This window comes from Peromyscus californicus, unplaced genomic scaffold (assembly GCF_007827085.1).
Source record: "Peromyscus californicus insignis strain IS unplaced genomic scaffold, ASM782708v3 Scaffold_6__1_contigs__length_162567912, whole genome shotgun sequence".
NCBI classification, from domain to species: Eukaryota; Metazoa; Chordata; class Mammalia; order Rodentia; family Cricetidae; genus Peromyscus; species Peromyscus californicus.
The window spans coordinates 19628135-19772313 of record NW_026294584.1 but is presented as its reverse complement, the minus strand read 5'-3'; the positions used below and the strand labels follow the sequence as shown (position 1 = coordinate 19772313).

General features: G+C 39.8%; 1 protein-coding gene across 6 annotated transcripts; it reads left to right on the top strand.

Annotated features, from left to right (window-relative positions):
* The first annotated feature begins 66544 nt into the window (after positions 1–66544).
* Sgce (sarcoglycan epsilon) lies at positions 66545–137813 on the top strand. 6 transcript variants are annotated; one of them, XM_052719199.1, is made up of 13 exons: positions 66545–66700; positions 83153–83260; positions 92182–92304; positions 93594–93751; positions 99129–99201; positions 104189–104387; positions 118408–118570; positions 121135–121346; positions 122279–122305; positions 122984–123172; positions 134468–134511; positions 135379–135413; positions 137528–137813. In XM_052719199.1, exons 1-13 carry the CDS (start codon positions 66592–66594, stop codon positions 137576–137578), a joined length of 1491 nt encoding a protein of 496 aa, XP_052575159.1. In that variant the 5' UTR covers positions 66545–66591; the 3' UTR covers positions 137579–137813. The 6 variants fall into 6 exon arrangements, with proteins under 6 accessions (XP_052575159.1, XP_052575162.1, XP_052575160.1 ...); XM_052719202.1 differs by lacking the exon at positions 135379–135413; XM_052719200.1 differs by lacking the exon at positions 122279–122305 and having other exon boundaries at positions 66547–66700.
* The last annotated feature ends 6366 nt before the right edge of the window (positions 137814–144179 follow it).

The following is a 144179-nucleotide window of genomic DNA, read 5'->3' as shown; positions in this document are numbered from 1 at the left end:
ACAATTTTTTAAATTACACGAAAAAGAAAAATGAGAAGTACATAATAAAATATGTTAAAGAATAAATTGAAAATAAGTTGGATGAAACATAAACAAAAATGACTAATGTTTTTGGTTTAATTTTTCTGTGAAAAGATAGGATCCTGTTCTGAAGAAATAAAATCAACCCTAATACTGACTTGAAGAATCAAAGGGAGAAAGTAAGATGGGGGAAGATGTAATAGTGAGGTCCCAACGGAAGGCAGAAGATCACATCATCAATGAAGGGGTAGAAGCCGGAAGCACTGCATGAAAAGGAAGCTTTGAAGTGACGAAAATTAGGTCCGAGTTAACTAACAACAACTACTATTTATTTATCAAATAACTAAGAACAAGGATTTTGGTGGAATAATTATCAGTGTACCTACACATATGTATAGTTCGCATCTATCAGCTCAAACCTTTCTAATTTTCTCCCACTCATAGACCAATTACAAACGTTGATCTGAAGCAGGAGTGTGAAATCAGAAAACCTTACGGTTAATGTAGCATGTTCCTCGACAGGAAAGTGGAAAATCTACAGTTAATAACAAAGAAAAGAGTGCAAACTTGCTTTTGACACACTCTTCAATGTGACCTCCAAGAGGAAAAGGATTTCTTAATGAAAGTAAAGCACCAATATGTCAGATTTAAAAAAAAATACAAAAAAACCACAAAAACCTTGCAAGAGTGTAGCTAAACTCCTATGGAACAAAGAGCTTCGTGTAGGCCTTGATACTTTGACAATGAAACACTGAGCTGAATGAAATCAACTGGTAAACCAGGGACAAGACAAGTTGATAAACCAGGAACAGGACAACAAAGTAACAAACTAAAATATCAAAGAAGAAAATTCGGGTAGATAAAATTTGATATTAATTAAGGGTCACAACAGCTTTTCTCTCTTGCTTTTTTTTTAATTCTCCAAACTTTAAAAATAATCATTTTACTTATTTGTTGCCTATAATGCAATGGTCATACTTTTGAATCCTTTGTTGTAAAATGGTTTTTATTTTTTTATATTTAAAATAGAAGTTGATTTTTAAATTTTATTTTTATTTTTTGAGAATTTCATACATGCATACTATATTCATATTATTTTCACTCTCTGTTCACCTTCCTCTATTCCCCTCCTCAAATCCATGGTGTCATCTTTAATTACTATTGTACACACACACACACACACACACACACACACACACACACAAACACCCTGATGAGTCTATTTAACATGGCTTGTATACACGTGCATTTAAGGCTGACCATTTGGGACTGGATAATCTATCTGGGAGGCTGTTTCTGGAGAAGACTCATTTTCCCTGTGGTAGCAGGAAGGGTTGTTCCAGCCAATGCTGCCAGATCAGGCTTGCTGCCCTCAGACGAGTTCTTTTGGAGCACAGCGGTACCATCTGCTTACATTTGCTTATGTCTGTAGTGGCTGACCTGAGTGGTTGTGACTCCATATGGACCACAAAGCACACGCATGCTCTATGTGGTTTTTCCTGGAAAACGTTTGCTGGCCCTGAAGTAGACCATGGAGAAATACCAAGATGTAGTTTTTCAAAACTCATGTGGAGAAGACACTCAAATTGAGCTGAACAACACCTGGAAGTGTCGTCTTCAGAGACATCGGTCAGGGGAAGCTTGGCTGAGGAGAAACAGAGATGTGTCTGACACGTTAAGAATGAGGATGAGAAAGTGTCTGGAACACTTACGACAGCGACAACCAAGGTCTGTGGAAAGCAGATGGCAGACTGCTGTCGTGAAATAGTAGTAAACAAGGGAGAAGATTGTCAGATCCTGCCTGCCTGCGGGGAGAAGTCTAGACTTTATCCCAAGGTGCTGAGACTTCCTCCAGAAAGGCAGTCATGGTGAGGTGTTGTAGTGACATACAACTTCAAAAACCATTGTAGGTCTGACAGGATATCTGGGTTACACTGTTGGCACTGAGTTCATACACACAATGACTTGTATGTTTTGGGGGTTTTTTTTGGTTTTTCTAAACAGGGTTTCTCTGTGTAGCTTTGCGCCTTCCCTGGATCTCGCTCTGTAGACCAGGCTGGCCTCGAACTCACAGAGATCTGCCTGCCTCTGCCTCCCGAGTGCTGGGATTAAAGGCGTGCGCCACCACCGCCCGGCAATTTTTATTTTTTACTGGGAGAGTGGCCGTGTCCCATGACCTGTACACTTGAGATAAGTTTTCATCTAGCTCACACTGGCCTTCAACTCAGACTCACTATACAGCAGAGGAGAGCCTTGAACCCCTGATTCTCCTGCCTTCGCCTCCCAAGTGCTGGGATTTCAGAAGAGTATCACCATGCCAGGCCAGATTTTTTGCTTGTTTGTTTATTTGGGTATATTGTTGTTGTTTGTTTGTTTGTGCTGAGACAGGGTCTCACTATGTAGCTCTGAGTGGCCTGGAACTCACTATGTAGACCAGGGTGATTTCAAACTTACAGAAACCATCTGCCTGTTCTTGCTGAGTGCTGGGATTAAAAACATGTACCACATGTCTGTGAGGCCAGATCTTTGATACAAACACTTAAATTACAGACTAGAGTTCTCCCTTTGCTTTGGGTTTCAAGGGATTCAGGGGCAGACTTTGAGAATAAAGGTATGTATCATAGGCTCCACTTAACTTCATTGATTCTGCCCATCCTTCTTTCTAATGTCAGTGGAATATTTAGCCCACAAGGTGCCAAATACAGTGTGACAATCCTTATATCAGATAGATCTGAAAAACAGTGAAGAAGGCAAAGCTTTGTCTAGCATAGAAATGCCTTGACTGTGACTAAGGAATCGTCTAGAATCTCAAGAAAGAATCTTCCTACTGTGCAATTCCTATTGTGTTCTTATTGCTAAGTCTTCTTCTTTTCAACTAGCAGGGGTGTTATCAGCGCAAAAGACATGTTCTTCAGTCAAGTGCCCCGAATATATAGTGACAGGATGAGAGGTAGAAAAAAAATCAGAGTATGTGAGTTGTCTGTAACGTGTATGGGACATTGCCACGAGGAAGAGTTTGGACAAAGGTGACGTCTTGATGGAGGAAGAGTAGCAGTCATTCTGCAAGAACTGATGAGACCAAGCATCATGCCTGCCATTCGTCGTGCTGAGTGTTCAAGGGCAAGGGAGGGTGGTGGGGGCTTTAAACTTCCTTGGGTCTCTGCCATGGATCTGAATGATGGGCGTTGTCTTCATCCTGACTTTTATCTTGGAAGACAAATCCCCTTTGTCCATAGGGGTTGATTGGCATGGTCTGTGTTAGTTGTGTGACCTGTAGTGCCACACATTTAATTTTGGTTGCATTTTGTTTTGTTCTAAAACCTTTCAGATTCTTCTGTTAGGTGGTGTGGTTTAAAGCAGGGGCTCTGCCATACTCTCATGTCTGCTTTGGAATTAAATGTCCAAGTTCAGGCGTAGCTGTTTCACGGGCTGACAGGAAAGGCCGCTTTTACAGGGGCCCATCCTTGGCTTTCAAATACTACCCAAGGTGTTTTCTACTCTGTCCTGGTTTCCTGCATTCCCACTATTTTTCTCGTTGCCTAAATCAACTACAGTTCTGTCAGTTTTACTGGAGATATTTTAGATAGGGCTACAAGGAGACTTTGACGGTCTGTTGAGCCTGAGTAACACGTGTACAAGTCAAGTAACTCAAGCTACATTGCCAAAGAGAAGTTTTATTTCCTCTATTAATTAGGGCTGGTTTTATGTGGATTTAGAAATTCTAAATCGTAGGACTTGAATCTAAAGATTCTCTCTCTCTCTTCTTTCAATCCACGCTTGTCTCAGGTGGGTCTTCAGAGTAGTATATGTCAGGGCTCATTGTCAACTTAGCAAGATGCTAAGGATCTGGGGTAGAGTGCATGGCAGAACAGAAGTAAAGAGGAGAGGGTGGGGAGACTGGAGGACCAGGAAGGGGAGAATTTACCAGACGTACGTCTAATTCATTTTTGCATTAACTGTGCATTACCGTTAGTCACAGTCTCCTGGTGAAGCAATTTATGATTCAGAATTTTGCTTAGAGGCCTCTGCATAGCAATGAAGAAATGTTACCCTGTGGGCTGGAGAAATGTCATCCTTTTTTCTTTCCAGAGGCTCTTCCCAAGTGTCCAGTTTCAGTCAAGTCAATGTTCCCTCAGAGTGGCCACAGAAAGCCCAGATCACCCTGGGTAAAAAATATACCATTTGACAGACTGGTACAAGAATTATAACATGAGACATGGGAAAGCCTTCCTTGAGAGAAGATTTAGAGCTAGAGAGAGCTGGTAGTAGTCTGTGGGAATGAGATCCTTGTACAAGTCATGTACCACCTACCTCAAGCCTGATCATCTTTACCCTTACCCCCAACCCTGAAGGCAGAAAACCACACAGTGCTCTTTCTAAATCTAGCCAAGCTCTCCAGAGAAATGCCAAGGCAGAAGGAGAAACTCATCCAGTTAGGGTGACCAAACAGAGTTTGTCTAAGCAGATGCATGTCCAAGGAGATCTATAAACTCATATTTTTATGAGGTCTGATAGAACAACTCACTTACAGGGTCTGTGTCTGCATGGGACCTGTGATTCTCCTTCTTATGGCAAATACTCTCAGACAGTGCAAAGCAAAACAGAAACACAAAAGAGAGCAAAGAATTGCCAGGTTCCACCAAAGTCACGCAGTTGAGAGCCAGTGACAAAGTGTGTCCATCAAAAGGAAAACAGCTGAGACACTGAGCACACCAAGTGCAGACTTCAGCTCCCATTCTGACTTACCTACCACACAGGAGTGCCTAGATACCAGGGCCTCCTTGGTAGTGCAGCTGGCTGAAGGCTGGTCTGTAGCACCAGGCAGTACAGAATGTTTTTAGGGGGCTCCCACTGATAAAATGGAAAGTAAAAGACCACTGAAATGAGAATATTGAAAGGCAATGTCAGGCTGGGAAGATTGCTCCGTGGGTAAGAGGATTTGATGATCCTGAAGAAGATCAGGGTTAGATCCCACCACCCATATGATGGCTCACAACCATCTTTAACTCTACTTCCAGGAGATATGACCTTCTTCTGACCTCTGTAGGCACCATGCACAGACATACATGCAGGAAAAAATACATAAATAAATCTCTTTTAAAAATGAAAAAGGCAATGTCTTGGACCTTGGCTGTAGTAAGAGTTGCCACTGTCCCTCCCCCCCCCCCCCCCCCCCCCCCGAGTCCTGCGACTCCAAGGGTTTCCAGGGAGGGCTCCAGAGGCAGCACTGATTTCATCTGTCACTTGCTGCGTTTGTGTCTGCTTTGACCGGGGGATGCTGGCAAGGAGAAGCTGACAGTGAGTACGGCCTGTCCTACAGGGTGTGTTTGTGGGCATATTTGGCTTTCTCTGGTTGGTCCTAAGTTAGAAGCTGGGGTTAAAAACCAGGAGAAACTGTCAGTCCCTGGCCAAGTCCTGATTGTTGGGGGCAGATTGCTGCAGAATGTGGGTCAGAGTTGACTCGTCAACACAATGTGGTCCTCATCCATCTGTATTTTCAGTCCCGCAAAGAGGGCGGTGATGCTTTTCCATTAATCTGAAAATTCTTCATTGAGCTGATAGTTGCCTCAAAACCTGTGCTTAGTAAGAGGTATAATTTTGGATAGGTTTCTCTAGGGCCTGCTTGAAATGTTCCATTTGACCGTTGGTCACAGGATTGCTTTGGAGGCAATTTCATTTTTATAGCCTCCTTCTCATTTCCTCCCCTCTCCCCCTCCAGAGTGACCTAGTGCCCCAGAGCTGATCCACGGATGGCTGCAGCACATTACCGAGACGGGCCTTGTCTGCTCAGAAGCATTCCATATTCCAAACAGGCAGTTAGAAACCCTTTGAAGTCCACGTCCTAGCCTTCTGTTCTTCTTTTAAATTGTCAATAATATTAACACAGCAATCAGCACACAGAGGTGGATCGATAAGTGATTTCTGACTCACTTAAAAATGTACCGCATGTGCACGAAAGCTCAGCGCCTACTCAGAAACACTGGCTCGTTAAAACGGCATCATGCCAGGTCATCCTTATTATCTCCCCCCTCCCCAAATTATTAAATGCACATGGGACTAAGCAGGGTGCTTTGCAAATGACTTAAAAAGGAAAGAAAATCTATTTTTGACTGTGGGAAAATCTTTAAGAGCCAGAGTCTGTTTCAAACCGCTTTCGCACCTGAGCAAAATTATAATAAGTTCCTCTACTTCAGAGAAGTGCGAGAATTAGGCTGCTGGCAGTCAGGCCCCCGGTACACTTGGCTCCACAGTTTCAGACGTGCCCCAGAACCCAAAGACCGTGCGTGCGGGCATCACCCGAAACTAAGGAACTGAGTAAAGGCTCTTTGGGTGAAACTTCCTGAGACAGGCCCAATATAAGTAAGACAAACACGACATGCTTAGTCCGAGCTCTGGGCAGCCCACGGAATTTCAGTCCAATTTCTGTTCTGTGGGGAGGGTCCCTAATTTGCTCACACCACATCAGTGGCAGCTAAGTTATTAACTTGTCACAACCCCACTCTCATTTTTTTCCTTTACCTTTGTGAAAGATGAACACAGATAGACAATGACTGAAAAAGTAAGAGCAATTTAATCATTACAGTAGGAAAAAGAGTCCGGAATGAATAGAATTCAGCCTCTGTTGCCAAGGGGTCACTGGCCCTTTAAAAGTGCTGGTGAGGGAAGGCAAATGGCGAGAGGGAGAACTTCCAAGTTATGGGAGTAAGGGGGGAGTGGAGCCCCCCTGAGTGTAATAACTGGTGAATTCTGGCTCCCATCTTTGTACAGGTGTTGGGACACTGGTCCTCTCTTCAAGGGTGTACTGGAACAGTTCCTTATATCTTCAGTAAATTCCTTTGGCAGCCTTGAGATTTCTTCTGCAAGCACTTTAAGCAAGACTGGAGTCATCCTAAGGACACAGCCTTGAGCTTTTAGAGACTCTGATAGTGTTTGTCTAAGTGGGCCAAGGCTCAGGCCTAGTCAAGAGAAAGGCTCAGAGGAGCCTGAGTAGAGTTTGGTGAGGGAGAGAATGTTTGTCACTGTGAGTATTATCTTCAGTGTTAGACCTCTGAAAATTCTTTCTGAAGCAATAATTAAGTCCAGGATGTCGTAGGTGCTGGAGGACGGCACTCGCCCTGAGCAACCCTTCTGGCCTTCACGAAGGTTGGTGCCTTCAGCTTGTGTCCTTCCTGCCTTGAGCTTGTGTCCTTCCTGCCTTGAGCTTGTGTCCTTCCTGCCTTGAGCTTGTGTCCTTCCTGCCTTGGCCTCTGGAGTAACTGGCATTGCGTACATGCATTGCGTACATGCATTGCGTACATGCATTGCGTACATGCATTGCGTACATGCATACACCACAGTTCCAGCAAAAAGGGGAGCTTTCTTACGTTCCCCGAGGACACCCTTCTTACATAGAAAGGTCACTAGGAGAGGCAGCTAAATTTTCTTTCATACACATCCCTTATTCGGTAAGCTGCCTTCAATTTTAAGTCATCATACAGTCTGAATTATTTTGAAAGTGTAGAGAAGTTTTACCATTTTTAAGGAAGATTTTAGAGCCTTACAAATTTTCTTAAAAGACTGAATTCATTAAATTTTCCTGTATGTTTAGCGTCTTAAGTTAAAATGTTCAGTTTTCTTCCTAGCAATAAAATTGTCATTATTTAAACACAGCCTTCCAGGCTACTTAACTCTTATTAATATCATAAATTAAACTTGTAAATACCTCATTATATTAGATTTTTAAAAGAATGTCTGTAAATTTAGTAAGAATTCAATTTAACATCATGAGCCTAAATCAATTCTACAAGTACACCCTTGAAAATGGAATTACAAGGCTCATAAAACAAATAACTATTTCAAGAAAATATAATGTTAAAATTGCTGGGGACAAAACATCAATACTGAATTTTACTTTCTTAAATTTTTGTGCATACTCCTAATTCTTCCTAGGTGTAATAAAGATTCATAGCACTAAAGACACAAAGGTTGTAGAATACCCCCACCCTTTATCGTGGTTAAAAAATTCATGGTGTTAAATGTACCATCTTCACCATTTCTAAGCACACAGTTTGGTAGTTTTAAGATATTCAAATTTTTATTCAGACAATCACCAGAGATTGTTTAATGTTATAAACTGAAACTCTCTTCCTGTAAAAAACAACTTCCCCTATTCATGACCCCGGCCCTAGCATCATTCCACTGTGCTTCCACACATATTGTGTGTGTGTGTGTGTGTGTGTGTGTGTGTGTGTGTGTGTGTGTGTGTGTGTGGTGTGGTGTGTGCGTGTTAGTGTAGATGTCCAGGGAGGTTAGAGGTGTTAGATTCTCGTGGATCTGGACTTTAAGGTGACTGTGAGCTGTTTGACATGAAACTTGATAGTGAATTCAAGTTCTCTGCAAAGGCAGTATGCATTCCTAATCACTGATCCTTCTCTCTAACCTCAAGTTTTTGTCTTTTTTGCACCTGGTTACTAATATTTGACTTACTAAAACTATTCTTATGTCTTTAACAAATATCTAGTGTTATCTTTTCCCTTTGCATGTGGTCCTCAAGTTCCATCCATGTTTTAGCACACATCAGAATTTCCTTCCTTTTTTAGGCTAAATTTTAGAATGAGTCTTAATAGCAACAACAATCAAAAGCTAGGGCTGAATCTTATTTAATACTTGCTGTATCTTTAAGGGGAAGATGAGAGATGTTTCTTATAGTTCAAGCCCATGCATTTAAATCACACATTTCTTAATACACTGCTAAGGGATATATAAAGTGTAAGCTGATGATTCGCTTTCTCTCATCTGCAAAGCTTTTCCCTGCAGGATACCTCTTGGTTTTTTAATATGCCTAACATCGCAAAACACATTTGTTTCACAATACATTGTTTTAGGTGATGTGTAGGTGGGAGAAAATGCATATTAATGTCCCTGAAGCTCAATGCAATATTTCTTATCAAAATGATGAGTGGGGAAAACTTTGAATTGTAATCCAAATAAAATTGACAGAGTGACAAAGTCAGTGTAGAAGCCTTGACAAGAATATCATAGCATTAATAAAAGGGATGTGGCGCTTATGAGGCCCATGGCATAGAGACATGCAGGTTTCCTGCCTCCAGAGGAATGTGCACTTATAATAATTTGACATCCTGATGGTAGGGAGTGATATTCATATGCAAGTGTTTCTTGTATTTCACAAAACTGCTTGAGGCTTTGCGCTGGTGTTCAGCATCTTATGCATTTTCCTATTAAAAATAGAGGGCTGAGGAAATGTTTGGCAGTGGAGTGCTCGTCCGGAATGTGCAGGACTCTGGGTTCCATCTCCAGCACCGGACAAACCACAACGAAAACACTGGAGATGGCGAAGCTCACGGTCATAATTTTGTGCATAAGTGCTTCCTGTTGTCTGCGGAGTCCTCGTGTCTGTCTCCTGAGAACCAGCTGCTACCACTACAGAGTGTCAACAGCACGCTTTGTCTTTCCTTTTGGGCTTTTACTTCTTTGTCCCCTGACACTTTTAAGTATCTTCCTGTTTAGTACCAAACCCTTTGGGCTTGATAGTATCTTGCATTCTTTTCATATCCCCTCTATATTATGTGATGGAAGAGAGAATTTTATAACATGTAATTTTTAAAACTACCGGAAAGTATGTATCTAAATTCCAGGCACTTTCATAGGCTGGAGGTCTCTGCACATTGGTGTGGTAAGACATTTCTTCTGACACTCTGCACGGTGTGATCATGTTCTTTATATAGCTGCATTATGTGTCATGTGTCTGGCTCTTAACCTACCTTGTCAAGTTAAAAAACTCTTTGAGAGATGAGTGAGGGACATTAAAAAGTGCTTTCAAAAACATTTAGTGAGTCAAATTTAATATTTAATTTTTCCATTTTAATTCATTCCTGGATTTAGAAAAAAACACGCTTCAGGCTTCTATTCGAACTCCTTTACTGAATTCTCATTGTCAAAAGTACTTGCTATCATCTGAAACAATGAACAAGCAAATGTTAGAGCGTAGTCAATGTAATTCTGTCATCCGCAGTGCTATCTTTTCATTACTAATGTTTTCCCAGTTCCATTTGAAGGAAAGTTGTCAACCTGTTTGCCTTTCTAAGAGATCTTAAGATGTGAAATTTCTCTCAGCCTATTTTCTTGAGGAAATAAGTAAAAAATGTCAAAGTCAGAAGAAATGGTTTTGGACCCCAGAGCTTGAAGAATTTTTGCTAGATGTGAATGCAAACAGGTTAAGGAAGTACTGGCCAGAAAGCTATTTCCTTTGGAAGTGGTATGTATCCAGAGATCTAAACTCGGACAAAAATCTCTTTTAACTCTAATCTAAAAACCAGGACTCATTTTGCAAGGAAATGGAAAAAGGAACATCAGATCAGTGAGGGGATAACATCATTCTTAGGAAAGAGTGTGTTCTGATGCAACAGAAGAAAAGTCTATCTCTGAACACCATTTACTTGATTTTGGTGTGGTAAACAATCTTAAGGCAATACTATTACATCAGATACGTTATAGCATGGGCCACACACACAAGGTTCTGAGGTTTTAGATAGTTTTATGCTTCCAATGTTTGCTCCAGAGAACTCCAGCTTAGGACAGCAGGACGATGAAGCTGTAAATTGTACTGTTCATTTGAGGAGTTTCAGTAAACGGGTTTTGTACAGAAAAAAACACTCTGCTCATTTGAATAAATACTCCTATTAAGGACGATAGATGGCTCCCTTGGACAGATGGCATCTTTGTCTGGCAACAGATAAAGTAATTAAAATAATTTGCTGTATCCACCAGTCCTACATTATGACAAGACTGTACTGGTTAGAGTCAGTTACTTGCCACAGGGAAAGAAATATGCAAAGTTATCAGAATCAAAATGGAGATGCCTCTGTCATTCCTCTCCAAAACAAAGTAGATGAAGCCAGAGGGTTAAGATGAAGTTGTTAGGCAAGAATGCCTGATAACAGCCTTGACAGGAGATAGTGCAGGCCCACAAGCTTATACGGAGGCCCCTCAACCATATGTAGAAAGGATATCAGCCAGCAATGGTCAGCTCTCTCTTGGTCTGGAATACTCTTGTAGTTAACCCTTGTGGTCAGTGATTATTGTTTCAAAAATATGTCGTTCTCTTCATTTTGACTTTTAGAATTCCTTGCTTCAATTTCCTTGAATGTGCTCATTGTGTGTTTTCACACAAACATCCCCTATTCTGTGTTCCGCTGTCCCCAATAAATATTGTTTAGAAAGTCTCTCTCTCTCTCTCTCTCTCTCTCTCTCTCTCTCTCTCTCTCTCTCTCTCTCTCTCTCTTTTATTTAGGTTGATAGTAGTTGATAGCATGAAATGTTTGTCCTACATCTCAAAAAATCTGGTTTTGTGACTATTATTCCTTCAAATCCCCCCTCTGGAAAGATATTACTACAGGGCGCATTTGCCTTGTTACAGTGTGTATGTTAGGGAACTGACAGTTGACAGTCTTGGAAATTCCAAGAACTTATTGAGAGTCCCTGGCTGCAGTGGTCCAAGGCCCACTGTTCAGAAACAATACAGTACCTTAAAGCTTTTCCATTTCATGTTTGAGGATCACTTCCTATATTGGATCACTCCCTATATAGACGTTCAATATATCTTTTGAAACTCTTTAATGCTGGGAATGATGATTCCTCTTTTTTGATAATTTGATTGTTACAGTTTTAATCAGCAATGCGCCCTACAGGCTAATATTTAGGACATTTGTTCTCAAGATGGATTCACTGTCTTAAAAGACTGTGAAGCCCTTTGGAGGTGGGGCCTAGCTGGTGAACTACATCCCTGGGGCAAGAATTTAGAGGCTATAGCCTAGACCCTGCTAGTGACTCCTCTCTGTTTCTAGGTTCATCAAGAAGTAAGAAGTCTCCAGCACACTCTCTACCCACTGCATTCCTCTCCATGCAGGACTGAAATCTCTTAAGTCATGAGTCAAAATTAACCTTCTCTCCTGTAAGTGGTTTGTAGCTGATATTTTGCTCACAAAGATTCAACTTGGACATTTTTTAAAAAAATCAACTTTGATAATGTTCACATTGAGTGCGAAGACTGCTTTTTTTTTATTAGCCTGATAATTTAGGGCTCTTTTTTTTTTCTGTTCTTATCACACTTCGTTGGATGTTCTAAAGAAAAAAAAATCACAAGACACATTAGCAGAGGTTCAGTGAGTGTCTTTTACCATACTCTCCAGAGCTGACAGTGTTCACACCTTATCAGACTTGTTACCTGTCTTAGTTAGGGTTTCTATTGCTGTGAAAAGACACCATGACCACGACAACTCTTATAAAGGAAAACATTTGACTAGGGGCTGGCTTTCAGTTCAGAGGTTCAGTCCATTATCATCATGGTGGGACATGGTGATGTGTAGGCAGACATGGTGCTGGAGAGGTAGCTGAGAGCTCTATATCTTACACAGGCAACAGGAAATGGTCTGGGACACTGGGTGTGGCTTGAGCATATATGAGACCTCAAAGCCTGCTTCCACAGTGACACACTTCCTCCAACAAGGTCATACCTACTCCAACAAAATCACACCTCCTAATAGTGCCATGCGCTATGAGCATATAGGGACAATTACATTCAAACTACTACCACATTATCCTTATGGGATACATTTTGTCTTAGGCCATCTTTCAAATCTGATATGAACATTCTTCAGTCTTGCTTCTGTTTCTTCGATTACAGCTGCAAGACTTACTGTTGATCACATTCTCACTCAGTGACAAGCTGCTGTTCATTCCCCTTTGGCACTCTCAGACAAGCATAATACCACTTATTTGTGTTTCTCGAACTTACCTCATTTCACCAAAGATGATCTGAATAGCTATCATATTTATGAGGGATTTCTGACATGAACAAGATGAATCATTTCAGGAAAAATTATAGTAAATGGGAAAAGAGCAAGGAAGGAGTGTCTATGCTTCACCTGTCCATATTGGAAACACTTTTTCAGGGTAAGAAATCTACCATCTTTTGCCACCCCCACATCCTGCTTTTTAGATGATCAAATATCAGTGTTATATGATATTTTGTTTGTGTTCTGACAAATAAAACTTGCCTGAATAATCAGAGAAGCAGAGCAGCCAGCCACTAGAGAGTCTTTACCTCTACAAAATCTATATGCAGGGGTGGCACACACCTTTAATCCCAGCACTTGGAAGGAGGAAGCAGGAAGATCAGGAGTTCAAGACCACCCTGGGCTACAGGAGATTGAATCTTTCTAAAAGAGAAACAGCCAGGCATGGTGGCTCACACCTCTAATCCCAGCACTGGGGAGGTGGAGACAGGAATATAAGGCAGGTGGAGACAGGATCTACCCCATTCAGTCTGAGATTCGGTAGAGGTAAGAACTCTCTAGTGGCTGGTTGCTCTGCTTCTCTGATCTTTCAGGCAAGCTTTATTTGTCAGAATACAAACAAAATATCATAGAAAAGATCAGTGTGTGTGTGCTTGTGTATGTGTGTAGTATATGTGTTTGTGTGCATGTGTTTGCATGGGTGCCTATGTGTGTAAGCATGTGGAGGTCAGAGGTCCATAGCCATGTCTTCCTTGATCACTGTACACAATTCTTTTCATTAATGAACTTTGGTGAAGTGGCTATTGTTTGAATCTGTAACCATGCCTTTTCTCTTTGTGTGTGTATGTGCAAAGATAGCTTTTTGGTTTTGTTTTTTGTTTTGGGCTATTTTTGCTTTTTTGTTGTTGCTGTTTTCATAGACATCTGTTTATGTAGTTTGCCTGGCTCACCTTTTACACTGCTGATTTCACGGGCATCTTCAAGTGACTTCCTCTTCTATCTTCCTGTTCTTTCTCTTGTCTTTGAGAACCTGGAGATTGTATTGTTCCTGAGCACTGAAGTACCATTATGTGCAAACTTTATAAAAATCTGGTACAGATAGGGAGCTGAGAATTTCCCCCCTCAAAAGGAAAGGAAATACTAAATTATCTGTGTTTATTTGGTATATTTTCCCTTGTCTGAAGTCTGACTCAGAAGAAAAGTTCATTGTGAGTTTACATCACAGACACAGTTCTTAAATGCAAAGAAAATCTCTAGACTTGGAACTTTTGGCAAAGGTCCAAACTTTAGCTTGTGAAAAATATTTTACTATAGAGATTTATCTGCATTTGAAAAAGCAATAAAAGTTATTCTTCTTAGACAAGCAATTCATTGGAGCTCAAAATAATGTTAGTTAAAAATCAATACTATGTCTCTATGTTCATTCCATCATGATATAATATTTTCAGAAATATATTTGCGCACATGGTGGGTTTAGTTTTTCAAGGTTTCCTGCGTTCCATTAGTTCAGCTTTAAGGAATGTCTTTACAAGGAAATGTACTGAAAGATGTCTGTTGAGAGAGTTTTATCTTCTGAGTTCACACTCTCCGATCCAAGATGTCCAGAATGACAGAGTGAAGGCCCTTTCTTTAAACTTACATTATAGATACAGCTGGACTTGTCTCAGGTTTTACCATAATTGCATGAATTAGAATTCTTGTATGAAATTGCTTCTATATTAAGTTTCTCCAGAAAGGATCTTTAAGTCTGATATCTATAAACCTTTATATGTATTGTATATATTATATATGTAAACACAACATTTGTGTATATAAATCTATGTATATGTAATATATTGTATATTTAAACATATATAAAAAATTGGTTTCTCTTACAGAAATTCTAAGAATATTAGATTTACATAATACTTTGCTAATATATATAAACCAATCAACACAGCTCTTTCTTTTTGTAAGACTTATAATCTAATTTTTGAATTCCCTCTGGAGGTAGAAAAATATTTGAAATTATCAAACAGGAGACGCAGGATTTTCTCCACCAGGAGATCTGAGAGCGACCTCTGAGCCTCCTTTCTACAAGCTCAGACACAGAGAAAGTAGAGTGGAGAACTCCATACCCATGTGCAAAGGGACAGTTTTCTTTCCAATGGACAGGAAAGCATTTTCTTACTTGATGTATGTGCACAAATAGTTACACAGAAGAGCAAGTGAAGTTTTTTTGCTGTCTTAGGTGACAAAGAGTCCCTGCCACTTTTACAGAGATTACAAAGTGACAAAACTATGAAAGAGGTCACCAATCACTGTTATCAAGAAGGAAACATGTCCTGACCACATACCAGAGATTCTGTATCCAGGACGGACTCATCAGAGCGCACAGCAGTACTAGCAGACCTTTTGTCCTGCTCCTGGGATGGAAAGTGACTTAATTCCAACACTCACTTACACATGACACTGGCCAGGTGACATCCGCACATTCACAAAGTTGCACTTTAGGGCAGGAAGCCAGACCCTAGGTGTCTTTTACACACTCAACATTCCTGACCCTAGAGCTGGAGGGAAGCCCAAAGATATTTTCTACTGGCTCTGAGCAACTCTTTCCTTTACTCTGAAAGGAAATACTGCATCTTCCAAGGCTGCTTGCCACACGAGCATTCTGAAGAAGATAACTCGGAAAACAGGAAGTCAGTGATTCCAGCTTCTAGTCATAAAACAATACAGAAATATGGAAGGCTTATGAAGAAGTATCTCCCAGTATCCGCAATTGAAAGCTCATTCAAAGAGCTGGTGCAAGCTGAGGGTGCAGCTCATTGGTCTCGCACATGCAAAGCCCTGATTGTTTGCGGAACGATCGGTTTATAAGCACTTGAGGGAAGTATTGAGTAAAGTAAGAGGAGAATTAATCGCCGGGTTAGATGTGAAACTGGTAACTTCCCCTCAGAAACAAAAGAAACAGAAGACAATTCGGGGAGTTACTTCTCATAAAAATCTACAAAGTAATGTGAATGTCACAAGTGCTTGGGCTCTAGTCAGTAAAGAGCAAGGTAAAACACAAGTCAAAATATGAGTTTAATTTTTAAGGCGGTAGATAATCTTAAAAATCTTTTATTAAATGATGACGCAAAGTGACATTGGAAGAGTAACTGTAATCTCCCTGGGCTAATTTTTCATAAATTATGCTTATATTTATCTGGTTTCAGTGCATGGACTTTTCAAATGCTTTTACCTCATCTTCACTGGTACACACACGTGCACACACACACACACACACACACACACACACACACACACACACACACACACGGTTGTCTTGGTCATGCTCAGAGCATTAGATAGAATTATCCAGAGCCAAATAGTCCATCTTCTTGGGTGAGTTGTCCTCATTCTAGAGTTAAACAAACACCGGGTCTCTATTGAGTGGTTTACCCATTATGTTAATGTTTTCAAATGGTGTTTTGTTAATTTTTGCCTCCTGCTGCTGTGTTCAGTTCATCATTATCTCCTGTGGTTGTGCCCTTTTGTTTTCTCTGGTTTAACACTTGCTCTTTTGTTTCCAGAGGTAAAATCTTAATGTGTTAAAAGTTTCTTCCTGGAAAGCAGTGGTGTTGCACACCTTTAATCCCAACACTCCGGAGGCAGAGTCAGGCAGATCTCTGTGAGTTTGAGGCCAGCCTGGTCTACAGAGAGAGTTCCAGGAGAGTCAGGAATGTTATATAGAGAAACCTTGTCTTGGAAAAAAAAAAAGAAAAAAAAAAAAAAAAAGGAAGGAAGGCAGGCAGGAAGTTTCTTCCTGTATAGTTAAATCTTTTCAACTCTATATTCTTTGTTTGAGCTAAGCTTGGTGGTTTATACCTCAACCTCAGAACCTGAGCGTTTGAGGCAGGAATATTGAAACTTCAAGGCCAACTTGGACTACATGGCAAAGCCCATCTCACCCTTCTCCTAAAGAACCCTGCATACATAAACTCATTTCTAAGCATTGCTATAGTTGCATTTCCCATAATTTTGATATGAAATACCTTCATTGTTTTTCAATTCAAAATATTTTAGATTTTAATTATCGTGTCTTCTTTGGTCAATGAGTTATTTTTAAGTATATCTAAATATTGTCTCTAAACAATCTGTTGAGATATAATGCTAATGAACTAAGATACACTTCATTTCAGTACATGATTTGCTAAATTGTGTTTGTTCTTTAATTAAAAAAAAATGTTTTGAGAAAGTTTCTTACTATGTAGTGCAGACTGTCCTGAACTTAAAGTCTTCCAGCTACAGCCTCTAAGTGGCGGGATTACAGGTTTATATTGCCAAATCGTGAAACTAGATGAGTTTGAACAGATATACAACTTTCTTTCACGCATGTACTGACTAGGAAGAACCTAGATGTGCTCGCCACCTTCCACATTCCCATACTGCAGCAGGTGGTAGAGTTTTGAGGAGAGTGAATTTCATTTGCCACTTCATACAATATCTGAAAGTGGGGGAAAGGTGAGGTATGTCCAACTCTTGCTACAATTTTCATTTCAATTGATTTATTTATAAAGATATTGTAATATCCTTTCCTGCCAAAGACTAAGTCAAATTTTATTTTATCCTGGCTAAGATATAAGCTGACCATGAGATATTTAGTCTGCTTTTAACAAAGGAAATGAGAAATTATTTTTTATCTGCTATGTAATCTGAAGATTTAGCAGAAATTCTGTATATCACCAGAATGATTTCCTGTAATTTGTGGTGACTTATTGATTCTGTAGAAGTTTTTCACTTCACAGTAGTGAAGTGTATTACCTTATTCTGTTTATTATGAAATGTTCTTATCTCTTTTATTTATGTATAATGCAGTCATTATGTGTAAGCAGTCATTGCTCACCAGTAAATGTGTTCTTGTTTCCTTTATTATTGTATGTGTATGTATGCTTCCTTGCATGTATGTCTCTGCACTGTGTGCATGTCTGGTACCCATAGAAGCCAAAAGGAGCATCAGATCCCCTGGACCAGGAGTTACATGTGGTGACAAGCATCCTTGTGGACTCCAGTTCTCTGAAAGAGCAGCCGTTGCTCTTAACCACTAGTCCAGTGGCTCTCAACCTTCCTAATGTTGCGACCCTTTAATGCAGTTCTCCATGTGGTGCTGACCCCCGACCACAACTTCATGTCCACTGCCACTTCCTAACTGTGATTTCCTACTGTAGGAATTGTAACGTAAACATCTGACATGCATGATATCTGACATTCCTGTGAAACAGTCATTCGTCCCCAAAGGGTCCATGACGGGTAAATTGAGGACCACCTCACTAAAGCCATTTCTTCAAAAATATATTCTTTTCTCAATCAAATGACTACATCGTTTTCTGAAAATTCTGTGTTTTGTTTCCTCAAAATCCGATCTTGAACGCATAAAAAACCCTGTCTCAAAAAAACAAAACAAAAAAATTAGAACGAAACTTCCAATGTTTTAAATTGTGATTATATATATATATATATATGATTATATATATATATATATATATATATATATATATATATATCACGAAGTTTTGTCATTTTAGCCATTTTGAATATATAGTTCTGTGACAGTAAGCACATTCGTATTGTAGTGTAATGACATCAATCCCAGTCTCAATAACTTTTTCATTTTCTCCAACTGTCATTCTCTCTATATATATTATACTATATATATATATATTATATTATATATATATATTAACTTGAAATCCTTCCCACCTCTTAGTCCTGACACACCACTCTGTATGATCCCTACAACTTTGTACTTGGTTCTTCCTGTAAGTGAACTCATATACTGTGCTTGTATTTTTATAGCTGGTTTATTTCACTCAGTATAATATCATCAGTGTTCGTCCAAATTGTAGCTTATGTCAGAATTTTCAGGCAGGATGACAGTCATAAGTTTGTCCATTCATTTACTGTCCATTGATGGGTATTTGGATTATTTCTGCCTTTTCACTGTTGTGAATGGTGCCGTTTTGACCAGGAGTCTAGGAGAAGTCTTTGAGATCCTATTTTCTCTTCTTTGCATATATGCTCAGAAGTGGAAGTACTGCAACATGATGTGGAATGTCCTTCTGTGTGCTGCAAATATGTGTTGCTTTTATTGGTTGATGAATAAAGCTGCTTTGGCCAATGGCAGGGCAGAATATAGCTAGGTGGGGAAGCCAAATTGAATACTGGGAGAAAAAAGGGTGGAGTCTGGGAGACAACATCCAGCCGCCAAAGGAGCAAGTTGCCAGCAGACTGGTAATGTCACAGCCATGTGACAAGACATAGATGAATAGAAATGGTTTAATTTAAGTTGTAAGAGCTAGTTAGTAATAAGCCTGAGCAATAGGCAGAGCAATTATAAATAATATTAAGCCTCTGAATGATTATTTACACTTGGCCTTGGGACAGAAAAGCCTCTAGCTACATCAACATATGATCATTCTAGGTGTAATTGTTTTGAGGAACCTGATAGTAGTTTCCATAGCACTTGTACCATATTGTATTTGCAGATGGGTCCCAGTTTCTACATGACCTTGTCAGTGGACATTATTTTACTATTTTTAATGATGATAGTCTCAGTGATTGAAAAGTGGTAGGTCATGGTCTTGTGTTGACTCTCTTGTAATTAATAATGCTGAACCTCCTTTTATGCACTTATTGGCCATTTGGGTATATTTCTTGAAGAAATGTCTGTTCAAATATTAGACAATTTTTTACTCAGATTTTTGCTGTTGATTATAGTTTTGATATTTCTGTATATTAAACCCTTTACTAAACATAGTTTGTGAATGTTTGTAAATACTTTGCAACATTTTTTTCCCCTCTGTGGTTGCCATTTCATTCTGTTGCTAGTGCCCTTTGATACATTACAAGTTTTTGAATTTTGATACTAGTCTAATCTATCTGCATGTTTCCTTTACTGCTTTCAATTTCATATCAAAGAAATCACTATCCAGTCATATATGGGGCAAAATTTCCTCTATGTTTTCTTCTGAGAGATTTGTGGTTTTTAACTCTTATATTTAGAGTCTTTTTATGTGGTAGAAAGAATCCAACTTTGTTTTTCCATGTGTGGGAATATCCAGCTTCTCAAAAACATTTTTTGGAAGGAAAGTGTATGCTTCGTGAATTTGAGTGTCATTTTTGCAGGGGACCATGCTAATTTCTGTGTCATTCTAATTTTAATACTCATGCAGCTGGAACGGAGCTCAAACATTATTAGAAAGGCTGAAAATATGTTATTTGGATATATTTACAATTCTTAATCAGATCATGACTAAGTAGGACATTCATTGAGATAATAAATCAAATGATAGCATTGTATAAATAAAATGTTACTAAAATTTTCTGTGATTATACATTTAAATGTAGGACAGCAGTCTCAAGATTAATTTACTAATGTACTGATATTGCATAGTATGATCTTATTCAAGTAAAAAAAACTGAAAATTTTATATGAAATGATGGTATTGCCTAGCCCAATGAAATAGATTGTTTCCCTCCATGTTGACATTGATAACTATTGTGATACTTAATTTCTTCTATTTATTAAGCAAACAGTATTATTTTCTTTGTGGATATAATGGAAACACTGTTCTACTAGTAAAGGGCTTTTAAAACTTACAATAAGGCATGAGATTAGGAGAACTGACCCCACCCCCTCCTCGTCTAACATGTGGTGGCATGGGTGAGGAAAAAAATACCCCCTCCCCCCTCCCCCCTTGCCACCCGCAGCCAGTGAAAGAGCTGTTCCCAGGGCCACCAGGGTAGGAGAAATGGCCCTGTCCTCCACCAGCTGCAGCACATGGGAGAGCAGGCACAGCAATTCGCCTGGGAAGCACACTAGAGCTGACTCCGTTGGCAGGGGTGTTGTGGAATAATCTTTTTGTATATGGTGAAGATGTGCCACTCTGACTAGTTTAATAAAAAGCTTGCCAACGACTAGGCAAGATTTTCAGGGCAGAGAGAATGCTGGGAAGAAGAAGGTGGAGATGCCAGGATATGCAGAGCAAGCAGCATGGGCAATACAGAGATGAGTTAATAAAGCCATGAGGCAGGAAATAAATAGAAATGGGTTAATTTAAGTTATAAGAGCTAGTTAGAAAGAAGCCTAAGCTATTGGTCGAACTATCATAATTAATAATAAGTCTCTGTCATTTTTTGTGAGCTGGCAGTCCAAAAAGAAAAGTCCATCTACATGGGGCACAGGTGGGCCAGGCCTGTGGGTTTGAGAGCAGGAGAGCTTCCCTGCCCCCTCCCTCATATGCCATGGAATGGCAAGGGTAAGGGAAATATGCCCCTCCAACCCCTTGCCACCTGCCACAGGCAGGAGAGGCAACCTCAGGCTCAAATAACAACAAAAACTTACAATAAAATGAGAAACAAACCAAAACAGAGCTATTTATAGTCCACACATTGACACAGAAGTCATAGTCTTTGTAACATTGTCTCTAATTCATGGGAGGATCTTCAGACTAGCCCGAAAGCACCACTTTTACATTATCAGCACCAACAACAAATACTACACCCCAGAAAATTCAAGCACAGCAACAATTATAAAGACAAACTACAAATACTGTACATATCATAGTCACAGTGGATATGTTTAATCATATGCATTTGCAGAAAATAGCGCAACATCAGCAAAACTATCAGGGCCTGCAGATGATTCTGTGACTAAAGGCACTTGCCCCCAAGACTGACGACGTGAGAGTTCTATCCCCTGAATCCACATAGTGGAAAGAGAGAGACTGTTCCGCCAAATTGTCCTTTGATATCCATTCACTTCGTGTGGCATGTATGCATAGCTCCACTCCCCAGGTAAATAAATAAAATATAATAAAAATCAAAGCATAATCAGCTGAGATTTCTGACATGTTCACTAAACTTTCAAGGTCTTGAAAGGCGCTTTTATTCTAATAGATAACATGCAGTTATGTGTCAATGTTCTTTCAATGTATCTACAGTGCCCCCCAAAAAACTTTTTATTTTCAACATGATTTTTGACAAAGTCATCTTTAACTTACATAGTTTAAAGAAAATTAAGCACTACTGGTTCTCTTACCAAAGAGGAAGAAGTCTGCATTTACCCTTATTTATTCAAAAATTGTTTTGTTATCAATATTCTCACTATTTGAAATACTAAAAGTGGATATATGTTAATTGTATTCTTGGTTGAAATGCTAATGTAAATTTTTTCCTGTTAAACTTATTTAATTGTTTTGAGACAAAATACCTTATAACCCAGGCTGGCTCTACTGTTTATCCACCTGTTTCCACCTCCTGAGTGCTGGGATTGCAAGTGTGGGTAACGGCGCCCAGCTACACTTTTTATTATAGAGTTATAGAAAAATGAACAAAATGTTTTTCAGAAATCTGAAGAGAGCTCATTACTAAAAAACAGATTGGAAGATAGGTGTAGCTGCTCATTGATAATATGTGTAATGAAAGCTAATAATCCATTCAGCTGCTTCTGAATTTGTAAGCTTGATAATAGGATTGACTTGGATTGGTGACTTACTACTTATTTGGATTTGAGTTGCATAAACTTTAGGTAGTGAACAAATTGTTGAGTGTCACCAAGTGCTGTCTAAATCAGTGAAGAGATTTTTCTCCACCAAGAGATGTTATGAGTTATCAAGCCTTATAAAGTCTGTACAGTTTGGTTCAAGAACAATTATTGTTATTGCTGAAATAAGTAGTGTAAATATTATATTAAATATTTTGATGAGAAGAACATCATGGAAACTACTTCTCAAACAGGTTTGAAAGAGTAGTCTCTCTAGAGTCCTGTGTCTTCCTGACATTTCAAATTTAGATACTCTTATTATTGACAATAACTATTGCAATCATGATCCTAAACTTTGGGTACTCATGCATTTATTCAGAAGTATTTATACACCAGTTACATTGCTGGTACTGTATGGATGAGATGATAAAGGCCCAGATAAGGCAAAAGGAAAAATAAAGCTAAATTTAAAACGCCTCAGAGATGGGTGCAAATACAAGAAGAAAAATAAGTTTGTAGCATAAAATAGAAAAGGATCCGAGCTCTCATACAAATATTAAATGGACATGTGCCAAACACTGGCCCTCGCTCATTAGTGAGAGAGCCACAGATGCTACAGCGATGTAAAGGCAACTTCAAGAATCCCATGGGAGTGAGCAGTAACTATTCGGCAATAAGGTTCATCCGTTTTCTACCAGCTTATTCTGTGAGAGGTCACAACATCAGTTTAACTTCTGAGGACAAAGCTCACCCATCACATGGACAGCAGTCATTGCTCTTGGTTATTGGCAGGAGCCATGCAACTGGTCAAAGACGGGAGAAATGAGAAGCCCATGGAGTCAGGTCCGGGGACAGAATGTTAGACAGCTGCCTTGCCACCCACTGAAGATGTTCAATAATGCCCCTTTGTCCCCTTTAAAGGAGAGAAGACACAAGTTGGCTTTTTTAAAAATTGATCTTACATTTCCTTAGAGATTCTGTATACAGGTCAATGTCCCTTATATTTGATACCTGGTAATTGCCCCCCTCCTTTTTTTTTTTTTTTTTTTTTTTTGAGAAGACTGTAAACAAGGCTCTGAGAATCTTAAATAGCTTTATTGATCTGACCCTACCAGAGAGGACACAGGAAAACAATGTTGAAAACAAGTTCTCAAGTCAGAATGCCCAGATTCACTAACTAGCTATTGACTAAGGCCAGTTACTTCCTTTTTTTCTCTAATTCAGTTTCTTCAGAGCTAAAATGAGAAAAAAAATAACAGCACTTAATTTACAGGAGAGTTGAAAGGGTTTCATGAGATAATGAATATCATTTCATGACATATTGTTATGGGGTAAACACATCCTATTGGCAATTTGAGAAAATGGCTACATATTCCTAGCTATCTTATAAAGAGTGTATTTTTGATGTAGGCTTACATAAGTCAATGATTTCCTTTTTTCTGATTATAGCATTTCCCAATTCTCTGCAATATTCAGCTATATACCCTCTGCCCTATCACTTTAAGAAAGAATCGTATAAGCAGCATCTGGGGGTGTTATCAAGAAGAATGGAGGGGAATAGTAGGGAAAGGTACCACCCCCAAGTAGGTCATCAGCCTACTCCTTATTTGGACCTGAAGACAATGCAGGAGAAATAGATAAAAGAAAAGCCATCTGTTTAATTAAAAGCTGGATGTAAATTTAGAAAGTGTCCCTTTCCCTCCCCACCAGAAAAGACAGAAGTTAATTGCTCAAGACTCTACTTTGTGAGCCAAGAGCTGGCCCCAGGGCAGTGTTTGCCACGCCAACTTAGCTTTTACATTTGTGAGTTCCCTCATATATGTCACCTTCCCACCATGTGCTGTCCTAGAACTCAGTCCTCTGGCTTCTCACACCTCTGAAATGTACTGTCTTACAACTTATGTTTGGGTGCTATGCAAACTCACACGTGAATCACGCCTGTGGTCACTCATTGCCGGGCATTGCTGTGTGTGCACACTACTGTTCTTCTCATTTCCCTGCCTAACTTATAAAATCTAAGCCATGAAAAGGGGAGGTATAAAGAGCCAGTGATGTCCAAACATCACCCAGCATCGCCCAACTTCAGCCAGGCAAATCTCACCTCATGCTTTGCATCTTCCTGGCATTGACCTCACTCATGATTGCAACAATAACACCGTGGCACCACAGATATTCCTTGGTTTCTTCAATTAATAATAATAGCTATTATTAATTCCCAAATCATAAAAATTCCCCAATTATAAGAACACTAAATACCAGCTAAGGGGAATAGTAAACACCTCCAAGAGAATGTAAGAGCATCTCATCAGCTAAATTCTGTTGCTGAAGAAGCCAGTAAAAAGGGTCATTGAAGTAAAGAAGTGTGCAATTCCTTTTACAGCTGTTACTGAAAGCTTCAGCAACCTTAACCAGGTTAAATGCTTACGAGCAAACGTTTGAAGGGCAAGCATGGCCCTTCTACAAGTGTCAATGTAATGTGCCACGTCTTGTCTCTTCTTCCCTATATTTTATTGTGTATCTAACTTGTAAGGAAGAAATTCAATGTTTAATTAAAAACAAGAGCGACAAACACCTCACAAGAATTTATATAGATGCCATTTTAAAGCTTTAAGACGTAAGAGTGGGAAAGGATGTAGGCAGAAAGGACAATGTAAACCATGTCTCAACTTAACTTTTCCACTGTTATGCTACTATGTCAGAATAATAAACATGTTCCTGTGTCATTGATACAGAAAATATTTCTCCCACATTGGGAATATACTTAAAGGGTTATGGAACACCTGGTTTAAAAAAATAGACAATTTTACAAGAGAAAAGCTTGTATTCCCCTGACAAATACAGATTTTTATTCCAGCTTTATGCAATATAGCAAGTGAGCACTTCTGCTAAAGTTACTAGATTACTTACTCTTTGGTTTCCATGGTAACCATATTTAGGGGAGTCTATGTATACAAAAATCATAAAATTAAAAATGGAGGCTCTCCCCCCACCCCCACCCGGAGGGCGGCGGGGGGGTGGGTGGGTGGGGGATGCAGGGGACTGCTTTGAAGTAAATTCTACCCAGCAGAGCTGAGAAGTGAATGCTCCATGTTTGAATCAACCCTGAAATGGAGTGACAGGTCTCTTTCTGTTCATTGTCATGTTTCTCCACTGAACTAGAAAAAGATTCAGAAATAAGAAGAAATAATCAGTGAGGAATTTAACTCCCCAAAGGTGAAAGTCTGGCTTTCAACTGAGGGTGTTGACGAACTGGAGGTAAAGGACTAGGCAAGGGACCAACTCACAACATTCCTTTTGTGTGCTCCTGGGGAGGAATGTGTAGGTTCCACACAGAAGTGGTCCCTTATCTATGGTAACAGCACCTTCCCCCAGGCAGCAAGAAATGGGGCTCAGTGCAGAGTTCAGTTCTGGAGTAGACTCCTGCTCTCTTCACAAACACTCCTCACCCTAGCTCCTTTCTCCAGTGTTCGAACAAGATGTCTCTTTATCTTCACGTGTCTCTAACAACTTGACAGACATAGTTTCAAAAATATAAATAAGTCACTATCAGTTGTTAGGTTAGGATTTATCCACCACAATAGGGAATGTGCTCATAGCCACAGGAATGATATATCTGAGGTGACGTTTAAGACGTAAAAAGAAGCTGGGCTTAGTAATGCACACATGGACCCCAGCACTGCAGGATGCTTCTGTGGGATGCTTCTGCGGGAAGGCTGAAGCCAGCCTGAGCTTACAGGAAGGCAGACTGTCTCCCAAAGCTCTGGTGAATTGAAACTGCATCCCTTCAGCTGTCTTCTAAAGCCATAGGTAAATCTCATAAGGAAGATTTGTAAACGTTTTCTACTTTGGACTGTGTTAAAAACAACAGCAACAACAACAAACCAAGCAAACATGTACACAAAAATGAGCTGTTCTAACCACGTTTGAGAGAATAGTTCGGAGCATCGAGTATTTCATTGCTGTGTAGTGAAATCCAGAATGTTTCATCCTCCAAAGCAAATGCTCTGCCCAGTAAAGGGCTCCTTTTCCCTTTCCTCAAAAGTCCCTAGTGCCTATGACCCTACTTAGTTTCTGTGAATTTGCCTAATGTATATTGTTTATAGATGTGGAATCATGTAAAGAAAATAAAATAAAAAACCACAAACGAAAATTAACCAGACTCAAAGCCTGTACAACTCAATGAACTCCTGTACAGTCAGACTTGACATTTGGAACAGAATGTGTGAAGCTTCATATTTTACACTTTCGTGTAAAATTTAAATATTCCACAGATAAAGGCAGTCCTCACCCCTCATCAAGGGAACTTCTCTTTGCCTAAGACAGAGACTCTTACAGAAAACCACAACCAGTCAGAATGCAGAGTTATGGAGCCCAGTCCCAATGGACACATCTACAATACAACTCCTGCACCTAAAACTCAGGGATCATTCATTGCAGAAGAGGGGGCAGAAAGATTGTAAGAGCCAGGGGATCAGGAAGTTTGCTGTGAGACTGTGTCTCCCAAGAATGTCAGAAATTACACCCATAAACGTCTCACCAATTACTAGCTGAACTGGATCACACTAATAGACATGAAAATTTGGACTGGGGTCTAAAAATGAATGAAAAATGAAAATGAAAGGTTGGGGATTTAGTGAAGTGGCAGATTGCTTCTCTAGCAAGCATAGGCCCTGGGTTCAGTCCTTAGCTCTGGGGAACAAAAAAGAAAAAGAGAAAAGAAAATGAACTGAGCACCAGCATTTATTTCCCTGTTTCTTGACTGTAACTACAACAGCAGCAGCTCCTCATGCCCTGCTACCATGACTTCCCCATCATGATGGACCGTACCTCCAAACTCCAAGACAAAATAAACCCTTCCTTCCTTAAGGTAAAGTTATTTTTTGTCGTGATTTTGTCGTAGCAGTGAGTCAAATAAGTAATATACAATGGCATTTTCTATAGCATCTGTGTTCTTTAACATCCTTAAAAGCTATGTACACGGGCTCTGGTATATCTCCTTCCTTATTGATATCATAGGGGAAAAAAGCCATGTGTACAAGTGTGTATGGCATCCTAATGTATGTGAAAAAACATCTCATCATGATTAAGATGTACATATATATACATGTACACATGTTTGATACTCTGTAGTCCTGGGTAGCTTGATACTCTCTATGTAGCCCTGGTTGGCCTTAAATCCATGGCAATCCTTCTGTGTCAGCCTCTTGAATGTTGGGATTGCAGACGTGTGCCATCACATCTGAGAAGATTTGTATTTATATATTAGTGCTTTTCCACTAGATTATCTGATTTATTAACATTGCCTACAACTCCACTGAATTACCATAGCAAATCTTTGCAAATATTACAAAACTTGGCAAACAGTGCAAAGGAGCAAAAGAGCTCAATGATTCCCCAAGACTCACAGGAAATTATTACATGGAGAATTGAATCCATAACTATGAATCTCTTCTCAATTTATGACTTCCTGGAAACATAGATAAATTCACGACTGCCATACTCTGTTGTTATTTCTCTATGCTAAAGAGTGACATTTAATACATAATGTGGATGCCACCAAGTTCTCATGAATTATGTTATACACATTAACCTAAGGATTGTTTTCTAAGCTTCTTCATTGAAAATAGAAAGGAAAAAGGAAATCGTTTTGGACTAACAATAATTATCATAGAAGATATGTTCTTGATAAAGTTTCCTGAAAACTAAAAGACATCCTAAGTTGGTGCCAGAAAAAGAAGTTTATTGAAATATCCTAGGAAACTCCAAAGCAATTTAATAAGAGTCACAGATTCGGTTCCTTCCCATTTAAAGCATATTGTATGCATGCTCTGTGTACACTATTTAGTCAAAATGATATAACAACATCCAGGGTATTGGTGATTTAACTCAGTAGTAGAACTTGGTATGTACATGGCCCAATGTTTGATCCTGACCAGAAAAAAAATGATATAACAACAACCAAGAAAGCAACAATGTATAGCAAAACAATTCAATACAGTATATTATACTATAATTGTCACAAAGGGTAACAAATATGACTATTATGCAAATACAATATGAACATGATTGACAGTGTTATTGAACTCATTCATTTGTGAGGCATCGAGGAAGATCTCAAAACCAATTTGAGAAATATCTAGAATGTATTATACACACACACACACACACACACACACACACACACACACACACACACACGTTTTGATAAAATTGGGTAAGACATAAACACTGTTAAATTCTTATAGGTCACAGTAATAATATTCCTCTGGCAAAAATGATTTCTGCATTCACTAGACAAAAGCCTAAAAATAGACTATAAATTAATGCCAAAGAACTTAAATATTATTCATTAAGTCTAGGTAGACTTTAGGGAAGCCTCAGCACTCTAAAATCTTGGTTCCTAGACAGACTCTGCATTTCCTGGGAATTTGTTAGAAACTATAATCATTAGTCTGTATCCTCAACAGCAGAAACTTCATGGGACTGGCCAAGCAAGGCATTCATGTGACTATGAATATGTGCTGCACTCTGGGGTCCATTTCCCTCAATAACGCTTGGGAGGACACCACCCAGGTGTGACGCTGGAGGGACATGGTGCTCAACTTTTAGTTTCCTCTTAAACCTTCTCCTTTTATTTTCCTAGCAAATGAAACTACTAATGCTTTACTTATTACCTTTGCCAGGTTTGGAAAACTGTCCCAACGGCAACATCATATTTAGGACTATTTTCTTTCCTTAACTCCATGAGCATTTTTATAGGAAAGTCCCCAAGTATCAAAAGAGATAAAATGCTAGTTCTAATAACATGATTTACATATAGTGTAAGGGAGCTTTGACGGACCTTCTGGAGTCCGCCTCGCTCTGTGTCTTCCACACTGGGCATCTGGGAGAGTCAGAAGACATGTCACTTTCTAATGTTGCCAATGTATTCTTTATTTGGCAAGAAGTCTTATTACAAAATGAATGCTTGGTACTGATTCTTTTGTCGCAGATTACTAGAAAAATTGTGGTTTTCTCAAGAGCGCTGACAGGATTAATTTCTAATCATTTTTGTATGTTTGCTCTGTCTTTATATAGTACTGCCAGGTAGTCCTAAGACAGCTAAGGAAGGAACAACTTCTAGCAGCAACATGTTCTGTTTCACACTGATTCTCATGAGTCATACCTCAGTGATAGGTTGTTTTGAAGGTCAGCAGCTGGCAGGGGAAAATGAGAGAAGAAATAATGTATGGAGCTTTAAATTTGGACATTTTACTGTAGCATGTGTGCATGCACAGTCTTATACAGCCTGTATATTTTTCTGTTCTTATACACTCTGTATATTTAAGTCTTCTATACTTTTTGATTTTCAGTTTTAAGTCTGATATTTTATCTTGCAATTGCTTCTCTGTGAATCCATGAGCCTGGTATAACATTTCTGAATGCTAATGAGTTGAAAGAGAACAAAGTCTAATATAGTCATCTCTTAAAATGTGCTGTTTTATTTAGATACATATTTTTAAGGAAAATTTAGAAAGCATAAACTAAATGCAAAAACATCGACACCATTCAGTCTATTTGAACTAGCATTTTATCTCTTTTGATACTTGGGGACTTTCCTATAAAAATGCTCATGGAGTTAAGGAAAGAAAATAGTTCTAAATATGATGTTGCCATTGGGACAATGAACAACCATAGTTCATGTTTTCAATCTTTATTTGTATGTTGCACTCTGGACCAGGGAAGCAGGTAGGCTAACTGCAGATCTTTACCTCTCCCTCCTCTCCAAATCTAGCCTCCAGTCTCATTCCCAGCTCTGTAGCAGATCACCTGATGTGGCCTCACCTCTTCTCTGTCCCCATCTCCACTGGATCAGGAAGATCTTCTCCTCAACCTATAGCAAGCATTCTCTGGAAGCCCTCCAGCCAAGCCAGACAGAGAAGCAAGCAGGCCAGGAAGCAGGTAGGCTAGCTAGATCTTCACTTTCTCTCTGTCCTCCAAATCCAGTCCCCCAGTCTCATTCCCAACTCTGTAGCAGACAAATTGTTGTGGCTTCTCCTCACTCTGCCCCTATTCCCAGGAGAATAAGTAGATCCTGGTGGAACACCCTACTTTTCTTCTTCATGTAAACTTCCTCGCCCCACCTCCCTTCTAGCCCTTCCACATGCCTAAATATCAGGCCCTAATACTTAGAGTCACATTTTACTCAGAACTCCCAGTGGCCACACATAAAAAGATCCCAGAAGAATACAAACAAAACATAAAATTTCCCTGAAGATCAGAGGACAGAGCCAGCCACTAGATTAAACATAGATGCCAGGCAGTAGTGGCACACACCTTCAAACCTAGCACTCTGGAGGCAGAGTTCCATCTGGATCTCTGTGAGTTCAAACCACTCTGGACTATACGAGATTCATCCAGTCTAAAAGAGAAATAGAGCCAGGCAGTGGTGGCACACACCTTTGATCCCAGCACTAGGAAGGTTGAGATAGGAAGTGATATGGCTGGGCAGAGAAAAGAATATAAGGTAGGAGAAGACAGGAACTCAATCTCTTTTGGCTGAAGACTCAGAGGCATTGAGTTTGAGGATTTGTGGAGACAGGATCTCATCTCCCTTTTGGCCTGAGGATTCGGTAGTGGTGAGAAGTTTCTCTAGTAGCTTGTTCCTTTGTCTCTCTGATCTTTCAGAATTTACCCCAATATCTGGCTCTGGGTTTTTATTACAAGATCAATTAGGATGCATGCAACAAAGAACTCCCCACCAGGCAACACATAGCCACCACCTACTCCTAAGATCCGGAGAGGACAACAGAATCCAAGGAAAACACCCACCCAACAAAGACAAAACCATATATCAGTACCTAGAATTACAGTCTTATTCAAACCTAGATATCTAAAGGCCAGTGTAAAAACAATCAGTACAATTATGTCTCCACTAGAGCCCAACAACCCTGCCACAGTGGGCCCTGAGTATTGAAACATAGATGAAGCATAAGAAAAAGACCTTAAAATAGCCTTTATGAATATGACAGAGGTCCTTAAAGAGGAAATGAATAAATTCCTTAAAGAAATCGATGAAAACAGTGGAGGGAATTAGATAAATCCATTCAAGATCTAAAAGTGGAAATAGAATCAATAAAGGAAATCCAAACTGAGGGAAATCTGGAAATGAAAAATTTAGGAACTGGAACAGGAACCTCAGAGACAAGCCTCATCAACAGAACAGAAGAGATGGAGGGAATCTCAGGCATTGAAGACACAATAGAAGAAATGGATAAAAGAAAATGTTAAATCTTAAAAAAAAACCCAGAACAGGACATCCAGGAAATCTGGGATGCAATGAAAAGACCAAATCTAAGAATAATAGGGATAAAGTCTGTGAAGCTTTATCAACCTTTCACGGGGTCTTGGTTCATCAAACCATATTAGAAGAAATCCACAGGTTCTCATCTCCTGTGGAAACAAAAGCAAAACTTCTCTTCCAAAGCAGCATATCCTTAGACATAAATTTTGAAGTCAAAATACCTTAATATATATATATATATATATATATGTGTGTGTGTGTGTATATATATACATATATATATATATTAACTCAGAAGCCTTTACAATCAAATGTCTCTCTCCATTAAAAATCCCAAAGACAAAACAATCCAGACTCTCTGTGTAATTTTCATCTTTACATGGCTTAACTTTTATATTACTTTTACTGTCTCTTTAAAGACTTTATTTTTTTAAACTATTTATGTAATTATATAACTGTTTATATTCCTTTTCCTCTCTCTTCCAAGCTTACATACCTTTTTACACACACTGTAAACCATTTAGAGTTTTATTCCATCTGAATCTATCTTATTGTGAATCTGTAATAATTTTTTGACCATTGATTTGAACTGCAATGTGGCTAGGAATGAAGCGGCAGCCTTGGCTGCTGGCTCTGCCCACCTCAGCTTCCCAACATGGCAGAGGAATATTTACCGCCAGCTCTGGGAGAGCCATGCTCACCGCCAACTCTGGGAAACAGTGAGTCAATGCCTCCATCAAGCAGTGTGTAGTCCAGAAATCTTTTTCTTTTTTTCTTTTTTTTTTTTTTTTTTTTTGTCTGTAGTAGCAAAAGCTAAATCTACCATGCAGTGCAGTACATGGCTTGGAGACACCTCTGTGTACTGTGGCAGGAATCTGCCATGCTGTAGGTCAAGCCCACATGCTGTGGCATCTCTGTATCACTGCTTGCCTGAGAGACACAACTAGGAAGCTGTTCTTGGCTCCATTTTTAGATCCCTTTTTAAAGCTTTCTCAGGTTTTGGGTGGAAATTCTTGCTACCACGTTGGTCGCCATAATGTAGCCAGAAGTTTCTCTGGTCCTGCCCAGCCCTGTTCTCTCCCACCCACATCTTGCAGCTGCTTAGTCCCAAGTTAACACACAGAGGCTTATATTAGTTACAGACTGTATGGCCTATGGGTCAGGCTTCTTGCTAGCTAGCTCTTATAACTTAACTCAGCCCATTCCTATTAATCCAAATGTTGCCATGTGGCCATGGCATTACCAGGCTGCTGGCATCTTGTTGCTCCTTGGGCGGCCTCTCTCTCTACTCCACCCGTGCTGGGGGATGTTTTTCTGTTTGCTGTGAATATGTTCTTCCCTTTGGTTAATAAATAAGTTGCTTTGACCTATGGCAAGGCAGCTTAGAGGCAGGTGGGAAATCCAAGGAGAGAGACAGGTAAGAGAAAGGAAGAGTCTGGAGAGATGACAGCCTGCTGCCCAAGGAGCAACATACCAGCAGACCGGTAAAGCTATGGAACACGTGGCAAAACATAGATTAATAGAAATGGGAGGCATCCAGGCAGTGGGACCGGGTCCTGTACTCATTGCATGAGTTGTCTGTTTAAAACCTAGGGCTTGCCGGGCGGTGGTGGCTCACACCTTTAATCCTAGCACTCGGGAGGCAGAGCCAGGCGGATCTCTGTGAGTTCGAGGCCAGCCTGGGCTACAGAGTGAGTTCCAGGAAAGGCGCAAAGCTACACAGAGAAACCCTGTCTCGAAAAACCAAAAAAAAAAATAAATAAATAAAAATAAAAAACCTAGGGCTTATGCAGGGTCGCTTGGCTCGGCATGGGAGGAGGGGACTGGACCTGCCTGGACTGAGTCTACCAGGTTGATCTCAGTCCTCGGGAGAGGCTTTGCCCTGGAGGAGGTGGGAATAAGGGGAGGAGAGCAGGAGGGGGGAGAACAAGGGAATCCGTGGCTGATATGTAGAACTGAATTGTATTGTAAAATAAAATAAAATAAAAAGAAATGGATTAATTTAAGATATAAGAGCTAGCTAACAAGAGGCCTGCCATAGGCCATACAGTTTGTAAATATTAAGCCTCTGAATGATTATTTTTAAGTGGCCATGGGACCATCGGGCAGGGTGGGACCAGAGAAATGCAGAACAGTGGGGCCGGTTGAGACCGGAGAAAACTTTCAACTACGTTTGGTTGCCCAATGTGTTGACTCAAGTTTCCACCTAAAACCTGAGAGAACTTAAGAGATTCTAAAATGGAGCCAAAACCAGCTTCCTACTTTATGTCTCATGTGGGCCAGGAGACACCGCAGCATTCAGGCTTGAGTGCAGCATGGTGAATTCCTGCCTTGGTACACAGCTATCTCCAAGTTGCTCACTACGATGCATGACGGATTAGGTTTTACTCATACAGATAAAAAGGGTTTATGGGCAAACTGCATGCTACCTGATGGCAGCATGGACCCCAGAGTTGGCAGGGTAAGCATGACTCTCCTGCATACCTCCGCCATGTTGGGAAGCTGAAATGGTCAGAATCAGCAGCCAGGGCTGCCACTTCAATTTTAGCCATGCTGTAGTTTGCTATGATCAGAAAAGGAGTACAGATACACACAAGATAGATTCAGATGGAATAAACCTCTTAAATGGTTTACATTATGTATAAAAATATACATAGGCTTGGAAGAGAGAAGAAAAGGAGGATAGAAAGTTATATAAAAAATACATAATTTAAAAAAATAAAATCTTTAAAGAGACAGTAAAATTAATATGAAAAAAAGCCACATAAAGATGAAAACCACACAGAGTCTGGATTATATTGTCTTTGCGATTTTTAACTACAGGAAGACATTTGATTGTAAAGACTACTCAGTTAAACTAATATGTATTTTATAAAGGTATCCTGACTTCAAAATTTGTGTATAAGGATATGTTGCTTTGGAAAAGAAGTTTTGCTTTTGTTTCCACAGAAGATAAGAAACTGTGGATTTCTTCCAGGCTAATATTGTTTGATCAGCCAAGACCCCCTGAAAGGTCTCCAATGACACCATGGCTCAGATGATCCAACATCCAAAATCAGCTTCAGAGCAACTGGCTGAGATAATCCATCCTCACAGACTACAGCCAAGACTTAACTATAATTCTTAATTTTCTCAGGATCCCCATAAGATTATCAGCATCCCCAGTCAGCAAAATGTAGCCTAGAAAACTACACCTACATTCCCAAACAATGAATTATGGATGTTTGTCCTTTATTAGGGGCTGGTTACAAATTGTTATTGGTTGCCGGGTGGTGGTGGCACACGCCTTTAGTCCCAGCGCTTGAGAGGCAGAGCCAGGCGGATCTCTGAGTTCAAGGCCAGCCTGGTCTACAGAGTGAGATCCAGGACAGGCACCAAAACAACAGAGAAACCCTGTCTCAAAAAAAACAAATTGTTATTGGCTATAGTTAATCTCTTTCTAAAAGAAAAGTGGGGATATGATATAGATATGATAGGATTAAGGGTAGATTATTGGATCTACTTTTAAAGAGCAACAACTTTTTTAAAATGTTTTACATTGCTATAGATTTCAGTTTATTACAAATTTACAGTTCATTTTGTTATACTGTATATATATTTTTACTCTTGTTTAAGGTATTATGTTTGTACAGCTCATTTGAAATTGTAATGTATAATTCAGAAATACAGATTAATAATTAGTCATCCATGATAATCAAATTTATAGTCATGTTAGTGAAGTTTTCTTGGTATACATAGATATACTTCAATTAGGAAGGTAATCTTCAAACACTTCAAAGACCTACAGAGTATGGCATTAAAAATATTTTAAAAACTTTGACTTTCTGGCCAGGCAGTGGTGGCACATGCCTTTAATCCCAGCACTAGGGTGGCAGAGACAGAGGATCTCTGTGAGTTTGAGGCCAGCCTGGTCTACAGAGTGAGTTCCAGGAAAGGCACCAAAGTGACACAGAGAAAACCTGTCTGAAAAACCAAAAAAAAAAAAAAAAAAAAACAACAACAAAACAAACAAACAAACAAACAAAACAAACCAACTTTGGACAGTGAGACACGACTGCTCCTGGCAGCACCGATTTTCTTTGAAGAAGATGATGGGCATCAAAGGAACTCCATATGGAGTTTGCTTTCCTTATGGCAGAAGTTAGTCATTAGGGCAAGAAACTGTTCTTGCCTGGACTCCTTGACAAAATGCTATATCAACTGGACATGCAGGACCCATGGAAAAATGAACACTAGATTCTGCCAAAACAAGGCCAGATGGTCCTTAAGGTTCCTGCTTCACAGAGGCGACTGCCAGATATTCTACAGTACACAGGGAGAAGTGACTAAAAAACTCCAGGCCTATAGGTTGAAGATGGATGCCCCAACATTGCAGAGGAACTTTGAGTCCAGGCAGCCAGCTGTCTCTGTCATTCTAGAATTTTGGAAGTTGCTTACAATGCACTTCCTGTTTACTTAGGTAATATGATATCCTTCTGAGGTCTTTGATGTAGTTGAAGACTAGATAGTTATAATTATAATTTTCCTTGGTTATAATAAGAGATAAATTAGATATGAAACTTTAGACTCACAAATATTAGATGATAAAACATTTTCTTTAATTTTGTCAAATTGAATAGACTAGATATTGTAACTGTAATTCTTGCTTGATAACTGTTCTATTATATGTAATTTTACTATGTTAAAGTTAAAACATTTCTTTTTGATTAGATAGAAAAGGGGAAGTGCTGGAGGATGTCTTTTGGTATGCTGTGAATATACGTTCTTCTCATTGGTTAATAAATAAGTTGCTTTGGCCTATGGCAAGGCAGCTTAGAGGCAGGTGGGAAATGCAAGGAGAGAGACAGCAAAGAGAAAGGAGGGGTCTGGAGAGACACTAGCCTGCAGCCCAAGGAGCAACATGCCAGCAGACCGGTAAGCCATGGAACACATTGCAAAACATAGATTAATAGAAATGGGTTAATTTAAGATATAAGAGCTAGCTAACAAGAGGGCTGCCATAGGTCACACAGTTTGTAAATAATATTAAGCCTCTGAATGATTATTTATAAGTAGCCATAGGACCTCAGGGCTGGGTAGAACTGGAGAAATGCAAGACCATGGGGCCAGGTGAGACCGGAGAAAACTTTCGACTATACACCCTTCTTTGTCTTGTCTTTTGTTTAAATGTATCACATAATCTTATCCTGCCCTGCCATAGGCCAATGCAGTTTTATTTATCAACCCATCAGAGCAACACATATTCACATCATACAGAAAGATATCCCACAGCATAACACCTTGCATCCTATTTGATAATCATGGATGGAAGCAATTACAAACACAGAAACAACAGAAAGCTTACAAATTAATGAAAATTGAACAACTTGTGACTTAATGAAAAATCTGTCAAGACAGAAATTTAGAAAAGAATTGAAGCACATCTGAAAAATCTCTAGAACATGGAGAAGAAATCACACCCAAAAAGAATAAATGACAAGAAATAATCAAACTCAGTGCTGAAATCAATAAAATAGAAATGAACAAATAAAACTAACCAAAACCAAAACTAAACAAATAACAAAAAAAAAAAAAACCAAGTCAAAACAAAAAACAAAACAATAACAATGAGAAGAATCAATGAAACAAAGAGTTGGTTCTTTGAGAAAATCAACTAAATTGACAAATGCTTATCCAAGTTAACTAAAAGGCAGAGAGAGAATATACACATTAAGAGAATTGGAGATGAAAGGGGGATATAAAAACAGACAGCAAGGAAATCCAAAGAATCATAAAGCTCATTTTAAGAAATGGATAATTTGATACATACCACTTACCAAGTTAAATAAAGATCAGATAAGGAATTTAAATAGACCTATAACCCCTAGAGAAACAGAAATGGTTATTACAAATCTCTTGATCATAAAAAGTCTATCAGACCTTCAAGGAATAGCTAATGCCAATACTCCTCAAATTATTCCACAAAACAGAAATAGAAGGAAGACTGCCCAATTTGTGTTACATGGCCACAATTAGCCTGATACCCACACCACATCAAGACCTAACCAACAAAGACCTAATTACAGACCAATTTCACTTATGAGAAGATGCAAAAGTTCTCAATAAAATACTTACAAACTGGATCCAAGAACATGTTAAAAAGATCATTTACTACAATCAAATAGGCTTCATCCCAGAGACGCAGACTTAATTCAACATCCATGAATTCATAAATATAAAGCACCACATAAACAAAGTAAAAGATAAAAACCACATGATCATCTCATTGAATGTGGTAAAGGCCTTTGACAAGAATCCAACAACCTTTCATGGTAAACACTCTGGATAGATTAGGGATACAAGGGATGTACCTAAAGATAATAAAGACAGTTTATGACAGGCCTATTGCCAACATCAACTTAAATGGAGAAAAATTCAAAGCAATTCCATGAAGATCAGGAAGAAAAGAAAGCTATCTACTCTATCCATACCTACTCAATATAGTGCTTGAAATCTTAGCTAGAGAAATAAGACAACTGAAGATCAAGGGGAAATAAAGTGGGAAGGAAGAAGTCAAAGTATTATATGCAGATGATATGACAGTATATAACTGATGTGAAAAATTCCACCAGAAAACTCTTAGAGCTGGTAAACACTTTCAGCAAATAGCTAGATGCAAAATTAACTCACAAAACTTAGTAACCCTCCTATATACAAATGACAAATGTGATGAAAAAGAAGTCAAGAAAAAAATAATTTTCACAATAGCTTCAAATAATATAAAATATCTCAGAGTTATTCTAACCAAGCAAGTGAAAGACTTGTATGATAAAACCTTGAAGACATTGAAGAAAACTTGAAGAAGCTTCCAGAAGATGCAAAGATCACCCATGCTCATGGATCAGCAGTAGGATTATAATAGTACAATTAGCCACCTTACCTGTGGTGCTCTGAGTGAGAATGACTGCCATAGAGTCAGAGATTTGAACACTTCATCAGTCACTTGGCATTATTTGAAAGGATTCAGAGGTATGGTCTTGTTGGTGGAAGTGTGTCATGAGGGGGTGAGCTTTGAGGTTTCAAAAATCCTGTTCTAAGCCCTTCTCTTCCTGATGCCTATGGATCCAGATGTAGAACTCTCAGTTACCTCTCCAGCACTACGTCTGCCTGCATGCCACCATGCTCCCCACCTCCACAATGAGAACTAACTAAACTTCTCAAACTATCAGCAAGTCCCAATTAAATACTTCTTTTGTAAGCATTGCCATGGTCATGGTGTCTCTTCACAGCAACAGAACACTGACTAAAATTTTACCTAAAGCAATTCTATGTAATCCCCATCAAAGTTCCTACACAGTTTTTCACAGATTATGAAAGTGCAAATTTTCAGCTTTATATAGAAGCACACACACACACACACACACACACACACACCAGAATATCTAAAACAATCCTGGATAATCAAAGAACTGCTGGAGGTATCATCATCCTCAATTTCAAATTGTATTACAGCTCTATTATAATAAAAACAGCATGGTATTGGCACAAAACAGACACATGGATCAATGGAATTGAATTGAAGATTCTGACATAAATCCATACACCAATGGACACCTGATTTTTGATAAAGTAGCCAGAAATACACACTGGAAAAAAGGACAGCATCTTCAACAAATGGTGCTGGTCAAACTGGATGGCTGCATATAGAAAAATGCAAATAGATCTGTGCTTACCGCCCTGCACAAAACCCAACAACCAAATGGATCAAAGACTTCAATGCAAAACTAGATACACTGAACCTGACAGAAGAGAAAATGGGGAGTATCCTTGAACTTATTAGCATATGGAAAAACTTTGTGAACAGAATACCATTGGCCTAGCACTTTTTATTAATTAACAATTAATAAAGGGGACCTCATGAAACTGAAAAGTTTCTGCATAGCAATGGATATGATTACTCAGACAAAGCAGCAGCCTGAAGAATGGTAAAAGATTATTTTTACCATCCACACTTCAAATAGAGGGCTAATATCCAAAATATATAAAGAACTAAAAAAAAATAGATAACAATAAACAACCCAATTAAAAATGGGGCATAGAACTCTCTAAACAGAGAGTTCTCAAAAGAGGAAACTCAAATGTCAGAGAAACACTTAAAAGTGTTCAACATCCTTAGGCACCAAGGAAATGTAAATTAAAACTACTTTGAGATTCCATCTCATGCCAGTCAGAATGACTATGATCAATGATGCTGGCAAGGATGTGGAGTAAGGGGAACACTCCTCCATTGCTGGTGGGCATGCAAACTTATACAGCCACTATGGAAATCAGTGTGGCAGTTCTTCAGAAAGATGGGAATCTACCTCAATATCTAGCTATACCACTCTTGGGCATATACCCAAAAGATGCTTCATCCTACCACCTAGACACTGGCTCAACCATGTTCATTGTTGCTCTATTCATATAGCTAGGAACTGGAAACTGTCTAGATATTCCTCAATAGAAAAGTGGATAAAGAATTGGTACATTTACACAATGGAGTACTACTCAGGTGTTTAGAAAAGGATAAAATCATGAAAATCATGTACGTAAATGGATGAAACTAGAAAAAATATCATCCTAAGTGTAGTAACCCAGACCCCGGAAGATTAATATGGTATGCTGTAGTGATCTTTCTTGTAGGGCTATCTTTGGACTGCCAGCCTACAAATAATGACCCAGACTTTTATTATTATTTATGAGACTTATTAATTATGAAAGCTTGGCCTTAGCTTATGCTTTCTTGCAACTAACCAGCTCTTATAACTTAATTATAAGAATATAACCATAATTATATAATATAATATAATTATAAAAATATAACCATATTTTTTTAGTCTACTTCTACATGGCTCAGTTACCTCCTCTTAGTATGATACATCCAATTTATTCTGAGTCTACTGGCAAAATTGCGCACTTAGATTCCTCTTCCTAGTTTTTCTCTCTCTTCCAGGAAGACCCACCTATTCTCTCCTGCCTAGATATTGGCCATTTAGCTCTTTATTAAACCAATCAGAAGGTACCTGAGACAGAGAAACATTTTTACAGTATAAATAAGTATTCTAAAACAGTATTTATTCACTTAAATGTGAAGATTAACTGTTAAGTTAATGATAACCAAGCTACAATTCACAGAACCATAAATGTTAGGTATAGAGTAAGGGACTTGGGGTAGGGATATAAATCTCCCTAGGAAATGCTATAGGATAGATAATTATGGATGTATGGAAGGGTAGAACTGGAACAGGGGGATCAAGTAGAGAGAAGGCAAGAGTAGGGCAAGGGCAGGAATATGGGGAGATATAGTTAAAATTCAGAGTTGTTTGAGAGATAGTATGGAAAACTAATACTGTATAAGCTTCCATATATATATATATATATATATATATATATATATATATATATATATGAATAAAATGTGATCTAAAGGAAATTGACAAATAATGGGGGAGACAGAGCTCCAACTGGACATGTCTTGTGACCAAATGGAGCTTCCAGTACTAGGATTGAGTTACATCTAATTGGGTTGTTTCATGAGACACATCCAAAAGTGTCTCATGAAAACCCCCAAACAACCCAGGCTATTGCCAAATCTATAAGTTTCTCTCCACAAACTGACAACAAGGACCCATTGCTGAAGACAACACCTACACACCTCATTGAACATGGACAGCCAATGCCTACAGAGAGCCTTCATCCTTATGTTCTAGAATCTTTGGTAGAGAAAGGTACCCTGCATGCTACCAAAGGAAAAGCATAAACATCAACCCAGCCACAAACCTTTGATCTACAATGGTGTTCTGCCTACAAGATATTCTAGGGCAATGGTGGCACAAAGCTTGTTGTAGTAACCAATAAATATCTAATTTGACTTAAGGCATACTCTATAAGACAGAACCCATAACCAATAGTGATTCGGTGACCAAGAACCTGAGACTAGATAGTTCAGGGACCTAGGTTAAAACCAAAAACTACTGTACTTAACTGAAAAACAAAAAAACAAAACAAAACAACAACAACAACAACAAACCAAAGCAAACAGAAAGAACATAGCAATAAAATAAGTCCCAATGACATTGTGTTATACTCATAGGTCAGGTGCCTTGCTCAGCCATCATCCGAGAAGCTTCCTCCTGCAGCAGATGGGAACAAACACAGAGACCACAGCCAGATATTTTGCATAGAGTAATTGACTTTGGAACACTCAGCCCTACACAGGATGTCTCCGTCAAATTTCTCCCCTCAGAGCTTAGGGAATGCTATGGAAATGGAGGCAGAAATAATCTAAGAGCCAGAGCAGAGGAAGAACACCAAGAAAACAAGGCCCTCTACATCAACAGTATTGGCACACATATGAACTCAAAGAGACTGAAGCCCCATGCACAGGGCCGGCACTGATTTGTACAAAATGGAGTTTTAGAGCTGAAAGGAAAAGTGGACATATGCTCCCATTCCTAACCCAGAAACAATCTCCAGTTGATAATCACTTGCAAATGATTGATAACCATTTGCAAATGAAAACTTAGTTTCCTCCAAGGGAGTCTCATTGGGGAAACAAACTACTCTTTAGGGCAGGCTGCATGCCCAAAAGTAGATGGCCAGGCCAACAGAAAACAAACTCAATGGCATCTTTGGAAGTTCCTTGTCTCTAATGTCATGTCAGGGATTTTCCTTTTTTTTTTTTTTAATATCTTGTTATTTTTAAATTTTATTTTATACACACACACACACACACACACGTACACACATGTGCGTGCACACACACACACACTCACACACACAAATAAACTTATGTACTTACTCTATATGTCCTTTGCACAGTGAGTGTTTTTATGGATTCCTGAGTGTGAAAATGAGTTGTTCTTCAGCTCTTTTCCTGCTTTTTGCTTTGTCCTAGTCTCGTATGTCAGTTTATCTTATTATATTTATTGCTGTGGGATGGTCTGTATGGCAAATGTGTTGCTGATTGGTCAATAAATAAATCACTGATTGGCCATTGGCCAGGCAGGAAGTATAGGCGGGACAAGAAGGAGGAGAATAAAGCTGGGAAGTGGAAGGCTGAGTCAGAGAGACACTGCCAGCCGCCACGATGACAAACAGCATGTGAAGATGCCGGTAAGCCACGAGCCACGTGGCAAGGTATAGATTTATGGAAATGGATTAATTTAAGCTGTAAGAACAGTTAGCAAGAAGCCTGCCACGGCCATACAGTTTGTAAGAAATATAAGTCTCTGTGTTTACTTGGTCGGGTTTGAGCTGCTGTGGGACTGGCAGGTGATAGAGATTTGTCCTGACTGTGGGCCAGGCAGGAAAACTCTAGCTACAAATTATATTATAGTATATTATATATGATACCTTAGAAGTCTGTTTCTTTTCTAATAAGAAAATGAAAGGGGATAGATCCAGATGAGAGGGGAGGTGGGGAGAAACAGGTAATAGTAGAAGCAAGAGAAAAAAAAAATAAAGTCTTTAAAGAGAAAATAAAAATAATATAAAAATAAGTCATGTAAAGATAAAAGTCACACACACAGTCTGGATTATATTGTCTTTGGGATTTTTAACTGCAGAGAGACATTTGATTATAAAAGCTGCTGAGTTAAATCAATATATATATTTTAAAGGTATCTTGATTTCAAAATTTATGTCTAAGGATATGTTGCTTTGGAAAAAGAGGTTCTGCTTTTGTTTCCACAGAAGATGAGAACCTATGAATTGCTTCCTGGCTAATATGGTTTGATCAAGGAAGACCCCCTGAGAGGTCTCCAGATGATCCAACATTCAGAACAGCTTCAAGGCAACTGTCTCAGAGAATACAGCATCACAGACTACTCCAGTTAGGACTTGATCATAATCCTAAAATTTTCTTTGTGTTTCCATAAGAATACCAGCACGCACAATCAGTGGGAAGTAGACTAGAAAACCACACCCACATTCCCAAAACCTGGATTATAAATATTTGTTTTCTTTAGGACATTGGTTACAAATTGTTATTGGTCATAGTCAATCTCTTTCTAAAAGAACAAAGGGGGATATGATATAGAAATGGAGGATATAGATGTGAGAGGATAAAAGGGTAGATTATTGAATCTACTTTTAAGGAGCAACAATTTGTTTGAAATATTTTACATTGCTATGGATTTTAGTTTATTAATAAAAATTTAAAGTTAATTTTGTTATACTATATGTATATTTCTACTCTTGTTTAAGGTATTATGTTTGTGCAGCTCATTTAAAACTGTAATGTATAATTAAGAAATACAGATTAATAATTAGTCATCTATGATAATTAAACTTATAGTCATGTTAGTTAACTTTTCTAGAAGTACATAGATATATTTTGATTAGGTAATCTTCAAACACTTCAAGTACCTACAGAATATGGCATTTGAAATATTTTAAAAACAGACTTTCTGGACAGTGAGACATGTCTGCTCCTAGCAGCACCAATTTACTTCAAAGAAGAAGGTGGGCATTGAAGACACTTCATATGGAGTTTATCTTCTTCTTGGCAGAACTGGCCATTTGGGCGAGAAACTGTTCTTGCCTGGACTGCTTAATGAAATGTTATATAAACTGGACATACAGGAGCCATAGGAAAATGACCACTGAATTTGCCAAAACAAGGTGAAATGGTCCTTCAGGTTCCTGCTTTGCATAGGAGACTGCCAGACATTTTACAGGACACAAGGAGAAGCAACTGAGAGACTCTAGGCCTATAGGCTGAAGATGCATCCATCCCCAACACTGCAGAGGAACTTTGGATGACTGTCCAAGCAGCCAGCTATCTCTGTCACTTCTAGATTTTTGGAAGTGGCTTACAATGCTCTTCCTGTTTACTTAGGTAATATTATATCCTTCTGAGGTCTTTGATGTAGTTGAAGACTAGATAGTTATAATTATTTTCCTTGGTTATGATAAAAGATAAGTTAGATATGAATCCTTAGACTCACAAATAAAAGATAAATAGAATATTTTCTTTAATTTTGCCAGATACAAATAGACTAGATGTTGTAACTGTAATTCTTGCTTGATAACTGTTCTATTATATGTAATTTTACCAGGTTAAAGTTAAAACCTTCCTTTTGTTTAGACAGAAAAGGGGAAGTGATGGGGGAATGTCTTTCTGTATGCTGTGAATATGTGTTGCTCTGAGTGGTTGATAAATAAAGCCATTTGGCCTATGGCAAGGCAGCTTAGAGGCAGGAGGGAAATCCAACCAGAGAGACAGGAAGAAGGTGAGAGGAGATGCCAGCCACCACTGAAGAAACAACAAGCCAACAGACTGGTAAGCCACAGCCACGTGGCAACTTAAAGATTAATAGAAATGGGTTAATTTAAGATATAAGAGCTAGCTATCAAGAAGCCTGCCATGACCATAGTTTAAAAATAATATAAGCCTCTGTGTGTTTACTTGGGTCTGAGTGGCCTCGGAACAGGGCAGGACACAGGAAAACTTCCAACTATATGGTTGTCTTGTCCAATTGTCATCAGACAAGTTTCTTCCAGCAGCAAATGGGAGTCGAGACCCACAGTCAGACATTATGTGGAGAGAGAGAGAGAGAGTCTAAATTGGAGGTCTACATTTGGTCTCTCCCCTCTGAGATCAGGAACCCCATGGAAGAGGGGAGGAAAGATTGTAGGCATCAGAGCAGATGGAGGACACCAGGAGAACACAGCCCACTGAACCAACTAAGCAGGGCTCACATGGACTCACAAACACTAAAGCAGCAAGCATGGGTCTACAGCAGGTCCTTTGCATATATGTTATGGCTATGAGCTTGGTATTTTTGTCAGACTCCTAACAGTGGGAGTGAGTTTGCCTCTGATGCCTTTGCCTGCTCTTGCGACTTTTCCTCCTTTTGGGTTGCCTTGTCCAGCCTCGATATGAGGGCTTTGACTTGTCTTATATTTTGTTTTGTCCTGTTTAGCTGTTGTCTCTTGGAGGTCTGATCTCTTCTGAAGAGGAAATGGAGGGGGAGTTGATCTGGGGGAGTAGGGAAGTTGGGCCCAGGGGCTGAGGAGTAGAGGAAGGGGAAAATGTGGTCAGGATGTATTGTATGAGAGACAAATCTATTTTCAATAAAAGCAAAACAAAACAGTATTATACAAACTATTCCATATGATGGAAAAGGGACTGTTTGGGTTATTTTTCAATTGCTATGATAAGACACCATGACCAAGGCAGTTTATAGAAGAAAGAGTTTATTTGGGGTTCATCGGTTAAGAGGGTTAGAGCCCATGACCATCATAGTGAGGAACATGGGAATATGGCAGCAAGTAGACACGGCACAGTGTTAGTGCAGTAGCTGAAAGCTTGCAACTTGAGTCACAACCACAAAGCATACAGCTAACAAGGAGTGAAGTAGACTTTGGAAACCTCAAGGCCTGCTCCCCCCACCCCCACCCCATGACACATCTCCTCCAATAAGGCCAGACGTCCTAATTCTTCCCAAGCAGTTTCATCAAATGGGGACCAAGTATTCAAATATATGAGCCTACGGGGGTATTCTCACGCAAACCATCACATTGTACTCCTTGACTCCCACAGGCTTGTGGCCATATCATAACACAAAACACATTTAGTCCAACTTCAAATGTCCCCATAGTCTTTTACAGCCTCAAGGAGTTTTTAAATTACAATGTCCAATGTTTCTTCTGATACTCAAAGCAATCTTTTAATGGTAAGCCTCTGTAAAATCAAAAAGCAAATTATATACTTCCAACATACAATGTCACAAAATATACACTACCATTCCAAAAGGAGGAAAGGGGACATAATGAGAAAACACTGGACCAAACCAAGACCAAAGCCCAGCAGGGGAAATTTTGAATTCTGTAGCTCCATGTCTGATGTCAAAGGGCTTAGATGGCTTACCCCTTGCAGCTTTGAGAACTACAATTCACTTCTCTATCTCTTAGGCTGGTTCCATTCTCCATCTGCAGCTCTCTTTGGCACATATCCCATGGCTCTGGCACCTCTAATATCTTGGGGTCTACAATCTAGATTTCACTTTAACAACTTCATGCAATAGCCTCTCAGGGCCTCCATGCAATAACTTGCCTACTACATGCCTGGCCTGAACAGTTTTCCTTAACCGCAGAGGAAGATTCCACAACCTCTTTACTTGTGTATCTTTCATGACTCTAGAGCAGTGGTTCTCAACCCTCCTAATGCTGTGACCCTTTAATACAGTTCCTCATATTATGGTGACCCCCCCAACCACAAAATTATTTTGTTACTACTTCACAACTGTAATTTTGCCACTGTTATGAATCATGAAGTAAATATCCGATATGCAGGATATATAAACCCCAAAGGGGTCATGACCCACAGGCTGAGAACCACTGCTCTAAAGAGGGAACCATGCAGACAATACTGCCAAGTTTCACTGCCTGCTTGGGATTGAGCCTGCATACTCCTTGAATCACATTTGCATAAACTTTCCTTTGTCACTGCTTTTTAGTAGCATAAAACTCTTAGGCATTTCCTTTCTACTAGCTGCAAGGTTAGCTGGGTAGAATTCGTCCCCATATTCCATCTCACATCAGACTTTTCCTTATCTCTTTCAACTCAAGCCTTGGCTTCAACCTTAAATCTCCTGGTGCTCCTTTTCACTTCAAACTGTAAATTTTGTATTTCTTTTTGCCCCACTTGCTCCTTTTCATTATAGAACTTCGTAAGAATAATTACTAATAACCCTGGGACACAATCAATATTCAATTATCTTGAAATCCCCTTTGCCAACAAAATTAGTCCAAAACTTTTCAATTTAGCCTCAGGCAGATGCTTAGGACCAGGGCAAAAAGTAATCACATTCTTGCCTAAGGATCACAATGGTCTCTAGCCCAGTTACTAGTATTGTTCTCAGTGAAACCTCTAAAGCTGGATATGGTGGTCTGAATAAGAAAGGTCCACCATAGGCTCATATCTATAAATGCTTGGCCAGCAGCTGGTGGAACTGTTTGGGAAGGATTAAGAGGTATGGCCTTATCGAAGGGGGTATGCCACTGGGTATGAGTTTGAGGTTTCAAAAGCCCATGCCAGCCAGATCCAGTCTTGTTCTCAACTACTACTCTAGTGCCATGCCTGCCTGCCTGCTGCCATGCTGCCCATCATGAGCAAGTATCATTATGTGAATGACAGTGAGAAGCACTGACATTTAAAAATTGTTGATTGGCAGAAAAAAGAGTTTCCATGTTAGTTTCCCATATCTCCACTGCTCTTAATGTTTCTTTCTTCCTCACTATTATTTTATATATTTTGTTAGTAAATCACAAATTTCTAAGTAAAATTGATATTAAAGATCAAAGTTGTAACAGAAGACTATTAATTGGTGGCTACTTTCTGAGTTTCAGTGTTGTAGCTGATTTCCTGGGGTATTCTGGGTACATAACACTGGCTTAGTGATGTGTGTTGTGGTAGTTTGAATAAAAATGGCCTCCATAGGCCCATAGGGAGTGACACTATTAGGAGATGTGGCCTTGTTCAAGTAGGCGTGGCTTTTTGGAGGAAGTGTGTCATTGGGGATGGGCTTCGTGGTTTCAGAAGCTTAAGTCAGGCCTAGTGTCACTCTCTCTTCCTGCTGCCTGTGGATCCAGATGTAGAACTTTCAGCTACCTGTCTAGCACCATGTCTGCCTGTGTGCTGCCATACTTACTACCATAACAATAATGGACTAAACCTCTGAACTGTAAACCAGCTCCAATTAAAAGTTTTCCTTTATAGGATTTGCCGTGGTCATGGCATCTCTTTACAGCAATGCAAACTATAACTAAAATAAAAGTGGGTACCAGGGACTGGGATATTGTTGTTATAGGCCAGACCATGCTTTCATTTGGAAGAATATGGAACACTTTGGGACTTTAGACTAGAAAAGTGGTTGACTACTTTAAGAGCGGCTTAATGGGCCATACTAGTAGGAACATTGAAGACAGTGGTACTGAGGGTGATTTGAACTGTGGGGGCCTAGCTCAAGGGGTTTCAGAGGAAAAGAATTTAAATATATGGCCTAGAGACTGTTCTTGTTTTTTGTTTTTGTGTGTGTGGGAGGGGGGAGGGTGTGTGAATAATATGGCTACTTTCTGCCTTTGTCCAAAAAATCTGCCTGAGGCTAAATTGAAGAGTTTTAGATTAATTGTATTTGCAGTTGAGATTTCAAAACAGCCTAGTGTGGACTATGTCACGTTATTAGTGGCCATGCTTATGCATATGTATAACGAAAAGGAGCAAGCTGAGCAAGAAAAAATAAAAAATCTATAGTTTGAAGAGAAAAGGGGCACCAAGAAGTATAAACAGATTTTTAAAAGCTTGATGCTAAGTTCAATAAAGGGAGTGGTGACCTCAGATCAAGACCCCATCCAACTAAGCTTCCAACTTTGTGAAAGGGAATTAAAGAAAAGTTGAAAGGAATTAAAGAAAAGCTTAGGACTGGGTGTGGTAGTGAACACGGCTAATTCCAGCACTCAGAAGGGAGAGGCTGGTGGATCTCTGAGCTCAAGGCCAGCCTGGTCTACAGAGCAAATTCCAGGACAGCTAAGCTTAGGCAGTGAAGGAAACCATTGAAAACAGAAAGTTGGTGAAGATGTAATCAAATGAGGGGGCCATGTTCCAGCCCCAGCAAGTAGCAGAACTTGGCAGCTTTGGCCACATGGTTCTGCCTTTAGAGTCAAGGATTGAAGAAAGGGGTTATGGATTCTCCTTCCACAGCTAAAGAAAGCTGCTGACACTCAGCATCTGTCAGGGGTGTCCCTGCATGGAGGCCTAGAGAGGTCATTGTGTGAATCTGTGAAGGTGAAGCCTAATTGCCTCGAAGACCCCAAGATGTTGGAGATGCCAGAGCTGCAGGATACCTGCCAAGGAGAGCTGCTAATAGGGGGTGGAACCAGTCCAGGAGAAGGAAGTGTGTCGCAGTAACAAAGTTGAAAGGAGTTGACGATCTAGAGTGTTTTGACATCGGACATGGAGATGCAGAATTTGGAGTTTCCCAGCTGGTTTTCAGTCTTGCTTTGTGATCCAGTATATTTTCACTATGCTCCCTTTCCTCCCTTTTAGAATGATAATATATATATCCTGTGCCATTGAATGTTGGACACATGTGATCTGGTTTTTTATTTTGATTACAGGGTTTTACAGTTAAGAAAGAGACTGAATGAGTCTCAGAAGAGACTGTGAACTTTGAAACATTGCTGAGACTGATAGACTATGGGGACTTTCAAAGTCGGACTAAATGCATTCTGCATTATGATGTGGCTACAAACCTATGGGTGCCAGGGAATAGAATGTGGTAGGTTCACAGAGAGTCACACTATTAGGAGGTGTGGCCTTGTTGAAGTAGATGTGGCCTTGTTGGAGGAAGTATGTCACTGGGGGTGGGCTTTGAGGTTTCAGAAGCCCAAGACAGGCCTAGTGGCTCACTGTCTCTTCCTGCTCCCAGAGGTTCCAGATGTAGAACTCTCAACTACCTCTCTAGTACCATGTCTGCCTGTGTGCCACCATAATTCCTGCCATGATGATAATGGACTAAACCTCTGAACTTTAATCCAGCCCCAATTAAATGTTTTCCTTTATAAGAGTTGTCATAGTCATAGTGTCTCTTCACAGCAGTAGAAACCCTAGCTAAGACAGGCGTCTTCTTTATACTACCTCACTCTCCCCATCTCACCCACTGATTCATCCTACATTGGACTTCTCCTATCTCTTCACCTCCCACTTTCTCTTCATTGCCTTATTCTCTTAATTGATGTTCTCAAATCTGAATTACTCTAGGCAAAACTTGTACTAAAAATAAAGCTTGTTATATGGCTAGAGTCACTATTAATTGATGACTGACTTTATGTTTTAAAGTTTTGAAGCTGGGATAAATCAATCAATTCACTGGGGGCAGTCTGAGAATGGTATTGGTACTGGGTTGTAACTGACCTAATCACATCGTCGTAATTCCAAACTCATTTCAGTTCCTCACCCTCCTTGCTCTCTCCATTTCCGTATACCCCCTAGTCTCCTGTGCTTCCAGTCTTCCATGATCCTTGTACTTACTACCTCATCTTCTCAAACTCTATTAATAAATCTTAAAATTTGCAAGCAAAATTGGCATTGCTTAATGAATTTTACTTAATTATGTCATTAGAGTCACATGTGGCTTTAACTTTTATGTTAAATTTTTGGCAGGTAGAATATATAGACTGCATGATTGATGTGTTCATAAATCACCCCCATCCCAAATTCTTCCCACTCACTCACTATCTTGTCCCATTCCCCATCCCTTAAGTTTTACCCCTCACTGCTTACACTCCCTATTACCCTTCCCTCTCAACCTGTTACCAAACTTCCAGGAAATATTTATTTAAGTACAAACTTTTTATGTCACTTACTGGAGTCAGTGTTAATCAATTTTATGTCAACTTTATTAAAAAAAAAATCTAGGGTGTGTATGTGTGAGATGTGTTTGTGTGTGAGTTTGGGCACATACATTCTGGGGATTTGAACTTATGTCCTCATGATTCCAGAGTAAGGTCTTTACCCTTTCCATCATCTGTCCAGTCCCTGTGTTGATTTTTTGTTATCCTGAGTGTTTTACTGTGTATGGTTGATGTACCCTTTATACATTACCCATCCTAAATTCAGTCTTCTCTTGCTTTTCCCCCCATCTTCTAGCTTTTGTTGTTGTTGCTGTTGTTATTTTTTGTTTTTTCCAGATAGGGTTTCCCTGTGTAGCTTTGGAGCCTGTCCTGGAACTCACTCTGTAGAGCAGGCTGGCCTTGAACTCAGAGATCTGCCTACCTCTGCCTCCCAAGTGCTGGGATTAATGGTGTAAGCCACCATTGTCCAGCTGCCTCTTCCCCATCTTCCTGTGATGCCCCTACTTTTTGTCTCCCCAGTGAAAAGAGCAATAATTTTATGTAGTACTTATATTAAAAGATGTCTTTTCTTACATCACTGAAGTTTGTTGCTAGGTTTATTATTACATGTTAATATTTTACAGTTGGAATATATTAATTTATTTTCTGGGGCATTTTGGTACATGATTGATACTGCATTGTGTGTGACTGATATCTTTTTTATGTACCACCCCTCATCTCAGACTCATCCTTTGCTACATATCCCATCCCCCCTCTTTATGTCTATCTACCCTCCCCATCACATTCTCCACTGTCCTTTCTTTTACTCCTATTGATAAAACTCAAGTATTCAAAGAAAATTGATATTAAAATGAATTTACTGTTTCATTAGTTACTATTTTTGATAGATTTATTGTTGTATGTTGTTTTTCAGATGTCATAGATTGAGTCATTCGTCCTTGGTTGTGTGATTGTCGTATTTGTTATGTATCCCTATCCTCTTCCCACCGCCCACCTTTCCAATTCTCTTTTTTCCCACCCCTACACTCCTTCCTCTCTCCCACTTATTATTTAAAAGTATCTTGAGTTATATTAATATTAAATATATAGTCAATGAAGTCATTATTGATGACTTTATTACTAATATGTTAATAGTTTATACAACTACAATATACTTATTTTTTTGGAGGTTGTGAGTATATAATTGATCTGGACTGTGATTGATGTGCTCTTTATATGCCCTCACATCTTAAAGTCACACCCAGCCCCACCTTTCCCATCCAATCCCATCTCACTTTCTGCACTCTCTTCTTTCTTCCCCTCCCCCACCTCCCCTCCCTTCTCCCCTTTATACTATCTCTTCACTCTAGTTAATGAGCCTCACTATTCCAAGTAATATTGAGACTAAAGATAAAAATTTATTATGTCACAGGAGAAACTATAATGTTTTTGTCATTCATGGTATTATTTCATGCTTGATAATGTATAATAATCCCAATCAGTTAAAATTCTGGGGTATTCTGGGTGTATCTTGATCCTGGGTTGTGCGATTGACATTTTCTTAACTATAACGACCCTCTCAACTCACCCCATTCTTAATCTTCTCTCTCATTACTTCACTACTCTTCCCCCACTCTCCTCAGTGTCCCTCCATCTCCACTCTATTCCATTTATTTAATTATTCCATTATTATTTAATAATGTTTTATGATTACCAATTCACTATTAATTGCTGGCCTCATTATATCTGCTACTGTCTTGCAGCTGAAATACAGTTGATGATCCCTTGGGTGTTCCTGGCATACAAGTGATAGCGAGTTATGTGATTGATATTCTTTATGCGCCATCCCCATCCAAAGCCACACCCAACCCCAATCTCTCTTCTTCCCCTTTAATCTCCCCCATTCACCCTTTCCCCTGACCCGAAACGGTCCCCCGTCCCCCCCCTCCATTTATTTTGTGTGGGGAGGGAGGAACACCACTGTCTGGCTGAGCTTATGGAGGTCAAAGGTCAACTTGTAGGCACTGGTCTTCTCCTTCCACCTCGTGAGTTCCAGAGATCCAATTCAGGTTGTCTGGCTTGGCAGCAAGCACCTTTATCAGCAGATCCATCTTGCTGGCCCCCCATTCCACTTAAATAAGTAAATCCTAATTATTTCAAATACTATTAGTACTGAGGTTTACTGTGTCTATGGACTATTATTTGATGACTTTATTACTATGGATACTAATGTTTTGCATCTGGAACACATTAGTTGATTTCTTGGGTTATTCTGGGCATATCATTGCTACAGAGTTGTGTGTGCATGACTGATGTGTTCCCTGTACACCACCACCCCCACCCCCCACCCCCACCCCCCCCCCCACCCCCGTTTATACACCACCCCTTCCTACTGGATTACTAACCCTACACCTTTACTCTTCCTTCAGTTCCTCCTCCCCCATCTCAATTAACAAATCTCAAGAACTCCAATCATATTGAATTACACCAGTGTTATGTCACTGGAGTTATCATTAATTGGTGGGTTTATATGTTAGCCTTTTGCAGCTAGAATATATTTATTTCCTGGGGTATTCTTTGTATATTATTATTAGGCCCTGTGATTGATGCATTCTTCATACAAAACCCCATCCCAAATTTACTCAACTTGTACCCACCCCTCTTGCCACCACCTTCCCATCGCCCACTCTGCCTTGTGATCCTCCTATTTGCCCCCCCCCCCCCCCCCCCCCCCCCCGCCCCCGCCACTTGTAAATCTCAGGCGTTCCAAGAAGTACTAAGGTTGTTGTGTCCCTGTTATCACTATCAATTGCTTGCTTCCTTACATATGTATTTTATAAGTGGAGTAAATTGGTTTCCTGTGGTAGTCTGGGAATATCATTGATAAGAGTCCATGTGATTGGTATGTTGTATACCACCATGTCAACTTTAACCTTCCTGCTCCATCTTCCATTCTTCTACCCTTGTTCTTCCCTTTCATTCTCCCAGGTCCCGCCCTCTCTGATATATTAATAAATCTCAAGTATTTCAAGTCATACATCCATACATACATGATTATGTCATTGGAGTTGCTGTGAGGTGATTACTTTATTTGGCTAATGTCACAGCTTGAATGAATCCTGGGGTATTCTGGGTGTATCATTGATGATGAACTGTGTGACTGGTGTGTTGTTTATATGCCACCCCCATCCCCAACTTTTTCCCAAACCCCCCATTCCCCACCCTCTCTTTTCCCATTTGACCCCTCCCCAACCCCTTCACTTCCTAGCTCCCACCTCTGTCACTTGGACCCATCCACCACTCCTCCCTCCATGCTTGATGATGGTGGGCGCTGAAATGATCAGGACACAATTTGCCTTAACCACTAAGTCTTTATTTATTGAATTTTTTATTGTAACATCAATACAGAGAAATATAGTAAAGCGATTACAGTAATATTGTGTGAGGGGTGGGATTGGAAGGGGGAAGGGAAGAAGGGGTGGGTTAGGGAGGGGAGGGGAGGAGGGCTACTGACAGGGAAAGAACAAGCACTTTTATTCATCACATTCTTACAATTTCCATGAATATTTATCATTCAGCATTACAAGTTTTATTCCAACAACAGTTTCTCAAATGATACCTATCATCTGATACCTCTCAAGATGTTACTCACAATCTACCCCTGGAGTTAATTCCTATGGTCTTTATTAATCAGCTCTGAACTTTCACTAGAATTTTGTCCATGTCCAATTCACTTATAAATGTTGATTTCCCTGTAGTTCCCTCGGAGTAGAATCTTAAAGGTATAATTGTAGGGAGGGGTAAGAGTGACAAATAAGTACACGTGTCCACTTGTTGTTGTATCTTATCTTATCCTAACTTATCCTAACTTATCTTATCTTATCCTAAATTATCTTATCTTATCCTAACTTATCTTATCCTAACTTATCTTATCCTAACTTATCTTATCCTAACTTATCCTAACTTACCCACCCACCTAAAATTACTTAATAGTCCCTCCCAACCCCAAATTCTTAATGATTATGTATCCCCAATTACTTAACTGTCTATAGAAAAAAAAAAAAAAAAGAAAAACAATGCAATGTTCAAAACCAACTCAGAAATGTTCTACAATCTGAAACAATCAAAAGCGTCCATTCCCATCAGATGCGTGTTCCCTCTCCAGCTGAATATGTAGCACGGTTCCTGCAGACTCTTCTCTTCCGCAGGTGGTCCTTCATGACTTCTCAGGCCTCTCCAACAGGGTGCTCTCTGTTGCCAATCTCGGTACTGTGTGGGATGCGGGATGTCGATGACGTGTGACAGCCAGATCAGTTCAGGAGTCCAGGAGGTACCTGCAAACTTAAACACAACTCTGGACTGCACCATACAGATGCCCATGTCAAATCAGTATCTCAGCCAAATGCCTCCTGGTTCAAACTAAACTGACCCTTCATGATGACCTTCATGACCAGCAATAGGAACGCTCACATCCCCTTCATCATTAATCAATGAAAAATAAAAATTTGGGCCTACAGCCAATTAGGCAATTTTGTCCATTTGTATGCTCCTCCTTTTCCAACTTATCTTTCCTTCCTAATAAATGAATAAAGGCATTTTTGTTGGAAATGCCAAATAAAAGAAAAAAAAAAGGAACAATTAACGTAAATTTGATCAACAGAAGGAAAATAAAAGGAAACTTAACAACTTAACTAAATAAAAGGAAACTTAACAACCTAAGAAAATAAAAGGAAACTTAACAAAATTTCAGTATTATAGAGTAAATTGAAGATTACTTATCCTTAATGCCTAACCTCTATAGATAGTATATATTGGAATAGAGCATAGAACACACTGCCGAAAAGTCATTGGCAAGCTTCAAAAAACACTCCAACGTGTGTCAGGGATGTTGTGTGGGAGCTGTGACCCCACACCAGCATGCTCTCCCTGACTGTCGAGGTCAACTTTCAGACGTTTGCTTGCACTGGCGGCTAATGTCCGTGTGTCTATGCCATGGCTGCAGATGATGACCCTTTTCTAGGCACTCTGCAGCTTGAAGATCAAATCAATTAAAATGGATGAAGGATGGAAATGAGTTCTGAGGTAAACTGAAGTGATGCTTCACAAAAATCAGAAGCACAAATGCACCATTTAAAAGTAATTACTGTAAAACACAATGATTGACAAGCTTTCTGATCCAACTGAACAAGAATCAATAGCCAATTAGGTTTCTTCTTGGAGTCTGTGTATCATCTTTTTGTGAAATTTAAAGGCCCAACTGATAGAATTGAGACTGTAATTCAATGAAAATTCTGAAAGCACAGTCAACACTTGAGAATAACATACTTAAAAAAAACAACTACTAAACTAAGCATGCAAGCAGGGGTAAGGGTGAGAGGATGATGCAAAAGGGAACTTCACCACGAAGAAAAGGAAAATGTGTCCCACTGCTCAGGCTGTGTTTGCCCCTGGAGACTGGGCTGAAACATGCGCTCCTTCAGGCCTGCCTCTTTCATCTCCTTGCATGGAAGCAAAATGGAGTCTCAGCAGGCAGGGGGGGGTGACAGGTCCTGCAGCAGGGTTAATGGCAGTGGTAGAAAATCAAACACAAAGAGTTAAGACAAATAGTTCAAAGGTCAAGTTCCAGTGGGTGCAGCAGGATAATCACGGAAGCCTTTCCGTACTGCACCAGAAAGTTCGGCTTCCTTCATAAGGCGCTCTAGGGTATGGGCAAGTCGTGTCCTGCTCCTCTTCCTCCTCCTCTTCTTCTCTCCCTCTGTAAGAAATCAGTTTGTCCTGTGTCAGCCCTGTGTGCCTTTCTTTGTGCCTCAGGTGGCCTGAAGATCCAGCAGCACACAGTCACTGAGAAGCTGCACAGGATGAAGTCGAGGGCAGAGACACTCCAGAGGACACGACTACAGGTATTTACAAGGGACTGTAGGATGGAGGTGGTGGAGGTGGCGGCGGCGGCGGTGGCGGGGGCTGCGGGGGCGGATACTGAGGTACCGGATGAATATGATGGTGGTGCCAATGTGGGCACCAGGTGATCACAACAGGTATGAGGATCATTCTTCCGTGTATATCTCGCCCCACTGGGTACCATGCAAATGTCACGTGATGACCTGCGAGGGTAGCATAGGCAGGAATCGGGTGGTATCCAGGAATCTGAGGGACAAATTCACCGTAGCTTGCCAGGTGTGCCTGGTCTCCCAGGTTTGGAAGAGTCAGGCGATGGTACTGATTTTGGATCATGCAGTTGTGTTGTTGAGCTGCGCCGCCGTGTTGCGCTGCGTCGTCCTCGTCGTCGTCGTCGTCGTGTTCGGTTGCACTGTCATGTTGAGCTGCGTGTTGAGCTGCGCTGTTGTGTTGAGCTGCGCAGCTTTGGTGTTGAGCTCTGCAATTATTGTAAGTGACTTGGAGTTTCCACCCTCTCTTCACTTGCAGGACCTGGGCTCCATTGGGAGCGACGGTGGGAGTCATGAGGCCATTTTTCACGTTCCTGTCCACGAATTCTCGCAGGGCAGCCATTTCAGATTCAGACAATGAGTACACATGTCCGCTGGGAATGCTGTGCGCTCCAGGGATCATCTCTATGTGAGGGTCAACCAGCCGGTGACCAGGGTAGACATGCTCATCCACAGGCGTGTACACATTATGGACATAGTAATACCTCACAGGGTAGAGGACTTGGAAAACTCTGTATCCATCCGTGTGGTAGAAGAATGGTGGATGTGGTGGGTATATTACTGGTAACAGCACAGCAGGAGGTATCTGAGAGTACATCCGACATCGAAATCGGCAGTAGTCCGAGTTGAAGACAATGGAGCGAGTACTCCAGGTGATGTGAGGGTCGTGGGTGCTCAGCCAACGAACTCCCAGGACAATCGGAAAGAACGGAGACTGAGTCACATCAAAAGACAGTATTTCTCGGTGGTCACCCAGGTCAACAATCAGGTGGTGCGTTTCCAGAACAATTGGGCCCGAGGCTATAGGATGCCCATCAATCGCTTCCACCATGATTGGCCATTCTTTGATTCTTAGAGGAATCCCATGTTGGATGACGTAGTCTTGATCGATGAAGTTTCCTGATGCTCCAGAATCAATCATAGCCCGGACAAACAGAGTGTGTCTGCCCGGGATATGGATCTGGAGCATCACTTGAAAGTGAGTAGTCACAGCCTCGGGGGGTGGGGACCTTGTACGTTGCGGCCCGGTCGCTGAAGGTCCCTCTACAGCGGGGCCGGGGAGTTTCCCTGCGGCGCATTTTTGGAGGCCTTCGCAGGACAGTTATCCGCGTAGTGGCCTCCGCTGCCGCAATACAGGCATAAGTTCAGTTTACGCCGTCTCTCTTTTTCTTCCTGGGTCAGGCGCATGCGAGCACCGCCCACGGGCTCAGTGGGATCCGTCTGGTGGGTCTGAGGCATCACCACGGCCCGGGGGGGGCCACCTCGGGCCTGGTTGTCGTCATCATCTTCATCTTCAGTGTCATCATCCTCTTCACCGTCAGCGGCGGCGGCGGCGGCGGCGGCAGCAGCAGCGGCGGCGGCAGCAGCGGCAGCAGCATCACGGGCCATTCTTCTCTCGATGTAAATGCAAAGGTTGATCAGCTCAGTCAGGGTGTCTGGGATCTCCTCGTGGGCGAGCTCCTCATGCATGGCATCACTGAGGCCTTCGAGGAACTGGTCGATTAGAGCAGGCTCACTCCAATCCAGCTCCAGGGCAAGCATGTGGAATTCGTTGCCATAGTCGGCAACAGAGTCCGGGCCTTGGCGCAGACGTCTGATCCGGCGTTTGGCAGCTTCACGTCTCTGAGGGTCTTCAAAGACAAGCTTCAACTCCATCATGAAGGCCTCGTAGTTGTGCATCAGGTAAGTGTATCTGTCCAGTTTAGCAGTAGCCCAGCGGGCGGCTCGGCCAATCAGCATGCTCGTCACGAAGCACACCCTGGCTCGATCATCGGCGAGAGCTCTGGTGCCCTTTGCCAGGAAGGCCCGGCACTGGGATAGGAACTGATTCAGCATTTCGGCGTTGCCATCGAACTTGAAGGGGAGGTCTTCAAGGCAGTCGTCGCCGAAGAGCAGTGCTGGAGTGGGAGCGGCTGTAGCGCCCTGGAGCTCTTCCTCCTCTTCGCCTTCTTCAGGCACCTGGATCTGAACTTGCTCCGGCTCGGGTTCCTCTTCCTCTTGGGGCAGGTAGCGGAGTCTGTTGTTGGCCGACGGGAGCCAGTACACGTGGTACTGGGGGCGGTGGCCCTCCCACTGCTGGTCCTCCCCGAGGTTGCCGTTGTCTCCATTGTGCTGTGCGCGGCGGCGGCGGCGCCGACCGAGGATGGGCACAGGGCTGCTGGGCCTGTTGTTGTTGTTGTTGTCGTTGGGGGGGGGAGGAGGAGGAGGGGGCGGGCAGTCGGAACCACCCGCCGCAGCCATGGTGGCAGGAGGGGACCTCCCAGGTGTTGCTTCACTCTGGGGAGGAAGCCCAGGACCCTGGGCCCCTCGTGGTCGGCGTCTCCTCCTGTTCCTGTAAATGACAACAGAAGCATACACTCAACATACACATTCACAGCAGTCTCTATAAACAAGGATTTAATTTTTCAAATATCCCTTGATAATTATCAGTTGATAATTAGTCGACAACACACACCACACCCTCCAAAGAGGATGAAGTAATCGTTCACGAAATAGTCAAAAGCATACTACTTCTTGATGTCCAGACATCCAAATGACTCTTCTCCTAAAAAAAAAAAAGTCACCTGCTCCTTATAATTACTACATGACCTTCATCAACAGCACCCTCACCTTCATAAACTATAAAGGAAAGGTGATAATAGTAAAGAAGTCCTATTGTATGGAGGGTCCAAGTTAAAGATAAATAGGAAACGAATTATGCAAAATAACTTCTAAATTATGCAAAATGATCCCAACACCATCCGTTTTACTAATAAGGATGTTAGGGAAAAGTAACTAATACGCTAATCAATAAGAAACGACACACACAAAAGAGGTGGGTATTAGAACCACAGTGTGTGTACTCATCAGCTCTGAAAAAATTAGACTTGGCCACATGTCACAACAGAGGTGCACCCTTAACATTAAAGGTCTAATTATCAAGTCAAACAACCAACCACTACCACAAAGCCAAGACTGTCTAATTGTTTTTGTGACCACAAGTTAACTTCCTCAGAATTCTCTTTGGGGCAGAAATGGCATTGAACAGTACATGGGGATGTCAGCTTACCTTATTAGGCAATCATTAAACAAATATTAATTGATGCCTCCTAGGAAGAAATGGGCTATACAATAGGATATCTTTTTTAATGATGCTGGATAATAGTACAATTCAAATTTGTTGTGCCTTAATTAAATCATGTTATAAATCACTGAATTATAACCATTAACTGATTATTAATAAGGTTATTAATTAAAAACAAAAAGGTAACTTTCTGTATAAGTGGGAAGGGGCTGTAACTATGGCAGCTTGGGCATCCTGAATCTAAAGATACTTAAAAATATACTTTATTAGTCAAAGAAATACAGAAGTTTATTTGTACTACTGGTCACCAGTGTGTAGCCTTTAGTTTTTAATTGAGATTTTTCAGTAGGGCCCCACCCAAAGGCCTGTCAAATTAAGGTGGGATAGGCCTGGACTCCAAGAAGGTGAGTGGATGGGGCGGGGGAGGAGTTTAAATGTTTTCATTATGAGTGCAGTGATAACTACAGCACAGTATCTGCCTGTGTACTTCCTAAAAAAAAGGGTTAAATGCAATCAGAGTGATTAATAATCATGTATTTGTAAGGATCTCAAATCTCAAACTTGGAAAATTAAAATAATTGTAGTAAAGAATAAGATATTAAAGTTTTACAAACTTTGTAATTGGACAGTCTAGTAAACTTTTTAAAAAGTTTAAGTTTATTGAAGTTAAAAAACTTTTTAAAAGTTTGAACTTACAAACAACTTCTAAGTTTAAAGGTTAAAACTTAAGAAAGTTTTAAAAAACTTTGTAATTAGACAGTCTAGCAAACTTATTTAAAAGTTTAACTAAGTTTATTGAAGTTTAAAAAAACATTTTAAAAGTTTGAACTAAAAACAATCTTTAAGTTTAAAGCTTAAAACTTTAGAAAGTTTTAAAAACTTTGAAATTGGACAGTCTAGCAAACTTTTTAAAAAGTTTAACTATGTTTACTGGAGTTTAAAAAAAACTTTTTAAAAAAAGTTTGAACTTACAAACAACTTTTGAGTTTAAAGCTTAAAACTTTAGAAAGTTTTAAAGTTCTGTTTTTGAAAGTTTAAACTTTCAAAAAGTTTAAAACTTATTAATAGTTATAAACTTTTAATTTAAAAAGTTCAATAAAAGTTTAAGGACATGAAGTTTAAAACTTTTGAACAAACAAAAGTTTAAAAATAAGTTGTTCTTCTCTGACCAATCAAGGCACAAATGGGCCCTCATTAAATTCCATGAAACAAAAAAGATAAAAATTTGTTAATTAGAAAATTAGATGGAAAGCAGCTAATATTTCGATCAATAGACTTTTAAAAAATAGAGGAAAACTGTCATCCCACATGGCACCTGTTCATTACCCTTGTCCAACCCCCCTGCTTTCTTACTACCCCCACTCCAACCTCCCACCCCCACCCCAACCTCCCACCCCCACCTCACCCCACCCCTCCACCCCCACCCCGCCCATCTTTTCGGCCCCTCCCTTGCCATAACCAACTGCAGCCATTTCCTCTTAGTCCCAAGCCATTCCTGTGGCCTCTCCATTGAGTGGAGCACACAAGGTTCTTAAAGGGCAGGGACTAGTGTGCCATTTTAACAGTTTTAACACTTCTACTTAATTAATCACTTTAATAACAGGCTACCAAAGCTAACAATAACTGATAATATTCAAGTTTTAAAAAGTTAGAAGACGCCTTGACTTCTTTAAAGACAAGTGTACTGGTAACAAAGACCATAGTCAAAACAATTCATTATTTTTTAATTAAATTCTTTTAATCTCTCATTAAAAATCAATTAATAAGCACTGGTCAGATGACTATAGTGTGACTTCTGTCATCTAGAAAATAATCATTTAAAATAGAAATTAAAAACTTCCTTAAAATGGTCTCAGCATGGCTTGGTGCAGCCTGACCCAGGTCAGGAAGGTACACAATCTATCAGGGTGGGCTTTACTGAAGCCAGGTCTGGTGGGCAGTAACACCTATAAAAGGCAATTAGCAATCAATACACTGTTTGTATTGATATTTTACAAACAATATAATTTTTGCAATATAAGTAAGATAATTTAGAGACTGGAGTTAAGGAAATGGGGTGGGGCTGTGCCCATGTAAGTTGGGGAAGTGTGCCCCTCCCACCTGGATTTTCAGGGCTTCGCTTTTGTTTTTTAATAAGACAGTACTGATTAAACACATTAAAGGCCCCATGTGGCCTGTGAGGTCACCAGTTTAAGATCTGTGACCACAATTGATGGGAGGTAAGAAGCATGTGGACTTCCTTTTAATTTGACTTAAAACTGTGGCTCCCCCATTTCCCTCTTAAAGAGGGGGGATTAGGAGTGGGGGTTGCTGAGAGCTCCCATTCCTGAAAACTGAAAGGTCACACTGCATAAGCCAAGCTACCTGAGGTGCCATCTTCATAGGATAATTAAGTTTTAGGCTGTTTAGGAATAAATAAGTACATTTGATTAATTATTAACTCTTAACAATGACTTCTTCAAACCTTTTTTTTAATTCCCCCAAAACATCAAAGGACAATAATAGTAAATAAAATCATATAAAGTGTCTCATTAGGAAATGAAACACCATTAAGCAACTTAGTTGCTTTAAATTTTTAAATGTCCTTTTCTTAGTATCATATGAATTATGTGAAATGCAAATTCTAATTTGCATATATTTATTTCCAATGGTTTGAACCTCTTTAATATGCAAATAAAATTCCCACAGCAAAGCAAATTTCAAGCTGTAATTATAAGCACCTATTTCCCATAGACAGTTGTACTTTAGGGGAGGGGCATTAAGAAGGTGAGGGTTTGGGGGAGCAAGAGTCCCCATTTCTCCCCCTTAAAAATCCTGGCTCATGGTGTGTAATGTAGGGAACCAGTTTGTTTGTTTTTTTTTTTAATTTCTTCATTAATTAAGAGACATTTCTATTTGGCTTTTCTGTAAATTACAGATGTTTAATTAAGCCAGTTGAAACAATCTATGTTTTGCAATGTAACTACTCTGTGACATCACACAAATTTTAAATGTCAATATGTAGCATTAATAACCCACTTGTCCCAAATTTAAACTAGCTTTTTATGAAAAAAGCTAATTACTTGGGACAGCAAATAATTAGCTTTTTATGAAAAAAGCTAATTACTTGGAATAACAAATAATTAGCTTTTTATGAAAAAAGCTAATTACTTGGAATAACAAATAATTAGCTTTTTATGAAAAAAGCTAATTATTTGGAAAATATAATTTTGTTTCACATTATAATTACAGCTTACTTTGCTGGAGTTAAAAAATACACTTAAAAAAAATTTTTAAATGTGAGAGGTGGACAGCAACTCAACTCAGACCAGTAAAGCACCACAAGAAAAAGGACCAAAAACTCAAAAAAGCCTGAAGGCCAGCAGCAAGACAATGAATAATTTACTCTGGCCATTTAGCACACATTTAATGAATGCCTACTATGTGTCAAGCACCATTTATTACATGTAGGCAGGCCAGCCAGAGCTAATCACCTAGAATTTTTAAGGAAAAAACAACTCAGAAAACAACAGTCTCCTCCCTCAGAGGCTCATCCATAACAACAACAACACCTCAAACTCCAAAGAAACATAGTTCAAGCTGCTTCTGCTTTTATATGCATTCATTTCCAGTAAGTCCAAGGGTGTCTTGGTCCAATAATTAAATATGAAAATATTTTAAATTTAATTTTTAATTTAAAATAAATAATTGGCTTAAGTGCTGCAAGGCATCAGCCAAGGTCTTCTTAGAAGTTCTCATATCCCACTATCAGTTTTAATTGTGGGATCATTTTATTTAATAATGCAAGGCACTTATTAAAAGTGCTTATGCATGCCAGGTATACTTATTATTGTGGTTAATTATTCTTATTATTCTTATATTTACTAGACACCTGTGGACAAAAAGCAAAACCGCGCAACAGAGAAACCGCAGGGAGGCGGGGCTGTACAGCCAGGCTCAGACTGTGTGGCGCAGTTGCGCAGTGGAGGCAAACCTGAGGGAGGGGCTGGGGCCCATACTGCGCAGGCGCAGGCAGGCTGAGGGCAGGCGGGGCTCTAGGCCTCCTCGGTGGAGAAGCTCTGGGAGGAGCTGAACATTGAGAGGCGGGCCTGGGGCGGGGCCTGGGCAGGCCACCTCAGAGGAGGCGGGCCTTGGGGGGGGTCTTGGGCGGGGTTGGGAAGGCTACGTCAGAGGAGGTGGGCCTTGGACAGGGCTGGGCAGGCCACAGCAGAGGAGGCGGGCCTTGGGCGGGGCTGGGCAGGCCACCTCAGAGGAGGCGGGCCTTGGGCGGGGCCTTGGGCGGGGCTGGGGAGGCTACGTCAGAGGAGGCGGGCCTGGGGCGGGGCGGGGCAGGCCACCTCAGAGGAGGCGGGCCTTGGGCGGGGTCTTGGGCGGGGCTGGGCAGGCCACGTCAGAGGAGGCGGGCCTGGGGCGGGGCTGGGCAGCCCACCTCAGAGGAGGCGGGCCTTGGGCGGGGCTAAGTAGGCTGGCTCTAAGGCGTCAGCACTTGGGAGGTTGGACCTGTGGAAGCATGTTCTGGAAAGGCGCGCGCCACGCGAGGCGCGGGCGAGGCGCGGGCGAGGCGCTAGGCCTCTGCAGGCTAGATGGGAGGGGCAGGTCTGAGACTGGCTGTTACAGGGCTGCAGAGTGTCTGCACTCCTCCCCCCGCCTCCCCCCCACCTCCCCAGACCCCTCCCACCAGCTTCCAACAACCAGATTCCTTCCATGCAGCAAGAGCAAGCCACCCCCTCCCCTCGGCCTCGTACCCACCCCGCAAATCAGACAGTTTCCACAAACTGTTGCTGGGCACCAATCTGCGCCACCAAGTCAATTGCACCGTCACGTCAATCAATCACCACTAGACAAGGCAGCCCGTTCTGCCATCTTCAAAATCCACCCCCCCTCCACTCAACTGCCAGAGCAGGAATGGCGTCAACACTAATTTTTGCCGCCCAGGGCTCCATTTTGTCTAATACCACCATCATGCAGCTAGCCGTCCTACGGGAAAACGGAATGGAGCCGTTCCAAAAGGCGCAAGGGTTTTGTCCCCCCACCCTCCAAGGAGAGAGTTGTACTTTCTCGTCCTTCCAAAGCCACTTTTTCTGGAGCTCAAGAGTCTGGCTTTTTTGGCTCTGCGGCAGTTTGTAGCGCATTTCTAAATCCATCTTTCTTGCACTTTTGCCTTTGGTTACTCTCCTGCACTCAGAATTTAGTGCGTGAAGCACGGTTCAGTTCGCGGATCGCCGCGGATCGCCGTATTTCGGCCGCGTTTGCCGCGCATGAAGCCGCGTTCGTACACAGAAGCGCATGAAGCGCCCATTAGTATGAGAGGCGCATGAAGCGCCCATTAGTACAGCGAAGCGCATTAAGCGCCCATTAGTACAGCAAGGCGCATGAAGCGTCTCTTAGTACAGTGAAGCGCATTAAGCGCGAATTAGTATATCGAAGCGCATGAAGCGCCCCATCAGTTGGTAGCGCATGAAGCGCCTATTAGTATTTCGTAGCGCATGAAGCGCCCATTAGTTAAGTATTTCGCAGCGCATGAAGCGCCCGTTCCCAGCAGCGCAACTGAAGCGCTTCTCCGTTTGCAGCGCATTGAAGCGCCCAAGAGTTGCAGAGCCGTCACTTTGCAGCGCGTCTGAGGAGCACATCGCAGTTCGGTCCGTAGCTCATGTGCGTCTGCAGCTCATCGCTGTCCGCAGCTCATGCGTCTACTGACCATTTCGGGACGCGAGTCGTGCAAAGCGAAGCCGTGAAAGACTTGCTTTCCACGCTCGCGTCTCGGGATCCGGCCACTGAAGGCGTGAAAAAAAAAAAAAGATTTGCGAGGAGATATTCCGGGGCGCTACTTCATCTCCCGCAGCTCCCGAATAAACGGGGATGTGCGTGTGATCGTTTAAAAAAAAAAATCCTCACCGCATACTCACCACGCGAGGACTCCTCTGCGAAGACAGGAAGGGCGACGGGGTCTCACACCTGGCTGGGCGAAGGTCCACTGGTGACCGCGGTCCGGAGAAGCTCCGGACCGCGGACCGCGCAGCGGACCTCGGCGACGCTCGGTGGACCTTCTCCGGTGGCTGGCTTCCTCGGGTCGGAGTCGGGATTCTTCTCCTTCTTCTTCGACACACACCAACTGAAGTTGGAAACGCGTGTGCCGAGAGCCCGGACCGCTCGCCTTATATAGTCTGTTCCGAAGAGGGGGGCGCCAAATCCCAGCGTGCTCCGCGGGCTTGCGGGGGCGGAGGGGGTGCGTGGGCGGGCGCCTGGGGGGATGGGGTGGGGGGGGCAGCCCGCGCTGCGTTGGCCCGCCGCTAGGGGGAGCATGGGCCCGGGTGGGGGGTGCAGGAAACCAATGCTGCACTGGCCAAGCTGGGAGGAAAGAAGAAAGGGAGGGGAGGGGAGAAGCCGGCCTAGGCAGGCCGAGAATGCTATTATTCTGGTGGTGGGAGCTGGGAGACCCCTGTGCTTGGACGGGAAAGGGTCGGGGGACACGCAAGATGAGCCCCGCGACCCCTGGCACGTTCTTACTGACAGGTTAGTGGTCTGCGCGCGACACTGGAGGTCCGGGGGCCCACAGGCCGCCTCCCCCCCTCCCCCACTCGGGTTCCGGGGTACCAGGGCGTGCCCAAAGGGTGCAAGCCCCTCTCTCTACACGATGCCCCCACAGCACCCCTCTTTCGGGGCGCCCCGAAGCCCACCTCCTGGCACCATGGGTCCCTCCCCAGGCCTGACCTCTGGCCTTTTCTTTCTTTCTGCACCCCCACGGCCCCTCCCTGTCCTGCAGGGCAGGAATTCATCTCCAGTTTCCACTGCGGGCACCCCTCCCTGCCCCCACCCTGGTGGAGGACATCTTCTGATCCCTGAAGCAGAGATCTGGGGGTCATCGCCCCTTGGGGTGGGGGGCTTTACCCCACAATTGAGACTCCTTGGCCTAGATGCGAGCCAGAGGACATGGCTGACCAGCTGCTTTCTCTCTCACACAAAGATGTACAAATCTTTTCTCCCTTTCGGGAATCCGATTGAGAGAGAGAGACCACCAAAATATGACATTTAAAAGACTGAATCCCCCCTTCTTTTTAAGCATATTTCCCGGGGGCGCAAACCTGGTTTTTCTTAGGTTTTACCAAACAGGGAAGTAGAATCGTGAAATGCTGGGAGCCAAACGGTGTTCGGGCCAGGGTCAGCCATGGCTGGGGGCCAGAGAGGCTGCAAACAGCACCCATTGCCCTACTAAATGCAATCTGCGGGGGAAAGCAGGAACAATTGAAAACAGCTGGGGATGCTTCCCGCGTTCTTGGCGGGCTTTGGCGGTTTCAGCTACGGACTTTCGGTGGTGATTAGGGTTTACAGGGAGACCTCGGCTTTCTCCCCGCGTCGTTACATTTTTCTAAATCGTGCGCGTGAATGAATGTTTTGGGGTGCGGTAACTGCACGCTTAAACCTTTGAAACAGGTTGCTGAGACTCAGCTCCAAACATTTGCTTGACTTGGTACATATAAACCTGTGATTTCTTTTTTAACGTAGGGAAATTCACAAAGGGAGAAAACACTCAAATACTGAAGAGAAAGGAGGCGAAATAAAACCTTAATGTGGATTCCCACCTAAGCTGCGCAAAATGTTAGGCGCGGAGACATTGGACAATCTGTTGCTAATCTTTGTCCAAAGTTAAAGTTAAAAGAAAAATCCAGTTGTCTACAACTGAGTCGGATTTATTCACCACAGATGAAACGTATTTGTCTTTCAAGACTAAAACTCAGCGTATTTCAGGAAGAGTCCTACAGCTTTTTTCCTTAAAGGAAAAAGCGAGACTCTGACCCATTGTGTACCACAAGATGGAAGGGACCTTGCGCGATACAAAGCATTAGTGTTTTTAGCATTAAGCAAAAATTCATTCATTTACTGGGAACCTACTTATTAGAAATGAATTAGTTGACCCCCAGAAACAGAAATGAATTAGTGCGGATTTCCAGCAGGGAAAGGTATTTTTTTTAGGAAGTTAGGTGAACACAATCATGTTTTTTTGAATTTAAAAATGTTTATCCTCTTCTGCAAGACAGTCTAATTCCAGGATTTAAAAAAAAAATGTTTATTTAACAGTCGCTGTTCTGTTGACGGCGGAACTGTCAGATTCTTAGCGATTGTTTCTCATCCAAAGTTAATTCACCTAGCTGTTCACTGATAACACTGCTTTTTAAAAAGTGAGATTTATAGCAAGCATAGGTAAAAAAAAAAAAAATAAGGAAAATTCAAGTTAAAAAAATCACCTAAGTCTTTCAAGGCTTGAACTAATTTGATTTTTCATTTCAAAATTTGAACCCGGTGTTTTTGGCTTAAAACGTAAAAAAGGCTTTGTATTTTTGTAATAATAGTAAGTCTGCTCATTGTCCAAATTCCAGAGAGAGCCTCAATAAAGGCAATCAAGATCACCTGTGACACCGTCGCCTGGCTGTGGTGCGGCAAACTACCTCTGTGCTTACAGACGTATCTAAAGAATATTTTTTTTTCTATAGGGTTGAGTATATTTTTTTCTCAAAATTAAATATTGGATCAAATTAATTTTCTCCATGTTTTCTTTCCAAGCAAGTAAGTTTTGAGCATCAAGTAACATTAATTTTACAGTTTTCTTTAAAAGAAGTAATATTAAATTAATATTTTCTGATTGATGCATATGAACAGCCATAACACCCGAGCTCTTCAAACCAACAAGCCAAGCAGAGACTCCCCGACCTCAGGATTCTCACATGTAGCTGTAATTCTGTTCAATATCCTTGAGGTTTTTTATGTTTTACATATGAAAAAAATTTCACTTTGCTTCAAATCCTAATTTTCCCAGGGAAAAAGCAATAACAGATGTTTAGGTAAAACTTTCTTGCTATCTGAAAGAACAAAACAATATTTAACTGAACAGACACAAAAAAAATAGATACTTTAGATTTTTTTTTTGTTGTTACCAAAACAAACTTGAAAAACCAGTCTGTCCTAATTCTGATAGGTAAGACTCATAAACACTCTTGATACGTACTATTCAGGTACATTTTAGATTTTCTAAGATGTTTTTTCCCCGTGTGGGTTATCTCGTGCCAGCTTGTCGCAAGGGTCAGTGTGAAGCGCGTGCCGTGTTACTATGCATTATTTACTTCACTAGGTACTGGCTGTCCTTTGTATCTGAACAGTTGATCCATTTTTGTAAGAGTTTGCTATGGAGCTATCAATCTCTTGCTTTACCACCGTGTTTAGTTTTCAGCGGGGTGGGTAAAGTCCTTTAGCACCACGTAGGATTTTGACATCGCACATAATATGTCTTCTGTTTGTACATTTTACCTATTTTATGGCAGTTTGCCATATATCTGTGAAGCTGTTGATTTATATCTTATATTTAGGGTAAGTTCTAGAGGAGTGAGGAATTTCTATTTCAAAGCAAAGGTAGAATTTTCACAAGTCAAATAGTAGAATTCCTATTTGGACATTTTATCCTTTTTAATGAGAATTTGATATGGATGCGAACTTGCAGATTTGCTGCCTGTACTTGGCTTAGCTTCTAGGATAGTAGGAGAAAATTATTTTTAAACAAGATGAAATTTTCATTTGTCTAAAGAGTGACTAGGGTTTGAATTGCTCATTTTATTGTTATTACCATAAATCTAGCAGCTATTGGTTTACCTTTGTATGTAGCATATTTTCTAGTTGGGGAGAAAATTATATTTCTAAGCCAAATGGAATTTTCACTTGTCTCACAGACTCTGCAAACGGCAATGAACAGCACCATAAAAACGGGCTAGATATAAGCTGAGAGAGAAAGATTGCATATGTCCGGCTTTTCACACTAGTATTCATTGATGGAAATCACCCCCTAAAGACAAGGTTGAAACAGGGAAGAAATCCTGGCTTGTGGACAATGTTTCAAGTCAAATACTAAGATTGTTTGTGGATCTAAGTGCAGTATTTACACATCCTGTTTTTCTCTACTATTATTCCACAATTATTGTTGCTTTTCTTTTTTTTCCAAACTAATTGTCCATAGGCTCATACCCTACCCGATCCTTTTTCTTTAAGCTTACCCCTCCACAGTCTCTGTTCTAAACACCTAAATGTATATTCCATTTATTTATCTTATTTCCTAGTCTCAGCGTGGAACAGGACCCTAGGTAATCAGATGATACGGGTTTGTCTGTTCGGGCTCTTGGGCTGGAAAGAATCTTTACACTTTGCTCTGTTTTAGTCTCTTTACTGTTTTCCCATATTTCTTAACTTTTCTAACAGGCAGGCAGGCAGAGGGATGGATGGGCACACACACACACACATACACACACACACACATACACACACACACACATACACACACGTGCGCATCTCATCCAGACTTTTTTCTGAACTTCAGTATTCAGTTTTCTAGTCTGCTCTTTCCTTATTATCAGATTGTAGCAATGGAATATTGAAGAGGAAAGAAGACGGGGGAGAAAGCAAGCAAGCGAGGAAGCTAGGCTGATATTTTTAGGGATCAACAAGTCCTATCAGAGACTGTTTTTCTGCTTAGAGTTTTCCGGTTGGAAAGAGATTCTCAATGGTCTAAAGCCATTTCACATGGACTGCTTCCAAGCCAAATTCTCTGTACATGATTTTCATTGTTAATTTTCTTTAAAAGACATGTAACTGTAGTAAAGACAGCAATGAATTAAGCAATAATAACAATAAACCCCAAACAATCTCCACAGCCTGTCATAAACGTTTTCACTGGTATTCTTTCCTTCCTGGGTTTTACTTGGTATGTATGCGTTTTTTCACAGACTTGTACTTTAAAGCTGTTGGATTCTTTACACTTTATTTTGAAAGATAAATGAATCTTGCTTTCAGGGAAGCAGTTTGCAGGCTGTAGGCTGATGTGAGAGATGGTGTTCAGATTAATTAGCAGGATTGGTATGTGAGCCGGAGACTTATCTGGGACCAGCGCCGGCCAGATGTGTATAGGTGACTGGGTCTGAAGAAGAGAGGAACCCAGGTAGGGTCACAAACCCTTGCCCTGGATCTGCACTGGTTTAACATTGGCACAAATGATTTTGACAGAGATCTAGAAGGCCTGCTTTACAATTCATGGATGGCTGGAAAAGGGATAGCTGTTGCAAATAGATAACAGAATTTAGAGTTAAATACCATTTAAGTTGAGTTCGGGGCTGTGCTGCAGGCATAACATGCAGCACCCAGTGCACCTTAATTCACTGGCGTGGCGAGAAGCGGGAAGATCAGGATGAAGCCACGGCATGATGTGACTTATAGAAATAAAAATCCAAGTTAGACTGTGGGATTAACTCTAATGTCCGTACATCATAAAAATTAATAGGACCCTGCTCTAATCAAGCACATCTGGAGTATTGTGTTCATTTCTGGCTGTCAGTTTGAAGAGAGATGTTGACACATTAGACAACTTGCAGAACCGTCTGTGGGGTTGGTGAGGATCTGGCAGCTCTGTCCTAGAGGGTATCCTCAAGGGGTCTGGAAATGTTTAGTTGGAGTAGAGGAAAAGTAGAAATAAACTCCCTTCTGTTTGCTTCAGAGAGCAGAACCAGCATCAATGAATGAAAGTGCAGCTAGAGTCAGCTCAAGACCTTCCTAACAGTGCGGCCGGACAGAGAAATCAACTCCACTATTCCTTTACAGCATCAGAAACATTCACCTTTTTTGCGGTGGGGAGTTTGAAGACCACTGGACCATGTTGGTGTAGCCACCATACAAACTTGTCATGGGAACCTTTTTCTCCTCTGATAGTTGCAATTTCATGCTTCTCTCCTCTGCATGGCAAACTTGAGAAGTGTGAGAAAAGCCAAGGCTGTTTCTCCCTCCGCCAAGTGCCCTTGTCTTAGCTACCTTCCCAAGTCACTTTCTTTTCTTTCTGCCCTGGCTCCCGGGGCGGCTTGCTTGGTTCAAGCAGACTTCTGCTTGGTGGTGGATGCTTGGGACTCCAGGGTTACCTAGCAGGCAAGATACTGGCCATTGCCCCCAGATGGCTTGGTGCCTGCCTTCCTCTTCCTCAGAGGAATGTGGGACAGAGCTCTTCTACAGTAACCCCTCTTTCCCCCTGTGGTATCACTTTATAATAAAGTTGGGTTTTTTTTTCTTCAGTAATACGGTAAAATCATAACTATCAAAAGTAGCTTCCAGCCTGTGCCTTTTGAACCACTTATCAGGATGAGCGTGGTTCCTGACTGCCTCGGGAGTGCATTCTTGCTGAGTCAAACATGCCTTGGGGCAGATTTTTCTGTGCATCTGCCCGTTGATTGTTTATTCTGATAGCCATATCTCACTTGGAAGACGTGATTGTTCAAAATGAATTCAGGAGGTTAGAGGACTCCCATCCGGGACCTCTTTTTTTGAGCAGCCTTTTCTGACTTCATAGAATCTGAATTAAATACTTGGAACCTTGCAAACTATGGCCGGCTCTGTGCGAGAAGTGAAGGAAAGGGAGGCAGTTCTGTTTCCCTTGCTAATCGCCTCTCCCTCCTGCCTCCCCTCCTGCCTCAGGCCCGGGACTTCCTTCTCCACGCCAGTGGTTAGGAGGCGGCCGTGGAACCGCTCTCATCCTCATTGCATGAAGTGGGTTTTTACTGTCAAACAGCGTCCTTCTCTTTTTCACTCATTTTGTAACACTGCCCTACACTTCCGTGAGGTTGTAATAACACACACAGCCGCTTGCGGTGGCCGCCTTCCCAGTTGCTGGGGACGCCACAGGCATTCTCTGGCTCAGCTCCTGTTTCCGGGAGAGAAACTCTCAAAAGTGAGGTTCTGGCATGTCAAAGCTTCCCTGATCCGCGGGCGGCTACTTGCAATTCCTTGAGTGCAGTGCTTGCCCATGTCCCTGAACTGCAAAGTAATAATCCCAGTGTTTAAGCTTTAAAGCTTAGTTATCCTGGGAAATGGCTAGGTTGCTTCCGAACATTTGTTGCTGGTGTGAGTATTGTTACACTCTCAGAAGCACTACTGTGCTAGTGAAGGCTATACCATTCTCTTCTTAGGTCTTTCTGGTGAGGTGTTTTGTTTTGTTTTGTTTTAATCTTCACTTAGGAATATTAATGTAATTTATGTCAGTGGTTTAAATGTATTTCATTATTTAAAAATCATCTTTCACATGGCTCACTTTCTACCTAATTACCTTAGGCTAATAGATATTTAGAGTAGATCCTTGGCAGCCTGTACCAAGGGCATCCCCACAGCATCTGTTGTGACATGGAAGGACAGACTTTCTTTTCAGATAAAAGAAAGGGCTGGTTTCAAACCTGTTTGGGAGACAGGCAGCTTTGGTGTAAATTCCTTCCCATTCTTTGCCTTTTCCCTCATCATCTGGTCACCACTTGGATTATAATGGAGATAGGGGTTCACTCTGAATTTGAAAGAGATCACAGTTAATTTTCCTAAAGCAGTTATAGCAGGGTGTTTCAGTCCCCCCCCCCCCACTTTTTTCAGCGGTATGCAAAGAAATATAGCTTCTGTTTTACCTTTGAATGCAAAAGCAAAGGAAACATTAACTCTAAGATTTTGGTTTTCTTCCTTTAACAAATCCGTGTTTCTCACTAGGCAGTAAAATGATACCGCTTTTCTCTCCCATGCAACAGTTAATCAATGTAGCACCTTTGACATCTTTTATTTTCAGTAGTTACACAGTTGATTCGAATCAAAGACCGGCGCTGCAGTAGGGCTGTTAGATATCTTATCAGAGTCTGAATTATACATTTCATTTTTGTGGTCTAGCAATTTTCCTTATGAATGTTTAGCCTACATGTAAACTGGTAAAAGTGCTCAGAGATACAGACGTGGGTGTTTATTATGGTTGATAGTAATGATGAAAAACTAGAAAAACCCTTGGTAATGTTAATGAATGAATAATTATTTTATACTTTCTTTAGGGGTGGGTGCATTGGGTGTTTTTGAGACACTGTGACAGATTCTGAGAAATCGGTGGTCCGGCTCTAGAGCTTTTTACACTATTGAATTGACAAAGAGGAATCAAGCTTTTTTTTTTTTTTCTTCAGGATTAATCTTTGTGAAGATTAATCAAATAATTACACACAAGACTGTACTCTTTGGAACTAAGCTAAATGCTGCAAACACTAGCAGAGGATTTGACGGGCCTGGAAGAAGGGTGGAATTTTTCCCCCCAGGAAACATTCAGATGTGAAAGGGAGTGAATGCTAGGGATGTGACTCAGGAAAGGTGCGAAGGAGACCGGGGCTCTGCTGAGGTCCTGGGGCAGCCAGAGCATGGTAAATACAGAGTGCTGTGCAAAGAAAGAGATAGGCGAGGCCAGTGCCAGCAGGGTCGAGGAGCCAGGCTTTCCGGACCTAGTAGACCACCTTAAAGAGGTTCATCTTTGTAGTTAAAGCAAGGGGAAGTCTCAGAGGGGGGTTAAGCAGGACAAGACCAGATTTGCATTTCAAAAAGAGTACTCTAACTGCTGTGTGAAGAGAAGGTTAGGCGAGTCTGAATAGATTGCCACTGTTTAAATCCAGGTTGGAGATAGTGACCTTACAGGCTAATTAATGTAGGGGTAGTGAAATGAAGAGAGACGGAACATTTTGAAGGGTAACATTTGACTGAGGGTATCGGATTGAATTTGGGGTTGTTTGCCAGGAGGTTATGATGGCTACGTTTCTGTCATCTGCCCGATGGTCTCTGTAATTGCCTGACGGGGGTCTGATTGGAAAAGCGAGATCTTTGGTCTAAGTTTGGTCCGGTTGGATTCACGGTGACAGTAAATAAATTATGATTGAGTCACAAGACGGAAAGCTATGCAATTTTAACATGTAAACAGGTGCGAGTATGCTCTAAGAGAAAAACAGGGAATCACATGTATGGTAGAACATGGTGTATTTATGTCTGTATACAAATATATGTTCCATATGAATAAAATATAGAAAGATGCAAAGACAGTTAAGAGTACATACTGTAGCCAGTGAATGGCCTTGGTAGGATGACAGTAGGGGTGTGAGAAGGCACTTTTAGAAAATATAGCTTCCTGACGAAACTGTTTGAACGCATTGTAGTTAGAAAGCATGGCTCCTATAATATAGACAATTAATGACAATTTAAAGCAAACACTTGATATAAGACTATTTCTCTTTTAGATGCTTCCTAATTGGGAAGAGGGTGTAGCATGGTTGTGTTTTTGATTGGGAATAGAAATCTTTCCTGCAGCTTCACTTCCGTACCCCAGTGGCTCCCACAAAACCACTGCTTTTTAATCCCTTTCCACTAGATCGCACTAGTTCTCTGGCTTTCGAGTAGCCCGGTTTTGTGTTGTGCTTTTCACCAGCCATCTTCATTTAGAAACAATCCTACCCCTTTTACATGAGGATGTAAGACAGCAATGATGCGTACAGCGGCTGCATGTATTTTACATGTCTTTTGTTAAAGGTCCCAGTGTGTTCCCTTTCCGCAGCGCATGGTACTGTGTAGTAGAGAAAGAGCTACAACTTTTCTTCTAAGTTACTTGAGCAAGGACGCAAACCTTAGCTAGAGACCTCTGGTCTCAGCTACTCTTTCAAATCTTACAATTTAATTTTCAGCTAGTCTTGGAATTGTGATTACTGCAAAACTGAACCGGGTACACATGGCAGGCTGTTTTCCCCTGTGGTTGCATTCTTTCCTCAGAAAAAATTACCTAAGGGTTCAGGAGATCTCAGGGAAGATGTAAATGGAATTCACATTGCATCTGCTTTCTTCAGAGCGGTAAACTGCGACTCTCGGTCGCCAGAACTCCCTGACTAAGGGTCATGCCTGAGGACATGCCTGGTTACCAGGAGGCAGTGGGGTAGAGTTTGACAAGGCTGAGGTCACTAGGCTTTTAGGTTGTTTTTCTAGGTGCCTCTAGAATGTTCCCTAGCCCATCATAGAAATATGATTAAATTTCATGCATCATGGTTGTAGAAAAAAATGAGAGTGCTATATAATGCCAGCTGAAGTGATAATTTTTCATTGAAGATCAAAAAGTATAAATATATATAAAAAAAGTTTAAAGAAGCCCAAATATTTCTTCAGATTAGTTGAAAATAAATCACTTGTGGATTTATCACTTTGTGCTAGCTTTCCTTGTAAAAGTTTTATGTGCATTCTCTCATTCAGTGCTGACAGTGCCTCTGTGATGTGAGTTCTGCTCTGTACCTACCCCTACCAGAGGAAGAAACTGAGGCACAGAAACACTGAATAACCAGTGGGAGGAAAAAAACCAGCGTTTGAGTCCAGCCGGTCTCCCTTCAGAAGTTCTCACCCTGAGCACTGCCTCTCTTCCTTTCTGCAGTCAGTTTATTTCTCTTCAGTGGCTCATAATTTATCTTGCTTCAAACTGATAAAAATCCGAGTCACCTGGAATCATATTAAATAGCGGCACAGCTTCTGCTGGCATTTGTTTTTGTTTTTACAATTCTTGCTCTCAAGTCCTGCTGCAGCAGACCCTTCTCCTAGGAATAATTGCCTTTCTGGCACCTGTTAGCGGCTTAGGAGACAGGCTCATGGAAGCCTCTTCCCCGCTTCATTCTTACCAACATGATGGCTTTCTTCTGCCGATGAATTGTGTTGTGTTTTGTTTTTGTTTTGATGCAAACGTACACCGGCTTAATTTCTCCCTCACAGCCGAAGCACCGTCTTGTTGCGATTTCTAAGGGAGGGATCGGGCAATGCTTTTTCTTTTCCCTCAGAAGCAAAATAAACTGTAGTTGATGTGCTAGCAATAATAAGGGTATCTGAGATGAGAACGTGCCATTTACACATTGCGTTCTTGCTTAAAACTATCTTGAGGTAGGGTTGATAAGTAGGTAACAGTGACTTTGCCGTCAGCCGCAGAGCGGGTTCAAAATCCAATCCCGCCACTTCCGAAGCATGTGACTGGTGGCAAGTATCATCATTTCCTAAGACTTCTTATCCTTAGTGTGAAACGGAACTGATACTACCTATTTCATGTAGTTAATGCAAGGATGCAGTCAGTTGATCTGTGTAAACACTTTCGTTCAGGGTCTAGCTAGCGTTGCACTGGTAGGAAACAGCAATCAGTTGACCTTTTGTACAAAGGAAGAAAAAAAACCAATAGGAACCATTTAGGAAGCAGTTTTATAAGTAGTAAGAAAGTGGCGTAAGAGAAGGGAAGAGGACCTGGCAAGATGGCTCAGTGGGTTAAGGTGCTTGCTGCTAGACATGAAAGCCGAGGATCTGAGTTCAATCCCCGGAACCCACATACAGTGGAAAAGAGAGATTTGGCTCCACAGGGTTTTCCTTTGATCTCCAAACATGCACCGTGGCATGTGTACCCACATACATTACACACACACACACACACACACACACACACACACACACACACAATGATAGTAAATGTTTTTAAAAGGGAAAGAAAAGGGTCTTGAAGGGAGTTGGAGAAGGGAAGACTGAGGGATGTGAGCTCCCCAGTTAACTTCAGCAAAGTCTCCTTAGAGATGAAACAGATAGCTGAAGCAGGGGCCCGAGAGAGGCTCCATAAGCCTTGATCGTTCACTGGTAAGGTGAGTGTGCTAATCAGATTACATTTCATTTGGCACATCCTGCTGTTTACTTGGACAGTGATGTCTGAGCAAGTTATTATTTATTATTTCTGTCCCTTGTCATTCTGATTAGCTCATCAGCAATCAGTCACTATTCAGAGCTCTTCAATTGCTTGTGTTAAACAGCAACCCCCAACTCCCCTAGTCTGCAAATTACCCAGGTTGGGGAAAGAGCAATAATCTCTCTTCAGAGACTGCTTGCTTCCGGCCAGATGAAAACTTATTATGCTGTTACAAGCCTCCAAATGAATCAGAAAATCTTAAGACAAACTTTAAGTATTGTATGGTTTCTCGGGGACCCGAGGGCATGCCAGCTACCTTCAGATTCATTGGGCTCTGATTATTTTGGGGGGAAGCATTGAAGAGTTGGCTGTGTTGTAGACACCGATAGCCCAGCAGATTGTGTGAGCTGTTACTGACTTGGTGCTGTGTAAAGGCAGGATCCATGACGCTCTTCACCTTTGCGCGCTTTAGTTAGAGCAAAGCAGCCCTGGAAGTGTAATGGCGACAAATGATCACGGAGCCCTTCCTGTAACGATTTCTGAAGGCAGTGTGTAACCTTTGCGCTTTGTCCAATAACTGCTCTATTCAGGCTGGCATTATTTTACATGTTGGATTTAATCTTGAAAAGTTGTGTACTTAAAAAGTATTTTTTAAACTGAGTCATAGTTTTTAAAAGATTTTTTTTCTCACAGGAAATCAAATGCTTTGGTTTTCTAATGAAAATAAAGCTACCAAACATTAGTTTTGTGTTCTGTTTTCAGTGAGTAGTCTCCATTTGTCAGCGTACAGATCACAGTGATTTATTTTACACAAGAAATTAGTTAAGTGCTTCCGTGATGTTGAGCACAAAATTAAAAACAAATAATTATTTCCATATTATTGAGATTTCTCTGTAAGGTGTGTTTGGGACTTGAGTGTCTAAGCAACCACATTGTCTATGGTATCCTGTCTCACCGTTAATAACATTGCTTGGCGAGCAGAGCATAATTGTTATCCTTTTATTTACATTTATCAGGTTTCAGTTTTCTGAGGTCAGTCAATTAGTACATGAATTAATATGAACTTTAAAAAATGAATATGCATGGATCAATGCGGTAGCTCCATGGTAAAGGTGCTTTTCCATGAAGTGCGATGACCTGAGCTCTGTCCCTGGAGCTCAAATAAGATAGAAGGAGAGGATTGATTGTATAAAGTTATGTGTAACATAGCATGCTTAGTCCCATGTACAGGTATCTGTCACACACACACACACACACACACACACGCACACGCACACGCACGCACACACACACACACACACACCACTCACACACATACACACCGCTCACACACACTCACCACTATATTATAAACAGACACTTTAAAAGAAAGACTTGGTTTCCTCTTACATTAAAAAAAGAAAAAATACTCAAAGCTTTGCTGCCCTTCAGATGAGGCAGCATGTATGAGATGTATGCAGCTGTTTTGTCGTGACTTAATCCTTGGCAATTGGGGCACTAATCAGATTTTCAAAAATATCTTGTGAAAGATAACGAGGCTGTCTCTATCGAGGACCCGGGAAGTATGGAAACGATACATTAGTTTACCAGACACGGACACAAAGTGACTGCAGAGCTTATGCTAGGCTAGTCAAGTTCTGAAAACAAGGGTATAAGAACAAAACCCCACTGACTTAGAGTTATGCAAATAAATCCTTTGAATCAGTCATAAAGTACAACATGTGTGGTTCTGTGTATGAACCCTGAACAGTGATTCTTACGTACAGCGTAGTCTGAGGGACGCTGCCTTAGAATGGAGGAAGGAATCAACCCAGTGCTGCTATCTGGTCTCTCAACCCAGGCTTACTTTGTGGATGACTCACTACCCCATCCACAGAGAAGTGACAAGCTCCAGGGCGTCTGCTTGCTGGATTTACTACCTTGTGCCTAAAGATGAAGCCTCTGTAATCTTCAAACACATTGATAGATTCACTTGGGTTTGTGAGGATTGAGTGAGACAGTCAGTCCGTGAAAGCTCTTTACTCAGGGTCTGGCAGTGTGAAACGGTAAAATCTAAATGCTGCTGCAAAGTACAGCAGAGTTTGTCATCTGCTTCCTGCATCTGTAGGGTGGGCTTCTTCACCATCCAGCAGTGACTCAGATGTTCTGCCTGTTAAGATAGATTAGCCGGGGGTAAAAAGGTAGGGGTTTCCAGTGCTGGGTCCCTCTTGCTTGGTGCATGCAAGCAGATGGGACTCCTATTTCATATTCTTTCATGTTATGTCAGTCTTCTAGACTTCATAATTGTTTATGAGAATCACATGATGAAATTGTGTAGCCCATCCGCCTAGACTTTCTTTTATAGAGTCTTGGATATGTGTTGTGTTTATATTTGCTATAAACCATTTGGGGTACATGGGGCATTTATTCTAAAGGGGATGCCTAGGTGTATAACCAGCCATGCTACCTTTAAAACCCAATGATGATAGTGCTGTAAAGGACTGCTGGGCCATGGGACATTGTCAGCATTTTTGGATTTTGTTTAAAATGGCAGTTATTGGGAATGCCTACCATGTCTTTCCTCTAGCTTTAGAAATCCATCATTTCAGTTATAGAACAAATCAACTGCTTAGAAGGGAAGTCACTCATGAGATTAGCCGTTTAGTAGATAAAGCTAGTTCACTTAAGTTTACATAGTTTAAAACTGAATGCCAGTCCAGTAGTTTCTTCGTTAGAGTCTAAAGTCTCTGACTTCATGCTTGTTAGGTTGTTTGTTTTAATGACCTAGGTTTTTGCGGGTTTTGTTCTTTTTGTTTGTTTGTTTTCAAACAAGGAATCTGTCCTTGATTTCCTTGCAGGTAACAACCTGCATGTACAGGGATCAAAGGCATGTGTCACCACAGCCAGTTAGACCCTAGATTTTGAATTCCATTCCTCACCTCCCCCCTTTTATACTGGTACTTGATATTTCTCATTTTGTTTGTTAAATATTTTACTGAAAAGTCAATGTGAAAAGAAAATGCATTCATAATCTGTGACTTCACAGTGACCAGGCTTTTTAGCATCAGTTTTGCAGGACTCCACAGAATGGTTTTGTTTTCAGTTGTCCTTTCTCATCAGGAAGTATTTTCTTTATTTGGCTGTCTCTGTCCCCGAAGGTTCTGCTTTTCCTCGACTTCTGTCCCAATGATTATGCTCTTCTTTTTTCTTTCTTTTTTTTTTTGTTAATTTTTTAAAGATTTATTTACTTATTTAATGTACATTGGGGTTTTGCCTGCATGTATGTCTGTGTGAGGGTGTCAGCGCCCCTGGAACTGGAGTTGCAGACTGTTGTGAACTGCCGTGTGGGTGCTAGTACTTGAACCCCGGTCATTTTGGAAGAGCAGCCAGTACTCTTAACCACTGAGCCATCTCTCCAGACCCTATGCTCCTTTTCTTTATCTCCATTTTCTCTCTTTCTTTCTCCTCACGTCCTTTCTAGAGCTTATGTGTAGAAAGACCCTCAGTTTACCTCTACCTGCGTGACCCCGCGTTTCTCCCCCTGCCCTCCGTCATTTGCTCACTGCTTCCTCGTACTGACTGCTGCTGCTCTTCACAGAGGGACCTGTGCCTGCAGCTTCTACGTCTTGACCCTCGTACTTCGTCTTGACCCTCGTACTTCGTTTTCTTCTTTCACAGCTTTGCTAGAACTCCATTGTCAATCGGTCACAAGGACATTTCCTGTGTTTGAAAGAGAGCAGTCTTTTTCATAAAGCTGTCATCCTCTGGCCATTTTGTAGCACGTGAGGATATGGGCCGAGCCCTCAGCCTTGATACCTCCTCTCATTGCAGTATGAGGCGTTTCGGATTCTGCTGTCCAACCTGTGACACCCCTGCCTCCTCTTTGTGGAGTCATTCTCTGATTTTGATATATAAGAATGTAGGTTAACACATTCTACTTTGACTATCCCTCCCTATTCTGTGTAATCTATCTTAGTCATTTCTTCTTTAGTTTTTAAGTGTATGTGTGTGCATGCATTCTTGGGTTATGTGTGGATGTGCACCACTTAATATCAGGGGCCCGAGGAGATCAGAAGAAAGCACCAGACCCCCTTGGAGTGATAGATCATGATCTACCCGAGTTGGATGCTAGGAACCAAACCAGTGTCTTGTTTGAGAGCAGTAAGTGTTCTTAACCATTGAGTCACCTCTAGCCCCTTGTGTGTTCTTTCTTAACTGCATTTTGGGTTTTGGAGAAAGGACAGGTGCATGGGGTAAATCCTCAGGGATTTTGCATCTGTGCTCAACCCAGAGGCAACTGCTCTGAGATGGTGAGAAGAGGGAGAGGAGAGGAGAGCTAATGTTGTCAGAAAAATGGAGGCGAAATCCATGCAATCTGAAAGGTGAGGGTGGAAACGGGAAACTCGGTGGTAAGATGGGCAGTCCGGGTGAAGAGAAACAGGCTGGGCTGTGTACGTGCTCCAGATCACCTCACGGTTCAGAGTCCAGATGTGCTCCCTGGGGGCATGGTGTCTTTAAGAGTTGCATTGGGACTTCAGCTTTTGCTATTAGTTCTATTGAGAAATGACTTCAAGTCTGCACCTGGTGAAGCCCCTTTACATTCGTTTATGAACCAAAGCTGAAGCCCTCTCTTCTTGGTCGGGTTCACCTGATGTCCATTTGGTACCCTAAATTTAAGAGACCCTGACTTTGATTCTCATCTTTCTCCTGAAGTTAACCTTTCATCTGGGATTACTGATGTATCTCTGGCCGGTATCATTCTAGACCAAGCCTTCAAAGCCACCTGTGATTCTCCTTTATCTCTGTATCCTGAGGTTTGAGAAGTATTCAGCATTATCTCCTTTGGGTCTTGTGGCTGGCGCCTCTTTGTCTTCCCCGTAGCTTTGAACTGACCATTGTGATAGTCTCTGTGCATCCCTGGACCCTATCTAATCTTCTTTATCGCTGCCACTTTAATATTTCCAAGCTCAACCCTGGGTTGATGTAATGCAAAATTCCTGACCAGAGATAATTGTCTCTTCTCCAGTCTTCCGGTGTATCTCTGGACCCTATCTAATCCTGCTCATCGCTGCCACTTTAATATTTCCAAACTCAACTCTGGGTTGATATAATGCAGAATTCCTAGCCAGAGATAATTGTCTCCCCTCCAGTCTTCCTGTGGCCCGCGTGCTTTTGGCCCCCTGCGAATATCATTGATGCCATTTCGTAATCAATATTTCTGGATAGAGGTTACCATTCAATCCTCACAGATTGTGAGCTCCTTGTGGGGCAGGAACGATGTCTGGTTTACGTGTAGATTCCCCATATTGGCAGGTAATAAGTTTGCTAGTTGGAACTCAGCAGCTGCTTTGACCAGATGTGATCTGAGCAAGTTAACAGTATCTGTGATAGTCATTTTGAATTTGACATTAATTTCATTTCTTTGTGTGCATTTGTTTCATTCTGAAAAGCTTTTTTATTAAGCTGTGCTGGTGGCATAAATGGAACAGTTAACTGGAAGACCGAACAAGCCAACAGTTTTATTATCAGCAGAAAAACGGCTGCTGGGAAGGAAGATGGTGAGTTTAGGCTGTAATCGTAAATCTCCATGTGGGAGTCAGTGTTTGCTTCCAGTGTTCCTCTTGCTCTGTGTCAGTCCTGTGTCAATGAGTGTTTAATAAGTTAATTTGGAAAAATAAAATTTTGTTTTCCTAATCTTCTAAAAAGACTTCTAATCCTCCTGTATTCTTAATCCGGTATTTTCCTTTTTTAAAAAAAAAAAAAAAAAAAAAACCTAAAAATCACTCTTGTTTTTAACCTATGCCCCTTATCCAGTCTCTATAATGCCACTTATAGAAATTGTCCAAGTGTGCTTACTTATAACAGTTTATTTAAAACGTTGAAAAACATTAAGAAGTACAATTAACAATATCACTTTGAAACAGCCTTTATGTAAACTTAGAAAATGGCCATAAATATTTCATCTAATTTTGGGTGATTTGATTGTAAGCCAAATTGATGTTTTTTTGCTATTAAATAATTACTTGGTACTTGATTTCTACTAGAAAGATGGATTCCCCCTTGAATGATGAGTTCATCCTTGTACATTTTTCTATCTATAAATGTGTCCATTAGCCACATTGCATGACCTTTGAAAGAGTGCATTGATTTAGGGCAAAAGTCTACCTTAGTATTAGGTTTGTTTAGAATATCAGTTACTATTGTAAATTTTCACTTCATATTTTTTGTTTATTCATCTCTAAGATCTTTTTCCTTCCCAAATATTGGCTGTATGTGGTTATGAAGATTATCTAAATAATAGGCCTGGTTTCTATAACTTTGGGGGCCACCAAAATGTTTACATAATAATGCTAGTATTAAAATATTTTGAAAAGAGCAAATTCATATCGTAAAATGTCCTTCTTGTAAGATAAAAAAATAAAGGAGTTTCTCCATGCATCTTTGAAGTTGAGGTCACTAACATTTTTATAACTGGTACCCAGCTCTTCAGCAGCTGGAATCGTCATCCTCTACATCTGTTTCATAGTAGGGCAAAGTTTTCCAGTGTCGCCTCTGTCTTTGAAACAAACATCTGTGTATTTTAAAGAAATCTCCTTGCTCATATCTATGTGAAGATAACACTTTTATAGCAGTAACTTCCCGTGAAAAGATGTCAGGCATTTGTTTAAAAAAAAAAAAAAAAAAAAAAAAAAAAAAAAAAAAAAAAAAAAAAAAAAAAAAAAAACACCAGAGTACTCATTCTGGAACTGCATATGGTTCTTCTTCCCACGTCCTCTTTAGTTGTCTCCTGTGGATTCTCCCACAAGTCCTTCCAAAGCCTCACTCTGATAACCCTTATTATTTTGTTTGTTTGGCATGGCCCTTCTTGCTGTTTCTTTCTAGTTATGGGTCTGATGTGTGTGTCTTCCGTTGCTCTGGTTAGCATTTTACCTTCTGCTCTGTTCTTTCCAAAGGAATGGAGCCTTCCTTGGCTTCTGATACACCCATGGGATCCCCAAAGATTCTTCCTCTGAACTTCACAGAATTTTGTATAAATTATAGTCATCTTTTCCTTTTTCTTTCTTCCTCTTGTTTTAAACTGTGATTCTTAGGGCTTCTGTCCTCTCTCACAAACCCCTCTGGTCCTTGTTTGATTTGCCAGAAGTGTCCTGTCTAACAAACTGTTAGCTCCAGCCGAGTTTCAGACTCTAAAGGACCGTTTACAGGAGATAGGAGCTGTCCTCCTAAGTCTTAGCTACGAGCTGGAGATGCCTCCTCCTCCTCTAAACCACTAAGCAGACTTCTTCCTACCTGAGTTTGTTAAAGTTTGTGTGTATGTAAACTCGCCTATTTTAGTTCTGCAGTGTGATTAAGAGAACTCTCTGAAATTAGAAACTTAGGTTCTCTGATCAAATTCTGGTGCTTTATAAATCACAGAGAAATTACTAACAGAGTTAAGGAGTTATGCAGCTCCTAACAGCAATCTTATTGTAGCAGAAGCATTAACTAGCAAATGTGTTAACTTGTATTTTGTGTTGTCGGATTGATAAACTTCATGGCTCCACTGTTAGTCCTGGATCTGTGCTTGTGAAACAAGCATTTAGTCCCTCTGAGTTCAGCTTTGTCACCTGTCCAGTAAAATGGAGTACTTATCAATTCCATGCCAGTCCTGGCTTGAGCAGGAGGCTAAGGCCATGTCTTGGTCAGGAGTGCTTTGATCTGTCTTTTAATAAAGATATTTGCATGCCTAGACAGCATGACATCTAAAACCCTTTTCAACTTTTGCCGTTCTCTGAGTCCCGTGTTCTGTTGATCACCCTTATAACAATAGTGTGCACCTTTTTCATATTGACATTTAAGCCACACAAACACACAGGCAAAAGGGAAAAATATATTTGATTAGAGAATAACCAAGATAATTCCAATTTAGAAAAATTAAAATTAGTAACTTAAGTTAGGAGGAAAAATTTTCATGAAGAAATTCTTCTGCCTTTTTGTAGAAAAAGATCCAAGCCATGATTTCTGCCTCACATGAACAGAAGCGCCTGTATCTTAGGCAAAGGAGGCAATCTAATGCTGTCCTTAGAATGAATCCCGCAGCTTAGGCACGGGCTATTTGTGACTGCAAGAAAAACAACAGCTGCCTACCTCCAAATGAATGGCCCGCCGGCCTTTGATACCCTGAGGTGAAGGGCTGACAGCAGAGAAACGCTTTCAATTGAAAGCCAACATTTATAAAGCTGAATTGATCAAACCTAGCATAAATCTCAATGAGGGGTTAAAAAAAAAAAAAAGAAAGAAAATACATTGTGTACCTGGCTGGATATTAAGATCTCTTAAAATATTTTTCTACAGTAATTACCTGGTTTAATAATTAAATTTCAATTTGAATGGTGTAATAACTTGTTAAAAATGAATTAGGAAGGAATTCATAAATTTATTAAGCTCTGCAAATCCCGAGATGAGTTATCTTGATTCAGAGAGCCGAAGGGATTCATCGTGCGGTCTGTTCTGATGCGTTGAGTAGTGGCTTCTTGCAGTGCTGTGTATGCAGGGGCTCTGAGTCTCAGAGAGATTGTTAAGCCCCTTAAAGCTGTAACATGAAAAAAAATGAAATCTCATTTCCCTCGTTAGCACTTAAAATGTTTGATTTTCAGGATACTCATGCCTAGTTGCTTAGGTCAAATTTTGCTTTTTAAACTTGTATTAAGATAGGTGCCTGCTCAGTACCTTCTTTATAGCTTGAATATCTTGAAAAATCTTCTTCGTAATTTTTATATAACTTCTCCCAGGTAGTACTTTCCATTAAGATAATGCTGTGAACAGTTGGAAATATATATATATATATATATATATATATATATATATATATATATATATATATATACTGTCTTATTTAAATAATTGTCTCCAAAGTACCTTTTTGATACTTTCCCAATGACTAGCCACAAAGGGCACACTGATAAAATTAGATGCTTTTAGAAATACACTTTTAATTTCTTATATGAAAGCTATTCATTATAGTATCTTGGTACTTTTCAGGTTGGTTAGGTTACTCCTGCTAAGAGTAATATTTAATCCATAAATCTCGGTTTAAATTATGCAGTCTGTTTCCCACATAGCAAGCATGAAGTTATTTCACATAACACCTTATGTTCATTTTGATTTGACAGCTCAGGTTTACGTAACATCTGGATTGAATTAAGACTTTCAATTGTACACTTATTTATTTCTGAATGTATTATATTGCACAGAGTTTATACTGCTTTTGCCTCAAGGAATGACACCATCCAGAGTATCGTAAGAGAGTCCATTCACAGGCATACGGCATCAGCTAAGAACCAGGAAATACACCACAAAAGGGTCCTTGGGCAGCTAATGCTTCAAATGCAGGCTTCTGGTTTTTCACATCGAGCAGAGCACTGCACACACTGAAACAGCACGTATCTTCTCTTAATTTAGCACGCAGTCCTACCTCATTTGCTAGTCTGGTTTTTAAATCTGCAGTAGGTTAATCATGGCAAACTTAAAAGGCTAGAGGAGCTGCTATAGAAAACATACTGAGAGCAATGAGAAATGGCAGCTGACAACTCGTCTGCCAAGGGAGAAAACAAAATCCATAAAACACACAACCTTAAAATGCATTGTCCTACTGGGACCCGCTCGTGTGGTTTGTAAATGACAGGCAACCAGTCCATACGGCCTCCTCTATAATAGAGCTGCGTGCAGTATCTGATGTGAGAAATGATGATCTTAGAACATTACGAAAGAGGATCAGCCACTGCTGTCTTAGGAGCATCAGCCCTCTACATGCTCCATTGCTGAACCCCGGTAATCTGAGATTTTACTCCATCCTTGTAAACCCTAACAGTGAGAAAAGGACAATGTAAGTGGTTGGTATAAAGCCATCAATTTGTTGGTAAATCATCTATAAATGAGACTTACACATAATTGGTACCTAACGAAGGCTACTTGGACACTCTTCTTTTTCTTTTTTTTTTTTTTTTCTTTTTTTTTTTGAGACAGGGTTTCTTTTGAGACAGAGTTCCAGGAAAGGCTTTGCGCCTTTCCTGGAACTCACTTGGTAGCCCAGGCTGGCCTCAAACTCACAGAGATCCACCTGGCTCTGCCTCCCTAGTGCTGGGATTAAAGGCGTGCGCCACCATCACCCGGCTTACTTGGACACTCTTATTGACAATAATTTATGACATTCTTCTCAAAGACTGCATAAGGGAGACAGCTTTAAGATTAAATGTAGCTGGAACTTTCCAACCTCACACTCAATGTCTGTTCTATCTTTATGGCTCTGTCCTTGTTCTTAGTGATGTAGAAAAAGGTCTGGAACTTGTCCTTTGGACTCTTTGTAAAGATGGGACGGTATGTGTGTCTGTTTACATTTCAGTAGCAGCAATCGTGAAGATCTGTTAGAGCTTCTTCAGCAGCGTAATCTTTCAAACTTCAGTGTTTGTGAAGTATATCCATGTTTGCTTTTGTTTTTAAGGTAATTGTAAGGCAGCACACTGATGCACACACTTAACCTTTTTCTTCACACAGAGAGAAAATTTCTAACAGATTCCTAGCAAAGGAAGACGGGCACAATTTAGCTAGTGTGAGGTTCCACTTTATTGCTACTGCTGTCAAGATCTATTATTTGATTCTTGGCTATCTACTGTCACATAATATAGAGTTGTTGAAATGCCCTGACCTTTTCTATATTCCCTGTGACTAAACATGCAAAGAATACTTCTGTGAATAAGATTTTGGTTGCATGGTAATGAGAGACATAGGAGCTTAGGGAGGGTGAAATATTGAAATTATTTCCAGCACTATTTTCCTTTTGGCTCTTCCTTATTCAGACATGAGATTTTTTTTAAAAATTAAATTCTATTGCTTATGGCAATGTATTTTCAAAAGTTTTAATCTTTATCACCCTAGCCATCTTTTCTGTTTGACAGTAATGCTTTTAATTCTCCATGGGTCGAACTTTTGCTTTAATTGTTTTGCCCACTAATGTTGCTAGATTTGCAGGGATTTAGCTGCATAGTGGTTTTCAGTTTCATTTGTGTCCAGTGGCATGTTTGCAGAGGCAATGGATTTGCAGCTGTACAAGATTACAGAACCATGCGAGACACAGAGAAGCCAGACCCTGTGACCTCGGCTTGATTAGCACAGCACTGTACACATGTATATTGTGGAGATGATCAGATCTTTGTGCTGTGGCTTCTTGGGGGGTTCACATTTCATTTTCCATACTCATTATTAAGAAAAATAATGTATATCAAGTTTGTTGTTTGTGGATAGGCACCTGTGAATGCAGCAGACGTTAACTCCAAGAAGCAGTCTCTAGGGGTGTCTGTGCAGACCCCATGAACATTACTGACATGGCTCGTGTTTAGAAGAACAACAGCCCAGAGCTTCAAACTCTCTATGTCATGTTGCTTTTGAAAAGAAGCAGAGGTGTAAATACTGCCCAAATAGCCTCTCACAAGGAGGCTATTTGTTTTGCAAATAACAAAGGGATAGGGAAAGGGCTCTTCTCTGAAAATGTTGTGTGGGTGCCCATAATTTAAACCCATTGTAAGGAAAGAAAGTAATATTTTCACAAACAAAACACAGTGGCTTAGTCATTTTCCATTTCTAGATGATGAATATGTCACACATCTGTATCATGTTTTTCTCCAGTGAATGGCATACTATACTTAAAGTGAAGTAGGCTTTACTGTAGAGTTGCCAAGGCAACTGACCAGCAAGGGTACAGTTCAACAGATTGCAGAACGGCAGTTGAGTACACAAGAATAAAGAAAATGTGCATGTCATCTTAAAGCCTGAGAGGGCCATGGTGAATTGTGGCTTAACTATTGCAGAAATGGTTTTGTTTCTTTGTTTGTTTTGTGAGGGCAGAATCCCAGGTGCTCTATACTAGTCCTGGTGGGGTGATATGGAATGATAGGTACCCTTTAATGGGTTCGTGTTAGGCTCTGTGAGGGCTATATAGAAAATCGAATTATTTCAGTGTTGTTTAACGGGAGAAACATGTCCCTTTGCCTCACAAGCTGACATATATCACTTTGTGTAGCAAACACTAAAAGAGCCTATTACTTTATGATGGAAATAGAGGACAGTAATCTACAGAATACTATATCTTAAATTAAGTGTCATATATGTTTAGCTCCCTAGCATGAGACCTGTGTCTGTCTCTGCATCGCTTCGTATTAGAATGTATTCCTTCATTCCACAGGCATCAGTAAACCTATTTAAATATGCTGAACTCTCCTCAAGGCATTAAAAAAATGACAAGGAAAATAAAACTCAGTATTGCATGGCATGGTGTTTTCATCGCTAGGAAGATTAATAAATCAGATCAGTTCAGAAGAGATTCCTTTAGATCATTCTGAATAATAAAGCACTCCTGTGCTTTAGACATAAGGTTGAGATCTAGAATTTTAACAAATGTCCTATCGAGAACAATGACTTCTCAGAAGCAGTTTAAAACTCTTCACCATTTGAATCTTTTCTTCCCAGCTTTGTTTGCTGCTGACGTGAACCCCAAGATTGTACATATTTGGCTTACTTCCTTCCTTTATAGGTTCCTCACAATATCCCACTCACGCATCTTGCATGTTTTCGTTGCTGAATGCCCAAATACTCTGTCTCTGTCTTGTAAACAACTACTCTATTAATTTTTTCCCAGATCTTTCCAAAGTCAGCCCACCCTTCATGGTATTGCCTGCACAGCTTATATTTCTGGGATAATACCTAGTTAAGAAGATGTTGATCTCCCAAACTGGATGGTGGCCATGTGGGAAGCAGGGGTTGAGTCTCTGTGGTCTTCACATTTCTGACACCATCTCATATTTAGGATACATTGTGTTATTGAACTGGATCGAAGAAATTCAGATTTTCATGTTTTCCATCCTTACAATTTTTCTCTGATTCAGTGATAATTATTTGGAATGTGACCACCATTTCCCCAGGTGAGTACATAGTCCTTGAGTAGAAGCTGGCAATAAGAACACCAAGGGGGAAGACTACATACTTCAGTGCCAAACACATCAATGTCTTCCTACAAACCTTGCTGAACCATCTTGCAGCGTCTTTTATTTATTTATTTGCTTGGTTGCATAGCCTTTTTGGTTGTGGTTTTGAGATAGGATCTTGCTCTGTAATCCAGGCTACCCTGAACTTATTTCTATAACCAAGGCTTGTCTTAAACCCAAAGCAATCCTCATACAGATCTCTTGAGTGATAGAATTACAGGCATGAGCCACCACATCTGGCTGCTTCATAGACTTCGAAGTTGTGTTTTTACTAGTCAAGTTATGGATACATGAAACTACAAGCCAGATGTTTTAGTTCACTCTTCTTTTTTTAGGGGCAGCTCTCCACAGAACAGAGGAACAAGTTTTCTCAGAGGGGGAAACATTTTGTGGGAGTTCTTTTTCCTTTTTTCAATACTAAAAACTCTACTGTCAGTGATCTGGCTGCCTAGGGCTTTTAGCAAGTTGTGAGCCTGGTGTGAGCAGTCTTGGGGTTCCTGAGGTTAATTACCACATTTACAGATCCATCAGTGACTAAGGGAAAGAACGAAAGAATGGGGCTGATAGAGTTTACCTGTCTAAAAATTGCAGCTGCTGGCCAGTCATGAAGCTAGAATCCCAAAAGACGTTGCAGAGGTGACAAGGGATGATGGCTTTAATGTGCTGGTGGAGATGATGATATCAGAGGAAAAACAAGAGGTAGAAACTAATCAGACCAATTTAGCCATTTTCGTGCACTGGAATCTTATGTCCTAAGTCATAGTGAATCATGAAATTGGTCTCATTTCGCCTAAAGAATGATTTGTCCAGAATTGTGTTGTGTAATTGTTGCTGCTAACTTAGGAGGTATCATAATGGAATAGATTATGATATTTTAATTATTAGATGCCAAAATCAGGAGACATAAAATAAAGTAATTGTTTCTAAGAAAGGTTTTAGTAATGCATGGAGAAAGTTGCCAGCACATCTTCCTAAGTATAAATGAGTTGCTGTCTATGTTCTGGTGAGAGTTATCTAGGCTGCCTTGCCTCTGCTTGGAAAGCAATAGTATTTATTATTTAAAAGTACTCTATGTATTTGCTTTTTAAAAAGGGAAAGGGAAAAAACTGTAGTAATTATAAAGTTTGCAGGTTTTTATTATATGTATTTTGTTGGTAATATTTTTGAACAAAAATAAATCATCAAAATGATATTTATGTCTTTATGCTTAATGGCAATTAAAAATACTAAATGTAATGTATGTCATTTTACTTGTGCGGCATTTTAATGGTTTCTGAATACAAGTCGGAAGAGTTTTCTTCTGCTTTGTCCTAAAATTGCTTCCCTTTCAATCAAATAAGCACTAACGGTTCCCTCGTGTGTTGTTCGGTTTTCTCAGCAGTCCCTGCATAGTGAGCCCCATCTCTGTAGCCGACGCTGTTACCGAGGACAGTTCTCACTCTGGTCTGTCTCTTTGCTTTTAGTGTTCACTCTTTTCTCAAAGGTGCACTCCGATCGGAACGTATACCCGTCTGCAGGTGTCCTCTTTGTTCATGTGTTGGAGAGAGAGTATTTTAAGGGTGAATTTCCACCTTATCCGAAGCCTGGTAGGTTCTCTGCAGGAGGGAAGAAGGGTTAAATATTTCTTTTTGTTCAGTGTGCACAACCTGTGTGATATGAAATCAAACACAATTAACAGTGTTTAAAATGATTTGGATCTGTGAAAAATTAGTTGTTGTAGGATCTTTCTCATTTTAAGATGAGAAATTTAATTATAAAAGGAAATAATTTTTTGAATTTTAGAGAGTGCATATGTTTCAGTCTTGAGTGTTATGTCCCTGCCTGGCAAATGACCTGCCTTTCGTCCCACAAAAATAATTACAGCTGTACCCAATTCTGATTTTCTATACTCTGACTTAGTTTCGTACATAGTATAGTGATTTTTTTTTTTAGAAAACTACATTTGTTGTGTAAGAGAATGAAATAAGGTATTAAATAACAGTGTTTTTAACAAGTGATTTTACTTTATGAGACAGTTTGATAAAGTTCATAATAATGCAATGATGATTTATTTTCCTTCAAAGTAATAACAATTATTAAAACATATTTAATTCACTATTCCTTTAAATGTTATTTTGAATTATCACAAGTACTGTCACATTAATGAAGATACAGAAAGAATAGCAAGAGAAAACATTAAGCTATAACTCTTAAGTAACAAAAATGACTTCTAGAAATTAAATTTTGGAAGAATACATGTTTAATATTAGAATTAATATAAATATTCTTTTGTAGGTTATATGATGAATAGTAGCTTATCTGACATTAATAAAATGACAGTAGACATGTTTTTAATAGTGAAAAGAGTCTTTTTACTTTTAAAGTGTTTTCTTATGAGATGTTCCAGTTTTAGAAAACTATATGGCTAAGCCTTTGGACAGCAGTTGTTACATATAAGAAAAGTAAATAGCTATGACACATTATGATACATTCATAATTATTTGACCACTCCTTAATGCTACTCCGAAGTTCATGAAGTGAATGCTTCTTATTAACAGATGAATGCATTTTGGGAGATATTTATGAACAATACTTGTTGTCTTACTGGTGAAACTGTCCTAAAGTATTATCCTCAAAACAGTACCAAGAAATTTGTTAAAATTACTACTTTTATTAATTAGATCTCAAGACCAATTCAACAACTAAAAGGATATTTTTCATCATGTGCATAACTAAAGTCAAAATTTCCAGATGAATTTTTTTTCATTTGTGTATTCAGTTTGCTACAAATGTCAAAAAAAATTTTTTTTTCAGGTAGAATGTTTTGATTGAAAGCACCAAGGAAGCATGTATGAAAATAACTGTTGTATGTCTTAATTCTGTGTTCCTTATCTAGGTGAAGTTAGTAATGATCCCATAACATTTAACACAAATTTAATGGGTTACCCAGACAGACCTGGATGGCTTCGATACATCCAAAGGACACCATACAGTGATGGGGTTCTGTATGGGTCTCCAACGGCTGAAAATGTGGGGAAACCAACGATCATCGAGGTAATTTATTTTGAATGAGCAATATTATGGGTTTTTGTTTTAAATGTTGAAATTAAAGTTACATGGAAGTGATTTTTTAAGATTTTTTAACATAGAAATATACTTGCTAATGTTTTTGACATATAATATTCTTCTCTATAAAGTTTGCTGTTTCAACATTTATATTAAAAATGATAAACTAAACTACTGAAAAATCAAATGATTAAAAGAAATAAATTAACATAAAGTCTATGTAATAAGATAAATGCAACTTAAAACATTTATTTGTTCTATATTTTAAAAAAATATTTCAGTTGTGTGTGTGTGTGTGTGTGTGTGTGCGCACATGTGCCTTGATGCATTTCTGGAGGTCAGAGAACAACTGTCAGGAGTCTCTCCTTCCACTCTGTGTGTCCTGAGGATCACACTTAGGTCTTCGGACTTGGCAGTGAGTACATCTACCCACTGAGCCAAATTGCCAAGTCACATCTATATTTTTTATTCAAATTTCATGCTTATTGAAATAAAGTCACTCACTAGACATCTTAATTACCAAACATTGTGAAAGGTGACTAGGGTTAGAAGGATGAATGGCAGATGCATTCAGCCATGCATTATGGTCTAGGGGCTGAAGATCTGGGAGAGAAACACATGCCTACCCAATGCTGTGGGAACTGCTATCATCAGAAGCTGCTCAGGCATCCATTTCACACAGTCAAGGAAGCCTTCCTCGGGGAAGGAAGCAGCCCTTCCAGATTTTAAAAATAGGGTTTGGGCTCTCGCTTAGTGATAGAGAAGATAGCAAGCATGTGCAAGTTCATCTCCAGTACTGAAAAACAAAACAAAACAAACAATAAAAGCACACCCCACCCCACCCCCAAATCCAAACAAATCAGGGAGGTGTGAAAAAGTATATGATCTCAGAGAGCTATATATATGGTTAGAAGTTAGGGTGCATTCCAGGGGACAGATGATAGGAGCACAAGTTATCAGTGTTGCTAAGGTAACCCTCCCGAAGGGCTGTGGAAGCTGTGATGATAGAGTTAGCCTGTGCTCTGAAAGCCATTGGTTATAATTCACCAGGTTTTTTTCCTAGTATCAGCATACCTATAAGACATGAGAAGTTAAAACCCATAACAGCAATGATAATGGTAATTTAAATCAAATTAATACTTCCTTTAAAAGTTATAATTAAAAGATAAAAGTGTTTCACTGTTGACGTGGGTGCTGGGAACCAAACTCAAGTCTTCTGCAAGAGCAGGAAGTGCTTTTAACTGATGAGCCATCTCTCCAGTCCCTCTGTTGAGCTCTTTTTAAATAAAGAATCAAAGTGATCTTCCTTAACCTGATAATTTTTCCCAAAAGAAGAGCAAACATCATTCTCAGTGGGGAAACATTGGAGAAATTTCACTTAAATTCGGGAACAAAACAAGAATGACATCCTCTATATTTTATTGTAGGATATATTGGAAGTCATAGCTAGTGAAGGGAAGACCATGAAATCAAATCCCCAATGATTTGAAAGAAAGAAATTGAACGGTCAATAGTATGAAGTCTATGGACTATTACAATATTATGAAAGGCTAGCAATCAACTGTAGGAGAAATATAAATGTGGTTCCATTTCTGCACATGAATAAAAAGTATTGAGAAAATAGATCTTTCAAAGAGGCATGTATTTTCAATAGAGACAAAAATTATAAGGTACCAAGAGTAAATATAACACAAAGAATGTAAAATTTGCATAAATAGATGGTAATTTCAGTAATAGGAAGATAGTGTGATAATGGCATAATTTCTATAGATTCAGTGCAATGCCAATATAGTTTTCAGTGGATTTTTGAAAATAGAACTTGACTGTTTCTTACATGTATGGGAAGGGTTATGTGCTAGAAACAACTAAGCCCTAATGAAGAAGAAAGCAAAGGAGGTTTCTGTTCTCTTGCAGGCATCCAGATTTCCATGAACCCAAGGTCATTAGTACAGAGTTGCAGTGTCACAGAGATGGGCACATGGGCCGAAGGGTTGAGTGGCAAGGACAGCAACAGGCCACACAAGGAACAGTGATAGTTGTTTGAAGAGTTGGTGCCACAGGTCATTGAGAAGAGGAAGGTCTATTTCTTAACTAGTGCTCAGAAAAATTGTTAGCCATTTGAATTAGATCCTTCATACCAACCATAGAGTTAGATCCTTCATACTAAACTCCAAGCACAAATCTAGGTAGATGAGTCTTAAATGTGAAAAACAAAAGGCTGAATTATTATATTAAAATACAGAAGACTCTCTTGCTGACTTGGGGACAAGAATAAATTTCTTGAATATCAACTGCATATTTTATGAGAGAAAATATGTAATTTTTCACTATTGTATTTGTGAACTATTCATCAAAAGAGATTCTTTAAGAAATAAGCCATAAAACAGGGCAAGATACTGTCATTGCATGTGCCTGACCATAGGGTACGTGAAATTGAAAAGAAATCCTCAATTCAATAAGAAGATATTTTATTGAAGAGGACACACAAATACCCATGAACCCAAGTAAGATGTCTGTTCTTACCAGTAATGAGGGACATACATATTCAGACAATCATGAAAATTCTACCATCAGTGAAAAACATTGCAGGTGAATGTGGGGATTGACATGACCACTGTTGGGTTATGTCACATGAGTGAATATTAGTGTACTATATTACTAAGCAGTCCCACTTCTCAGTATCTACCCAAACAAGCAACTTGCAAAAACTCACCTGAAGACATGTACCGACACACTCCTTGAACATTGTTCATAAAGCAGAGCACTGGACACTCACAAGACAACAGACTCGAAAGGCTCTTAGCAAGAGCTAGGTGCATACATCGTGTTGTGTTTATATGGTAAATATTATGAGCAAAAATGAACTGAGGCTTGTCCAGCAGTATGGATAAAGTTTTAAACAAAATGTTGAACTCTGGGAGGTAGGGAGATGAACCACAAGACTATGTGTGGATGGCGTTTAGATTACTGGTTTCATAGTGTTCAAAAACAAGCAAAACTAAGCAATATGTTTTAAGTCTACATGTTTTTGTATTAAGTAAATGAGACCTTAAGTAAATAGGTAAATGAAATCTTCATCTTGTTAAGTAAATGGGATTTTGAACATCAAGTCCATAATTTCAACTACTGCTTGAAGAACTGTCAAGATGTTCTTAAGACATTAAATGTTGCCGGGCGGTGGTGGCACACGCCTTTAATCCCAACACTCTGGAGGCAGAGCCAGGCGGATCTCTGTGAGTTCGAGGCCAGCCTGGGCTACCAAGTGAGTTCCAGGAAAGGCACAAAGCTACACAGAGAAAGACATTAAATGTTAAGAATCTGTATCAAATAAGATGCTTAAAAAGTACCAATGACAACACAACCTTATAGAATACAAATATATCTATATAGTGTAAAAAGCATAGGATTTTAATATATTCTTCTATTAATTTAGTCAAGTTTTATATGTCTTAAACCATTATTTAATTATATCAATCTATGAATTCAGTAACGATATATTTGAAATATTTCGATTTTAAACATCTGAAATTGGTTAGGCATTATTTTAGAAACAGAGGATCAAAAATAAGCATCCCCCCCTAATGCTTTGAAGTACTTCATGTCTTTGCAGTAAGTAAAATTTGATTGAGGTCATTACAGTACTTAAATGTCTTATTAGAAGTGAGAAAAAGCATACTATTTTGGTATAGCTGTTGAGATTAAACATTAGATATACATTCAGGTAATAAAAATTTTCCTCTTAATATAAAATATTCTTCACTTCCCCCAGTAACCTGTGATTAAAAAAAAATGAAGCTGTAGTTTACAAAATTTACAGTAATGAAATTTGTGACAAATAAGGAAGGCTATTGTTATTAATTTATAATACTCATTATCTTTTCTGAGCCCAAATCTCCCTGTAATAACACACTGGAGAAGATCAGTCATCTTTTCTTCCACTGAAAATATGATTATGATTATTTGGAGGGGGGAGTAAGGCAAATTAACTAATTAGTATATATTAATTGTGTAAATTAATGAGTAAAGGCTAAAGTTTTAAATCACAAAAATTCCCAAGTACAACTTATTTTTTTAACTTTTCCCTTTGCTTTCTTAGAAAAATACCTCCTACTTAGTTTGGTAACTGGCATCCCTGGTGGTCTAGTGGGTTAGGATTCGGCACTCTCTCCTTCTTAGCTTGGTAGCTATTACTAAGGTTATGGTTTGATGTGCGCCCCGCTGCTCGTGTGTCTGCCAGGAAGAAAGTGGCAACCCCAATGGAATTTTGACAAGTTGGAGAGAGAGAAACTCCTTTAACTCTGTGGGTTAGTGTGCTGTTCAGAATAAATATTGCCAAAGGTTTGAAATTATTTATCCCCCACTTCCAAATCTTGCTGTTTTAACTCTCAGTATTCCTAACGATGGTACCCTACTTCTCTCTAAGTTCCTATTGATATGTAAACATCTCTGGTGCTTGTTGAGTGCACAAGGGTCTCTGTCCCAGTAGCTGGAGCCAGTTTTCTCCCAATCTTCTGTTTTGATGTCACCTACAGCTGCAGTCACCACCAGAAACCCAGTGCCGGGACTGTTAAGAGTTTGACACAGTCATTTGGTTTTGTTGAGGTACTCCAGATGTGTCTGCACCATTTAATGCCTGTTACAAAGTTAATTATCCCTCCAGTTCTGAAGCCATGGCCTTTGCTTTGTTTGTCTCTGGTAGTCCTTTCCGAGTTGACTTCGATATAAGCTCACTGACCCTGCAAGTGTTTACTAACATTTGACTGTATGAAAAGGCTGGTTTGTGGTTTTTGAGCATGTGCCCTAAGTTTTATAGACTATGATCTTATTGCTTTACTCATCATGAGGTGTATTTACATCCTGAAAGGGTTATTTATGACAAATCTTTTGACCGATTGTTGTGCAGTTGAGCACTACATGCAACATTGGTGTGCTTGCTTCTTAAATTCAGTTTACTAGCACAACCATACATTCTTAGTTGTTGTTGTTGTTGTTTGTTTGTTTGTTTGTTTTGGTGTGTGTGTGTTTTGTTTTAATCTTAGTCTATCCCCAGCAAGTCACTCATAATAATTCATCCATCTTCTAGTGACCCATCTGTATTGCCTTCTGTGCCTCATGGCTTTCTACAAAAGAATCTTTCTCTATTTAACTTTTTGTTTTAGCATGTTAAATAGACCTGGCTAATTAATTATTTTCCTACAATACTGCTAAAAGTCCTGGGTTCTTATTGCCCAGGGAAAGGAATTGTCTCGATATATCAACAAATAATAAGAATGGAAAGAACAATGATTTGTTTTCATTTTGTCTTTAATGAGTTGCATTTTACAAAGCATTTCACTTTCTAAACATGATTTTCCTTTTCTAATAGATAACTGCCTACAATAGACGTACTTTTGAGACTGCAAGACATAATTTGATAATTAATATAATGTCAGCAGAAGGTAAGTATGGAAAATATGTCGATGATCACTTCTTATTTATAAGAAGGATTTCATTGTGTTTATAAACATAAAATGTAATTATTGATTATAAAACACCACATCCCTACAACAACTGATGAAATAGTAAAATGTAGGAAAGAAAACCAAGCCATTTCTAACTTTTTATAAAAGTGGTGTACTGTGCTGGCGAACTGAGGCTGGCTCTTCACCAGATGCTGATGTCTTCAAGCCTTGCTGCATCAGTGCTGAAGGGATACTAAGATGCACCTGCTTCCAAGTCTGCTCTAAAGCCTGTGAGTTAAGTCCAAGAACACAGAGTCGTTATCAGCTACTTTTATATTTAACTTCGGTGTAATTGTAAGTAGTAGTTTAGCTGCATGTGAAGATAAGCTGTGATTGGGGGACTTGGGGTACATAGTTTGCTAATTAGATAGTTTGGGTACATAGTGTGCTAATTAGATAAATTTGCTCATTGTGTCATAAATGTTAGAGTCCACCAACAATTTAGAGCAACATGCTCAAACTCTAAGTGATTTCCTGAGGATTTTGAAGGTTGGGGACACAGGAAATATAAAAATTGTGCTTATATTTTGGCAAAGACTAGGAAATGTGTTTAACACTTAAAATGTTTTAGCGAGGCTACCAACTTGAGATTGGGGGGACAGGGGAAGGGCTCATGGGGAGATAGCTGGGAGGGCCTAGAGAGAGGAAAGGGGAAAAATATTACCATCCTATATCCAAAACTTGAGGGATCGTCGTCATCGTTATCATTATCATTATTATTTTGATTTTTTTCAAAATAGGGTTTCTCTGTATAGTCTTGGCTGTCCTGGAACTTGCTCTGTACACCAGGCTGACCTCAAACTATCCATCTGTTGAGGCTTAAATGTTAAAAAAGAAAGAGAAAATATTTTAGGTACCATTAGAAAATTATATGATAATCTTCTCTATACCTCTGTTAGTAAAGGCACTAACATGAGGGAGCTGTTACAGATCTTTCCCTCTGAAAAAGAGAAAACCAATAGTATATTCTTGATGGGGAATTACTGTTCCTGTTTATTGGTAGAAAAAAGGCAAACAAAAGCATTTTGCCAGAAACTAGTATTTTGAAATTCATGATAACTCAGTAAAGCTGAGTTAAAAGTTGCCTTTAGACTATATAAAAGAAAGAATTAAGTTCAAGATCAGCAATATGTACCTGGAAAGACTGCTCAAGGACTTGAACCGCCTGCCTTCAGTGGGTCTTCCTTTAAGTATTTTAATAGTACCAACTGCAGATGACTATGCCAGGTTAAAAATGCCAGTGCTGTTTATATATGACAACAAGTGCAAGGTCTAGTTCTGTGGCCCTAGACATAGCATTCCCTCTCCACACTCCCACCCTCTACATGATTTTTAGGAATCCAGAGATTAGGGAGACTGATTCTCGACTTAATTAGGGTTGGATAGTTGTATCTAGTTTAAGCTGTTCCTGTAGAATCGGGAACTCTTTAAGTGGGCAGAGTCATTGTCTTTTCCTTCCCATTTGTGGATTCATGGTTGGAGTCACATAATTACACCACGGTGGCTTTGGGCTCTTGGACCTTGTAGTTACAGTCTCAAGAGACCAATTTGTCAGATATGACAGACTGGAAGAGAGCCTGGTCTGCAGTTGGACCTTACTCTTTCTCTAGTCTGGTCTCTGCTGTAGAACATGAACATTCAGAACCTGTTGAGGTGTTAATGTCACATGGGGATCCATATTCATGTGCTTCCTGATGTAAGAATACTGCACAACTGGAGGGTCGAAAGTAAGTGTTAGGGGCTGTTTATCTGCACCAAGTAGTTAGAGGCTGGGTTAGTGAGGGGGAGGAGAAGATTGGAGAAGTCTTCTTTGGAGTTCAGGCAGATCTGCTCGACTTCTTTTCTACATAGGGTTCAGTGACCCCAAATGCTTTGAAAACCACTAAACTAAAAAGGTCACACATTTGTCCTTGCCAGTCTAGACAAGGGTCTTATGTACTTGAGAATGGACGTCTTTGAACGTGGCCTTCACGCATGCTGTTTGCCCCAGATAAAGTTTAGAAAAAGGAATAACAGCGTTGTAAATCAGGGTAATCATGCTCAGCCCAGCTCTTTGGCCAGCTGTCTTCTACTCTGAGTGACCTAATGGGAAATTAGTCATGTAGCCTCCACAGCATGGTGCTCAAAGAGAGTACATAAAGTGAATCCCTAAATTGGGGTTAGCACCTCAGAGCCCTGCCACCAATCTGCTGGCCTACTGTTCTCTTGGCCTCTTTGATTTCCAAATATAGCAAGTATGGGATTTCCCCAGAGTTAGAAAGCTCCTGTGACTCATCCCAGAGAGAGCTGGCAGTAGTTCTTGGCCCAGTAGACAGCAGTCAAGCTGCACAGTCCAGAACTTTGGAGGGATACGGTAGCAACCACAAGGCCTTGTAGTAGATCTCAGAAAGAGAGCCACTAAGTGGGGCTGAATGGATCAGGAAGAGTCAAAGAGTGGTGGGTGGGGTGGGGTAGAGTGGAGAGGGGTGGAGTGGAGGCTAGTTTTATGGAAACCTGAAAGTAAAAATTTTTAGGGAAAAGAGTTATTGTATACATCTGGCATATCCAAGATTATATTTGCCATTATTTATAAATATTATATCATTTACCACTGAGAAACTCTTCTTCATGGTTCATTTGTGTGACTGTTTCTAGACATGGGGGAAAGTGTCAAAGATTAAGCTACTGTCGTATGTAAAGAGGAAATGCATTTGTATAAACTGAAAATTCATCTGCAAGAAAGAGAATGAAGAGATCCTGTTTTAGAAGACTACATGTAGGCTATGCATTGAATAAATCTAGCTAAACTAGTGCCTTCAGGAGAGGGGGAAAGAGTCTTCTGTGAGTAGGGCCTTACAGAGCTGTGGCTTCAGAAGTGGTCACCATTTGCTACACAGCTCTGGAGAAAACCCTGCAGCCAGTGCTGGCTCCCTCACTGAATCTCTGGTGTCTTGTGTCCATAAATATCAAAGCGTCTTCCAAGAAATGAGGTCATTAAGATGTCAGGTGCTTATTCTGTGTTTTTATTTTCCATTAATTAAACAAGAGTAGATTAATTTACAAACTCATGATTTTGTTTAAATAAATTAGAGAATGTACATAGTACAACTAGTATTTGAGACGTTAAATCTGTTTGGAACTCAGAAATATTCATAGAACCAACCTTTTCATGTTAAAATGGGGGCTAAAGTTTTAATGTTTTATAAGTTTTTGCCATATGTTTGAAGTCTGCAGAGCACATTATAGACACAATCTCTAACTTAGAGAAAAATTGGATGAGATAAATTGAAATTATTGTATCTTTCTGAACATCTCTAATCTTCCACTTAAAAGTATGGGGGGGGGGGTACAAGAACCTGCAGACTTTCCCGCTATTATAATCCACATGAGTCTCTTCATTTGCCCTGGTTATAAATAGTTTTTAAGTTAACTCTTATTATTGGAGAAATAGTATTGTGTAAGAAGAAAACATTTTAATTTTAAGAGAACAATCAGGGAAAATGTCAGCAATTTAAGAATAACACTTGAGAAACTGAATTTTTTTTTTTTTTTTCTGCGCCTTTCCTGGAACTTACTTTGTAGACCGGGCAGGCATCGAACACATAGAGATCCGCCTGCCTCTGCCTTCCGAGTGCTGGGATTAAAGGTGTGTGCCATCACTGCCTGGCAAGAGAAACTGAAATATTTTTATTTAGTTAATGTTTCTTATATTAATAGACTGAATTTTATATTAGGTTTATTTAAAGTATATTTAAAAAAAATTTTGTTCGTTTGTTTTTTGTTTTTCAAGACAGAGTTTCTCTGTGTAGTCCTGGCTGTTCTGGAACTAGCTCTGTAGACCAGGCTGGCCTCGACCTCCTGCTGCCTCTGCCTCCTGCATGCTGGGATTAAAGGAGTGTGCCACCACCACTGGCTTAAAATTTTTAAAGAATTTTAGTGAATGTTTTGGAAGGAAAAAAAAAAGCTCACTAAAACTCTTAACTGTGAAATTGTACAAGAACTTTCTTATTTTCTGAAATATTTAGTACACAATAATCCAAATAGAATCGATGTAAATATAAAATCAGTATCGTAGAAAAAAAGCAATGATTTTTAGCATGTTCCAAACAATATCAGAAATATTGTAAATTAAAAACACAGGCTTAGTCAGTCTTTTCTTTCTTCTTCCTTTATCTGGCTAAATTCTGTAATTATAAATTACCTCCATGAACCATGGATTTTATTATATTGTAGATATACTTCAGTGTCTAATGTATATTAAGTTCTTAGACACATCATCAATTACAGAGAAGCCTTTGAAGTCACAGTAATCCCTCAGTACCCACCAGTGGTGGTTCCTAGATCCCCTTGGATACCCAAATCAGAGAACTCTTAAGTCCCCTATATAATATGTTCAGGTCATATCTAAAAACTATTTTATGTAAATAAAAAACTATTTTAAATAAATAGTTTTTACATATGACCTGTACATATGCTTCCATATGTGAATCATCTCTAGATTATGTATTATACCTATGCAATGTATGTTCTATATAAACAGTTGACATATTGTTTAGGGATTAATGATGAGAAAGTTTATAAGTTTCTATCTGTTGAGTACAGACATAATTTTGTTGTTGTTATTGAGACAGGGTCTCACTATGCAGTCCTTATTGTCCTGAAACTCACTTTGTAGACCAGGTTGGCCTTCAACTCACAGAGATCTGCCTGCTCTGCCTCCTGAGTGCTGTACCACTGCCCTCCAATCAGACATATTTTTTAAGAACAATTTGGGGTCACAGTTTGTTTAATCCAAGCATCTGAACCCATTCAGATAGAGAATTGACTGTTCTGTATTGCTATCTGCTGCCAGGACTATAACAGAACTCTACAAAGCTCAGATTGTTCTTTTAATTTAAGAGATTGCTTCATTAAAGGTATGCATATCCCTTTTCATCAACACTAGAGTTCCCGTTGCCTTATCAAGCAGAATTCTTCATCAAAAATATGAATGTGGAAGAAATGTTGGCCAGTGAGGTTCTTGGAGACTTTCTCGGGGCTGTAAAAAATGTGTGGCAACCGGAGCGCCTCAACGCTATAAACATCACGTCGGCCCTAGACAGAGGTGGCAGGGTGCCGCTTCCTATTAATGACATGAAGGAGGGGTAAGAGAACTCTGATCTCGTTGCCTTAAATGTGGATTTTTAAGTATGGTGACTTTATCAAACTTATTGTAGATGGAAGATAGCCTCTTGCATTTTTCTTTTTAATAAGAAATAGATATTATGAAGATATGGACATATAAGCAATTTTCTATATTGACAAAGAGATAGTATCAATGGTTCCTTCAATCACAGTACCCAGGTCCTGTGAATCTAATTGTAGATCAGGATGGACATCATAAATTATAGCACTAAGCCTTTTGTACCTTCAGAGACAAGCTGATTATTTTAGGGCCATGCATTTCAAAGGAAATTGATGCCCAGTTCTCAGCTGGAGGACTCACCGCCTGCTGGAGCTTTATTCTAGGAAACTATTTCTTCGCCTTTCACATTCTTTCCACCATGTGTTGGTGGCTGATGGCTGAAGTGGATTTGAAATCCATTCCTGTGACACGAGAGCCAAAAGTTTGGCCTTGTCACTCACAATCCGGGTGACATTGCACAAATGTGGAACCCCTCTGTGCCTCAACTTCCTTTTCTGTTCCAGTGGGGATGACATTCTCTCTCAAGCTTCTTAAAGGGATTAAATGAGACAGTGCATTTGAGATGGATATGTCAACTCTCAAGCGGTACAGAGTATGACCTGTGTGAGTAAAAACACTCCTGTTAGGTCAGTCGAAAGCATCGGTGTCGATAGATATCACACCCAACTTCCATCTTTAACTCCTTATCTGTAGGTGGATGGAGAATTGCTTCTCACTCAGTCCTAGGAAAGTGCAGTACGTGGAATAAATCAGTTTGCACAACATATCCCCCTCCACCTCTCCCTTCTTCCATAATGCTGGTAACACTTCTATGCAGGCCCTATCTAGAATTAACTAGGATAACTGGATTCAGAAGAATCAGATTTCAGGGCAGCTTAATGGAGAACTTGTTTGGAAATAACAGAAAAGCTCACAAATACACATAAATGAAGTCTGAGAGGGTAGGCAGGAGGGGGGTGGGGGAAGCGGTGGTCTGTGAAGTTCAGCTTAAAATTTCAGAATTAAGTTTTATCTTGAATGTTATAGCAATGGATTTTGAAGTCAGTCAAGCACACATAGAAGTGCTTTGAGGAAAATGGCGGGCTTATCTCTTCTCGAGTGCTGGTTGGCTTTTTATATGAAACGTAACTCTGGAGCTTAACTTTTCACTGTGGAGTTCCAATGTGGATCTCTTTCCCAGTGAGTAAATTAAAAAGCATAACTGTGGAACAAGTTGAGCAGGGGAGTCCCCCTGAAAACACTCTCCCAACTCACCCCTTTCTCAGCAGTTCCCTTAATGTGTTCCAAGATGGTTGTTAAAACAACAGCCAGAAAGAGTTCGGAAGCAACAGCATGAGCCTCCAGGTACCAATGGTCATACTTCCTCTGGCTTACACCTCCTCCAGTCAGTAGCGCAGACCCTGATTTTCAGATGTGAACTGAACTAATGGTTGAATTAAGCCACTCTCTAAACCAGACACCAACCCAAAGCAGAGCTTTCCAACTGTGCCAAGCCTGAGAATGATTGGTTAAGTAGTATTTAAAATGTAGATAATAGGTTAGTGGCCTCTGTTACCCTAGAGAGATTTTGAGGTTTTGAGCTGGGCCTGAGCATGTGACTCTAAATTAAGAACAGAATTTTGGCCCTCCAAGTCCTTGTTGAGAGTTCAGTCATTAGCTAACTGACCCGCAACACCTGCTTGAAGGCAAGATCCACCGTCAGCTATTTAAGAGAGTCCACCCTGTGGTACTTATTTAGACTCTTGTCTCAGATCCCTGCCCAACTTGAAATGCTTTCCATGAGCTTTAATTTAATGTTAAGCCTTAACCTTTGCAAAGTATGCATAGAAGTCTTTTAAAATAGTGTTTCTATAAATTGTGCCTGATGCCAGCTCCGTCCCTCTAGAGTCTCCATGGAAGGCCCAGTGAAATAAGACCCTACTTGAGTTACAATTGCAGGAGAAAAGTGTGTCCCTAGGAATGATTTGTATATTTTCTTTAGTTGTTATATAAAGTTAAGATAACAAAAGTTTCTTTACCCACATTGCCATATAAGGATAAGTAAATTCCACACTTTTCTCAGCTCTATGCCTTTCTTTCTCTTTATTGATATATAGTGTGTATATATATATTTCACTTAATACACTTTTAAATTATGTATGTGGTGCATTTGTAATTCACTTAATACATTCTAAAATGATACATAGTGTATATATGTAATTCACTTAATTTTTTTGCCTTTGCATTTAAAAAGTCATGCACTGTAAATATATGTAAAATGAAATATTGAAAATATAAATAAGGAAGAATAGATATGGCCAAAGAATTTCAGATATTGCTTTTCTGTAATCTTATTTTAAAATAATGTATATGTATTCATAATAGTAATTAAGAAACTAATAAATGTGTTCTCTTAATACTTAATATAAATCGTGCTCCAAGATTTAGAGGAAAAAAAATAAAGATCTTCATGAAATTACCATTTTTTTTTTTTAAACTCATGGCAACCACAATCTACTAACGACGTTTCTTTTTTCTCTGCTTGGTATGTGTAGTGACATAACCAACGGGGAATGTAGAGTGGCTCTTAGTAGTAGACCCTTTTATGCCCTTCTATGACCAGAGGTGCCATTAAATACCAGGCAGCAGGGCCCCTTCTGCAGCATCTTAGCTCATCCTTCATGACGAGCATCTTCGCATCTCTACAGACCTTGCTGACAGCTTTCAAACTTCTTCTAAATCAAACAGAAAACAATTATAAAGATTTACTTCAAAGTGAGTAAGCTTCTGCAAAGGAAAGCTGAGCCCTCTGAAAAGAATAATTTTCACTTGCCAGATTCATAACCCCAAAGCAACTGTGCATGGACTTGGTGTTGCTTTTGCTCCTGACAGAGATCCAAAGGCTAAGGACTCCTAGATGTATTTAGCCTGGGCTAAAGCTGGGGGAAGAAGAGCAGGGTCATATTTCAGGCTAGGCATATTGTAGCTGCCAACCCCGGGTGAGTGATGTGGTGTAAATAGTGACTATGAAGGGAATGATGGGGTGTGAGGATTAAAGAATATACTCACTTTTCATAAGAGATTGTCAAACCTATTTCCTCTGGTGACCAAAGCGTGCAGATCTAGCCTCAATCAGTGGCAGAGAAACTGTCTTCATTTATTCTCTGGGTCATTTCATAAAATACTCTTTCTAACTGGCTGGGTTTTGCCTATGTCAGAAGCCTCAGTGAGAAGTGAGGAAGAGAATGTAAGTCAGTGGCTGCCAGATACTGTGGTGATGGAAAGTCATGATGCTGGGCCAGGGTGCTCAGCTCTGAAATTATCCTCATCTTTTCCCTTCTTGGTGAGAGAGAAAGAGAGAGAGTGTGTGAGCCCAAGGTGGTTATTCCTTAGGAGCCGTTCACCTGCTTCCTTTGAGACAGGGTCACACTGGCATGAGGCTTGCTGATTAGACTGGGCTGGGTGGACAGTGAGCCCCAGGATTTCACATGTCTGTACTTCCCCAACATTGTGATAGTTATGAAGCTTCCAAAGGCTGAACCATGAAAGGCATTATGTTCTATGGAAGTTGGGTAGGTGTTATCCTGAAGCAAAGGGATCTTTGCAGAAAATGGTTGATAGGAAAGCTTCTGTGTTAGGCTTATCACATACAGTGTAGAGTAAAATGAGACAGAATGAAGGAGTGTTTATAGATTTGCAGATTTTAGATGGCTCAAGGGCATCATCCATGAAACGTGGGCCATCGTAAATCCACACAGCATCTCTACTCCTCCCTCAGTCACCCTTTAATTTATACCAATTCTCACAGAATTTACAATAATCCTGTCTTCAGGTCTCTGAGAACTAACCATACCCTTCTTTTTATTATTAAGAAGATAATATATTTTTAACTGTTTTTTTTCTTTTTCTATTTTTAATATGAAGAAGTTCACTACAAACTCAAAGCTCTAGATTAAAATGTAATTATTAATCCTGTTATAATTTTGATTTCTGGGCTTTACTTAGTCATTTGGTTATATATCTTATAAACAGTTTTGTAAATCTTTAATTTTACATCTTTTTTTTTTTAGTTAATTGCAATTGCATACAGAAAAAGAAGTGGGGTGAGAGGCACCTCAGAAGACGGTGCTGCCTCTCTGGGGAGCTCACATTCCTGGGTGACATGTAACATGCATGGATATATTCTCAAGTTGGTTTGTGTTTCTTCTGGGCACAAGATCAGGAGTCAAATGTATCCCATGAGTAGGACTATTATGGAAAATATGTACTCATCGTAATCACTGTCTTGCTGTTTTGAATACAGTTATTTTCCTGTCTGTTGATTCCTCACATCAAATGTTTAAATGCCTCAACAAGCACATTCTACCTCAAGGGAAATTGAGGTGTTCAAATTTGTAATAAAACTGTTTATAAGGAGTTTTATCCAGAGTACAAAAGCTCCTGGCATTTTGAAGCACAATACTTTATAGTCATCTAGAGTAGCGGTTCTCAACCTGTGAGTCATGACCCCCATTGGGGTCACGTATCAGATGTCTTGCATATCAGATATTTTCATTATGATTCATAACACTAGCAAAATCACAGTTATGAAGTAACAGTGAAATAGTTTTATGATTGGGGGTCACCACAACATGAGGCACTGTATTAAAGGGTTGCAGCGTTAGGGAGATTGAGAACCACTGCCCTAGAGCTTTGTCCTGACGATATGTGCCCATCTCAACTGTTTAGACACATTTGAAAACATATGGTTGGGTTCAAGATAACAGTTATCTTCATTTTAATTGATAAGAATTTTTTAAATGTATATCCAAAAGATACATAAAATGAAAACACCATGTGAGACATAATTTGTTCATGTACAGCATCGAGTTGGTATTAAGTATGGTCTCATATAAAATTATATATTAGAAAGAGCCAATGTGTCCAAAGTTGCTTATTTTACAAAAGAAGCAACAAATACACCTTTTGACCTAGGAGACAAGTCCACTGTCTACGACTACTCATCATGGCATTTGTATTCTGTTTGTGTTTTTAACTGATAAATGCTATTCATCTGCTCATTTATTCACTCAGCAAGTAGGCTTCCAGAGGACAGTGGCAAAGATCAGGTTTAAGAGCATTTACAGGACTGTTGCTTTGCCCCCATGTAGGGTGTTTGTGGCTCTGACTAAAATGGTATCAGTGAGATGGGACCGAGTGACACTTGTGTTTGCGAGTTATTTCAGGGCAACTGTCAGCAACTGATGATGGATTGAGCTGTGAGAGAAGGAGCCGAGTCAAAGATGATGGCGCTGGAGTTCATGACTTGAGCATCTGGGGTTGCCAATCACTAGGAGAAGGAGATAGAAGGAGGAACAGGTGGAGGTGGGGTGGGGTCAAGATGAGCTCAGTTCAGAACATATCAAGTTTGAGGAGTTTATGGATCATCCTAGTAGAGATGAAAGTAACTTGGCACAGTGGCAACTGCCATAAAAATGTTTCCACTTCTAGGCATGTCTTTTAAGACAGCAACAGTAAGGAAAATACACAGAGATAGGTTTTACGATCTTATTTATAACATCAAAAAATTAGAAGCAACTGCATGTCCAACTCTGAAATAATTGCTGAATAAATCATGTGCACTTAAAAAATTACATTGCCATAAAACCATAATTACAAAGACTACAATATGGAAAATGCTTATGACACATTAAGTGCAGAAGCAGGATACAAAATTAAATTTTAGAGATGATTGCAATTAGGTTAAAATATATGCATTTGAAAAATATTCTGCAAGGTACATTGGAAAATGAAAATAGTTATCTTGGTAATATAAATGAGTTCTTTTTTTATATTCCAAGTTTTCTATAATGTTTTTATATTGCTTTTATAATTTAAGAGAAAAACACATTTCAAAGTACCAAAACTTCTTATGCTTATTTATATTAACTTCAGCTGAATTAATCTAAAATCTTACTAATTGTAAATGCAAATCACTGTCATGTTTGAGCAAGAGGGCTCTTAGCAGTTGTGAGAAACACATCCATTTGTCTCTGTTTATGAAAATACTTTGCAGTTATCAAGAAAAAAAATGTATGGTGTTGGGCAGGCAGTTAATAAGAGGATGGAGATTGGTTTGTGTGAAGCAGGAAGGCAGTGATTCATAAACATAATATATCACGGAACACTTGACTTTTCCAGTGATTTCTTACATCTACTTTTGTTCTGAATTTTCCTTTGATCTTTAACTTAGTGCATTCTTTATTTTTTATTCCCCCAAAGGCATACAGTTGGTGTTTTTAACTTGTCTCTTCTGTGAAACTTCAGTCCTGATGAAAATTGATATAAAAAAATAGATTTGTATAGCCGTGTGCAGACAGTTGTCATCTCAAATGTGGCCATGACATCATGCTTTCATTGACACAGTTTTGAGTTTTCATATCATGTTTTGGTTTATTTCACATTAAAATACAATAGCATTAATCCAGGAGTGGTGGCTCGTGTCTATAACCTTGCTACTTGGGTGGTCAAGGCAGGAGGATTGCTGTGAGTTTTTAGCCAATCTGGGCCACATAGTGAGTTTATAGTAAGTCCAGATTATAACAATGAGATCCTATCTGTCTCAAAAATTAAGTAAATAACATCTTTATTAAGGTAGAATTCACATATCACACAGTTAACCCATTCAGAATGGGTAACCATTACATAATATTTAGGTAAATTTTATCATCTTGGAGTTCTCCACTCCCACCCCTGTCCACATCAGTGGTCGCCACCAACAACCTTAGTTCTTGGCAAACTCTAGCTTACTTGGCCATTTCTTTGCATTTACCTTTCCTTGTGCGTTCCACATAAATGAAATGGTGCAGTATGTGGTTGTTGTGATTGGCTTTTTCATCGTTTAATATATTGGTTTCAAGTTTTATCCATTGTAGAAAAATATTTCGTTGTGTCTTATTAGTGAGTAAGACAATATTCTGTGGCTGTGGTCATTTGTTTGCTCATAAGTTGACAAGCCTTTGGATTATTTTCACGTTTTTTACTATTAGAAATACTACTGCTGTGAAATCCAGCTATACATTTTGCAGAGATCTACTTTCATTTCTCCTAGGCATATCCATGGGAATAGCATTCCTGAGTCATCTGGTGACCCTGTATGTAACCTTTGGAGGAACTGTTAAGCTGTCTTCCCGAAGCCTTGAGCCATTTCACATTCCCAGCAGCAGACTAGGAGGGATTTGATTCTTCTGCATTCTTCCTAGCACCAGCTTTCATCTTGCTTTCTGATTATCATCATTTTAGCAGGAATTCAGCAGTATCTCCTGTGGATTTGATGTCTCTCTCACTAGGGGCCAATGATGTTGAGTCTCTTTCCATATACTTTTTACGTGCAAAGCAACAAAACAATTCTTTTTCAAATTTTCTTTGGAGATATGGCTCTTCAGATCCTTGACCATTTTTTAACTGGGTTGTTTGTCTTTTTAAGATGTGAGATTCCTTTACATACTCTGGATGTAAGTGACTTATCAGACATGCAATTTGTAAATACCCCCCTTTGTAACTTATCTTGACTTTCTTGTTGTTGCTCTTTGAAGCATGAAATGTTTTAATTTTGATAAAGCTCAGCTTATCTAGTTTTTTCTGTCACTGCTGGAGCTTTTGATGTCAAAGCTAAAAAAGCCATTGCCGAATCCAAGGCCACAAGGATTTATTCCAATTTTCTTCTTAGGGTTAATAGCTGTAATTCTTGCATTTAAGTCACCGTATGCATTTTTAAATAAACTACTTCTAGAGAATTTTAACTTCATAGAAACAAAGAGAAAGAACACAGATGCTGTGTATGCCATTGTTCCCACACACCTGTAGCTCCTCCAGTTACCATCATCTTTTGCCAAAGTGGTCGAGTTGTTCCTGTTGATGGACAAGACTGATGTATCATCAGCCACAGTCCATTGCTTCCATGGAGGTTCATTGTTGGTGGTATACATTGTATGGATTTGGACAAATTGCCTATGGCATCTAATCACTGTATGGTGTATCACACTGAGTGGTTTCACTGCCCTGAAAATCATCTGTGTTCATCTCTTCATCTTTCTTTTGTCTCTGCCCTCTAGCAGCTATCTTTTTAGTCTCCCCAGAGTTTTCGTTATCTGGAATGCCATACAGTTCATATAGTTGGTCTAGTACTGCATGTACCCTTTTTATATTCTTTCATTTAGTAACATGCACTTAAGTTTCTTTTGCTTAATAGCTCATTCGTGTGTGTGTGTGTGTGTGTGTGTGTGTGTGTGTGTGTGTGTGTGTGCGCGCTGAATAATATTTCATTTTTCTGGATGTACCACAGTTAACCATTCCTCCCACTGAAAGATATACAGGTTGCTTCTGTCCTTGGCAATTATAAATAAAGATTCTTTATTCTTTATTTAAAAAGTGTTTTTTTGTGTAGGTCTAAGTGCTGGATCCTTTTGTTAGTAGCTGGGCCATTAGGTAAAATATGCTTAAGGCTGTCTTCATATTGGCTGTGCCACACTGTGTTACTTCATTCAGGAAAGTTCCAGCTTCTCCTTGTGTTCCAGAGTTTATTTCTGGTCTCTCAATGCTGCTGTAGTCAGTTTTTCCCCAATAATATGTGATATGGGACACCTTTTCATATTTATTTGCTCTCTGTATATTTTCCTTGCTAAATTATCTATTCAAGTTTTTCTTCTTTTGAAATTAATTTTATTTATTTATTTACATTAAAAAAATTTTTTTTGAGATAGTCTCAAACTGGTCTTGCACTCATTAGCTGGGAATGGTTTTGGATTCCTGATCTGCTCGTCTCCACTGCCTGGATTCGGGGATTACAGATGTATACTGCCATGCCCAGTTTATAAGGTGCTGGAGACTGAACCCAGGATTTTGTGCATGCTAGGCAAACACTCTGCCAAGTGAGCCATCTCCCCCAACCCTGGGAGACAAATTTTAAGTCAGTTTCATCTTATTATTGGTTTATGTTTGATAGCAGCTTTTATGACATATGTTTCCACCCAGGCTCTGGACAGTTTCCTTGAAAGTTTGTTTACTAGGGGAGAAAATTTAAATTTGTCTGTTTTATCAATTCCTTTATTTCATGAATTATACCCTTTGTGTTTTGTTCTAGAAAGTCATCTAGTGTTTCTCCATGTTACTTTCTTAGAATTGTGTAGTTTTGCAGTTTGTACTTAGGTTTGTGACTGATTTGGAGGTAACGCTTGTGACAATTACAAGGTATATATGAAGACTCAATTGTAGTTTTTTTTTTTTATGTATACATGATTGTTCCAGCACCATCTGTTGAGAAGACTGATGTTAGTGTATGTGTTCCTCATTACAGGTCAGTGAACTGTAAGTTATACAGGTCTTCTCTAGGTAACTTGCAGAGGTCTCTTCTTCGGCTCTCCTTGGCTCCACTTCCTTGTCTGGCCCTTCACTACAACTGCATTGTTTTGATTGCTTTGCTTCATTGGAAGTCTTGGGGTGGGTTAGTTCAGTCCTCCACCTTTGCTCTTCCCTTTCAATATTATGTTTGATGTTCTGAGTCTCTTGTTTCTCTGTAAGACTTAGAACCAGTTTGTCAATATTCACAAAACAAATCACTTGGCTTTTGATTGGCATTTCGTTGAGATTATGAATTAATTTGGAAAGAACTATCATTTTCACAATACTGAGTCTTCCTATTGGTAAACAAAATTGCGCTCCATTAATTTTGTTTTCTTATTTCTTTCACCAGATTTTGTTTTTCTCATATATAGTTTGAATGTACTTTTAAAGATTTGTTTAGTTTATTTTTGTTAGGTTCTAATGTCAAGGGGATGTGCTTTTGTTTCAAGATCCATCTGTGCTGGTACATAGGGAAACAGTTTTCAGTGCATTCGCCTGTGTGTTCTGCTGTATTCTGTAAACTAATGAATGTTCTGAGAGGCATTTGTGCATTATTTTGGATCTTGTCATCTGTGAACAGATGTTTTTATTTCTTCCAAATTGGCATACCTTGTATTTCTTTTTCCTCTTTGACTACATTAGTTAGAACTTCCAGTACAGTATTGACATGGGAAATCTTTTGAGTATTTTTTTCTATTAATCATTAGCTGGTTTTGATTCTAAAAGATGATCCACTAGTCTACAGTTCATGGGCCTCCAGTAGTGTAACTGGTTATCTCTGCACTTCTTCCCGTCATGATCTCGATGTCCCTTGCCTGCAGAATCCCTCCTCTCTCTCATCCATTGGATTCCCAGAGCTCAGCCTGGCGCCTGGCTGTGGATCTCTGCATCTGCCTCAATCAGTCACTGAACAAAGGCTTTATGATGACAGTTAGGGTATTCACTAGACCGGTCACCAGAGTAGACCAGTCCAGGCACCCTCTGGACCACTGCCAGCAGTCCAAAGTGGGGTCATCCTTGTGGGTTCCTGAGAGCTAGGCCCTCTGGATACAGAAGATGGTTGTTTGGGGAACACCCAGGCAGAGGGACCGGGATCCGTATCTGGTGTATGGGCAGGCTCTTGGGAATCCGGTGCCTGTGGTGTGGCACCTTGCGCAGCCTTGGTACAGTGGGAAGGGGCTTGGACCTGCCTAGGCTCAGTGTGCCGGGCTCTACTGACCCCCCATGGGAGATCTTGATTTGGGGCATGTAGGGATGTGGGGTGGCTTGGGAGGGAGGGCTGGGAGATGGGAGGAGGGAGGAGGTAGTATCTGTGAGTGGTATGTAGAGTGAGTAGAAAATTTCTTAATAAAGAAAAAAAAACTTTCAAAGTTAAAACAAAACAAAACAAAAACAAAAAAGATGATCCATATTGAGATTAGGAAGTTCCCTCCATTCTTTTATCATTCATGAATGTTTGATTTTGTTAAATGGTATTTCTTAGTCTATTAATAAGATGATTCCCTGTGCAATTCACTGATGTGATAAATTAATTTATTTTTAATTTATTTTCGTTGCTGGGATAAATTCTACATGGTCACCTTTTATAATCTTATTTGTACATTGTTAGATTCAATTTGCTGGGTTTTTTCTTTCTTTTTTTTTTTTCTTCATTTTGTTTGGGTTTTTTTTTTTTTTTTTTGGTTTTTCGAGACAGGGTTTCTCTGTGTAGCTTTGTGCCTTTCCTGGGACTCACTTGGTAGTCCAGGCTGGCCTCGAACTCACAGAGATCCGCCTGGCTCTGCCTCCCGAGTGCTGGGATTAAAGGCGTGCGCCACCACTGCCCGGCTTTTGTTTGGGTTTTTACATCTACTCTGAAACTCACTGTGTGGTGAGTGCGACTAGCCTCAGACTCCTGGTTCCCCTGCCTCTCCTTGCAAATGCTAGCTTATTGGCACCATCTAGAAAATGCTCTCTTGGCTTTCATATTCTGAATGACATTGCAGGAAACTAGCATTGTTCCCTTGAAAGTGTGGGGAAGTCTGACTGCAGTCTGTGAGTCTGCTGTCCCCACACTGAGGGCTGGTTACTGATCCCCCCACTTGTTCCCTTTCTCCTAGTTAGGTGAGACAGATCTCCCCATAATTATTCCTCTGCACAATCAAATTTTGCGTATGGAGATGATCGTGGTATCCCTTGATTTATTGTGCCGTGAACTCTCTTATAACATGTACTATTTATTTTTGATATTAACAACTTGTATACCCCCATTTGCCTGTTTGTCATTTTCTAAAAGAATTTCCTTTTCATTTCCTTGATTTTCCTCTTCAGTCTTGTTTCCAACTCATTCATTTCTTCTCTGATTTTTATTGTTGCTTTTTATTTGTGTACTTCAGGTTTAATTTGCCTACTTGTTTTGTTTTGCTTTTGTTTCCTAAAGTGGAAGTTTACGTGACTGATTTTAAATCTTTCTCTTTTCTAATATATGCATTCAGCTCTATACATTTCCCTCTAAGAACTGACTGCCTTGGCTATGGCCCCCAAAATTTGGAAAAATTATGGCATTCTTTATCGTTATCTCAAAACATTTTAAGATTGTTCTTTGAGGGTTTTTTTTTTTTTTTGGTTATTGTTTGTTTGTTTGTTTAACTCACATTATGTAGACCAGTGTTGCTGGGTCTGGTTCAGACTCTGTTCAGTTTTCTTCAAGCTGTGATGTTTGTACTGATACTGAGTAAAAGGAACTGCTGTAAGTTAAGAAGTAGTTAAGATGTGGGACTAGAGGAGGTTTCTCCAGCTTTGTGAATAGATCTCAGTTTTCAGTGAGCCTGTGCCTTGGAGCTGAGAGCATCGTGGAGTTGAGTGGTTGCTACAGCAGGTGGAGTTGAGTTTTCCCCTCTCGGGTCTGCTGGGCTCCTCCATTAATCCCAGCGGTTGAGGCTCTGCACTGTTCCTCCTGAAGGCAGACCTTTTTAAGAACGGAATTGTTCCTTGCCCTCTTTTTTGCCAACAGCACAAACACATTGTGTTTCCCGAAGACGTGGACCCAGGTCTGCTCGTGAGAGCGCACATAAATGTGGGGTCCTTGATGGCCAGACTGCCCTGGAGTTTGTGACTCTCAGGTTTCTCTACACTGACCCTCCAGCAGCTCTATAACTGCAGCTAAGGTTTCCTCTTCCACCACCTCACGGGCCCCTCGGGCTTGCAAACTTCTTTTCCAGGAGGTTTTGAGTCTCTGTATCATCTGTTGGCCTCTCCAAGTCCCGAAGCATCAGTTTTCTCTATGGCCCTGTTTATCTTGTGGGCCTAAAAATTGTTCTTTTTTTCAGTTTGTTTATTTTTTGGTTTTTTTATGGTAGAGTATTGTGGTGATTGCCAATCTCCTCCTGTGCTAGCTAGATCCAAAACCAGAAGTCTTTTTTGATCAGTTTTGAGTTAACTTGGTTTTTATGGCATGAGACAGTGGTGGTAAGACTTAAAATTTTCTTCATTTTCATGTGGATACCTAATTGTTCTAAGACCATTTATTGTAAATATTATTCATCCTCCATCAGACTTTCTTGTAACAACAATCCATTTACTAAATATGAGAGTTGATTTCTAGATTTTTGGTTCTATTTTATTGATTTGTATGTCTAACTCCATGTCGTACACACTATCTCTTTATGTTGTAGCTTTGAGTACATTTGCAAACCTTCACTGTTCCTCTTCCAAATCTGTTTTGTTTACTCAAAATTTTCTTTTTTAGTTTTCTTGAACTTTATGAGTCTTGAGATCAGGTTTGTTGTTGTTGTTGTTGTTGTTGTTTTCCCAAAGACAGTTGGAGCCTTGGTAGCCTTATCAGATTTTATAAATAGCTAATTCTTACCTTTTAAGAAAAGAAATTATAGTCCTTTAGCGAATCTTTTCTGTTTTCTCCTTTTCTTTGGAAAGTTTATAAGATCCCTATCTGAGACTGTCCCTGTCACAGCTGCCACTGTGTCTGTTTTATTGTGAAATCTGTTTCTCCATTCGGTGGACTTTTTTCCTCATAATTCTAAGGGCATTCTTCAAGAAAACATGTTTGCCTCCTTTGGTGCCCAAACAACAGTTTTCTCTTAGGTGAACTTCTTAGCAGAGGGGACTGTGTGCTCAAAACACTGACAGAAATGTCCAGTTGAATAATGAAGTCGAAAGAGAGCGTGGCTGCTCACAGGGGTAATGTCATAATTGCATTATGATGAAATCAAATGAAGAGCCATTACTTACAACTATTATTTTAGTGATAGGGTTATGTTCTTAACAAATTTTTCTGTAAGTAGTCGACCAAATATAATAATCAGGGTATATAGCACGTAGCTGGTTTGAATGCAATACAAAGGATGAAATATAACTTCTAGACATTCACATAGGATGGAAAGAGTCCTGGGTACACCTAAGCACTCGGTAAATATTGATTGAATAAAGGAATGGACAGCAGGAGGCCCTCCATGAACCACTGCTTTGAAAGCCTAACTCCCACCTCAGAGATGGTTCTGGTTAATCCCTCAATTCAAAAGGATAAGTCTTGTTTTCAGGGGTAAATTGTTTTTTGGGTTTTTTTTTTTTTCAGTGTTTTCAATTTTCTTAAAGGATAACTTGAGAGTTTCACATTTTTGCAGCGTTTATGTCATGGTTGGTGCCGATGTTGCATTTTCTTCTTGTTTACGAGAAGTTGAAAATCCACAGAATCAGTTGAGATGCAGTCAAGAAATGGAGCCTGTGATTACGTGCGATAAAAAGTTTCGAACTCAGTTTTACATTGACTGGTGCAAAATTTCACTGGTGAGTTTTTTATTTCTTTTTTTAAATTTTGATTTTGCAAATGTAATTAGGAGTCATGTGTCTGGACATAACATCTGACTAGAACCTGAACTGCTGTTGGGACTAAATCCTCGGTTTTCTTTGTCAACTGTGTGGACTTGCTTGTTTTTAAGGATTTGGTAAATTAGATGATGGTACATCCACTTAAGAAAGAGTCCCACCACCTTTGTACTCTACACTTGATTAGTCGCTGAGGCTGAATTAGCTCATGGGTGGTCCAGATGAAACTCTTGGACAAGCAGGAGGCTGTGAACTCAGCATACACTAGGAAGCCAGTGTGGGGTGAGTGGAATGCGCTGCCCCCGGCTCACTTTGAGGGAAAGGACTACAGTAAAAGAGTGAGTGCGGATGAAGCTGTGTTCTGCTGTGACCCAGTGTTCTACAAATTCAGATGACAGAGCTCAGCAGACAAGGAGTGTTTCTGAGGGAAGACAGTATTTTGCCCACAGCCTTAAAAATAAATGTATCAACATTCGAAGTTTGTTTGTTTGTTTTTAAAAAAAAACTACCTTAAATTTTTTTTATTGATTAAATTTGTTCTATGACAGTTGCAAACACGTTTTGAATTTGAATGCTAAAAAATGTAAGTGGTTTGACACGCTTATGTGTAAGAGATGTATAATATTGCTGTTTATCTACAGTGCTTGTCTTCTTTGTATCTCTATGCAATATTTTGAACTTATTGAGATTCTTTAATTCTCTGTGACCTTTAATTCTTTGGTGACCTTTAGGTTTAACTTCTGTCACTTTTTATGATTGATGGCGAGTGATTTCGATCTAAGTTTAAAACTGACGTCTGAACAAAGCTGCTGACATATAAACACAACTGTCACCTCGTGTCTTAGAGAGGTGACCGCAGGCGGCCTTCCAGGGCCCGGCGCCGGCCAGAGAACACATTACTCACGTTGCTGCGCTGCTCAGCATTCCCTGTGGCTTTTTGCCCTGTGTGCTTTTTCTCCTGTCTTTTGTATCTTGGAAAAATTATACCCTTTCTTTGCCTTCCTAAATCACATAAAATTACTTTTCTTTTAAACTGTGGTTTATGTACAATCTTGGGTAAATATTAGCACTGCAGAGCGCAATAATTCAGTCATGGTGCTAATCATCTGAGGCTGTGAGGGAGCAGCTGGGACCATGACTTCCACACACTGCCCTCTCACCAACCAGGAGACAGCAGACCCTGCCAGCCACATTCTCTTCGGGGCTCTGCTGTTACACGTGAATTTATGTTTAGCAGCACTGTCTAACTTCCAGAAGTTAAAAATTATTTCCGTTTTGAAAGTTTTGAGGGCAAGGCTTTTATAACTGAAAAGTTTGGGAACTTTCATTTTAATTTTACATGTATATATTTATTTCTATGCCGTGTCATTCCACAAAAATATTTTGTAAAAATTCTAGTATTTAAGGAGGCTCAAATGAAGGAGTTATTGGGCTGGGTGTGGTGGTGCATGCCTGTCATCCCAGCACTCGGTGAGTTTGAGGCCAGCCTGTTCTATATATGAGTTCTAGGCCAGCTGAAACTACATTCTGCCTAAAAATAAAATAGAATAAAGATAAACATAAATAACACAGTCTTACAACAAACATAAAAAATATTTTTAAATGATAAAAGCAGGACCTAATTTTTTAAAAAAAAAAAAAGTATAAGGTTATGTTGGACAACCAGTTTCCTAATAGCAAGAATAAAAAGCCAGGAAATTGAGTTATTTAGTTATTGTTTGGAAGAAGACTGTGCGCCGATTCCTCTGCAGGTACTAAAGGCTTGGCTGGCGTGGCAGAAAACCAAGCTCAGTTTTCCAGCAGAGGATGCTGAATAAAGCCGAAAATAATTCTCCCAACATTTTTTTTTTTAATCACCAAATGAAACAGATTTCACGTGGCTACCTTTTTAATGCCCTTCAATAAAAACCTCAGTAGAATTAAATGTAGCACAATGAAGGCAGATCAGTAAATAACAAGATGAGCGACCATGCCACCCAGTGCATGCACGCTGTGATCTGGAATAGAATGTAGTAGTGCTGCACCGTTGGAGGGGGCTGTCTTCTGCTCTTTTTACTCAAATTAATGTCAGCCAAATAGAAGAAAGATCGAGTAGTGCATCGGAAATTGTCTTTTCTTTTTCCTATTCCAGTAACCTTACAAACCATCCCTGTGTACTGGTTTATCAGCCAGTTTGTTAACATTTGCACTAGAAGCTGGTCACAAGAAACATACTTTTAGTGGTCTTAAGGACTTCCGCTTTGCAACAAACAAGCAGATACATGCACACACATCTCATGCCTGCAGATGTGTATGTGTTTATGTTGCAAGAAGGCTAGAAAAATAGGCTACGATAAAGCCTTTTCTGCCTTCATTCGTACTTTCCCTAGCACCGATAGAGAACAGCAAACCAGGATGGTAAAGTAATTGGAAAACTAATTGGCTTTTGAAGGTAATTTGTCAAAGACTGTTTTGGTGTGTCTGGATCTTAAAGTCTCCTGTTTGTAGCTATTAATTTGATGTGTACTTATTTTCTTTTGCATCAGGTTGATAAAACAAAGCAAGTGTCCACCTATCAGGAAGTGGTTCGTGGTGAGGGGATCTTGCCTGATGGTGGGGAGTACAAGCCCCCTTCTGACTCTTTGAAAAGCAGAGACTATTACACGGATTTCCTCGTCACACTGGCCGTACCCTCGGCAGTAGCATTAGTGCTCTTCCTAATACTCGCTTATATCATGTGCTGCCGACGGGAAGGAGTGTGAGTACTTTCAAACACTAGTAACGACCTGACAAGCCTGTTCAGACAACGACATAGACGATCCCATTAAAAGCAGAGTTGCATCTAGTTCATAAAACACACTGGAAATGAAGTGAAGTTGAGTTCAAGTCAAACAGCAGTACTTTTTCCCTTTAAAATGAATTCAAGTAGTTGTGAGTCTAGCAAACCAAATTAGGGGCCAAAATGACTTTATTCAGAAATGATTAAGGCTATATATAAATTCATGATGGAAAAACAGTACCAAGAATAATTGAGACTAGACACCGTGGTTATGCGAGCCATCTTGTGTGAGCAGAGACAGGAGTCTATTGACATGGTAATTGCATTTAAATAAATAAATTGTCTTAGTCAGTGTGATGAAAAGTGATGGTCAGAATTCTTCTTGAAGTCATTCTGCTGTCAAACAGGGTGACACAATCTAAATGTTTAAAATATATTAAAAAAAATAACCCAGGAGTAAATTAATGAAAATAAGGTATCATTTGAGTAATGAGTCTTCCCTTCATGAATAGTTAGTACTTTCAGGACATCTATGTCAATTAAGATAATCTCCTGAGATTACTTGGAAGTCAGGGTAACAAAGCAAAGGCTCAAAAACTCATAAAGCAGCAAGTAACAAATTCTCCATTCTTCATCTAGCCTGATTTCATTATGTCATAGAGTTTATTTCAATCAAGAGCTTGACTCTTAATCTCCATTTTTTCCATTTTCTGTGTGTTTCTCATCAGTATTCCATCGCTGTCTGTGTACTCATTCTAGCAATATTGTAAACCCGCTGGCAAATGCTGCCTGGCTGCATTTGAGTCACAGCATCAGCATCTCCCCATCACACAAGGTCCCATGAGCATATAGTCTTAATGTTCCAAATATCAATGCTATTATTTAATTCATAAATTTTGTTTTGTTTCTAGGGAAAAGAGAAACATGCAAACCCCAGAGTAAGTGTCTTCTTTCCTGTTATTTTCTTTCTCATTGTTTCCGTCACTTCTTGGTTTCCCATCATGCTCCGTACATGTGTCTCACGCTTTGTTTTCATTCACCGTCATTCATAGTTGACTTCACAAACGTGAAAGCTGCTTTCTAAATAGAGAAGTTTAGGATGGGCAGACACTAAAAATAAAAAGGGCTCAAAACCTAAGGTAACCTAGATAAAAATTAAACCTAAACTATTTCAGATTCAGAATATTAACATGTCATTGATATCATGTGATTTCCCAATTTGCATTTCTATAAACCAGAGGACAGATGACAAGGCCTTTCATACACGTTTTCCTGAGTCTACAGTAATAACCTTCCATAAAATGAAACTCCTGTGAGTATTTATAAATACTGCCCCCACCAGAAGCAATAATATAAAAGCTATCATGATTTTATCTTAATCATAGAAAATAAATAGGTAACTAGTTTATGAATTGGGCTTTAATATTAACATAGTAGCTGAGTTTAACTTGAGACTTACATAAAGGTGTGTAAGATGTATGTTTTTCTGAGCTAGTTTGTAGAACACCTCCAAAGCAATAATGTCTTCTTTTTAAAGAAAGTGTCTTTTTCAAACTGATACTCATTAGACTAATACATCATTTTAAATGTGTTGTTTTATTTCTTCTTTTATGTAGCATCCAACTTGTCCATCACAGTTCTATTCAGAAATCTACCAAGGAGCTTCGCGACATGTCCAAAAACAGAGAGATTGCATGGCCCCTGTCTACACTGCCCGTGTTTCACCCTGTGACTGGGGAAATCATACCTCCCTTGCACACAGACAACTACGACAGCACCAACATGCCCTTGATGCAGACACAGCAGTAAGTATCCATGTGGAGGTACAGTTGCCAACATGCATGGATATTTTACTAGGATCTGTCAAACCATAGCGTTCAGTTGTTACTGGTTTGGTTTGTTTATTATTGGAGGACATCATACCAAAATATCATGACTTGTCCTGACATAAATGTAAGAGAATCATTTTCCAGATGTTTTTCATTGGTAATAAAAATGTATCAACATTAATATGTGAGAAATTGACACTAATAATAATCCATATGTTGTCCTAAGATGAACTCATTGTTAAAAGACAGGTATAGACTAAAGCCTGACCATCACATTGTTCCTAAGAGGCAATGGGTTTGATTTTTCTTTTAACTACCACAGAACTATAATCAAAACTTTTTTTCTGTATAAAAGATGTGTGTGTGTGTGTGTGTGTGTGTGTGTGTGTGTGTGTGTGTGTGTCTGTTTGTACATCAAAACAAGCAGCTCTGATTTGGGCTTTGAACATAATATTATTAGTATTAGTATTAGTATTAGTATTAGTATTAGTATTATTAGTATTATTATTAAGGAAGGCTTTCATGTAGCCCAGGCTGGGCTTGAACTTCTGATTCTGCTTTGGCTTCCTGAGTGCTGGAAGTACAGGCATGTGTCACCATGTCCAGGTGAACATACACTCAGTTAGAGCAAATCTCTCATACTTCAAAGACAATGGTCAGGAAGCCATGAGGGGCCTTAAAGAATAGGTGTGGGGAAGGAAGGTGAGGGATTAGAAGTTAGATTTTGATAGATGAAGTGGTAGGCGCATCTGTCATTTATTCACTTAGAGTATAGCTCTCTTTTTTCCTTGCTTACCTTATAGTAGAATGGGTTAAATTGAGATGCCCCAAGAACTAGGAGCCACAGTTGTATTTTTGTGTTCGTTCCTATTTTTAAAGTGAATGGTATGTATATGCAGAAAAATCTCTCTGTCCTTCTGTCCCTTACTCCTTCACACACACACACACACACACACACACACACACACACACACACACACACACACACACATACACACACACAGATGTAAAAGTAAAATCTGTTTAAAACTTTACCTGAGAATTATACTAGACACAAATATTTTTTTCCATTGAAAGTGCTTATTTTATCATAATGTAAAATGTATGTGCTAAATAAGATCAAACAATAATCCCATGGAACAGTGTAAACAGCCTGGCTCCATGCATTTACCCAAAACACTTTGAGAATCTAATGCAATTGTAAATATTTTCTTAAATTTCTATCTACTTAGGGTTGGTTGTATAAGCTAAGGCTGTGTGTGTGTGTGTGTGTGTGTGTGACTAATTCAAGTCCTTCAGTGGTGGTTAAACTTTGCATACATTTGAATTCACGATTTTAGAAATAATTATTATACTAGTGATGTGCATATATAAGTTTCACAATATTTAATGTAAAGAATGTATGTACATTCATGTTCTCTTTATAAAGGTTAGTGGCCTATTGTTATAGGCTTATCTAAGACCCCATTTCCTAGAATTAGGGACTGATAGAAAAATCAGTAGTTTTAAGAATATTGTAATAATTTACAGCTTATCCATCTATTTAATTTTTAGATGAAAATTGAGAATAATCTTATTCATTCTCAGAATCATGTTTGGTACTTAAGTACTGTTTCTTACATTGTGTAGAGGGTTCATAGTTCTCAAAACATGAAGTTATTACATATCCTTGAAAACCAGATTCTTGTTTGTTTTTGCATTTATTATTTTGGGAAGGGCTGCATGCCATAGTGCTCGTGGGGTGGTTAGGGGCAACTTCGAGGGGTTGAGTCTCTCTTTCCGCTGTGTGGGTCCTAGGGGTCTATCACAGGTCATTAGCCTTTGTAGCAAGTACCTTTGTCTGCTGGGCTGTCTCACTGGATACTTCTTGAACCTGTGGGGAACGGTCAGAGTGGCTAACTCTCCAGAGAGCACAGGTCTGGGAGTGTTTCTGGTAATGGCGTCACAATATGGAATACTTTAGACTACAACAGGAATTACTTGCTGTGGTGAGTTTGAGAGCTTGGGTATACATCATGCAGTTAGCCTAGTGTCAGTGACGTGTCAGTGAGAAGGGAGAGACTGCTGCACTTTTAAAGATACCCCTTCCAGTCATGTATGTTGAGAATAACAAATATTTCCTGGAAAAATGGTGACTTTCCTGTGCCAGAATTTTACGCTGTTGCTACTGATATATAAATCCCTTTTATATATCAGTATATAAAAATTTCTGTCTAGTTTATAAGTGTCTGCTTCTCTCAGGCCTTTCCAGAGCCTGTCAAGACTACCATTATGCTGATCTGCTCTTTGCAAATACAATAGGTTATTACACTGAACTTGCAGCAATTTCAACATATATGTGTTTTGAAGTCCAGAAACCCTTTGTATTCTTCCTATTTCTGCTAATGGAAAAGCTCCATTAACTAGCACTTCTATATAAATAGGGTCCATAGATAATTGATGATGTTCACAGTGATTGTTCTGAGGCACTGTGGGATCATCAAGTGCGCCTGACTCATCAGAGGAAAATTAAATTACATTCGGTGTCGCTTCGGTGTTGAGTGTATATTATCTGTCTTTTATTCTTGGAAATGGATAATATGTTCACGGTCTCTATGGTAACTCACTATAAGCCAGAATATGTGATTAACCTCATTTTCTAACTATGCCTGATAATAGGGAATTTATTGTGTTAGATTCATCAACACTTTTTTTATTACAAAAATTCAACTTTTACACTTTAACTGAAAATCATTGCTTTTTTAAAAAAGCTTTATTTTGGTATCAAATAGACACATAAATATTTTGGTCCTCTGGATGGAGCTGAGTTTTGAAGGTGAAAATGAAGCATTTATTGAGGCGTATGGTCCTCCTAGCCAGGTGTGGGCTTGGACGCTGCTGCTTCTTCGTGTTGCTCGTTAGCCTTTTGTGAAAGGGCTAAAATTTCAGCTTCACACATCCGAGCATACTAAACTTACCATTGGTAAAGAATTTGATCGGCTATAGGATTTCATGTTTATTCCTCGGATTTGATAGCAGAAATAGTCAGGCAAAGTGATATGGCTTAAACACTATATGAACTTAGAAGTAAGACTTGGAAACATTCGAAGCTTTCCTTCAAGGCTGCACAGAAATTAATTTGGTATTTTAGACAAGTCAATCCAGTTGAGAGGTATAGAGCACTCACAACAGCTGTGTAACTAAAGGCTGCCACTGTTATCACTTACATAGAAATATTTTCTTTTTTTGGCACAATACTTCACAGGGCTCCAGACTAACATCATAAATTATCCAGTAAAAAAATAAATAAATAAGCATGATCATTTGTGTGTGACAAATTTAAGACACCAACAACAGACAAGGATAAATGAGGTCAGTGTGGAGATTAGTTACCAATTCTGATGTCTGCTTTGGATAGAGAGTGTGTGGTCATTGCCCTCAAAGGTATTTCTGAGCCATTACAGGCACAGGGATATTAAAAGAGGAAGAAAAGCAGTAAGAGGGATATTAAAAGCAGAAGAAAAGCACATGCTTAGAAAAAGGGGTGCATTTAGTACACGGTTCCTTTTACTTTTCAAATTGCAGACAATATGACCAGGTGATACAATTTCCACGTGATGTAGATAGAGATGGAAGGTCAGTTTAATTTGATCTTTTCTAATGTGTTTACTCATGCTTTATATGAGTCTGGAATGATCTTGGAGGTACAAGGAAGTTGCAAAGATAATGGAGAGTCTACCATGACTTCCAGTCACTTTCTTTCATTAACATCTCGTGGTACTGTGTGCGCCCACGGCCACGGTGAGGTTCTTAACAATGGTGCTTTGCTGTTGCCTAGACTGTAGACATTTGTTAGATTTCACTAGTTTTCCAGTCATGTCCTTTTTGTCTTCCAACATTTTCTTAAGGGCACAGTCGTCACCGTTTTTACTTAGTGCCCTCTGCTCTGGGCAGTCTCTTAGACCTGTCTGATTGCCTTGATAGTGTGGACAAGCACTAGCTAAGTGAGGCTTACTAATCCTTCCTTTGTTGTCTGTGTCTCTCAATGCATACATTTCTATTGATGCCCTCCCCCCACCGCCATTGGCAGTTTCCTTAATACAATCGATTTCTAGAAATCAAATTTTAAAATAATTCTTATGTGTGAATTGCCTTGACCCAAAGAATCATTGAAATTGAGGCGATGTGTTTAACTAGAGACTTAACCAAAACTTTAGAAGATACTCTGTATAGCTGCAAGATTAAGTTCTGAGTCATAGAATTTTATGTCCTTAACTTGAAGGCAATCTAACACCATCTCCAAACCATGGTGCTCAGAATCTCTTGGAGCTTTTCCAATGTGGAGCTCAGCCCTGAGTCAGGGCTTTGGAGGCTGGTAGACGTACACATCATAAGAGCCGGACCATCGCTGAGAATCCCCATTTCACAGCTTAGAGAATTGCAAAGCCTCTTGGGTCATCCTAACGGGGTGCAGTTAGAGTGTAGGTGGTACATACACTCTTCCACCCAAACTTTTTTCTAAGTTCCCCCAAAGGGCATGTTTGGAAGTATGAAACAGGACTGGATTTTATCTATAAAGTTTGGGTTGCAGTTAAACATTTGGACTTTTCATCAAATTCTTCAACTGCTTGAAGGAAATGCTGTGGGGAAGTGAGCAATTAGTACTGACTTGAAAACAGTGGCCAAATGGGAGAGAAAAATGCTGAATCTTGAAGAACTAAAAATAAATAAAGGAATGAAAATACTTTAGGGGCTGTAGTCAATATATGGTTTTATGCCTTGAGAAGCACATTGACTGGAAGATCCCAAATACTGAATTTTCTAGAGAAACATTGATGTATTTTGAAGTGTCTAGGAGCTATGTTACCCTTCAGGGGGATGATCTCCTTCCTTATTCTTTTTGTAACAAGCTCTATAGCCCCTGACCTTTTCTAGGTGAAGCATTTTCCCAGAGGGCCCTTATGTAATGGAGAACATGAGAAAATGCCCCATACACTTTCCTGTGACATTTTTAACTGCCTATGCAAAAATTGTCCTTATCCATTGAACTAAACCTAACATCTAATCCAGGATAATTGAGTGCCCCTTAAACAGGAGGTAGGCGCTACTCAAATCTTTTTTGCAAATCAACAACTCTAAGAGTGCAATTAAGTCTTATAATTAAAGCTAGTAAACTAATTTTAGCTTTTATTTGAGTGTTTTCCATTTGTCTTCTCTTCAGCGGTAATGAAAACCAACTTTTCAAGGTAAAATTCCACATATAAAAATTAAGTTTTAATGAAAGTTAACTGTCAGTTGAAACTGACTGTTCCCATAGACCAAGACCACGGTGTTCCTATTGACAAGAACCATCAGCTGCCGAGGATATTGCAGAGCCATTTATTTACAAAATTTTTAATTCTGTAAGTATACACTGTAAGTGATGGGCTCATTGTTGCTTGGTGGATTTAGGTCCTATTGGTTTCTCTTGCATTACGTTAAAGCTATAAAGAGTTTGCTTCTGGACTTAAACAAGCAAAAGGGAAAAACTGAAAAAAATCGGATGAAGGAGTCTTCCTCCTTTATATATCATATAGAATATAGAGTTGATTTTAATTAAAATGAAGGTTTTTACATTTAAAACTACAACAGTGTTTCTAGGTTTGGTGTGTCCTTCCCTTCTGTCCTCTTCAAACTTCCTGATTTCTCAGTAAAAAGAGTTGTAGGTCCATCATTTCAAAGGGGAAAATGAAGTTTTTTTCTGAAATAATAGGCAAATTTCCCAAATAATATAACTACTGCTTCTTGCTAAGTATTATTTTAAAAGACATCTGCACACTGAATGCCATTTTCTTTCCATTCTGGCGTAGATTCTCTGCTCTTATGTAAGTCACTTTGTTTTTTGAATCTTCAAGCAAGTAACAACATAATCGGTTGGTAATCATCCACCTTACTCATAGAATGACTCTACAGGATAGCCAACAATGTAAATTACCTTGCAACCATTGTACAAATAATGAATAATTGTCTTCTTTCCAAAATCGCTTATTTACTAATTTGCAAATTATTACCTTTGCTTTCCTAAAGAATGAAGCTTGTGCAATGACTAATTTGCACAATTTTCTATTTAGACGCAGGTAATTAATGGCAATAAAATTGGGAAATAATTAATGCTAATAATTTAGAGAATTACAGTTTTTCTTAGCTTTCTATATAATGCTACAGTTTACATATTATAACCTTTCCATAAGTCCATTAAAAACTTAATTACTCTAAATACTCTTATGACTTTACAAAGGCCCTTTCTTTGAAGGATTATAGGTTCTCTGTTTGAAGTCAGCCCCACTCTCCTGTCTAATTGCTTTTAGTGGTCTGTTTTCTGCAAAGATGGACATGTTCCCACATCCCACACTGCTCTGTCTTCATCACAGCTCCAGTAGAGTCAGTTGTAGGCATATTATTCAGTATTCCTGCTGCAGCGCTTTTGTGAGCGCCCTCCTACTCTAGGTGACCTCATAGAGACCAGGTAGGCCAGACTTTGCTGTGTATCCCAGGCTGGCCTCTAATCCAAGATCCCGCCCCCCACACCTCAGTTTCCTCCATGTTCACACACAGGTAAGAATGCTCACAGTAGCTCAACTTTGTTGTTGTTATTTAACCTCTTTGCACACAAGAGGTTTTTTTATATGTCATCTAAAGTTTCATTTGCAGGTTCAGGAGACCACGTAAATCATTCAGTCAGATGCAATGTTGGTTGTTTGAAACCCCCAGACTAATTCAACTATAAAATGGCTCTTTCATGTACCTTTTCCAAATTTCCTATAAGTGTATATGTTCTTTAACCAACAATTTCTCATCAGCCACCCAAGACCATTGTAATTGTAAGTTTGGAAGTATAGCCGAATAAAATACTCAGGAAAAACAGGCACTGATTGTCTTTGACCACTGGTTTTTAAACAATATTCCATCGAAGAATGTGCTGAGAGGCCCAACAAGGGTGTGGAGTTACAAGTGGTCTTCTCCAAATACTGATTTTGAATTTAGGGTATCCTTCATCCACAGCTTATGGGAAATTACTGTCTTTGACTGTGTGTGTCAGAACACTGAGACCCTGGGTTTTCCCCTCTTTCCTCTGTGATTTTTGTCAAAGTCTGTTGGTTTAATTTGTTGTTAGACTAGGTGTGCCTGGAGCTAATGGAGAATGAGGAAGTGTATACAGAATGTAGGGGAAGTGTAGTGCAGTTTCAAATGTAGAACAGACCCATGTCAGTTACGCCTGAGGATCTGCAATGAAGCTCATCCACGCTTATCCCAAGGGCCCATGTAATTGCATTTTGACTTGTGTAATAAAGGTCTTGGCTTTTCCATTGTTAAATGCACAGCTCATCTCTTCGTGGTTTCTAAATCAATTTTTCTACCTTTGTGACCAAAACCAATATAAATGCACTGTATGAACTTCTGAACAAACAAACCCCCCCCCAAAAAAATTCCCTAAACTCTATGAGCGTAAGTATAGCTAAAACCTAATAGCAAAAGAGGATGTAATCATTGGGGTAAATTATCAAATAGTTTCCTTAACTTGAGTGAGAGTGGATTTTGTTATTTCCTTAGCAATGCATTTTTAAGTGGGACCAGATTTTTTTTAATCACTAAAAGGCATTTAGAAGAGATTAGGAGTTTAGGCTAGGCATACTTCTTTAATCCCAGCACTCAACTGATGCAGGCGGGTGTCTGTGAGTAGGAGGCTAGCCTGATCTACAAAGCAAGTAAGAACCTGTTCAAAAAACAAACAAACAAAATGTTGGAAGCTTTAAACAGTACTCACCTAGCAGGTGCTGTGTTCACTTCCATCATTATGTATGTTTTTCTTCTTTACTGTGTGTTTGTGTGTGCGCGCGCGCGCGCATGTATGTTCAGGCTCAAAGTTGACATAGGACAATTTTTTTTTTGAGACAGGGTTTCTCTATGCAGCCATGGCTGTTGTGTGGAGCTCACTCTGTAGACCAGGCTGACTTCAAACTCACAGAGATCTGCCTGCCTCCGCCTCCCAAGTGCTGGGATTAAAGGCGTGTGCAACTACCATCTGGCTGGGACATCTTTTTTTTTTTTTTGACTCTTCCCACTTTTTAATTTTGACATCATGATAGTTCCATAAATTTAAAGTGGAAGATAGCTGTTCAATAAAAGCCATTTCATATATATATAATATACAGAAGTTATTTTAAAAGTCTGTCATACAACAGATTCATTTGGTACTACCAAAAATTCGCGATACAAATAAGTGACTACAAAGGAAATCATCACTAAACCAAGACAGACAGGAACTACACTTTTCCTTTCAGGAGAAAAAAAAATCCAAATAATTTCTACCATGTTAGAGGAACCAAGTTCATCTGTCAGTGTGCATTATCGTAGTCCCTTAAAGCAGGGACCCCTCAGAACCTTTAAATTTAAAAACGTTCAGGCATAATTCTGTTTGTACGTTCAGGAACAATCATATTCTGATTACATATAATTCTTTCATCGTGCAAAAGAGCCTCAGTTAATTGTTTTCTAAGGTCTAAAGTCAAATGAACTAATATTAACAATTTCCTGACCAAGCTGACAGAGGTACAGAGAGACCAGGTTGCTTAGCTGTCCTTCCTGCCGTGGTATGGCTACTTCATCTATTCCTTCATGTTTAGAACTAGCAGGTGTCCAAGTGAGACTTCATTATTGCAGCCAATGACAGACTATGTGAGAGAAGAGATTAAAGGCGTGTGCAACTACCATCTGGCTGGGACATCTTTTTTTAATTGCTATCAACCTTAGGTTGAGGCAGGATGTTCCTTGGAACTTGGTGCTTATTGTTGGGTAGGCTCTGGATCATGGCTGGCCAATTTGCTTCACGCATTCCTGGTCTCCAGCCCCTGCCTCCAGGTCCTGGATTCTAGGAGGACTGACATACTCATCCAGCAATTTATATGGGATTCTGGGGATCCAAACTCTGGTCCTTGTGCTTTTGTGGCAAATACTTGACCCACTAAGCCATTCTCCAGCACCTTTATTTGGAACATAAGACATACCTGGCAGGAATGATTCAGATCAGTGGTTTTCAAACTCTTAGTTACTAGACACATTTTAGGGCTGCATGTGAGGTAAAGGATGCAAAGCAGGCAGGCTCCCTGCTTCCTTTGTTCACTTTTGGTATATCAGAGTTCTGTGTGTGATTTCAGCACTGCTAAAGAGAAACAAAAAGCTTGGACAGTCCTTACCACATTGACTCTGGGCTTTATTCCACCTACAACCTAGATTGTATATTTTCATGAACTAATAACAGTATGAAAATTTGACATAGAATTTATACATCTACACATTAATAAATATGTGCATATTACCTGAGTCTTTGTAAGTATCTCACTTCTGCATATATTCATTCAAAAGTTTGCGTGTTTCTTTCCTCTTAGAGTTATTAACAAAATAGGATGGTTCTTACTAATAAGGCAATTTGGGGCAGCAAAATAGCTTATGTGGGGAATTATAGTGGCGGTCAGCACATGTTTGAATGCACACTAAATGGCCTAACTATCATCGAATTTAGGGGTGCCTAGAGAGTGAAAACGTGTAGAAGAGGTCCTTTTTATTTTTACTTTCTGCATGTATCTGTGTGTGGTGCATGTATATGCATGTTCACATATGTGGGTGCATGAAGAATGCATGTGTGCACATGGAGACTCAAGGTTGATATCAGGAATCTTCCTTAAGAACTTCCATCTTTTCCACTGAGGCAGAGTCTCTCAGTTGAAACTAGGACCTGCTGATCCCTAGACTAATAACCTCCCTCCTCACCAGGGGTAACCCCTTGTCTCTGTCTCCCTAGTGTTGGAATTATGAGCAAGCTGACACCCACCTGACATTTATGGGGAGGCTGGGAATCTGAATTCTGATCCTTATGCTTGTCCAGCAAGTGATTACTGAGCTATCTCCCAGATCCCAAAGAGGTGGTTCCTAAGATGTTATTTTTTAAATTAAAATAATACTTCAACATTTAATGCATTCATATGGAATCTTTTACTCATAAGAGTAATATGTATCTGCTCTGTACAATATATATATATATTAAAATGAGCCAATGAGAGATGATTCATGGCTAAAGTACCTGCTGCCTAGCATAAGTGACCTGAATTCAATCCTTATGACCCATATGATGGAAGGAGAAACTGACATCTGCAAGTTGACTTCTGACCACACCCGTGCCATGGCACTACTGCAGGGACACAAATACGCTCAGACACACTTTTTGTAAGTAACGTATATCTGCTGTAATGAACTTAGAGTTGGGTTTGCAATGACAAATGTGGGCTCATTGAGTATTTTTCAAACAGGTTTTGTTTCAAACAGATGAGGTTCTCGTGTAGGGACAGGTTTATCCATCTTTTCTTTCTTTTTTTTTTTTTGTGGAGGAACAGATAGTTTTCTGACTGCCTAAGACATACTAAAGAAACCAGAAATTTAATATGCTGATAGATATAAGGAAATATTGAGGTGTTTGTTACAGATTCGTGTCTTGTGAGATCGTCTGACTGCAGTGAACGTAGTAGATTATGCTACTGAAGGGAGGAAGACTAGGAACATGAAACACATCAGACCTGTCAGACACTCCAAAGGAGAAGTGAAGGTAGAGGAGAAGGAAACAGATTAACCAAGACTGAGAAATATCCTGAGATCCCAACTGACGGACTTTGGGAATGGAAGGAAAGAGAAAGGCCCAGGGTGACTCCTGCATTCCCACTGGTCCAGTTGGGAAAATGGACTTTCTTGGGCTGAAGATAAAAAAAACACATGTTTGGGATAATGAATAAAGATGGTGATATGCTTTAAAAGCTGTTCCAGTGTGCCGGTGGTGATGATGATGATATGTGTACATACATATACACATTTATGTATGCATAGATACATACCCATTCTATGATCTAGACCTAGTTTGAAACTGTACAGAACACTAATTCAGTTGCTGGAATCACTGTTTTTAGCTATGTGACTTTGGGACTCTAAGGCTATTTCCTTATGTAACAAGATGAAAAAAGAAAAACCTTATGTCTTAGAGTTGTGAGGGAGGTTAGTACAGTGTGGTGAGCATTTCATGAGCATTATTAGGGACTGCTATTTATCTTCCTTGGACTTCAGTCTCCTCATGTCTGAGCTCCTGAGAGGGAGGCTGAGAACATCATCTGGGTCCTGTCTCTCCATGCAGGTTTCCATCTCAGTGTGACTTTGTTCTCTCTTTACAAGTGTAAAAACACACTTTTACTCAATAGTGTTAATCATTTCCAGGAACTTGCCACACCAGACTCAGATTCCTCAACAGCAGACTACAGGTGAGTACTAAAACGCTAATTTGATGATTATGAATGAAGCTAATATATTAAAAGATAATCATAGTACTATATAATTGATGACACTTTTATCTTCATCAAGGAAGGAAAAACAGTTGTATCATTCCCTAATTAGACTTAGAACCTCAGAATAATAGCTTAGATTATTGCATAAATTGTCATCAGAATGACAAAGGGTAAGTGGTCTCAAAGCAGTAGCATCCATGGAGGTCCCGTCTAATTAAGGAAGACTGAATTCAACTCCCCTTCCACGGGGGTGGGGGGTGCTCCCTATTCTTCTCCTTGAAATAAAAGGTTTTTAGGTTGGATGGATCCAGGATTTGTCTCAGTAAGTGAGCAGGTTGAAACTGACTCTCACAAAGGGAAGCCATTGTGACTAATCACTGAGCCTTCAGGGCGATCAATGAGAAATGGTTGGCCTGGCTTTAGAGCCGCTTTAAAAGGCCATTCGAACATGACCAGTGACGACAAGATGGTGGACAATTCTCCCTGGGGCTGTTATGTTTCCCCAAAACTTGCTTTCTTTAAGTTTGTTTCTTTCAAGTGCCCCTCAGAACTTTCCACAGCCAATTATTTCATTCATCCCTCACTTATTCACAATTGTCTCCTAATTAGTGGATGATTCCTAGTTCTAATTGCCAGGCAACCAGTAATGCTTTTGTTCCTCCTTTGGAAAAGCAAGAGAAGGTCTAAAAATGTAAGTTGAGTGTGGAATTCTAAGTATGAATAGTGGCTTTGTGGTAGGAAAGCCATTAAGTGAGTCTCCAAAAAATGTCAGCCACATGTAGAAATGTGTTGGATATTTTCATTCAGAATTATCTTCTCTATTACTGCTTTCGGGAATTTAAGGAGATTTTCGTTTGACAACTTTTCAAAGATTTGAGGCAAGTATAATAAAGTTTTTTTAATCAGATTTTAATTATAAGATGATGTTTATCAGAATTGTTCCTACAGTTTTGATTGCTTGTTTTAATTAAATGCTAATGTGATTCAAGCAGACCGTTCAATATATTGATGGGTGGTGCTGCTCTGTAAACATTGAAAAGATTGATGAAGAAACAAACTTAGCTATAAATATGTGTTGCTGAAAGAGGAAAATTTTCGAATTCTTTCGCTCTCCTAATTCCATGCCTATCTTTTTAAAGAGGAAAAACCTGAGAGGGACAGGACAGGTGCAGAAGTGATTCAGCATCTTCTTCTCTAACCTCCACGGCCGCCTCTCCTGAGGTGTCTGGTGTCTGGTTCTTGCTTATTTGAGGCGTCTAATGAGTAGAAGTCAGATCATCTCTAGGAAACTTGTAAATATTTTTGGAGACTTGTAAAAATCTAGATTTTTTTTTTATCTATGTGCCTAGTAGGAGAGAGAATAGACATCTTGAGTAGGTGCTCTTGGGGATGGTGTTAGTAGATGATGGCATTTGTTTGATATATTGGGGTGCTGCTTTCCCTGTCCCTGATGGAAGGAGCATTTAGAGCTGAGTATATGTGGTAAGAAAAGGCTTCCCCTTGGATGACTTTGGCTGCTCAACCTCATTTTCAAATTTGTGTTTCTGAAAAGGTTTTGGGGAGCAGGCATTTTTGTTGAGAAAGATTTCGTCCTTCTCCTTAGGACTGACCTTCCCCCCGTCTTGTTTTCTTGTGTTTTCTGCACTTTGGCTCATGTTACTGACTAAAGGGCACTGTCTTATCTTGTGTGCTCTGTTATTGTCTCCTCAGTGAGCCAGAGGGTTGGAGAGTCAAGGGAGAGAGACCACCCTAGCATTTTGTATAGCTCTGAGAGACTGCTGTTTCTGCCTCTCATACATTTAAAACTAAGTGGAGCTAGGCCTTGTGGGTAGGGAGCTAAGGGACAGTTAGATCCTTTATTCTCATTTTATTCATAAAAATACATAAAAATGTTTTTCTCGGCTTCCAATTTATTCTGTCCCATCTGCAAATGCATAGGTATCAGACCGATTGTGTATTTTCATGAGTACAGTTGAGCTGTTGTGTTCCCTCACCCTGCTTATCCTAGCACCATGTGGAGGGGCTAATCTGTGCGTGATTATTATGAAACAGTGCCAGGTTTTTTCTTTATGAAAGGGAGGCACTCCGGTCATGTCCTGGAGAGCAGGTAATTTTATCTGTAGTTGCCTGTATGGACTTCATCAGCTGAAAGGAGATTAGCAGCTTGTTTCACGCAGTTAGTTGTTTCTTTTTAAATTCTCATCCGAAGTTTAGCAAGTGACCTGGCTGCTGAGGCTGCGTTGCTGGGCTCGAGTACTAGCTGTGATAATAGAGCCGTTAAGGGCAGACAATAGCACTGCCTTTGGACTAGGGCCAAGACAGGAGGCTTGGTGTTCTTTCAGACGCTCTCATTTTCTCTGCCCTTCCAGTCCATGTGGTATTTTTTAAGCCACCATTAAAAGGTACAGTCCTACATTCCGCAGTCAACCCCATTCTGCTTGTTTATTGTGGGAGAAATTTTCAAGCTATAACTTTTGAGAAAATAAAACACTGCAGCCTGGTTCAGGAAAAGGGATGCTAATTCAGAATTAATCCCTTCCTTTCTTTCTCCCTTCCTCCCTCACCTCCTTTAAAACCAAACAGAGAAAAATAAGGTAATATAATTATTTTAAATTGATAGAAAAATTCTCCCTGCAGTCTAGGTTTTCATATATGTATGTATGGTATATGTATGTGTGTGTCCTGTATACAACATGAAAGTAGAAGTCTGTTGGGGACAAGGAAAGGGATAAGTGATGTGATGAGAACCTGAAGGAAGAAAGGAGAATATGAAAAACGGTGACAAAGAGTCAAATATGAGCAATATACAAGATACACATGTGAGGAGGTATAACAAAACTCACCGTGTTTTACATTAACTAGAAAGTTTAGTCATAATACAAACATTGTACACATTTTAAAGGAGAGGCTTTCTTGTAATAATTTCCTGTGTTCCAAATCTAGATGGACCATGTTCTGCATACTCACGCTCATATTGTCATCTTGGTTACAGGTAAATGGTATCCCTGAAGAAAGAAAACTGACCGAAGCGATGAGTTTATAATCAGCAACAGCACAGTGTGTCTCATTGTCTTTCTCTCCAATAATGCATGAGCTTTTCTGACAGCAGTTATGCATGTTGACTGTATTAAGTATATACCAAATACTACAACCTATGTTTCATTTACTAATGTATTTTTTTTGTACTTAAGGCATTTTTGAAAATTTATAAGACATCAATGACTTTATATTTGTTACAATAAAAAGTGATCTTTAAAATAAATATTAATGAAGCCTAATGTGCAGTAAAATTTTCTTCAGAAATGTATTTGATTGCCTCCTGTGTAGTAGAAATCTATTCGTTGCTAGGAGCAGGGTTATTCAATGAGATTTTTATTAAGTGCTTCTTATGAATTTATAAATTGTGTTCCAAGTGAGCAAGCCATTTAAATAATGCTTCAACTCCCGTGGACCGTAGAGCCTGTGGCTTCATATTGTGTTTCATAGAGTACTTTAGAGCAAGTATGGTGTTTTGGGATGTGGATTAGAACATGCCCATTTTATGTAGGGCGGCCCAGGGTGTATACTTGGCTTTCTAATTGGATGTTTGCAAGCCAGGGCTGTTCCACACAGAGAGAACAATTGCTAATAGGACTGTAAATTAACCCCGCAGTGTCCACTATGGGAAATTTCATGTTCCAGGCTTGGCACTTTCCTCATCCAATTTTATTCTGTTTCATGACTCCAACGCTGTTGGGTTATCATGGATATCAGCTACGGGCCTTTTCAAATAATGTATTCTTACAGAAGAAATTTAACATTAGTAACTGAACTAAGTCCTAGTAAAGATAAGGTAAGTTCATATAAGATTTTCCAAATAATCCTTTTTTACTTTGGACCGTTAATTTTCAGATCTTGCATCTTTGGGTGTTAAGACAATTGCTGTGGTGTTTAGGGTTAGCTGTTTAGTTGACATGTATTGTTTTATCTGGCAACCAGATTGAATTTCCTTTGGAAAAAATATACCTGTTCATTTGGGGAAACACTTCTCCTACATGATAAATATCCCACATTGACTCTGCCTTGTTTCCAGGGATTAGCTGGGAATGAACATTTGATCTGACTGAGTCATTGTGTTTTGTTCCCCTGAATCCATGAGCTGGTCATGTGACACAAGTCAGTCAGAGCCCTCTCAGATTTTGAGAAGACCTATCATTTTAAGGTGACTAAGCTGGGAAGCCAGGAGCCAAGGACCAATATGGCTGTAGTCACAGAAGCTACTACAGCTTTTCCTAGGGATAGACTAGCTGTAAAACATTTTGTTTCTCTATTCTGGGCCAGTTTCTGGTTACCTGGTAAATAGTCAGATGTCACCTAAATGATATCTAAATAACCATTGCAAAATCCAAAGCACTCCCTTCTTTTTTTTTTTTTTTTTTTTGGTTTTTCGAGACAGGGTTTCTCTGTGTAGCTTTGAGCGCCTTTCCTGGAACTCGCTTTGGAGACCAGGCTGGCCTCGAACTCACAGAGATCCGCCTGGCTCTGCCTCCCGAGTGCTGGGATTAAAGGCGTGCGCCACCACCGCCCGGCTAGCACTCCCTTCTTTAAGGTGTATGACAAATTATCTTCCATGTAGAGGGAATGCTCCAGCATGTCATTGAATCACCTCCCTGCTCTCCTCAGTTCTTTCTAGGACTTAGTACATGGGCCTGTGTTGGTTTCTGTTTCTTTGTTTTTGAAATTCCAATATAGCTGACCTGGATCTCACATTCCTCTTGCCTCAGCCTCTCAAGGATCAGGATTGCAAGGATGAAGTAACATGCCAGGCTATTTTATTTCTTAAAGATAGATCTCGTCTTCTAAGACAACCAGAGCATTGCCTCTCGATGCTCCTCGGGAATGACCAGCTGGAGATTGTAAGCGTATTGTGTTAGGCTCACATCCCGAGGAAAGAATGATTGTCCAGAGGGTGGGGTTGTGGCACCAGAGACTGGCTTAAACTGCTAGCCCTGCTGCTGAAATCAAAGGGCTCTGCTCACTAAGTGAGCAAGACTAGGATAAGGTATAACCAACAGAGAATTGTGGCTTGGGAGTCAGTACAGTTACTCATTGGTAAAAAATTATGGAGGGATTTGGAAAATGCAACTGGAGATAACATTGATCTTTGCCCTAACCATTGTCCAAAGTCTTCCACACTGTTGACAGCCTTAATCTCTAAGAATCCACTTGAAAAAGCAATCTTCCCTCTGATGTAGTAGACCTTTAAGGGGAGAAGTCCAAAAGTTTCCTTTCAGTTGCTAATACCCTAATGACCCTTACTTTGAGTGTTTTTATCTTTTCTCTTCTTTTCTTTTTAGATAGGCATTCTGCCATGCACTGAAGATTCCTGTGCATCCTTGTAGTGAGGAAATGATTGTATAGTGGGTTTGGAGTTCCAAAAAAATAAAATACCCTTTCAGTTGACTGAAATAAGGTCTGTCCTAAAACTGTAGTGTTTTGCATTCATGGAGAGTCAATTAAACTTGGATTTAGAGTTCAGATGTCCCCAGCCAGTGTGTGTTGTCTGTCCTCTGAAGTGCAGTCACCAACACAAGAGATTGATTGTCCTTGAGGAAGGCCGTAGATGCAGCAGTATTTCCCACAATTCCACAGATCCCATGTCTACAAAACAGCTCCTTAAAATGGACTAAAGGAGCATGACCCTTGAAAACACTGAACCTCCTAACTGTGGTTCCCACTAAACTTCTGTGTAACACGAATCTTAAAAGGTCTTGTAATAAAGAAACCCAGAGCCAGATATTGGGGTGAAAGCTGAAAGATCAGAGAAGCAGACAGCCAGCCACTACCTTACCTCTACGAAACCCTCAGCCTCAAGAAGACCGAGTTCCTGTTTCCTCATGCCATATGTACCTTTCTGTGTCCTACCATGTTACTTCCTGGGATTAAAGGCATGTATCACCACTGCCTTGTTCTGTTTCTCTCATGTAGCTCTGTGTGGCCTTGAACTCACAGAGATCCAGACACATCTCTGCCTCCAGAGTGATAGGATTAAAGGTGTGTACCACCACTACCTGGCCTCTATGTTTAATTTAGTGGCTGGCTCTGTCCTCTGATCCCCAGGTAAGCTTTATTGGGGTACACAATATATCACCACACTTCTGTTTTTGTTTCTGAGCCTATCACCTGTTTTTGGACATCGGAGGCTACATAATTAGTGGGATTGGACCATGAGCAACAGGGAATTATTAACAATGGTTAGAGGTACTACATGCACTAAGGAAACTAGACACTCCGAAACAGTTATGTTAGAATGTTCATTAAAAGTTTCACATCTGCAAGTCTGCCCTGGTGATAATGAAGAATACAAGGGAAATGTCTTAAGACTGAGTTTGAGCTAAGGTAATAATTAGAAAGTAGTATCTAAGCTAGTACCTTCAAGAACATCTATAGCAAGTAGAAGCCATGTGACCCTGAGGATCCACAGTCCATGATTTAAACTATCACATTTCATGTTTGACTATCCCAATGGAGAGGTGGATGAAAATATGTTAAACAAAGTAAGAACCTAAGATGGATATGATGTGAAAGCCTCTATGGAACATGTTTACCATTTGCTTGTTATTTTTTTTAATGGCCAATAATTAATTGGAGTCAGTCAATGTTCTAAGGATACAGTGGTAACCCTGTTTAAACACCAATACTCCTCATGGTGTTTACATTCTAGTACAGATACTAATCAAGTAGTCAGACACATGGAGGCCAATGTGCCGTCATGCAGACAGCTGTGTGTGAAAGTAACTGGGTCCATGAAGCATGCTTATCTCAGGGATTCCTCAGCTGCTCAGCAAGAACAGGGTTGCTTCCATGAAGAAGTTTATGGTGACCTCAAAAGGCCTGTAGAACCTCATGATGAACAGAAGCAAGTGTCTGAAGCATGCAGATGTCCATATCTAATCTATGCCCTTTAAGCAAAAGACATACCAGTGAGCACCAGGTTTTGTCAGACTCCAGGGTTGCTAGTGTGAGGAACAAGTAAGGGATGTTGGTGAGGTGTCGGGCAGACCCCAGAGGTCTCTAGGACTGAATTTTATGTGAATTTAAAGGCAGAAAAAATTAAAACCTGAAAGATTAAATGGTGATGTCATATTTTTCGTTCCTATACAAGTAATCGAACAGTAGTGTGGTGAACAGTGGGCAGAGTGGGTGTGGATAGAAGGGTTAGGTCTATTAGACATACAATTGGAGAAATAACAGCTTTGACTATGAGAGTGTAAGGGGATTCAAGAGCTGCTTAGGAAGTCAAGGGCAGCAGCTGTATTTTGGAAAATGTGTTATGGAACAGGAAGGGGCCGGTTTTGAGAGATGATGGAGGATGGCAAGCAGGGCTGAGAAAATAAGTATGAGTTCTGTCTTATGCATTTGAATTTAAGGTTCTTTTGAGAAAACCAAGAACAGCAGGCAAGTGGATATTTGAATTTAAAGTTTAGAAAAGAGATTAGGGCCTGTGCTGTGAATGGTGAGTGATGGCAGAGGTAGTCATTGAAGCAGTGGGAGCCTATGAAAACCCTATTCTCCGTACGAACATTGCCCAGGTGTTGTTCAGCCAAAGAGTGTTATTTTATTTCTCCAAGAGAATAGGATACACGCAGTTCGTGACTGCTTTCAAAAACGTAATAACACAGCACCAGAAAAGGCCTGTTAAAGGAAAACTAATTCTTTCTGGTCAAGAGGATGAAATCTTTGGCCTGGGTAGAGACTTAATATTCCAAGCTATCCAAAACATTTAAAAGTTAACCCAGTTGGGCCTATCAGTCATCTAAGGATCACCCCCAGGAAAGCTGGCTCTCCTTAAGCCATGCTGCAGAGATAGAAGGAATAATTAGCCCTCTAACGAGATAAGGGACTTTCCCTCCCCCCCAGTTCCCACCTCCAGCTCAGTCTCTCTGAGCCGCTTCCATATGGTTTGGCTGGGGCCTTCCACCTTTCTGAGCCCTCACTCCTAAAGGCTTTTTTGATCTATTTCTTTATGGTGATGGCCAGAGCCTACGTGTTTTTCGGGGGGCGTGGGGGTGGGATGGGGAGGTTTCCTTAACCTTCTTCCAAAGTTCTCCTCCCCACGGTGTGTCTGTCTGTCCCCTAGGGAGCTGACCTCCATGCTGTCTTAACTCGAGCTGCGTGGCCTGTTCCTTCACTTCTCCATTCTCTTCCTCTGGCCAGCTGCTGAGGTTTACAGCTTGTCTACCTTAGGGCATCTTTTAAACTTGATTTTGTCCTCTTAAAATAAACTTAAGCTTTGCTTGCCTTTCAAAATTTTCCTGCCTTTTACTCTTTAATCAGTGGAGAAAAATTAACCCATCCCTGTACCCCTAGATAATATGAATAATACCCTTTTACACTCTAAATTGTGCAGAGAAGGATTGAGAGAAATAATACTCATTGCTGGTACTTGTTTCAATGAATCTTTCTTCTTTCTTCCTTCCTTTCTTTTTATGCAAGCACATAGGTTGCTTCCTTCCTTCGGCTGTTTTGAATGTGAAGCACCATGTTCAGCATGCCCCATCAAGAGGCAAATGTATCGTGTTTGTTAACAATGAACAGTTGGTCACAATAGGTGTTTCTCAGACTTGGGCACAGTGAAGCAGTGAAGGTGCTGTGGTTTGTATGCCGAAAAGGCCTGCCTGGGAATAAACAAGAGGAAGTATGATAATAGTAACCTTAAAGGCATCCAATAAAATAACCAGTATTATCTTTCAAAAGTACCAAGCTCTCAGAGTCCAAGACTGAGAAACTCCAGATTACTGAAGACAATGGGGACAAGTCACAGGTAATATGTGATCTCCACCTGAATTCTGGATCAGAAAAGGTACTTTATTGGGACAGTTTATAGAATTGTCCCAATTATAGACAAATTATAGACCTATCAGATAATAGAATTCTATCAAAACTAAATCCCTGGTTTTGATACCTAAACAGAGATAATGTAATAGAATATTTTTTAAAGGATTTACACTAAAGGATTTAGAAGCAAAGTAAAATCATGTCTGCAACTTATCCTCAGCTACCTTATAAACTAAACTAAAGGTAAATGAATACATGAACAGAAATGAGAAAGCCAGTGTGGTAAAACATCAACATTTGATAAATCCAACTATATCTGGATTGTTCACTATATTTAAAGTTTTTGCAACTTTGAAATTATCTCTCAGATAAATTCTTAAAAATAAAACTGTTGATGGCTGGCAACATGACTCAGCTCTCAAGCCTGAAGACCTGAATTTGATTTCTGGCACCCTCATAATAGAAGGAGAGAACCATTTGCTGAGAGTTGTCCTCTGACTCCCACATGCACACTGTGGCACATTCGTGCACACACATACTAAGTCATTTAAAAAATAGTAAAAATAACGTAACCAAAATATGCATACCGAGAGAAAGAGCCAGAAGTTCATGGAAAGACAGACAACTGTTTTTATGCTGAGGATGCTGAAGGGATAGACGTGTGTCATTGAGAAATGGTTCGAACATAGAATTGCTCGAATTTTCTGATCAACTACAAAATGTGAATGTAGGGGAAGGGGGACTCAAGATAACTTCCAGTGCATTTTTGGTCCTTTTACTGTGTTGGTGAAGGCATTGTCACAAATACCAGCTCTTTCCTGGGAAAA

What these genes read in the sequence shown, in the direction of transcription:
- Sgce (XM_052719199.1), top strand. Translation starts at nt 66,592, where the DNA reads ATGCTATTATTCTGGTGGTGGGAGCTGGGAGACCCCTGTGCTTGGACG. An exon ending in TGGCACGTTCTTACTGACAG is followed by an intron (nt 66,701 to 83,152) that starts GTTAGTGGTCTG and finishes CATTCTGAAAAG; the next exon opens with CTTTTTTATTAAGCTGTGCT. An exon ending in CAACTTTTCAAAGATTTGAG is followed by an intron (nt 135,414 to 137,527) that starts GCAAGTATAATA and finishes TCTTGGTTACAG; the next exon opens with GTAAATGGTATCCCTGAAGA.